Below are 121,896 nucleotides of genomic sequence, written 5' to 3' on the forward strand. Positions count from 1 at the left end.
TTCATTCTTGATATTTTTTTTATTGGTTTTACTTTTATTTTGGTGTTGCTTGAGTTTATTTTTTTTATTCCACTCCATTACTAGCATTTCATTGGTGGTGTGCAGCAACGCGTGTCTGGTGTCAATTTGCATTTATTTTCTGTTTGCTCTTTATACCCTACTTATTCGCCCTTTGCCGCCATTGTTCTTTTCTATAGTTAAACTTGAACCTTTATGGCTGTGGCTATTGAAAGCTTTCCGAACTCTTCTTACAATTTGTTTGTTTTTTGTTAGCAACCAGTCTATTTTATGCCATTCGAAATGCGAATGATTTGAAAAACTGAAGAACTGATGTCTGTATGTTGTGCGTCTAATTGTCCAATGAGAGAAAGATTCTGAAGAAGAAGAAGAATTGTCCAATAAATACAATTTATTCAAGGATAAAATCTTGAGCAGTAGAAATATGCGCGGAGGTTCTAAATTGTTGACAAAGAAGCGATGGCTAATAGAATGGATCTTTGTGATACTCGTAAGTAATGGCGAAAATAAGTTTTTCTACAAAAGAAAAAAAAAAGGTTTGTCGAAAGAAAGCAACAACCCGTAAAATTTTAAATTGAGTAATTTTTGAGCAAAAAAAGAGTTTTGTTTTATATATTTTTGCAGGCTGATTCTATACACTTGACAAATTAAAAAATAATTAAGTAGTTGTCCAAAAGGGTAAACTCTTAGAAGTGGCGTTATTTGGCTGACTAGGGAACTCCCTCGGTATGGACTTAATATACTTTCTGCAAGACGATTTGAAGAAATGGCGGTTCCACAAAATTTAAATGATTTAAATCTTAAGACTCCGAAAAAAGTGGGATTTCTTAAATTCACTTCTCTCAACTCAACACTCTACTTCGCGCCTTTGGCTTTACTTGGCAGGCTTTGTGTGTATGAGTTCCGGGAAATAAAGGCATAGAAGTAAATGAGATAGTGGACGGAATAGCTAACAAGCTAAATCTAACTCTTAACAATGTACTAAATGTAATGAACCGGGTACAAGAGAAACCCTGGATCAAGAAACTAGACTATGCTAACTGGACGATCTCAGTTTTGAAAGATTAGAATGTATCCCTGAACTGGAGCTTGAGCGAATCCTAAAATTTGTGAACAGTACGCGCATCATGGGTGCTGCATATTTTCCCTAAAAGAGGACTCTGATCTGGTCTCGTTATGGACCAAAACGGTATCTGCGTAGATTCGGCCAGCCAGTTTTGCCTAACCTAACATAGCACCTTGCACCGTTATGATGTTATCCGGGTTGTTCTATGAAAGTGACCCGGCAGCAAAGCAGGAGTATGAAGAGATTTTTTTTCTTGTCGCAGCAGTAGCATGTCCTCATAATAAACAAGTCTCCCTGGTTGATCGCCCACCCTGGAATCGCTATCCCATTACTTAAGAGTGGTGTTCCATCTTCCTCAGGTATTTCTGGAAATACCCGCGACCCGAAGGTACTTGGGTTGTATAAAAATTGACTTCACCGAAGTTCCTGTAGCGACGGACAATCTTAATTTCATTGCTTTGGAAAGGCACACTATCTTCCCCAAAAGATCGAATCCTTTCAAAGAGGAGCAGTAGTATGATTACGGTCTTTTCGAGGAACCTCAATGCAACTTTCCTCGTTTGGGCTAAACGCCTCGCTCTTAAATAGGTTTTAATTCATTGGGTATCCACTTTTCTAATATTAAAATGAGTTTGTTTTTTATATAGGGTAATAGGTTTTTGTTCAGTTGTTAGTTTATTAAACCAGCTTTCTTTCTCGTTTATTTCTTTATAATTCTGTCTACCCTAAGTACTTAGTACTCCAGCTTTTTCGTCGTCCGATTCTACTGACATTTGTTCAGTAACTCAAAAATGTCGAAAGATCGCTACGATCACCGCATTTTACACGGCGTCGGTGCGGGAAGGCCTCGAAACTTCCAAGTCCTTTCGCCTGGGGAAATGGAATAGTTTCTTTCAAGTAGATGAACCAACCCGATACCCGCGAAATAGCGAAGGAAACGTGTCCAGAATACAACAATTCCAGAACTGACGAGCTGTTAAGAAAGCCAAGAGCAGGCATCTTCAGAATTACTATTTTGGCCCGGGAAGTGTCGGGAGGAGAAGAATTACAGCATCCATAATGGGTATAAACTAGAAAATTAGCTTTTACTATTTTTAGGCCTAACTTTACATAAAAAATTAATACAAAATTATGAATTCCTCTACGGCAACTATGAATGATTTCTGTTTTTTCTCTGGTAGGTACTCCATTGGATCTATGAACTCCCTTCGATATTTCGTACATAGAATTTAATTTAGTATCACCTAAAGCTGAGCCAACAGTGGCTGAACCGTTCTAATATTATGCCAAGGGTTCGCTTCATTACGGATAACGTTTATTTCCGCTAACTTTCAGCTACCAATGCCCACCCTTCCTACCTAAATTTTCATGTGCCCCGTACGCTTGTTCTTCAGGTGTGGTCTTGAGTCATAAATACCAAAGTATTATAAATTTTACTGCACTAACTTCACTACCTATTCACATACACGCGTACATATTTCTTATACAGACCAAATGTTCCAAGACGTAGCACCATCTTATGATGCTTTTAAAACTTAGTGCAGCAATTTTTAATGCATTTTGCCGTTCCGTTGCATGCTACAGATATTTAAGTTTCGTTGACCTATCACCCCAAGGGCCATTGAGCTACACGCAACTGTAGCATTTTCACAAAAACAAATAAACAAACAAACGTCATCCTCGCCTTTCCCCAGAACTCTATATAAAACCCACTCAATGGCGCTGAGCGTCATGATGATTCATAGTCACGAAATCCAAGCCATTGAAATGTGGGCAAATAGTAAAGTTTGCATAAGAGAGAGAGAGAGAGGGATGGGATAAGATGGGATGTGGGATGAGGTAAGTAAAAAGCGGTAAGCTTTTCAAGCTGTCATATACATCTGTGTTTGTGCGAATGTGTGCGATCAAGTACAGCTATACTCACATACGTATGTAGGTGTGTGCTTCATTGGTGGTATGGAGATGGTGAAGCGTCAACAGCAATGCAATGCAACGTTTGCCTGCAATGTCCTTTATTGCCTTGGAAAAACATATTGACGTAGTTTACGAACAACTTTGTATTACAATGCAGTAATAGAAGAGGTAAAAACGATGGTGACAATGTTTGCTCTATGTGTGTATGTATGCGTGCGTGTGTGTGTGGTTGAAGAAAAATTGTTTCAAATTTCAATGACTTTTCGGTTGTTGTTGTTGACGTTGCTCTTCTTCTAGCCACTGTATTGTTTGCACTTATCGCCCACTTCGCAGCTCCCTTTTTATTCCCTCTTTCAGACTTCCCAGTTTAATAATAGAAAATAAAAAAGACAATGAGAAAATTTTATAGAGATTCATAGAATATGAGAAAAAGAAATTTGAACACCCCCACAATAATGGGGGCTATGACTGCGCGCCAGTCGACAAAAGCGGTAATGGAAAAGTTACATAAAATCAACTTGCACATGAGTGTGAACTTTTCTTTGGCGGATGGTAGTTGTTGGAAATTTAAAATATAAACTTCGAAATGGCATTACGTGCTTTAGCAACGTCATTGTTTCTTGACTTCCATCAAAAGACCCATCAAATAGGTTGCCAGGACCTAAAATAAGTGAATGAAGTACAAGCTAATATTTTTTAAGGAAGGAATTTTCATAGCTGATTGTATTTTGATGGGTTTCCTAAAGGTATGAACAAATTTTAATGCTCGTATGGTATATAAAGGGTTTTTTAATAAGAGGTGTTATTTTGATAAAAGATCAATGGTTTCGTTGCTTGTGTGGCACGTAGCGCAAACAGTCACACGTTGAGGATAGAGAGGCTTTTCAACAATAACTCTTGGATTTTCTGAGCCCCAGATCCGACAATTTTGCTTGTTGACGAAGCCACTGAAGTGGAAATGGACCTCATCACTCAAGATGATTTTTCGATGTAATTCCGGATCATTTTCATGCATTTCAAGTACCCAATCAGCAAAGACACGACGTTGTTGATGATCGGCCGGCTTGAGTTCTTTTGTCAACTGGACTTTATAAGCCTTAAGATCCAAATCTTTATGCGAAATACGGTGTAATGACGTGTGTGGAATGCGACGACGAGGAATGGGCAGCCCTGAGTTTTTTTTAACACTTTCGGCTACAACAGCAATATTTTCGATTTTCGGTTGTTCTTGAGCGACGTGCTTTATTCTTCACATCACTAACTTGTCCCAACAGCTCGAATTTTTTCACCAATTTCTGTATTGCGGTCCGACAAGGTGCTTTTATAGTGAATTTTAATTATTTCAATGCAGTGTTTAAGCGTGTATCGTTCCATTTTTATTAATGGCGTAGTTTCTACTTGTCAAATATCAAAAAATGACAGCTTCAAAGAGAGATGTACCGAAATAGCGGGCAATTCAAATATTTATTGAAGATTTTATTTTAGTCTAAAGTACTATTTTTGCCTAAAATTACTAAAGTTGAATAAATACTTTTCCGCCTAATGTATTTTTCATTCCGTCTTCATAATTTATCGTTGTTTCAATTCCTACATCTTCGATTAGGTGTATGGTCGAACGCGTGGAAGTTGTGTCACAAATCCACCAATCGTTTTTTGAAGACTCCGCACAGCAGATGGTTTTTATGCGAAGCCCTTCCATAACAGAAATGCACTCGCAGGTTTGCCAGTGCCTGTTGAGGCGGCGAATGCTATGTTATTAGAAAAACCGTTGCTATAATTTAGTGTTTCATCTCCACAGTTGGCATCGAAACAGAACTCACCGAATGGGGGTCACGCACTAGGACAGCGGTTGCAATATTTTATAAACCGCAAATTTTAGTTTTGATTATTCGTTATAAAGGGGTTTCCAATAAGAGGTGTTATTTTGATATTCAAAGAAAAATGCTATTTTTTAATATAAATGATGGGATGTTTAATTCATTATAAAGAGGATGGTATGCCGTTAATAGTGGAAAATAATATCAGGCAAACGACCATCACGACCACGCTTACAGGACAATATCTTTCATGAAATTTTCCATAACCGAATTGCAAAGTGGCTGCCCTATGTCCTCGATAGCCTCACGAATTCCATCTTTGAATCGACTCTGGGCGTAGACCTTCTCTTTCACGTGGCCCCAAAGAAAAAAGTCACAGGGTGTTAAATCACGTGATCTCGGTGGCCAATTGTGATCAGCTCTTCGAGAGATAACGCGGTCCGGACACTTCCCGTAAAAGATCAATGGTTTCGTTGCTTGTGTGGCACGTAGCGCCGTCTTGCTGAAAATATACGTTGTCCAGATCAATACCATCCGCTTCCGGCCATAAAAAATGCATCAATCTTCTCTCGATAGCGCAAGCCATTCACCAATAACACCTGTTATTGGAAAACCCTTTATTTAAAAGAAGTCCCACGATAGAAAAAAATTCAAAACTATGATTAAATTATTCTACTTGGTGCCACAAATACACATAAAAACTGGTCCAGTGTTACTGCCTATGCATTTTTGCTACTCATTTTCTTCGAATCACCCCCAACCGAACTGGCAATGCACTCGAAGCCAGAGTGTGCACTCAACCTCAACGCACACAACGACACAACCGTTGCATGTTTACTTGCAGTTCGTGTCAACGACGTCGCTTCCGTAGTAGTATCATTGCTGTTTTTGTCTGTTGCGCCGTGTTTCAACGGCTAGAGGGCGCCCTTGCACATTTCATGCTTCGTCTAGCCATTTTGGCAGTTGTTTGCTGGGTGCTTTTTTTATTTTGTCTGTGCTTTTCTGTTATATGTATGTGTGCATATTAAGTGTGTGCCGGTGTGTGTGTGTGTATGCGTGTTTTATCGTGCCAGCTCCTTACGTTGTACTTGTCGGTCGGTATGCTGTTGCATGCCACAAATGTCATTTCACATGAATGTTTCATAAGTTTTCATTTTATGTTGAAACTTTTTTTCGGTGCATTGTCCTTTTCAATGCGGATAGCTGTTTTTTTTTTTTATTTTTGTTGGTTTTTTTTTAAGTCGTTCCCTTCAGCAATATTCGATCGAAAGCTTATACAAAATTTTGCGTGCTACTTGGTCTTTAAGCAAGTGGAGCTAATAAATAAATGAATTAGAAATGAGGGTGAAATCTATTTGTTAAAAATACCTAGATGAATATGTATGTATGTATGTGTATGTTTGTAAGCATTTCCTATCCCTTGTGCACTTTTTTTCTGATTAATTATCCACTATTGGGTAATTTATGCTCGTTGCTTTAAAAATTGTCATAAACATTCAAAGAGTTTCACTTTTTTTCAACTCGAAATTCCAAAATGTATTATCTGCAAGAGAGTATCAATGTAGTGGTGAAGCACTTAACTGTGTTGCTCTGTGTTATATTTATTTTCGCCCACCTAATCTGCTAACAATGCAATGGCTGAGTGGCTGGGTGTGTTTGCGATTTTTCTTCTGTCCACACTTATCTGCCGACAGCCTAACCCAAATATCCCAAAAGTCGAGTAAATGGATGTGCTCGTATTCATTTTAGTCACATTTTTGCCTTAATTTTCCATTCATTTTCACTACAAAGGTTCTTCACCTTTTGATTATAATGAACCACTGTAGGGAAATGACATCATTTAAGGCAAACCATAATGACAGTTACTCGCCCAGTCAGCAGTACCAGCAGCAGCAGTCCTGTCAATCCTTCTCAGCGCAATTGTTGACGACGGTCGTTTTTAAGTTTGCGTGTCGTTGAAGAAAATTATGCAAATGTACGGCAAATGCACTAAACCATCCGCCTAGACTTCAGTTATCGCCTCACATGCACTGCTGCTATGCTTCTTGTGCTCACAATTTCCAGGAAGCGCCGCCAGTCGGTGATTATTACTACTAAAAAGGACTGGCAATATTTGCACAAGCTGAAGAATGGCTGTAAGTTAGCGAATTGAAGCTTGTGCAAACATTTGCTACTGAAACGAGGCAATTTGGGTGTGTTCGGCTCCAGCTAAGAGAATATGTTTTACTCCTGACAGAAGCAAGGCAAGGTGTAACTAATGGCAAGTGACAAATAAGGGCGGACCATTGGCAAGGGTGAGAAAAGTGTTGACGATCTATTAGAGAGAGAAAAGTGGAAACACGTTTTTTGTGTGGCACACTTTACGGCAGCACAATACCGTACTACTATCCATAAATGTGTATATGTATGTAAGTATGTATGTATGTGTGTACTTTGTATTTTGATATCGCAGCTGTTAGTGCACTAAGTGCAATTTAGTCTGTTGTGGCCTGTATTTATTATTGTTGCTGTTGAGAAGGGTGGTAATAATTTCTGTGCTATATCCTTAATTTCATTGAAGTAATGTTTAAATTGTTGTTAAAATCTTCATTTACAATTTAATGGATGTTGTTGTGGTGCGCTTGCTTTGTTGTGGGCCCCACGATTGTTTGGTCGCTGTAGAACTGCAATTTGTACAATGAATTACACACTCCGAAATTATGTTAAAGGTACCACGTATTGAGAAGTTTTAATTATTTACTTATTTTTTTTTTTCATTTAAATTATTTTTTTTATAAAAATTTTGTATATAAAGTTTTTTTATAGAATTTAAAGAAAAAAAATTTTTGTATAAAATTTTTAAAAACTATTTTTTTATAAAATTAATGTTTCTTATTAAATATTTTGTTTTTATGAACCTTTTTTATAAAAATACATTTCATTCTAATATATAAGAAATATCACTTTATACAATATAATATTGTATTATATAATTTTGTATTTATAACAATCCGACAAATTTATTAATTGAATTATTTAATTATTGTTTATTTTTTTATTAAAATAATATTTTTTAGAGAATTTTTTTTATAGAATTTATAGAAAAAAATGTTTCCTATAGAATTTAAAGAAAAAAAAATGTTTATAGAATTTATAGAAAATTAGTTTACAGAATTTTTTTATAGAAATAATTTTTTATAAAACAATTTCTTTTATAAAAATATTTTTTTAAGACAATTTTTTTTATAAAATAAATTTTTTTCATAAAATATGTTTTTTTGTTTTATGAAACGTTTTTTATAAAAATATATCTCATTCTATAACAAATATCACTTGATACTACATAATATAATTTTGTACAAGATTTATTAAAATCCGACAAATTTTCATCAAAATTTCAAAAGTTTTAATCAAACTTTGTTAAAAAACAATATGGGTACGCAATTTCATGGCCCTTTCATTGACTTTTGGTAATTTTTTCCACTGACGGTGTTGCGCAATTTCTCCACAGAAACAAAAAATGTCGTGCATGCGTTTTTTGGTATACTTTATTTATTGCTTTTGAAATTCTACTGTAATAGAAAGCAAGTTTGAAGTTGCTAAAAATCCCGTTCATGTTTTAGAAATTTTTCTTCCGCGCTAGTGCACATTTGCTCCATACAACATGCACTACATTTTTTTTCTTGGAACATTTGGTACAGGTTAGGTTAGGTTATGATGGTAGTCGGTCTGCACGACCAACTAATTTAGACCTTACAGGTCCATTGTAATACCACTCTGCTGCACGGGAACCCCATTTACGTTCCTTCGTGGAACCACGCCAGACAGCTCTGTCAGAGAATTAAAAAAGTATTTAGGTAATGAATTTTCAAAAACAGAAACAAAAAAACAATAGGAAGGAAACTGATCTAAATGTTTTTGTGCTATCTTTTTGTCGCGGGGTGTACATACATCGTATTTTAATAGCGAATGAGGGTACCGCACAAAAAAATCACATAGAAAATGTTTTTCAAAAACTTTTAAAATAGCTGCAAATTATAATTTTGCAGACAAATTTATTCACGGCTGACATCTTGGGGTCACTTTTAGAAAGTCGATTAATTTTTCACATAGAAAAGTAGGCTACAGAGTCGCCATAGCCCATTTCTCCAAGTAAAAGATCTTGCTGACCATTTCTGCTCCATAAAGTGAATTTGATGCTTGGTCTTTCTCCCCTGCTTATTAATTCGCCTTAAAAGTTTAAAAGCATCATCAAAAGGTGTTTAGTTAAAAATAGTGGAGTATTTAGTACTCCTCGTACTTGGCGTACGAGTTATGTTGATACTTTGTAGGCGCTCTACAATTCCCCATTATCTTCCTGTGCCCATGAAATTAAGCTTTATTTCATACTCTCACAAGTAAAATTGGCATTCTCCGGTCATTTAATTCTTAAAATTAAAAACAAAAAACAAACAGAAAAAAAGTCAGTGAGTAAGAAATATTATCTGGTCGTTTATACTCGTTCAAGAGGTAAAATTTCTGAAAAAAAAAAATTCGTGGTTTTTACACTACGATCATGCCCGTCTTTAAATTTCAGCGTTGTTTGTGATCATTTGACCAAAAATTCAAAATGATTTTATATGGCTCCTGCTGAGTTTTTCTTTTTCCAAAACCCAATTCACCACTTCGAAGCACTCGTTTTCACTTGACTGAGGACATAAAAGTGTGTTCGCAGCGCGAAAAATGCAGTTGATTTTGAAGAATGCGCTTGAAAAATGTTAGTGGTTTGGATTACACTGGTTTACAAATAATTCATGTTTTTTTTTATCTAAGAATTAAACCATCCAATTCTTATGTAAAATTAGTTGCTAGTCCGAAAAACCACTTGTTTTTTTGTCATGTAGCTTTTGAAACATATCCAAATAACGTTTTTGGATTAAAGGAAAAAGATAAAAAATAGATCAAAAAGTTTTCAAATTACTTATAAAGTTAAAAAAAAAAAAAATGTAAAAATAAAAAAAATCGTTTGTACTCGTAAGAGGATTTTGCATTTTGAGCCCAGTAATAGGTTAGGTTAGGTTAGCCTGGTAGACATTAAGCCACGCATAGACCTTTTGGTCCCTAGCGATACCAGATGGAGACCGACCTCTATGAATATTGAAAGTAGACATCATGTAGGATGTCAACGTTTATGGCGAATCTAAGCAAAGCTGGTAGATCCGCCTTTGAGACATCCACAGACCCTCAAACAGTGGGGCCCAGTAATAAAAACACTGTAAAATAATAATGAAAATGACTTTTTTTGTTTTTGAAAATATTCTCGTTGGAAGTCAATACACTTCTGCATTCGCTTGAAGCAATTTTCAAAGCACTTTTGCCACTCAAAAGTGGATACCTCAAAAATGAGCTGTTTAAAGGCTTCAACATGAACCTTAAAAATTTTGTTTGCGATGCAAAAAAAATAAATAACTAGGTACGAAATCGGGGGGGATGACCTTTTAATTCGATTGTTTGAGTGCTCAAAAGCTCTCTTGCCCGCATTGTCTTCGGCGGGATTTTTCCTTAATTCTCCAAAAAGTTTGGATAAATAAATGGTTGTAGGTATACCACTCACAATTGACTGTTGTAAGTTTCTTTAGTGATACAGTAGCGACAAGGCCAGATTTTCCGAAAGTACTGGAAGTCGGTTGCTTTACGTTATCAAACGACGCGCAGCATCGATTGTTTCTGGCACAAGAACCGTTTTTGGCCTTCATGAAATTCACCTCCCAAGGATCGACGGCCACGTTGAACAAGCGTTTCACAGTGACTAAATCAGGTCGAAATAAGTTGACCCATGCACTTCTGTCTCAAAAATTATCGTCGGAAACCGTTATAAATCATCGCTCGAAAATTTTCACGAGTTAATTCCATCTTTTTGGCGAGACGAAATATTCAATACACTGAAAAAAGAACGATTAAGGCTCGTAAGTAAAAATTTTATATAATATATATTATAAATTTATGCTAAAAATACCAAATTTTTAGACAAAAATATCGAATTACAAAAATTACTCGTATCGCTGCAAAAGAGATGCTGTTAAATGGAAATCCTCGTGCTTGTGTTTTATATCGGAAGGAACCTACTTTGAAGGCGATACACCTTGAGCTTGAATGAGTAGTAAATATGTGTGTTATTGACCCATTCCCGTTACTTTTTAACATGTAAATATGTAGTAGCATGTCGGCCCCCTAGCTAGGAGGTTTTTGCGTAACTACCATTCGGTTGGTTTGGTGGGCATGAAATTTAAAATTATAGAAATTGTTCCTGAATTTATTGAACAATTTCCAAACGCTCATCATGAATTGGAGGAGGAACTCGATCCAACCACAAACAAAGGACTCTCACGCCAATTATATAAATAAATATGTGAATGTATGTAATCTAATATATGAGTGTATATACGAATGTATGTGTGAAAATGTATATGTACATAGATATATGTATATGTTTGGTTAAAAAGTTGTAGAAAAAGCAAATTCTGCACTCGCTTAGCGCCAGCTGGGAAAGAAGGTGTGGCAGCTTGTCATAGTTGCACTGGCGCAATCGCTTTTAATTAATTCATTTAAATGAAGACTTCAACTACATTAACTAAACGCTAATGGCAACATTCAGACAACAACAGCAACAAGAGCATCATGAGTAAGATTTCCTGTGTGTTGTGAGTTGTTGTAATATAGAATTTTTGCATAATCATAAAAAGTTATGGCAGCTCCAGAATAACAATTTATTAATGCAAGAGTTTAAGTGTGTGTGTATACACGTTCCTGTTTTATGTTATAACTGCCTGTCATACTAGTCGGACTTACTCGTACACATCTCTTTTGATTTTTGAATTTATTTTACTTCTTGATTTTTATAGTTTGTTTTTTATTTTATTTCTTTTTGTTCTGCAACTTTTGTTGGTTATGAGTTGTCTGTGCAATTAATAAAATAAGTAGAATCTTTAGTCAGAGCTCATTTGTCTGATTGCCTTCATGATTACCGAGTAGTTTATTTATACTTAACTGCTGCTTACCTCTTTTGTTCTTTTTTCCTTTTCACTTCAATCTGTCTGACGGGTCATTAATTTAGTCAAATAAGGAAGATTTATTTAAAGCCTCACTTGAACTCGCATTAATTTTTTGATTGGCGGGTTGCGCCGACTGATGAGCAACTATCCCAGGGAATTAGGAAAAGTTGAAGTGATGTGATGAATGAGAAATAAAACCAAATAAATAACTAAGAAGGGATTTACAAAAAACTTAGTTTAGTCAGTTGTGTTTATTGACATTCGTGTCTTATTTTTGTTTTTTTTCTGTGTTTTTGATGATTGCTTACACTAAATTTTCTCCAAATTCACTGAAAGCCCTTACACGTATTTAATTTAGTGGCAGTGTGTTCCCAATTTACATGGCGCGTTTTCTATTTGTATAAATTATGTAAAGTTCTAAAAGTCAATTACAAAAGTAAATATATGTATGCATATGACCCTGCAGGAAAAATCTGTACTAGTAAAGCAAACTTTTGGTCTAGGTCCAATAATAACGACGTGGAAATTTGAGCAAGTTTATTGTTACGATACTCTTAGAGAGAGAAATGAGAACCAAGAAAGTGCCAAATTACAGGGTCCGGCCCTCGAAGTGTAACTCGGGGACAATGGCTTTTTTCAGCGCCTGAAGACTAAAGAATCTTTTAGTTCGGACCTTGCTCTCCAAAGAGAATAATCCATCGGATTCAAATCTGGTGAATTCGAGAGCTATTGTATGGACGTTATGAAGTTCGGAACGTTGTTTTTTAGCCATTCGTGGTTGAAACGGTACCGAGTCTTGTTGAAACGGTACCGAGTCTTGTTGAAACGTTCATGACCTGCCACCGAAATGTTTTTCTGCCCTCCCATAATAAATATATATATATATATATATATATATATATATAGGTATATAATTGGCGCGTACACCCTTTTTGTGTGTTTGGCCGAAGCTCCTCCTCCTATTTGTGGTGTGCGTCTTGATGTTGTTCCACAAATGGAGGGACCTACAGTTTCAAGCCGATTCCGAACGGCAGATATTTTTATGAGGAGCTTTTTCGTGGCAGAAATACACTCGGAGGTTTGCCATTGCCTGCCGAGGGGCGACCGCTATTAGAAAAATATTTTTCTTAATTTTGGTATTTCACCGAGATTCGAACCAACTCTCTCTCTCTGAAATCCGAATGGTAGTCCTATAATAGTTGCCTATAATATTTCGCATTTACCTTGACGCCAAACTCGATGAAAACGATTGAAGAGCGCCCATCTGCGGTTACAGCGTCCCAAACCATTGCCTGTGGCGGATGCTGCCTCCTGGTGGCCAATCGATGACTCAAATTCTCATAGGTATGAATGGTCGGTCAAATAAACCCTATCGTTTTGGGAGTTTAAGAATTGCTCAATTTGAAAAATTTTCTCGTCAAAAAACACAATGTTCGGAAATTGACCGCTTTCGGCCAAGCGAAGCAACTCCTTCGCTCCCTCAGGTATGACTTGTTGCTGCTTTGGTGTGAGGTCATGGTTCCGCGCGCTTGTAAACAATACCCTGGACTGTCATTTAACTATCAAACAGACAGCTGATGTTCGAGTATCAGCTGCGCGAGCGATTTTAGCCGAATTTAACAACATTCGCCAGTCATTTCGATATCGTGCTAATCGGCGCCAGTTAGACACACCAAGTGAAGGCAAGTCCTTCTCCACATTATCTTTTCAACGCCGAGGAGGCGTTCCTCTTTCTCTGCTACCACCAGCTGGCACCGCATCGAATACTTTCAGAGCCGGAGCGTTTGCATCCTTTCGGCTAACAGGACCCAGCCAACGGAGCCGCAGGATCTTTTTTCGCTGAACGATGTCTATGTCGTCCGTTGTAAAGCTCATACGGCTCATTGTTCCATACTCACCGTCGCCAACGTGCTGAGGCTCGAAATTGAGCCGCAGAACATTTTTCTCAAACACACCACAGGAGGCCTCATCAGAAATTATCATCGTCCAAGCTTCTGCTCCACACAATACTAATGGCATGATGGGAGGCTCATAAAGTATTACTTTCCAATTTTTTTTTTGGATGAGTGAATTTAAAATGCCTTATGCATCATCAGAGTTGCCATTGCAGCAATGGTATGTCCGGAGACTAAAAAACTCCACCTCGTTTGGAACCGTCTCCCAGTCTGGAACCGCTTTCCCCATTACATAAGACTGCGTTCCATCTTCCTCTTTGCAAGATCTATGAGATCTATGCTTGTGTGCCTGTGTCCAGGTCCCACTTTTTCATCTGCAGATTTCCCACGTTTCCTCGCTGCTGAGCGTCTTGTCGATTACATTTTCAAAGGTTATGTGACCGACTGCATTCTCCAGCGTTCGACGTTCTTGTTTTCAACGCATACATCGGAAACAGGTGTGTTCAGCATCATCTTCGGCTGCATCCCCATATATGCATATTGCGTGGTTGCATTTCCCTATTTTGAACAGGTATTTCTGGAAATACCCGTGCCCCGAAAGCAGTTGGGTTGTATAAAAATTGACTTCACCGAAGTTCCTCCTGTACCATGTAGCTAGCAACGTCTTTTATTAGCCTGGCCGTCCATCCGCCGCGTGTTTCGTCTCTCCAGTGGTCTTGCCATAGCCTTAGCGTTTCGTCCTTTATTTCGCGCTCTGCAAGTTTTCGAACTCTTTCGTCCATCTCTTCGTTCTTTAATGCCCACAACTTTTTACTCTCAAAGTCTAGTAAATCTATCGGTATTGAACCGCTTATCACTTGAACAGCTGGCCCTGGTACTGTGCGGTAGGCAGACACAACTCTCAGACCTGCCGTTCGCTGTACCGATGCAAGGAGCTTACACCGGTGATTTGCCTTTGGCGCATTTGCCCAAAGTTCAATTCCGCATAAGGGAATGGAGAGCGTGGTAGCCATCATTGTTTCTCATTTCATTTGGGTTGGTCCCCCTATATTTGCCATGAGTCTACTGAGTAGAGAGGCCATTTCGACGGCTTTCTCGAGAGGAGGTAGTAACAAAAGTTAAGTTATTTTAGTATAAACATTTAAAATTCGAAAAACTTTTTTTTAATAATGCAAACTGTTTGAACAGAATTTATAAACCATTAAATTTTATAAAATAAAATTTTGAAGAAACTCAAAATTCACGTAGATTCTTAACACTTTTCTACATTCAAAAAAATTTCGTGCATTCGTGTATTGAGTATTGCGGCAGTGACAATGGTGGGGGAAGTTAGAACGCAATTCTATTTTTCATGAATATAACTTTTCGAATTCTATATTTGTTCTCTCGAACTTAAGCTGGAACTCTTAGCCAAAATTTTAGCTAACGGAGCGTTTCTTACATCTCCAAAGATAAATTAGTGCGATCGCGTGAAAACTGCTCCACAAGCAAAGTTCGAAGAGTTTAGAAAACCTGAAAATAATCGAATGTGCGACTTTTCTCATTCATTACTAGTGGATTTTCCTGCAGGGTGTGCATTGCTATGTTCCTCTGCCGTTCTCTCCACATAACCTTTGTGCATTTAGATGTGTGCTTTCTCAGCCCTTTGCTGACCTTTTAGACCAGCCTTGCGCGTCCGCATTGTTTTCAATTATAGCATCGAATTTACAATATCTACGCACACACACATACAAAGTTAAATACATTTAATTGCACACTCAAATAACAATGTAATTCAAGGGGCACAGCAAATAACCCTTTACAACTACAAACACACTTTTGGCATTTGCATATATAAGAGTATATTTAAGAGTATACAGGTGGCGCAAAATTAAGCATCCCATTTTGTTTTTGGAAAAACTTTTTACTAAATAAATAAAAATCATTTTGAGTGACGGAAATCTTTATTTTGATCTTTTCGCGCTACATTGCTTGTCTGTTTGTATACTGCAGCTGTCTATTTCACAAGTGTCGAATATGATTGACGTACGACGCCATTTGCAAAAATTATAATTCTTCCGATGGGGTGATTAATTTTGCGCCCCCTGTATTTACACTTTTGTCGAATACACTGCTTCCAAACTGGTACCCTTTCAGGTGATTCAAAGTTATAACTATTTTTTTTTTGTAATCTTTTTGATTTCAAAATGCACCGGATGCCCAAAGTTTTGAAGTTGTATGAAGCAGAGCTATACATTATACGAGGGTTGCCATTTATATTTCTTGGAAACGATTACATCTTTCTTCCAAATAATCTCCTTGATGATCAATACACTTTTCCATTCGTTTGAATCAATTTTCAAAGCACTTTGTCCAGTCGCTTTTCCAGCGCGTTTTTAAATTGTATGGGATCCAACGCGAGCACACCTTTTTTACCACAAGGCGATCATGTAAAAACTTATTGAAGCTCGTCATGCTAACGAACCCAATCCTACGGTATGTGTTGTGGCGATCTTGCTCACTCATTTCGCGTACAACAGCGATTTTGGCACAACAACTGATTTTGGACGACTTTCCCTACCGGTTTTTTGCAGCAACAAGGGTTCTCATGATCTGGAAACGTCTAGCAGGAAAATCCTGGGTCTGTAGCCCAAGAATCCTGAGACGGATGTATATCAGGATAATAAGACCAATGATAATATATGGAGCGGTTGCTTGGGTATCGGGAGCCGGTCACTCGACAGTGCGGGTAGGGCCTGCTCTACAACTGCAATGGAGATGATACTTGAGGTGACACGGCTCAAGCGTACCCTGATGAATATTACTAGGGAAGGTTTCGGTAAAGGAAATGTGATGTCATCTAAAAACATGGAATTGCTGTGTCTGCAGCTTCCAATTGCCCAGCTCCCTAGGGTCATCAAATTTGAAAAGAAGCTTTAACAATAAGTTGAACTGGAGTACATCTGCATTAGAAAAGAAACTCCAAAGATGTACTCTACACTGGTAAACAGATGGCTCAAAGATACCGGAAGATATAGGCGCTGGTCCGAGAACCAAGCGTTCTGTGCCGATTGGTAGTTTTTCAAGCATCGTCCCAGCGGAGGTGTATACTATCTATCTATGTGCAGAGATCAACTTAGACAAGAATTTCAGAAATAAGTGACAGTTAGGTGGCACTCCAGGTTCTGTTATCCTGTGAGATTAAGTACTCATTGGTGGTTGGGTGTATCGGGATATTGAATATGTTAGGGACGCACATTTCTATCCGGCTAATTTGGGTGCCACGACACAGGGATATAACTGAGAACGAAGTAGCGGCCGCATTGGCATGCGGTCTCGTCATTACCAGAAGAATGGCCTATACGCTCATCCCACCCCAGCTCTATCTTAAGTTTAATAAGGGCTTGGATGAGATACTGTGATGAGTAGAGTGCACAAAAGACATTGACATCGAATGCAAACCTGAAATCACATCTATCTACCTACCCGTTTTTTTGCCTAGAACCCGATGAGATATCTAAATGTTAAAGGCAGACCTAAAGTAAAGTGCCTCCAGTTGGACACCTGCGACCCTTCTACTCCTCGGAGTATATCTATCAAAGGCCTTCAATTTTATCAAGGAATACTGATGATGTGTGAAAGATTTACTAGATCTCACTTTCTCTTTCGCTGAAATCACAAAAAGCTTCCTGATTTATTCGTGCATGCCTATAAGTATCGTCACCACATTTCCACTCTACCACACAGTTTAAGAGAGCCCTGATCCTTTTCACAATATTACCATAAACTTCAAACTGTTTTTCAACCATATAAATTTCAATAATTGCTCCAATATAAGTTTCTTATTAACTCTCTCTCATTACTCACTAATTTTTCTTTCTTCTTGCAGTTACCGATGGATCAAGAACGGCAAGAAATTCGATTGGCAAGCTTACGACAATCGTATGCTTCAGCAACCCGGTCGTGGTACGCTCGTAATCACATCACCCAAAGACGAGGATATGGGTCAGTATCAGTGTTTCGCAGAAAATGAATTCGGTACGGCCACCTCGAATTCCGTGTTTGTGCGCAAAGCTGAACTGAATGCATTCAAAGATGAAGTGGCGAAAACAATTGAAACAAATGAAGGTGAACCCTTCTCGTTGAGTTGCGAGGCACCTGACGGTTGGCCCAAGCCCATTGTGAACTGGTTGATACAGCATTCTTTGGATGGCACCATTAAATCGATTAACGATTCACGCATGACACTCGATCCCGAAGGCACACTCTGGTTCTCGAACGTAACACGTGGAGACGCTTCTGATGATTTCTTCTATGCCTGTTCGGCTACCTCGGTATTCCGTAATGAATACAAAATTGGTAATAAGGTATTGTTGGATGTGAAACAGACCGGCATTAGCGCCGCACAGAACAAACAACCACCAAAGAGGCAATATGTTACGCGCAAGAACGAAGTAGCGTTACGTGGCAAACGCGTAGAGCTATATTGTATTTTTGGTGGAACACCACTGCCGCAAACAGTGTGGTCGAAAAATGGCGCACCCATAAAATGGAGTGATCGAGTAACACAAGGTCATTATGGTAAATCGTTGGTCATCAGGCAGGCAAGTTTCGACGATGAAGGCTCCTATACGTGTGATGTTTCGAATGGTGTGGGCAATGCCCAATCGTATTCAATCAATCTTAAGATTTTGGCCACACCCTACTTCACAAAAGAACCAGAGATCCAGAATGCCGCCGAAGATGAAACAGTCGAGTTTGAGTGCGCAGCTGCTGGTAATCCAGAGCCCACAATTCAATGGATCCACAATGGCAAACCAATTGCACAATCACCACCGAATCCACGTCGTACTGTCCAAAGTAATCGCATTATCTTGCGCGATCTCGTTAAAGCCGATACTGGTAATTATGGTTGTAACGCTACCAATTCGCTTGGTTATGTCTACAAGGATGTGTATCTAAATGTGTTGGCACTACCGCCAGAGATCCAGGAAGCGCCACGCAAAGAAGCAACAGTCGACGGCAAAAATGTGACGTTACGTTGCCGCGTCTTTGGTGCGCCAAAGCCACAAGTGAAATGGATACATAATCACCAAGAATTGACCGGCGGACGCTACAACACCTTACCCTCAGGTGATCTGGAAATCCAAGAAGTTGCATTTAGTGATGAAGGCGACTACACTTGCTTTGCCTCCAACAAGTTCGGCAGTAAATCCGCAAATGGAACGTTGACAGTAATGAAGAGAACGAGTATAATACATGAACCGCAGAATTACGAGGTGGCTGCTGGCAAATCGGCGACATTCCGTTGCAATGAGGAGCATGATGACAAGCTCGATCTGGAGATTGAATGGTGGAAAGATGGGCAGCCCATTGATTTCGAATCGGAGGCACGTTTCATGAAGACCAATGACAATTCGCTGACCATACCCAAGACTGTTGAATTGGATTCGGGCGAGTATACATGCGTAGCACGCACGCAGTTGGACGAAGCTTCGGCCAAGGCTAACCTCATAGTGCAGGACGTACCGAATGCGCCGCGATTGGTTGGCATCGTTTGTATGACCAATAGGATAAGGGTGACCTGGGAACCGCAAGGTGACAATCGTTCACCCATTCTTTACTACACCATTGAATTCAATACTTCCTTTACACCTGACTCTTGGGATGTCTCATACGAGAAGGTACCCTCCACTGAAGTCGCATTCGTTGTTGACTTAACCCCCTGGGCTAATTACACCTTCCGCGTAAAAGCGTTTAATAAAATCGGGCCATCACCGCCATCAGAAAACAGTGAAGTATGCACAACACCGTCAGATGTGCCCTACAAGCACCCCGAAAATGTACAAGGCATGGGTACAGAGCCCAACAATCTAGTAATTTCGTGGACGCCAATGCCAGAAATTGATCACAATGCGCCAGACTTCCATTACCGCGTATCTTGGAAACGCGATATACCGGCTGCCTCTTGGGAGAGTAGAGATATCTATGATTGGCATCAAAACAATTTAGTAATCCCAGACCAACCAACCTATGTACCGTACCTCATTAAAGTGGTGGCTATAAACGAGCGAGGCGAGGCAAATGAGGCGCCTACAGAAGTCATCGGCTATTCTGGCGAAGATCGTAAGTAGTAGACATATTTGTTGGAAGCTTCATAATACCTATGTATAATTTTTTTAATTCGAAGGCCCATTGGAAGCTCCCACCAACTTCAGCATGGTTCAAGTTACCGCCGCCACCACGGCTATGTTACGCTGGAATCACGTTAGCCCGGAATCGGTACGTGGACGCTTCAAGGGTTATAAAATCCAAACATGGACTGAGAAGGAAGGTGAGGAAGGTTTGCGTGAGATACATGTCGATGCGATCTCCGACCAGGCGCTCGTAACACAATTCAAACCCGACTCGAAGAACTTTGCGCGTGTGCTCGCTTACAATGGACGTTTCAATGGGCCACCCAGTGTTGTCATTGATTTTGATACGCCCGAGGGCGTACCGTCACCGGTACAGTCGTTAGATGCATACCCGCTGGGTTCATCCGCCTTCTGGTTGACTTGGAAGAAACCATTGCAACCAAATGGTAAATTAACCGGCTACAAAATCTACTATGAAGAGGTGAAAGGTAGCTATGTAAGCGAGCGACGTGAACTCGAACCACATATTACCGATCCACGACAGATGAGCACGAAAATGGCTGGTTTGCATGCAAATACTAAATACAGAATTTCGATAACAGCGACCACGAAAATGGGCGAGGGATCTGAGTGAGTTTGATACAAAACAGTATTTAAAGTTTTTGCACTGGAATTACGTTTGCATTTTGCTTATTGACAGACACTTCATTGAGAAACGCACTTTGCCAGAGGACTCACAGAAGCCGGCGGTACCTGCATTCGCCTGGGAGCAATTGCCATCCGATAATGGGCTCGCAAAATACCGCATCAACTGGCATCCCAGCACAGAGGGACATGCGGGCACACATTTCTACACTCAATACAGGTGAGCGAGCGGAAATAATGAAAAAGAGCGGCCTTTTTCTTAGAAATTATATTTATTTAGTTAAAAATAAGCTAATAATCAATTATGAACATTTTTGAGTAATTTTTTTTTTTTTTTTTTTAAATTTCAATGCCAATTTTCCAAAAACTCATTACCTGAATGAATCTTTATTTTTCCAACTCAGAATTAAAGGTCAATCAGACTTCGAAAAAGTCGATCCTGAGTTCACCAAAGATTTCCAGGAGGTCGCCGGCCTTGATCCAGATAATGTTTATGAATTCCGCGTGGTTGCAGTCGATGGGCTGCACGAGACACCCAGTGAAATAAGAGAAATCGTTGTTGACGGACCCACTAAGGTGCCCAATCAGAATGTGGCGAATGCTGGCTGGTTCATCGGTATGATGCTGGCGTTGGCTTTCATCATTATACTCTTCATTATTATTTGTATAATACGACGCAATCGCGGTGGCAAATATGATGTGCACGATCGTGAATTGGCGAATGGCCGCCGTGACTATCCCGACGAAGGTGGATTCCATGAATACTCGCAGCCGTAAGTTGCCTAATAATAACACTAAAATCAAACATTACACAATTTTTTTAAAAATTATGTTCGTTCCAGTTTGGATAATAAGAGCGCTGGTCGCCAATCGGTTAGTTCGGCGAACAAGCCCGGTGTGGAAAGTGACACCGACTCGATGGCCGAATATGGTGATGGTGATACAGGTGAGTCAAAATCAAGTAGGTAATAAATAGTGCAACGTCGAATTGTCCGTGAAAATTTGCGAAGGCATAGCTGTATAAACTTGTGAAGCTTCGCAAAATATGCATATGTATGTATGCAAATCTGTGTATGTATGTATGTATGTGCATCGAGAATGGTGTTCACCATTGATGTTTCTCCACTTGTTCTCTGTAAATTTTATTTACTTATTTATGCCATATTATTTTATATATTTTCTTTCTTTTCTATGTATTTATTGTGTTTTTGTTTTTTTCAAATTTGTATAAAATGCGTGTGATTTTGAAAATGAGCGCCGCAGCTGTTGCAATAAAAGGCGTTGCAAATAATTTACCCACAGTGGCCGAACGACAAGACGAGGCTGCCGCCGCAGCAGCACGCATACTTAAACATTAGCCTTGAAACACTGTTACAAATTGCGAATATAGTAAACTCATTTTAAAATATGCAAAGGTAAAGAAGAATTTCGCAGCCGCGAGTTTTAAATTTACTAATGCATGGGATACCTTTTTTGATTTTCGTGTGTTCCTTAACTCATACATTTTTGAAATTTGCGGCGGAAGCCATTAATATTTGAAAAATTATTTTTAGTATTTGTTGCTAACAATTTTTAATATTTTCGAGTTTTCTGGCAAACTAATAAATTCGGCAATTCATGCTTAAAAATACAAGAAAAAATAAACAGTGAAATAAATTATTTTCATACTGGCTAAAACATGAAAAATATATGTAGCTGGGGGGAAATATTTGGTTGGTCTCTTTTTTTTGTACAAATTAAGTGCCTTGTTTTAATATTTAATTGCATAATTCCAAATTTAGTGGATGTAGCAATAACACAATTTTTATGGTAAAATATTTTTCTTTCATATATATTAAATATTTTGAATATTGAGGTAACTTGGAAGTTCAGCAAAAGTTTAAGTTTGAAGAAAGTCGTAAAACTTTATTTGATCTATAATTTTTTGAAAAGAAAAAAATTTAAGTTTTTTTCCTTAAACATTTAGAGGTGGAAAAATAAATTTTTTGTTTAAAAAATAACTAATAATAAATTTCTCGGAAATTGAAAATAATGTCTAAAATAATCAAGAAACAATAAATATTTCGAAAATTGAGTTCACTTAAAAATTCTGAAAAAAATTTAATTAAAAAAAGTTAAAAAATATTTTTTTAAGATATTAAAATTTTTTTTTTTTTTTAAAACTTAGCTAATAAATAATAAATATTTCGGTAATTGAGAAAAAACAAAATTAAAAGTCAAGAAATAGTTAGAAAAATAACCAATAAATAATGAATATTTCAAAGGATGCGTTAAGAAAAAAAAATAAAAATTAATTAAAAAAAGCTTAAACATTTTTTTAAGATAAAATAAGTTTGTTTGCTTAATAATTAACTAATAAACAATACATATTTGGAAAGATGAATTAACTTGAAAAACAAAAACAAAAATTTATTGAAAAAAAAGTTAGACTTTTTTTAAGCTTGGTTAAAAATAATTTTGTTTGTTAAAAAAAAAAACACTAATAAACAATAAATATTTCGAATAATGAATTAACTTAAAGATATTTTTTAACTTAAAAATTTTTTTTTTAAGATTTATTAAAAATAATTAATAAATAACAAATATTTCAAAAATTGATTTGATTCAAAAATTCAGAAAAAAATGTAATTTTAAGAAAAGTTTACATCTTTTTTTAGCAAGAAATGGTTATACAAATATTTCTTTAAAAATAACCAATAAATAATAAACATTCACAAAACAAAGTTAATATTTTTCGATATGTTTCGATACATTTTTTTTAAGATGTGGTAAAATTTTTTTTTTAATAATTAATAAATAGAAGATTGAGTTAATTTCAAAATTCAGAAAAAAAATTTTATTGAAAAAAGGTAAATTTTTTTTAGCTATTGCTGAAAAAATTCCGAAAAAATGTAATTTTAAGAAAAGTTTAAACTCTTTTTTTATTGCAAGAAATGGTTATACAAATGTTTGTTATAACCTATAATAACCTATAAGTAATAAATATCTCGAAAATTTAGTTAACTTAGTTAACAGAAAAAATTGGATTTTGATAAAGGCGTAATTTTTTTTAAGATATGGTTAAAAAAATTTTTTAAAATTACTAATAAATAATAGATATTTCGGTAATTGATTTAACTTAAAAATTTAAAAAAAGACTTAAAGTTTTTTTTTTTTTTAAATATAGTGAAAAATTTTGTTTGTTTAAAAAATTACAGTACCCGAAAAAATTCATGCTTACGAATTCCTGATTACCGACTTTAAAAGTTTCAGAAACGGATGTAGTATAATTTTTAGATCTCGAATTGTAGTACAGTATTTAATGTTTTGTTTTTTTTTGTCAAAATTATTATGTATTTTGTTTATGTCAAAAATGTGTTTTTTTTTTGTTGCATATTTTTTTTTTTTTTCAATGCATTTTAAATAAAGTACGTGGAAAACACAATTTATACAAAATAAAATTATCAAAAGTTTCAAATGTGAACGACCTAATCAATTATGTCAAGATTTTATTCCAACTTGAAATATTAAAATATCCTTTAAGCCGTTCAGTTCGATTGCTTTCATTACCTAACCTTTACTTTGTGCCAATTTGCTTTGGACAATTTTTAATTTGAATACTAAGCAAGATTAATTTAAAATTATTAAAATAAAGTTAAATGAAGGCCCTGAAGAAGAGGGTAACTACGTGAAACTCCGAAAAAGATTGAAGCGAAATCGGCCAATCAGTTATTGTGCGCGCAAAAAATTACAAATACGCAAAGGGTCATGTTTTTTATTCAAATGGAGGAAAACCTCTAGAAGAACGAATCGCCCAATCGCCCGGGAGACAAGATGGGGCATTAATAACATAATGCAAAAATCAAGCGGATAAGATTGTAAACTCTGGGAAAGTTTGAACTTCCATGAGCAACCCAAAAACACGCAAAAAAAACATTCCAAATGCTTTTACGTACCTTTCTCGAATTCCATTATTATTTTTAATGAATCCAACTTTGATCTGTTTACACCTGTTATCAAATGCTATCTACGATATTGTTCAAATAATTAGTTGGATCCAAGCCACGTTGAAGTGTAGCGGCAAAAGTATTTTTATGACTTGATATGGAGCAGTTTTGAGCCCACAAACTAAGTTGTCATGCCACTAGTCGAGTTTACCACCGATTTAGAAATTTAGAAATCATAAATTATGTTAATATTTCAAGTTTTAACAAGGTTTTAGCTTAAATGATAAGGTCGGTCAATTTATTGCAATTTTTCTATTGAAAAATAGTTCATTCGGAAAAATAATTTACTACGCCTCAAACTGAAAGGCATTCCTTTATATCACCACTAAATTTGGTTAAAACAGGGCAATTAATATCATATTAAGTACAAAAATTGTGTCATCTTTCATTGATTTCCATTCAAAAACTTGTATGACATGTTTTCAAGTTTCAAGTTATTATACAGATATCCTTGTATATAATGTGTATGTGCGAGGGGACTGACGAAAGTGCGCTTAGTTGATTACCGCCGTTAGAAGCTGAAATAAAACTTTAGATGCCTTATTTCTGGAACAACATCACGACACACACCATAAATTGTAGAAATTGTAGCTCGACCAAACACCTAACAAAGGATATACGCCCCTTATTAAACAGTCGCATTCTTAAGTAATCAAACCCTAGGTTAGCTTTGGATTCTCATCACTCCCCAATGCCGCAACTACGTCATTAATCCAAGATATTGCGCAAGTTTTATGAGACTTGCTTTCCACAGAAAAATGTTTGGTTTAGAATTTCCAAAACTACTTGGAGATAATGACAAGCGATAGTACATTTTCTCTATACGCTGCTTGACATATTTCCACTGGTTTGAGGGAGGTTACTTTGAAATCTATATAGAAACTATTTCTGTGATAGCCTGTAGAGATGATGAGTGATGGCTTTGATATGCCTCCCTGCTGACTGTTTTTTAGTGAAACTTCAAATGAAATATATTTGTTTTTTTTCTTTCGTTCGCCTTCAATGTCAGCAGACTATTGAATGTCGAAAAGCCAAGCCGTTCTATTTTACTACTACCATTGTACAAAAATACAAGTAAAAGTACTCTTCTTCTTCCTATTTTTTGGCAGACATCCTTGGTGTGAGTTTGGCAGGCAGTCAAGTGTGTGACGGTGTGAGTGCTTGGTATTTTTGCTTAAGCGTATTGGCGAGGTTGCTATGCCAAATTAGATTTTTCATGGTAGCGTTAAAAGCAATAGAATATAGACAAAAAAATACAAAATAATATCTTTGACTTGGAAAATTCACATATTCATATTCAATTCATATTTCTTAGCTATAATAATGCTTTTTATTGAGAAATATCTGAATTTTTACTCTTTTATTATTATTATTTTTTGTTTTTTTTTTTTTTACTTTTTAATACGATTTTCTATGAAATTTAATCATTTTTTATGCACCCATGTTATATAAAAGAGCGTTTTGGAATCAGGTGATCTATTTATTTATTTATTTAGCTCTTGGCATTTTTTGAGAACCAGCTGAGACTGTTTTTTCTTATGGATCAGTACAATGACAATTACTCTACTTTCTTTTGTAGTGGCATTCTGATATACAAAATGTTGTTTTCGGTCTAGAGTCACCACCTTGTATAGATGCGCATTGCTATGCCAAATCATCCAACATTTTTTTAGGTTTTTTTTTTTTTAATTTTACAAGAAAAATATTCAGTGTTGTCAACTAAGCAGACGTTTGCCAGTCCCTTCGTACTGTTTTGCATCACAAGTATCATTTGAGTAAAATGGCCAGTAGTCGCTTTGGAATCTACTTACATATACATATACAATTTATTTATTCTTGTTAGCAGCTCATTTTCATCATCATATGCAAATGTTCGAAATAAAATTAATTTTGAACGGCGCAGAGATAAATTTCAAATTGTAAATTATCTGACCACAAATAAGTTATTGACTACAAGCGAAAATATCAAAAATACAAAAATATAAAAAATACAAAAATATCAAAAATACAAAAATAATAATAAATACATACAATACTCAGAACTCATATTCCCATTAAATGGGCTCACGCTTCTCAGCTGCATATCATATTTCTGATCGAAATTCAATTGTACTCATGGCTATACATATCGCTCGATTACTTCGATAGTGACATAATCCAAAAAACAAAAAATTGATTTTAGATAAGTATGAAGAAAAGATCACAAGCTCTGCTTTTTTTATGCTGTGTAAAAAATGCATGGTGATATCTTTGAACGGCATCTAATTAAAAAATGGACACGAAAAATATTGGTCGGGCGAAAATCATTATATAATAAAATTTGTATAAGGGTTGGGTGTAGTCAGAGGCACGAAAAAATAATGATTTTCAATAATTTTTTTCTAGTAAATTGCTTTATTTTACAAAAATAAAAACATATTATTAGTAATAATTGTGAAAGTTATCGCTGTGTGTGTGGAGCTCGTTTCTCCAGAAGTCCCTTCCGGTGATCATCACAAGTCCTTGGAGATTCATCTAATATCAATCGGACAAGAAAAATTAGTTTTATTAAAAGATAATCTTGTACCCGATCGAAGCTGTTTTTTTTTCAAAATTAACAATATGGCGGACTCAGGAAATATTTTTCACATTTTCAAGAAAAACCGACATTTAATTGTTTAAAAAAAATCTTAATTTTGGAAAAAAAAATCCTTCGATCAGACACGAGTTTTTTATGTTTTTAAAAAGCAGTATCAATATTATTGAAATGTACCAAGCGACTTTTAAGTTACAGTGATCACCAGTTCAAAAAACATAGTTTTGAGAAAAACGCATTTCAAGATATCTAATTTCCCTTTGTTAATTGTTGAGTAACTCGAAAAGTATTTGTCGGATTCACTTCAAATTTTCACACAATATTTTTAAAATATTATACTTTAAGAAAATGCAAAAAAAATCCTTTTTTTTTTATTCTGACTACCTCTAACCCCTTAACAAAACAAACAAACAATTTTTTTTTTTTTCTTTATTAAGCTACTATGTTAAACAAACAACTCATATAAATTCTCTTTGTTATAAACAAAATGGCGCAATTTAGATTTGGCTCCTTTCCTCATTAGGTGATGGACATTAGTTTTGTTACGGTATCTGCCGCTCCTGCCAATTCATTTTAAACTGCTGCTCATTTTTAATTTCTTTTTTTTCTTGCTGTTAGTAATTTTCTTTTAACAATCGCCCAATATTTTTCAATGGATCGCAATTCTGCACAGTTTAGTGGGTTGTGGTGATTTTGAACAATATTTACGCCGTCGTTTTCATACCAGTTCATAGCAAGACGACTATAATGACACGATGCTAAATCGGGCCAGAACACCAGAACTGAGTCTGTATGTTGTTTTACGGATGCCAGCAAACGTTTTTGCCAACACTCCTTCATATAAATTTCCTGATTTTTAGTGCCTGTGGTAATGAACGTTTTGCTTTTCATACCACACTGGCAGATGGCTTGGCAAACTAAACATTTTTTTAGGGCACTTGTCCAACATTTTTAGCTTAGAGGCACCTGGAACTTGCCCTCTTTTCGTTGTAGTATAAAACTCAGAGCCCTGAATCTGTTTAAAGTCTGCTTTGACGTATGTTTGATCGTCCATAACCACACAGACGCATTTATGGATGCCTTGAATGAATAATTTTCACGCACGTATTTTCGCACTCTTATTTGGTTTATCATTTCGATTGGGTGCTACAATATGTTTATATGATCATAAACCTTCATTTTTCGCACTTTTTGGACCTATCGCCAAATGGACAGCAGGTTTTACAGCATCTCGAAGTGAAAGGCACGGTTTTTTTTCGAAATAATAACACCACTTCTTTGGCTTGTGACAGCGACACAAAGTCTTTCTTTCCACCACTTTCAGGCCTTCCACCGGCGCAAGGTTTTATTAAACTTTTTGAACACATAAGTTACCGTACTTTTCGGACTTTTTAAAGTTTTTGGTATGGCATTGTGAGACTAATGAGCATTTTCTTGTCTTTAGCGCACAATTTTCTCCGCAAGCTCACACTTAACCGAGCACATTTTGAAGAATACGTAGAAGTTGTGAAAAGTGAATACGGCAAATTAGGGGGTTATATACAGTTAGAAGGCCAAAATAAAAGCGAATTTTCCAGAACTTTTAAATTTATTGATCTAAAAATGTGTACACATAATATGTTATCTTTTAACTGCATTTTAAGACTTAGTATTAGTAAAAATATTTATTTGGAAAGGAACTACAGCTGATTTTCGAGAACTCCTCTCAAAAAAGACGTTTTGCGGTGACCCCTATATCTCTGAACTGGATCCTCTGAAATTAAAAAAACAAACAGATTTCGTTAAAGTAATGTTAAATCTAGTAATTAATCGAAGGAATAAGCAAAATAATTTTTTTTGACAAAATGGCGGTTTCTCAAAAAAAAATCGATTTTTGGCCAAAATTTCGGTCTTAAATTGTTTATAAAAAAAATGTATCGGAAAAAATCTTCGATCAATTACTAAAAAATATATTTAAGAAGCTCGTATTAAAATTTGAGACTAATGGTTTAGCCGTTTTCGAGTAATGTTGGTCACCGACTTTGAAAACACCATTTTGAGAAAAAACGCGCTGTCGCTCCGCTCCGGCCTTCTACTTTCAAGCTCTCTGAAACATCTTTTCAAATTTGCGTGTAACTTCGAAAATATTCACCGGAACGATATTAAATTTTCTGTGTGTATTCTGTGTGTATATGTACATTAAGAAAAACCAATAAAGAAAAATCGATTTTTTGAAAATTCTAACTGTATAATAACCCTTTAATAATGACAACAAACCCTATGAATATGTGTACTAGTTTTTTTATTTACAGATGCTTTCCATTTCAATTCAACCGGGCTATTCGGGTCATGTTCTTCGATTTCGATGTAACTTAAATATGTTGCTCTCTGGTCGAAATAATGAGACACGTATTTTTTTGTTCGCCCGAAAAAAATTTTTTTCAAGAGTTATCGGCAATTTTGTTTTTCGCCTCAAACTCGATTTTTTTTAATTATATAAGAAAAAAGTTTTTTTAAATGCCCATAACTTAGTCAAAAATGAACCGATTTTAATAATTTTGGGTTCAAAATGATCGTCATTACTTACACGAGTGATTTCATGTAGAAATAGTTGCAAAAAAGTAGTTGAAATTTTTTTATTTTGCAAAAAACAAAAAGTGCGAAACAGGGTGTTTACTCAAAAATTCATTACTCAAAAACAACTCATTTTAGCTACTAGGCATGCAGCTCAATTAAAGTTTGAGATGTTTTTTTGATTTGGAAAAAGTTATAAAAAAAAAAAATACACTTTTTGAAATATTGAATTTTGAAAAAATTTAAATTTTTTTTCTTTTTTGCTAAATAAAAAATTTTCAACTACTTTTTTGCAATTGTTTCTACATGAAGTCGCTTGTGTAAGTAATTACGATCATTTTGAACCCAGAATTATTAAAATCGGTTCATTTTTGACTAAGTTATGGGCATTTAAAAAAACTTTTTTCTTATATAATTAAAAAAAATCGAGTTTGAGGCGAAAAACAAAATTGCCGATAACTCTTGAAAAAAATTTTTTTCGGGCGAACAAAAAAATACGTGTCTCATTATTTTGACCAGAGAGCAACATATTTAAGTTACATCGAAATCGAAGAACATGACCCGAATAGCCCGGTTGAATTGAAATGGAAAGCATCTACAGTTATTTTTACGCAAGTTATGAGTAAACACTAGTTTGTTTTGTGTCCATTCTTTAGATGAAAATATGTCTTTACTTACTTAGATAGTCAGAGAAAATTGAAAACTTTAAAACTTTTTTTTTTGTTTTTTCTTTTAATTATGACACTATTGAACTACTAAATGAGCGCTATAATATTTTCTCTCATTTTTCGTTGCTTCGTTGGAGCATCGAAGGGCGCTCGCTCGCATTACACCATTTTGTGATTGTTTGTTTGTGTGCTTTTCTGTACTCGCACTTTTATAACAACAAAAGCGAAAAGCCTTTGCACTATTATTTTGTGTTTACCATTTTTATATTTACATCTACATAAATTTTTTGTGTGTTCGTTGTGTTTTTGTTACGTACTTTTTTATATTATATATATACAGTTATTATTTGTATACACACTTACATAAATATTTTATAGCATTTCAATTGCATTTTTTGCTAATTTCATTTTTCGTTTATTAAAAATTTTTTTTATGATTATACTTTTCTTTTATTTTGACCAACACCGATCAACGACGACGCTGACGCATAAAACGAACCACAACTACAAAATATATACTCGTGCATACATACATACAATAGGTTTAAATGAAGACGGCTCATTTATTGGCCAATATGGACGCAAGGGACTTTGATTGCAATCAGAGTTGTAAACTTTTTCTATATTCATATCCGTCGGCAATCCACTTGATGATGAGAGCAAGTGTCAGCAGCACTCACGGCTAAAACAACAACAACAAGAACAATTACAGCAAAATTTCTAACCGCACCCGTGTTTTGAATACTGCCAAAAAGCAACCAGTTAATAGCAAATTAAAATAGAAATCTGTGAAACCATTTAACGACGATGCAGCTCAGATGAAAAAATGAAAAAGAGCAAATTGAACTAAACAAAAACCATAAAAAGCAATATTCACTACCATCGCACAAAGCTGGCAATAGCAATTTTGTATTATACTAAATCATCCAAATTACAAAAACAAAAAAAACGATAAGTTGTTTACTTTTATAGCAACCTGTATGTATGTTTTAATCTCATACACCGCCCACACATACACACAGCCGCGCACCCCGTGCGCCAATATACAGCAAGCAAGCAAGCACCGAGAGACAAACCGTGCGCATGCGCGCATTCATACATAATTACAGCTCTCTCTTTGTATTTTTTTTTTTTTTAATTATATGTAGCTTAAAATGTGTTTTATAAAAGGAAATAATCTGTAAAATCATGTGTTTATGTTCGCTTTTATACTGTTTGTACTACTCTATAATTTATTTTTTATGTTTTTAATTTTTAAATTTTATTTTTATAATAATGCATTTTTGTAATGTCGTTTATGTTTTTTGAATCTTTTTATGATCTTTATTTTTTGTTTTGTTTAGTATTAGTTACCACCTTCATTTATGTTTTGCTCTCTCTTTTCATAGAAAGTTAGTGTTTTTAATGGATAATTTTTAGCAATAATGTTAAAGTATATTAAAAAAAAACAAAAACAATCGAATCGTTTTGTAATATTAATGTAAATTAAACGACAGCAACAATAAGAAGAGTAAAAACCATATACATATAAAAGTAAGCTATTTGTGTACCTACCATTTTCGTATAAAAAACAAACACTTAAATAAAATGAATGAATTTAAAAAGAATTAATTAAAAACGAAAATGTTTGATACAACAAAAATAAAAAAGCAAATGTTTTTATTATACGCTGCGATATGGTTCAAGTGGCGGTGGACAAAAATGGGAATGGTTGGTGGTGTTACAAATTCTAGTGAAGAGGCAATTACGGCTGAACAATTCGTTCAGAATTTGTTTAATCGCCTTTTTTTGGCTCTAAATTAAAAAAAAAAAACTTTTTTTCTAGAACAAAAAATTTATAGAAATTCAATTCTACAAAGAGGGGGTATTATTATTTAACCCTCCGTTGGACACCTTTTTCAAAACCTTCGGTTGGGCACCCGGGTTCGGTCGGACCCCCAAGTATATACTACATGCATTTGCATGGGAAATATTTATAATTCATTTTTAAGTATCGCAGGTATACAAGGTGAAGTCCAAAATAGATAAGACTGAGCTAAAATAGAAACGACAGGATCTTTGTTCTGATAACTTCGAGTTTATTTATTCAAAATAGTCCCCTCTGGCCTCGATACACCGTTTAGCGCTATATTTTCGAAAGAGCGTTCCAGGTCATTGATCGGAATGTCCTTAAGGATGTCGGTACAAGGCTTTTAGACGGTCTCTACGGGGGCAAACGTTTTCCTTTCATGGTTAAATGAAATTTTTCGAATAGGTGGAAGTCACAGGGAGCCATATCAAGCGAATACGGTGAGTGTAACATCAAACAAATGCGATTTCTAGTCAAAAAATCAGTCACAAGAGGGGATCGATGAGATGGTGCATTATCGTTAATTTAGTTCTTGTATTTTTCCCCCTTAAATGTAATTTTAAAACAATTTAGTTTTAGCTAATTATTTTCGTTTTGCTGATTATACTTAATTTTTTCTATGCATATATTTTTATTTTAAAGATTTTGACGAACATAAATAAGGTAAGCATTTTGAATTGTGTTATTTATTTTTTAGTTAATCTGTAGTTTAGAAAATATGCATGCCATGATTTTTTGCAAATTCTTTTAGCAAATACATATTTGTGGGCTTTTGACAAAATAACCTATTTGAACGAATTTATGTAGGCCTTACTTTTAGATCAACAAAATCACGGCCTAGAGCTTTGAAGAAGGATACAAAGTTGAAAAATTGCTTTAGAGAAAAAACGCATTCATTAAAGTTGGTGGCACTAGATCAACAAGAATGTCCTGTACGTTTGATTGTCAAAACAAATAATGAATTCGCCTTGTTTCTTTCTGAGCTGGCAGCCACATGGACAAGAAAATACTAAGGCGATTTAAAGTAGTTTTATCAAAAGTCTGCAGATATGGATGTATTAGTAGTGTATTTACTTAATAAATTCTGCTTTCATAATAAAAAAAAATCCTTTTGTTTTTTTTATATGTATAGTTTTTTTAATTTAAATTTTTTTTCAAATTTTCAATTTTATTTTACAATATATTAGTTTTTTTACTTACTTATTTTTGTTTTATTTTATTTTATCTTTTTTTTTATAATAAATTCTTTTTCCTAATAAAAAAATGTCTTTATGTTTTTTATTTCATATATATTTAACAATATTTTTTTTTAAATTTTTTTTACAATATTTTTCTCTTTTTAATTTTTTTAAATATTTATTTTTATTTTAATTTTTTACTTAATAAATTCTGTTTTCATAATAAACAAATTTCTTTGTTTTTTTATTTTACCTATACTAACATACATTTTTTTAAATTTAAATTTGATTAAATTTTTTAATTTTATTTTACAATATATGTTTTTTTTTACTTATTTTTATTTTATATTTTTTTATTTTTTACTTCATAAATTCTTCTTTCATATTAAAACAACTTCTGTATGTTTTTATTTTATATATATATATTTTTTTTAATTTAAATTTTTTTTTTAATTTTTTAATTTTATTTTACAATATTTTTTTGTTTTTAATTTTTTACATATTTATTTTTATTTCATGTACATATTTTTTTTTACTTAATAAATTCGGTTTTCATAATAGAAACATTTCTTTGTTTTTTATTTTTTATATACATATATACATACATTTTTTTTATTTAAATTTTTTTAAATTTTTTAATTTTATTTTAAAATATATTTTTTTACTAATTTTTTTATTTTATATTTTTTTCAATTTTTTACTTTTATTATACAATATATTTTTTTAATATTTTTACTTTTTTATTTATTTTTTTTTAATTGTTTTCCTTATTGTTTTTAATTTAATTTTTTGTTTTTAAAATTTTTTATGTATGTTTTCTTTTTCTTATGCTTTTTCTTCTTACTTACCATTTATATAACACGTTCGCGGAGTAACAGTTTCAGAGACTTGCAAAAATTGATAAAAAATTTGTTTTAATTAAATATTTTAAAAGCCGATTTCCACCAAACGCTTAAGGGGTCCCGGTAATATAGAGTGCGAAAATTGAATTAGGAATTTTTTTGCAATAAAAAAATAAAAACGACATTTAAAATTTTAGGCTTTTTATTTAACTTCTTTTACATAGAAAAATTAAAAAAAAAAATTTTTAATTTAAAAAATGGCGGTGAAGTTAGTTGACTCTTCCGAAAAATTAGACCTGGACGGTGTTGTCCATTTTGGCTCTTCTATTTATCTGAAACACAAAAACCAAAAATATTATTCATCAGTATGACTGTAGCTGTGTCCGTACTAGAATAAAAAAAAAAAACAAAACAAATTGACAAAATGGCGCGGTTTTGAATTTTACACTCTAAAAATCCGTTCTTTTTTCAGTTTTTTAATAAAAAAAAATACGAAATAACTGAAATAGTAATATGCTTCTAGTACGGGCGATAGTCATTAATGTTGTGAATATATGTTGTGAACATATTAAAATTTCAGGCTATTCGGTTGAATAGTTTTTTTTTTTTTTTTTTTTTTATAACAACACCAGGTCCAAAACAGTAGTTTTGATGATAATTGAGTTTAACGTTTTGAGAATGGATAATGCGACCACTGATGCCACCGCGCGACGAATCCGACTCTACCTACTAAAACGGCTGTAGAATCGAAAATACTGGGAATATCCTTCCTCAAATTTGGTAGTATATTCTTAAAAGCCTATACTTTCGAAATATAAAAAAATAACTCGATTTTTTGAAGATTGTAGACCATCGGGACCCCTTAGCTACAGTTGAGAGAGAGCTCTGTTAAGTTTCAGAAATGTGAAGCATTTCTACCGGGATACAGTTAACTCAAGCAGCTGAGTCTTGTTTACATTTGAAGCTCTGATAACAGACAACTATCAGAGTTGCGTTTATTTTCATATAAATAAGTTCACCTGTTAAAGTCGTACATTTGATTTGCTTTTTTAGCATTGTAATTCCAAGTAAAGGAGGTATTTACTCCATTTATATATCACATTTTTTATGCTAAAAATAGGGTAAAAAACATGTATTTACAAATATTCTGCCACGCTCAAAATGTTTGCATTTGAAATGCCACTAAAACTGTTAGCATAACATTTCCCCGTAGGTATATTCCGTTCTGAAAAAGTTTACGAGCTTGGATGCAACAACAATTGCACGGAATATAGGAATTCAAATGCGTTGTTTAACTGTATGTAGTCAAGCAAAAACTGCAGTTAAAGCTCAATGGAAATGTACTATAATTCGAATGGCTTTTTAACAACTTTTTCAACCACATGACGTGATTGCTGTAGAATCATACCTAGAATAAAAGAGATAGATATTTTTTTATTTGTTTAATGATTTTTTTAATTATTTCTTTGTTCAGGAAATTCAAAATATTGTGGATGTGCAGGTGGTCCAGCAGTTCATAGTTCAATTTTGTCACTTTAAAGCTTTCAATAAAATTCAATAAGAATGCACTAAAAAATCAAAAAAAAAAAAAAAAAGACTAATAAAAATGTTCAAATCGGCACTGCTGCAAATTAAATGTTTTAACAAAATTCACAACACCAATACATACAAATGTGTAATAATAATAAATAACCAAAATAATATCGTATGAATCACAATTTTTAATACATACCTACCCACAGGTCATAAATATGTATGACTACATATATTGACGCCCTTTACCAACCCAAAAAATCACAAAACACATTCCGGTTCTTGGTCAACTAAATCTCACCGGTGAATGCCTAATACCACAACTTCATCATATCCCAATTATAAATTAACACTCCCTTTCTCTCAATTTTCTACTCGCATACAAATATTTCCACAAACTAATCACCAATGCAATTATTCTCTCACTTTGCAGCTCAATTCACCGAGGATGGTTCCTTTATCGGTCAATATGTGCCAGGTAAACTACAGCCGCCTGTTAGTCCACAGCCCATCAACAATACGCCAGCAGCGCATCAGTCGCCAACAGCGCCGCCAGCGCCAACTCAAGCTGCCGCCACCACCTCGAATACAGCTGCAGTGGCCACATACGTTTAGGTAGCAGCAGAAACAAATCTACAATAACAACAGTAGCAGTAGTAGCAGCAGCAGCAGCAGCCTAATATACAAACAAACTGAGCCTGAAGCGTCAGTGTAGGGGAAAGCAGCGAATTGGTGAATATGGCATGGAAGAGGCTAGCCAAGGCGAGGCAAAGTGTAATTTGTAGCGATTTCAATTAGATTATATTGTAAAGAAAAGCGAGTATTGGAAGCGACAGCGGGAATAGAAAGGGAAATTATTTGATAAAAATGTGAAACTTATCAAATGAAGATTTCCCTAAAATTTGTTGTAAGAATGGCACTTACGAATATTTGACAGTGTTTAGCGATGCATAAATAAGTAAGAGGAAAGCAAAAATTCGTGGTGTAAAAGAAAAAACAAAAACTTATAAACGAAAAAGTAAACTTATAAAAAACTTATTTGAATTATAAAATGCAAAAACTGCTTATACAAAATCGCAACAAATTTTTATAGTACGAATAATTGAAAAAAAAAAAATAATTAACAGTTATGAATTTAATGAACTTGAATTTAATTTTGCTTTGCTTAAGTGGTTGATGAGAGAAAAGCTAGTAGTGCCGTAGGCGAGGTCTTGTTTTGGACATTTCTTCACAGTAATGAAAAATAAAAGACGAAATTTGTAACAGTTTTCAAATATTTGATTAAAAAAAGGAATTTATAGTATTGAGGGCCGTTTTATCAACTAACCTCTAAAATTAAACCTCATTTAATCATGCCGTTATAATATTTTTGCTCTCTCAAAAGGGTATTGAACGCTCGAACTTTTATGCAAGGTGGCGCAAAATTAATCACCTTATCAGAAAATTAACACTTTTTGCGTTCATATTTGACACTTGTGAACTAGACATCTGCAGTTAACCAAGGAATAATAGATTTATAGGGTTTGCTTTTTAACTATGGTGAAAACAAAAACATTTTTCTAATAGCGGTCGCCCCTCGGCAGGCAATGGCAAACCTCCGAGTGTATTTCTGCCATGAAAAAGCTCCTCATAAAAATATCTGCCGTTCGGAGTCGGCTTGAAACTGTAGGTCCCTCCATTTGTGGAACAACATCAAGACGCACACCACAAATAGGAGGAGGAGCTCGGCCAAACACCTAACAGAAGTGTACGCGCCAATTATTTTTTTATTTTTAAAACAGAAATTTGTGAGGGGAACTTCGGCTGTCACGTCACTTGGCACGATGAAGAGATTTCTATCACCCTTGGTCACTTGGGAGATTTGGCTGCCGAATTCTACACAATCATTTCACGCACTCCTCCCATCAGTCGCTGTCCAGGCTGCCACAAAGTGTCATTGGTTGATTTTTTTTTTTCGTATGCCACCAACACAATCTCAGTCACATCCAAATTCGCTCAGAGCCGAATAACGGTCTGTTAAAGAACAGACCTATAAAAATCTTTTCACCATCGCAGTAAACAAACAGACAAACAATAGAGCGCGTAAAGGTCAAAATAAAGATTTCTATCACTCAAAATATCTCTTTTATTTAGTAGAAAAGTTATTCAAAAAAAATGGATGATAAATTTTTCGCTATTTCGCATTTAGCAGTTAGTTGCCATGCCCTTTAAAATTTGGAGTTAAGGAGTCAGTTTAATTTTAAAATTAATCAGTTTAATTTTAAACAGCAGCAATCTTCCTTCTATCCCTTCTATCTTATCATTAATTTTTCTTAAAAGTTTATTTTTATTTTATTTATTTTTTTTCAAATCTTGGACCAAATATATTAGCCAGAAAAAGATGTTTGTCTTTTTATGGTAAGCAATTCTCGGAATCTTTGTCACTCAAAGAGTTTAAAGCAAATTTAAAGGTAGAATTAGTTCAATTGCTCCGTTAGTAAATTCCCTCTATTGCTTAGATGAAAAAGCTGCCCTATTTTCTTATTCACACTTTATTTATTTTTATAAAATGGGGGAAAAACATTGATATTTTCTTCAAATTCTTGAGTATTTTGAAGTAATTTAGATATTGAAATAAAAATTCAAGGACATATTAAAGGTACCCCAACACCCGAATATAGTTTAAAACCACAGATATACCCAGTAATGGAGGCGCAGACCATTCTGACCAATATGCCATATTTGGTAATTTTGCTTGGATTGTATACTTTCATTTTTAATCTTCCTCGCCATGGAATCATACCCTCATCAAGTGATAGACTTTGCTTTGGTTTATAAATCTCTTTAAACTTTTCTGTCAATAATTGTCTGCACCTTCGTATCATCGTATCAGAGGAAGCTCTGCCAAACACCTAACAGAAGTGAGGGGGCCAATTACTTATTATTTTATTATACCTCTTCTCAATTTCTGACATCCTCGGGACGCGACATAGGGCCTCAGATGTTTTAATTGTAGGGCCAATTGCATTTCCGTTTGAATATGAATTTTGCACCTCCAAATGCGATGTGCACACTGCTGAAGCTGGGTTTTTCCAACAAAACTGTGGGCACCACTTCCATTCGGGTTTACACTGATGTTTTTTTTTTCTAAAATTTCAATTAGCCGAAGAAATGCGGAGTACTTCGATAAGTCAGAAGCTTAAGGAAGATCTGATAAGCTCCAGCTACAAAATAACCAGATAATAATAAAGTGTGTGTGTTTTTTTTTTAATTTTCTTATGAAAAAGCTGTTAAAGTGTTCCATTTTAAAAAACTCCACTTAATTTTGTTTTTCAAGACCAGCACTACTTGCATATTATATTCGCTATAAAAGCAGCAAGCCCAAATGCAACATACGCCTTTTTTTCTAAAAAACAAAAAAACGCAATTAACCTATACCAAGCTAAATAAAATCTACTATTAATTATTAAATGTATTTGTAGCATGGATAAGCTGATAATTGTGTTATGTTGTTGTTATTAAAAAAGCAGCTACAGGGTAAAACAAAAATGAATCAAAAAAAGTTTCAGTTTACTGCTAGTGTAAAAATATTATAGAAAGAAAAATACACCTCCTGTGAATTGTATGAAAAATTGCAAAATTTAAAGCGCCATTTATTATGCAGTTCGAAGCCAAGTTACTAAATTTTGCATTATAAAGAAGAAGAAAAATTATATAAAAAATATAAATTAAGAAACCCACAATGAGCTGCAAAAATTTAAATTTCTTTGGCGAGCCTTATACGTTGAGCTTACAAAACAAAAACAAAAACACTAATGAATAATTGTTTGATTTTTTGTTTGCTTCTTGCGAGCCTTCTTAATGTAACGTGAACAAGTATGTAAGTGTGTGTGTGCATTGTTACATACAAAACAGACGAATCTCAATGTATGTATGGTAAAAAAGAAAAAATTAAGAGAATATCTAATACCTAAAAATATTTTTTAACCCCACTCCTCCACCAACTTTAACATTTTCCAACTCCAAGATAATAAAAACAAAAAAAAAGCAAAGAAATTAGTTAAATCAGAAGTTAATAAAATGAATTTCAAAAGCTTATTGTGAATATCATTTGCGCTGCCAGTGTGTGCGAAACTATTATGAAACACATTATCAAGAAAACAAAAAAACAACAATGAACGTAGCTGCATATACACATGTTTATACATACATACACATGTATTTAATTGTGTGTTAAAAGAAAAAAATAAATGTAAAAATTTTTTATATGTGTAAAATAAAACAATTTACTTTTTACACAGCGAAAGCTAAACAAAAATATATAATAATTATTAAAATATCGAATTGCTGTTCACAAGTAAATAAATTTAGTTTAGCAACATTTTAGCACTTTTAGTTGAGTAATTTGACATTCAATAAGATATTTGTAAACAATAGTAAACAACAAATGAGAAGGAAAACACGAAACTGCAACTTAATATTTATATGTACGTAGTTATTTAAAAGCTTGAAAGCACATGCATTAAAAATAAGCAACAACAATAAACGAATTGCAAAATATTTAAATTATTAAAAAAAAGAAAACAAGACCATTAAATTCACTTTCCACTCTTGAGCTCAGTTTAATGAAAGCCACAATATGCGCCTAAAACTATGCACGCCAATATGCTGTGGTAGGATTTTCAAATTGATTTGCGCTAAATCTCTATCGTTAATTTTCACACCCACCAACACTACGAGCCATCTTCTCACACCCAAGGATGATAGATTGGTGTTGTTGTTGTTGTAGCATATAAACATTCCCCATACTTACATACGGGGAATGTTGCTGAAGTGACAACCCTTGGCCGGATATAAATTCGGGTCGTTTCGGTAACATAGAACCGACTGTCGTGGGAACGATACCAGGTTTGCTCGTTAGGTATGGCGAAAAAAAAAGTGCTTAGTGGAACTTTAAATTTTACGTCATTCGTTTTTTGTTTCACTAAGCTAAAGCTAAATTTTGTGAAACACAAAACGAATGACGTCGGCATATCTGTCAAATTCGCTCAGAGCCGAATAACGGTCTGCTAGGTAGTACACCTCTAAAAATATTTGCACCATGTAATTTTCCCACCCACTAACACTCTGAGGCATCTTCTCGCACACTTACGTGCTAGATATTTAGGGGGGATACATTATTTTTATTTTTATTTTTGAAGTGAGACCTCGTAGGCGTCGATGGACGAGCGAGAATGGGGAGTAAAATTTCAAGGCCATGCAAAGTTCTGGGCATTTTCGTTCCGCGAGAGAGAAAAAAGATATAACGTAGAGGAAAAGGAGAGATAGATACAATTTAGACTATTTTTCCTAAGTTTTTCCTTGTGGTTGCTAATTTCTAGTGATAAATAACACTGTCTACTTTTTGGTGCTTGTTTGTTGGTGCAAAGTTGTAGGAAATATATTTTTGGTGCCTACTTATTGGCGTTATATTTCCTTGGTGCCTACTGTTTGGGACGTTTGTTTTTTGTGCCTACTTTGCGCTTATTTCCGCTATCCATTCCGGGGTCGGATTTATTGGTATTGTCTTACGGTAATTTGTGCCGTTGCTGCGGTCCTGGAATCGCTGCGTTTGTGCGGGTGATAAACGCTCGGAGTAGTGCGCGTTGGTGCCACGATTTGTGTCCGGCGTTTACCTACACCGGTCGACCTTTCTCCATTTTTTGTAAATTTTGTCTATTTATATTCTCTACAAATGTTGGGAATTTATTTAGATATATATTCTTTCTCTCTCTCTCTCATTCTCTCTCTCGCTCTCTCTCATTCTCTCTCGGGTCCCTCCCTCTGTCTTTGTCTGCCTTGAAAGTTTCACTTCTGTTATGTGTACTACGCTACACGCACTTTTTTTATTTAATTTTTTTGTTTATTAATTTCAGTCTACAGCAGTATCTTTCGCTCGAATGTCCCAAGAACGGCTGCAACAGTCTGCGACACTACCCCAGCGCCATAGAGTCGTATTATTAGAAAGGTTAAGTAAACGATTAACCCTTAATAACTCCTTGCAATCGATATTACCATTAATGATATTATAGACAAAGATTATTGAGAAATATTACTTTCTCACCATATCAAAATACTTTGAGATGAGATGAGAAAAATGACGACGTCCAATATGTATGATAGATTTACAAGGTTTACTCATTAACCATGGCGAAAAAAAAATATTGTGAGGGAACTTCGGCAGCCACTTCACAGGGGATTCGGCAACCGATTTCTGCACGATCATTTCACATGTATTCACACACTCGTCCAATCAGTCGTTGTTGAGACAGCAACGAAGTGACATTGTTTTGATTCTTTTTAGTATTATCACTAACACAATTTCAGATATTTTGTAAAGATAATTCTGATTCGCCCAGAGCCGATTAACGGTCTCTTATTGAGCACATCTTCTCAATTCTTCTCACCATGGTTTCTAACCATAACAAAACAGCTTGAGATGCGATGAGATAGACGACGGTGCCAAATGACTTCACTGCACTGGGCAGGGCTTTGTAAACTGCTACAACAACAATGCACTATTTTTTCAACATATGATTAAGCAATGAATTCCCCAATTGTACAGCGTTTGTTGAAATTAAAACAAAACTTAATCATTATTTCCCCTCGCTAAAAATAACAATAAGCAAATTAATTATATTATGATTTTCAGTGGACGGGGATTTAGCTGCAATTTGAATGAGTTTCAGTATCCTATCAGCAAGCGAAAAAATTATTAAAAAATAATTGCTTAAAATATTAAACAAATTAACACTGATTTCAAAAGCATTTTTACAAGAAATTTAAAACACACAAACATATATTTTTCCTCTCGCAAACTCGAAACTAATCTTGGAAAAAATATTTATTGGAATTGGAAAAAATTACATTTTATAAATACTATATTTCGTCGTTTCTATACATTGTGCAAATACTTTTATTTGCTTTTAATATCTTTTTTTTTTTTTGATTCACCTAAGTAATGCACCCCTGCATTTTGCCTTTCTTGCGCATATACATATGTAAGTATGTAAGTAAAAGAATAAGTATGCATTTATTTATATTAACAAATGATTTGAAGCTGTAAGACAAGAAAGTCGATGCAATTTAAATTTAAATAAATAATGGTATATTTAATTTTCTTTTTTTGTAAAACGTCCATAGTTTGTAAAAATGAATTAACAATTAAATACAGTAGATATTTATGTAAAATATTTACATCATCTTAATTTCCAAGTAATATTACTCTGTTTGTTTGACTGGTGCAAGGTGGCGCAAAATTAATCACCCTATCAAATAGCGTTCGCTCCTCGTCAGGCAATGGCAAACCTCCTTCTGCCATTAAAAAGCTCATCATCAAAACCATTTACCATTCGAAGGCCGAATAAAACTTGAGGTTCCTCCATTTGCAGGTCAATATCAAGCAGCACGCCACAAATAGGAAAAGAAACTCGGCCAAACTCCTAACAGAAGTGTACGCGCCAATTATTACAAAATAAAGATTTCCGTCATTCAAAATATTTTTTTTTCTTGGTAAAAAAGTTAGATGATTAATTTTGTGCCACCTTGCAAATGAACAAAGATTCAGTGATTCAGATTCAGTGATTTCCATATACGCAAACAGCAACAACATTACATACATAGTAGCAACTCAATTTCACAAAGCACAACTACATTAAATGCCGTAAAGTGGGTATGTGAGAATACGCGTACATTTGGTCAACAAACTATTAGCAGACAGTGTATCCATCTAGTATATACTAATATAAAATATCTACATACATAGCAGTTAGTTGTGCTATAAAAAAATTAATTTTAATAAAATATGTAGTTCGATTTTACATGTACAATAAAAGAAAATGACAATTTTATAACAATTTTTCTAACTAACAAATTTTAATTTTAATGTACGTATGTATTTATAAGTATAATATAACTAAGTAGAATTTTAATTCTTTTAGTTTTCATGACGTCAACCCATTCAACTGATTTTGTTAAATTCAGTTCTGTCCACTTAACCTAATTGATTGAATGTTAAATTTATACAATTATTATATACATATATATATAATTGATACTTACTAGGTACTGCAATGAGTAATGAAATATTTAATAATAAAACCAATACAAAAATAAACAAAGAAAAAAAATTGATTTTGTTTTTTATTTAAATTTTTCACGTTTTGTTTTAGCGGTCGATTGGTTCATTTTTTAGCTCATTTTTCATGCGGGCCACTAGTCACTTATATTAGTTGTTCTTGCATTTGCAAAACAGAGAGAACTACTAAGTAGTAACTGACGTTAAGTCATTTAAAATTTCCTAATTTATTTCTAAAGAAAATGCATAATCATTTAATTTTATTTAGATGTGTTGCTCTGATATCTTTATAACACAAAATCATGGCACACGTGAACGATTAAAGCATCTGAATAAGTAATAATCACTCAATTTTTGGCAAACGGGCGTATTGATGCGGTCGGTCGGGTGAAAAGAAGAGAAAGTGCATCGCGACAAGCTGTAGTGGCGAGCAACGATGGCTTTACTCGTATAAACACTCCGCGTAGTTTACTCTTGGCGTCGTTTACTCTTTGCGTATATGAGCAAAGCCATCATTGGTCGCCTTTATATGTAGCTCGACACGATGATTTGTACCTACATATATCCTGTTATTTTCTTTACAAAATGGAGGCGTACAACATATTTGAGTAGCCAGTTCTGGCACCCGACATACACAATAAGTGCTGCCCCAATGCAGGTGGGTTTTGCTTGCTTGGTTGCAATAAGTGTTAAAAAATGAATAGAATAATATTGAAATATATGAAATGAGACCAAATAGCAGCTTAGCTTGAAGCGCTTGAAATGTGGCGAATTTTCAAATAGCACAATGTTCTATTTGCAGCGTTTTTGACATTAAGAACTGAGCACCACTGTATTTCATTTAATTTGATTTGGTTTATCTTCATTTTTGAATGTTATGTTGCGCACCCAAAACTTTAGTCGTTTTATCTTGTACATTTTTACTATTAAAAGAAAAATTCGCAATATTTTTTCACAGCTTCCTGTTAACATCATCATTCACAATTGTATTATGTATTATTGCCAGGGCCGTAGAGAGCATATCCGGGCCCCGGGGGAAAAATGCAAAGGCGGGCCCTGTTTTCAGCTTTCATAAAACTTTTCGGAATTACTCTCGAGTCCGGGCCCCTCTGAGAACTCCGGGTCTGGCTCATACTTAAAATATACTCAAAGGTGTGTCATTGTTTATCGACAACTACCGTTTTCTTGTTTTATAAAGGGTGGTTACGTTTTAAGGCCCGGTGTTGATTTTGAATAAAATACAATTTTTTTAGGAAATTATTGTCATTTCTCTTTATTATGATAATACTGGTATGGCTCAATTACGCATAGAACAAAATATCGGCCAAATGGCCGCCGCGGCCTCGGTGGCACACCTCCGTCCGATGGTCCAAATTTTCGATGACCCTAAGGTTTAATTGAGGTTATATGCCGTTAATGTGCCGAATTATCTCAGCCTTTAGCTCTTGAATTGTTGCTGACATATCAACGTACAACTTTTCTTTCAAATAACCTCAAAGAAAAAAGTCCAACGGTGTCAAATCACATGATCTTGGCGGCCAATTGACATCGCCGCGACGTGGGTTTTCGGCAATCACTCTTGGATTATCATTCGCCCAAATGCGGCAATTCTGCTTATTGACGAATCCACTGAGGAGAAAAAGTGCCTCATCACTGATGATGATTTTCTTCGAAAATTGGTCATTCACTGTTGCCATTTCCTGCCACCATTCTAACCATTGACGACGCTTGAAATGGTCAAAAGGCTTTAGTTCTTGAGTCAATTGCACCTTGTAAGCGTGTAAATGCAAGTCTTTATGCATAATATTCATCAACGACGAGCGTGAGAGGTGCAATTGTTGGACACGACGACGAGTTGAGGTGGACGGCTCTTCAACCACACTATCACGAACAGCAGCAATATTTTCTGCAGTACGAGCTGTAAGAGCATGCACTGGTGTTTTACACCGATTGTACGAACATTTGGACGATTAAGTTGACCAATATGCATTTTGATTTCAACGCCCTCTTTCATAATAAGCCAGAATAGCTTTAACGCGTTGGTTGATTGTGTATCTTTCCATGGTTCAAATTGAGTTAGTCTGAAATTGAAAAATGTCAAATGAAATGCAGAAAAAACTTGACGTTTAGGTGTGGTTTATATTCAACATTGGCCCTTGCAGTTTAACCACCCTTTATATACTCTCTCTTAAGCGGGCACTTTTCTCTCAGAGAGTATAACCTGTATATAAAGGGTGGTTAAATTGCAAGGACCGATGTTGAATGTAAACCACACCTAAACTTCAAGTTTTTGCTGCATTTCATTTGTCATTTATCAACCCATACGAATACGGCGGCTGCCTGTTTTATATTTATTTTTCATTTACTTTTAGTGGCCCTAGAAGTGGTTTTCTGATCTATGTAGCTCCAGTATGCCTTCCAAGAGACCGAATTTTCTAATGCCTGTTTGACTTATTTTATCACAAATGAGTGATGTTCAAAAATTAATTCAAGAATTTGATCATTATTTTATACGTATAATTTTATTTTCTAAAGATACCTACTAAGTATCGTCAAAAAAGACGTTTTGCGATGACACTGGCTGGTTCCTCTGAAATCAAAAAACCCAAACAGATTTTCTTAAATCTAGTAATTAATCGAAGGAATAAACAAAATAAATTTTTTTGAAAAAATAGCGGTTTCTAAAAAAAAAAATTGATTTTTGACCAAATTTCGGCCTTAAATTGTTTCTCAAAAACAAAACATTTCTCGGTGAGAAAAAATCTTCGATCAATTACTAAAAAATATATTTAAGAAGCTCTTGTTAAAATTTGAGACTAATCGGTTTAGCCGTTTTCGAGTAAAAGTCGGTGACCAAGACTTTAAAAATACCATTTTGAGAAAAACGCGTTTAAAGTTTGAGTTATACTTTCAAGCACCCTGAAACGCCTTTTCAAATTTGCGTGTAACTTCGAAAATATTCAGCGGAACGATATTAAATATATGTACATTAAGAAAAAAATAAAATAAAATCGATTTTTTTTTTAATTCTTACTGTATATAACCACTTAAGTTACTATTCAATTTTGTCAAATTTATTTACAATAGCAAAAAATTATAGATACACGAAATTTTAATTGTTTAAGTTTTTCATGGAAAATTGCATTAATAGCATTAAATGCGCCACTGTCTTCGGCGGGAGCCACTGTAGCCTGTTCAAATTACAATTAAAGCCCACACCATTCCATAGTAAAAATTAAAGAAAATTAAAAAAACTATATTAAACAATAAATCAAATAAGCAAATAAAAAAAGTGAGAACACATCAAATGAATCAGTACACCTGCACCCTTGCACCTGCATATCCCATCGAGAAGAGAGTACGCAAACAATTTATAAAATATCTACTAAAACTAAGGGCATACATACATACATAATAGATACTGTAACTGCATGTGAATAAAATATATCCATATTTCCGCTAGCTATACATAAATTCACTTGTAAGCACAAATAGATTAAATACAAAATTATAAATAAAAAACTTTTTCCGCTTTGAGTGTGACAAGTCTTATTTACATACGTAAGTAATCATATATGAACAAACAAATTTTAACCGAAAATATTTAAGAAAGTCATGTCCCAAACTGTGAAAATAGTCATAGGATATATGAATGGGTCATACGAATCTACATTACAGCTACATACATAAATATATATCCATACATTATTCCATACAAATATTTAAATTCCGATTTGAAAAATGTTTGCAGTAAAAATCCACAACGATTAATATGAGTATCTGGAAAAAAAAAAATTTTGCAGTAGTTTTTGATAAACAACAACAAGATATTGAAATTATAGTATTTTTTATAATATTTTATAATCAACTTGGAAACGAAATTTAACTTGAATAATATTCGCATGTACAAAGTAGTTGGATTGAATTTGAAATTGCATGAAAAGAATTTCTAACACTGCCGATTTCCGCACCGCAAAGTTTTAGAATAGATAATAAAATAAAGTATGTCGCCATTAAAAACTAGTTAAGGGCAACGGGCCCGAGGACGATAGATTTTGGTGAGTTCAATGAAGCACGTCAATCCTTACTTCTTCCCCCCCTTAACTGACGCTAAAAATAAACGTAGAGGAGATTTTTGCTTCCTCGTGCGAAGAACTTTAGCTGAAATACATACATAATTATGTATATTGGAATGATTTAAAAGGCACCACCTTCAAAGGAGTTACGACTTAAAACCTTCTGTTCCGCTGCTGGGTTTCAATATGTCAGTCGGCTGCCCATTAGCGGCTACTAGTATTGCGGCTCAATGTGATCTATACTTCAAGCAAAGTTACCGTGGTTAGGGATCAAAAAAGTAGGAACTCACTTCCTTTCATAGTGTACCTAAAACTCTTCCTGATTTCCATTTAATAAACTATCAAGTTAAAAAATTTAATTTATCCATTCTAACACATTTGATCGGAAAATAACCTAGGTTAGGTTATTGGTCTAGTCGGCCAACTCATTTAGACCTTAAAGATCCCTTGAGATATCACTGTGCTACCAGGTAACCTCATTTACTTTTCTTCGTAGAACCATTTTGTGGCTCTTAAGAAGCACAGGACTGGTCCCATTCCCAAGCCAGACAGTTCTGTATGAGAATTAAAAAAGTATCTACATAGAAAACCTGCTCTGATTTGATTGCAAAGGAAGTGCTCAACTGCTCAACAATTTGTAGAGACAGTCAAACTGCACTGAAAGCCCTTGCTTGGAAGTTAGTCGGTGAATGTAAGACAAAGCTTAACAGTGTTGCAAAACACAACAAAGTTAGTCTTATTTGGGTACCTGAAAATTGTGGTATTACAGGGAACGAATTAGCTGCTAAACTGGCTATTGAAGGTTCCGCAAGTATGCCACTAGGTCCTGAACCCTTTCCAGGTGTCAATTCCGCATCGATTCAACTATGGTTTGACGACTTCATGAGGTCTACCCATAAAGGGCGTTGGTCTGGGTTGAACTCGTGCAGAGTAGTCAAGTGTTTTGTGAAAGAACCAAGCAGGAAAATAGCGACCTTTCTCCTAAAACTCAGCGGAAAAGACCTGAGAGTACTCGTTGGTGTAATCACAAGACACAACGCCTGTGGTCAGTATATGGCTGCCATGGGGGTCGTAGACAGCCTGATATGCCTATCCTGTCTTGAGACAGAGCATTTTCTCTGTCGCTGGCAGGCGTTTTCAAGAATCAGACTTAGAATATTGGGTTGCGATATACTGACTATGGATAAAGTTCATACTCTTCCTCTTCCGGATCTCTTAAGATTCATCAATGAATCCAAGAGATTTGTGGAAGAGTGACCTAAAAACTAATTTTTCCGTCTTACCACCCACATTTGATTTTTCCTATCTCTCTATTCTTTCTACTGAAATCTCTCCGGTTATAGTACAATGACTGAGTGCTTGGACTTGTCCAACCCCCCACAAATCTAATCTAAGGGCTCAACTGTTTCTTCCTCTTTCTCACTTTCCTTTCGTCACTGAGCTGTTGAAGAGCGGTACCTTTCCAAATATGACTGATCTTGAATACGACGCTAATATCATTTAGAGCTGCCCGGCATTCTCTAAATGCAACCTTTGCTCTTAGTATATTCCCATTCATTGATTTAATGGCCGGCTGGCTATCCGGAAAATAACCTAACTGAACCTAAACTTAAAATATTCCAATTGATAAAATTTACAAACTTAGTGCTGCAGCTTCTTCTTATATGACCGTTAGAAAAATTTCCCAAAGCTTGCCCAAAGAAAAAGTTCGGGCATTCTTGAGCATGTAAGAGCATGTCTGTTCGAAAAAAATTCGAGGAAGCCACCTCGAAGATCCAATGTCTAAATAACTCGTCCGCCTAGCAGTTTCCCACAATGTCTCTGTGATAAGAAACCCAAATTAAAATAATAACGAAGAATTCGGCAGCATTCGAGAGAAAACTGAGGCATTTCCCGACTGATTTCGATTGCAGCAACAACAACGAACCCAGGGCTTTAATTGTCGCTTTACTGACGAAGTAATATAAAGGGTTTTCCAATAAGAGGTGTTATTTTGGTATTCAAAGAAAGATGCTACATTAATATAAATGATCGGATGTTTATTTCATTATAAAGAGGAAGGTATGCTGTTAATAGCGGAAAAAACATCAGACAAATGACCACCACGACCACGCTTGCAGGACAATATCCTTTTCATTAAATTTTCCATAACCGAATTGCAAAGTGGCTTCCCTATGTCCTCGATAGCCTTAGGAATTCCATCTTTGAATCAACCCTGGGAAGTTGGCGTAGACCTTCTCTTTCACGTGGCCCCAAAGAAAAAAGTCACAAGATACTAAATCACAAGATCTCGGTGGCCAATTGTGATCACCTCTTCGAGAGATAACACGGTCCGGAAACTTTTCTCATAAAACATGGATGGTTTCGTTGCTTGTGTGGCACGTAGCGCCGTCTTGTTGAAAATAAACGTTGTTCAGATCAATACCATCCAATTCCGGTCATAAAAAATAGTTAATCATCTCTCGATAGCGCAATCCGATTCAAAATAACACCTGTTATTGGAAAACCCTTTATATTACCACCCTGAAGGCTAGCATTATTATCGATGTTAATCATGAATGATGTGCTCTCTACATCGTGGGTATTAATGTTAGTTAATAAATAAACGAAGCCCCTTACTGCTCCAAAATTATAACTGGCAACAGTCACGTGTATTCGTATGCCGCGAACCGAATGCACTGACGGTTTATTTGAAGGCAGAGGTATTTTCGATCTGTGCTCACTACCCATTAGACCCAGAAATAAAAGGTGCACACTTAAAAAGCTTTTTAGAAAGGGCGAGTTGCTTTCAAACTAAATTATTTAGAAAAGGCACTACTTCAGAAAAATGAGAAACGAATATGGATTTGAAAAAAAATTCTAAAAAGTTGCAAACTTTTTTTTTTCTAAATATATTTCAAAAATTTGCGAAAAGAGTATGTTTTTACAAAAAATAAATATGTAAATAGGATTTAACTATTTAAAAATCCTGTTTGGTTGTTCTAGAGATATAAAAACTATTCTGGGATACATTTTTAAGAAATAAAATAAAAATCTCTATTAATTAAAAATTAAAAAAATTATAGCTGAAAACAATAAATGATTGTAAGAAGAAAATTGAGAAAATTCAAATGTATTAAAATTAATTTTCTAGATACAACAAAACACTTAATGCAATTATAAACGATTAAATGGATTTTAACTCAGTGTGTAAAACTTAGTAAGGGTACACACATACAAATATACACAGATATAATAATAATACTAATACAAAAAAATATTTTGTGTGAAAAAACATTAATTTATATACATACTTGCATATTTCAAACTTATAATATTATATTATAAAGATTTATATAATAATATTTATAAGTGAAAATTCAATATTGTTGGGAATTATGTAAAATAATTTAAAAAAATAAGCCACTGGTAAAGGAGAAACGTATAAAATTTATATAATCAAAACTATAAATAAACTAAATTTTAGCAAATCAAATATTTATAAAATTAGAAAATATGTAATAACATTTATATAATATAATATATGCACATATGTATGTGTAGTGGTGTGGTATGTGTAACGAAATCGTTTGAGCTGAGATTTCATTAGTATTTGTGTGATGTTAAAAGGGCCGGATTAATAAATAAAGCATAAAGTATATATTATTTAACAAAATATCAAATGGTTTTATTTATAATGGAAATTATATACCCTATGATCAGAAAGTACCAAGAATGTTTAAATAAAACAACACAGAGTTAAATTTCAGGCAAATTTATTTTATCTCCTTGAAAATATGACCCGTCTGAAGCAACACACATGTGCCAATGTTTAACTCAGTCCTCCATGCACCCCTGGTAGGCCGACGAAGGGATGGCCTTCAGCTCCTTCGTCGCATTCTCTTTGATCTCCTCTATCGACTGAAATCTCCTTCCACGAAGTAGTAACTTCAACTTGGGAAACAAAAGGAAGTCGCACGGGGCCATATCAGGTGAATACGGCGCTTGCACGATGGTATTTACTTGGTGTTTGGTGAAATAATCCAGCCCAATTTGGACTCGGTGCGATGGCGCGTTATCATCATGCAAAATCCAAGAATTGTTTGCTTACATTCCCGCTGGCCAGGCAGACACTACTGAACCGTTGGCGCTAAAAAGTGGCAGATGTGTGTCTTACAGTCCTACCAACATAAGAAAAAAATATGGACCAGATCCCACGTGTGCGGTTCGTTTACATTAAACATTCCCGGTACTTTCTGTTCATAGGAACGAATTAAACGAATATAATTACGTGTGGTTTACCGTCGTATTAGCAGTAGCTCCTATACTCGATTACCAATCCGACATTAAATCATGCGAGTAAATATCTCTCATGAAAAAATTCCTATAAACCAATTTCACTTCCGAAGGCGGCATAAAGCTGTAGGGCACTCCATTTTGTGTGACAATACAAAACTATTTCAAGTAAAGTTAGGGCGGCCGCCATTCTTCTTCTTCTTATCATCCCAGTCCTTGGCGAACCATTGCTTAATTCCCAACCTTGCGCCATCTGTCTCTATCTAAGGCTACCTCCTTCCACCGCCGCACGTTTAGCTTTTCAAGATCAACTTCTACGTCTTCGAGCTATCTCTTTCTGGGTCGTCCTCTTCTTCGGCCTCCAACAGGGCGGCCTTTCGAGTTGTTCTCTCCTTAGGCATTCTAAGCATTCTTATCCTCAAGGATTTTATAAATCTTATCACAGTTTCGTGTTTCGTTTAGTTCCGGCTCATGATTATAAAGGGTTTTCCAATAAGAAGTGTTGTTCCCGTTAAAGATCAATGGTTTCATTGCGTTGTGTGGCACGTAGCGCAGTCTTATTGAAAATAAAACGTCAATACCATCAAATTCCGACCATAAAAAATCGTTAATCATCTCTCGATAGCGCAATCCATTCATCGTAACTGTTGCTCCAGCTTCATTTTCGAAAAAGTAAGGTACAATGACTCAGCCGGACCATAAATCGCACCAAACAGTCACACGGTGAGTATAGAGAGGCTTTTCAACAATAACTCTTTGATTTTCTGAGCCCCAGATCCGACAATTTCGTTTGTTGACGAACACACCGGGGTGGAAATGGGCCTCATCACTCAAGATGATTTTTCGATGGAATTTCGGATAATTTTCATGCATTTCAACGACTCAATCAGCAAAGTCACGACGTTGTTGATGATCGGCCGACTTGAGTTCTTGTGTTACCTGGACTTTATAAGCCTTTAGACCCAAATCTTTATGCAAAATACGGTGTAATGACATTTGTGGAATGCCTAACTCCAAAGAACGTCGAGGAATGGACAAATAGACAAACCTGGGTTTTCTTCAACACTTTCGGCTACAACAGCAATATTTTCGACTGTTCTTGAGCGACGTGCACGGGTTTTATTCTTCACATCACTATCTTGTCCCAACAGCTCGAATATTTTCACCAATTTTTGTATTGCGGCCCGACAAGGTGCTTCACAATGACCTAAAAAAAAAGTGATATTTACCGAAATAGCGGGCTATTCAAAATAACACCTGTTATTTGAAAACCTTTTATCTAATTCGATAGATACCGTCTTGCAGTCTTCAAGGTCCACATATTTTTGCAATATTTTTCTTTCAAATACCATTAGCTGATTAGTAGTTTTTGACCTCCATAGGTACGCACAGGGCGGATCAAGGTTTTATATGACCTTAACTTTTGGTCACGAGATAATAGTTTGGACTTAAGCAGCTTCAAAAGTAAAACTTATTTGCTGCTGAAACTCTATCATTTATTGTCAATGACGTATCCTTATTAGCCGACATTTTGATACCCAGATATGTAGGTATATTCGTGCACACTCTTGAATGCATAGTATCCGATCATCACGCCTTAAACCGAAGCTGGATCGGACCATAGCCAAGTGGATTGGTGCGTGACTACAATGCGTATAAGCCGAAATGTTAGAAAAGGTTTTTTTTTTATTATAGACACCTCTTGGCAGGTAATTACAAATCTCCGAGTGTACTTGGTTGTTCAATAAGTTTTGCAGTTTGATAAGTTTCTACAGACTAGCGAAATTTTTTTTTTCTTTTTTCGTTATGTTGATACACTCTTCATATGAACGTATGTAAGGTTTCATTTTAAAATGTCAATTCATACTTCGTTTGCAAACCATTTAGTATCGACGTGGCGCAGTATTTTCTACAATGGATTGAATGTTATTGAATTTTTATATTTGGAAAGTTTAAAAGCAAAAATAAAAATTATGAATGTTGACAGTGTATAAGGTATTTTCGCCATCCATTAGCACAGTAGAAAGATGGGTTGCTGAATTTAAAGGGGGTCGTACAAGCCTTGGAGACGATCTACGTCAAGAAGGTCCAAAAACATCAATAACACCAGAAATCGGACAAGAAAAACTGGATATCGTATTGGAAATCATCCAGTGACTTAAAGAGATTTAGTAGAAGCCCTGGGCATCTCATCGGGCAATGTAAGCTATATTGTGACTGAAGTATTTGGGCTGCACAAAGCTGTGTGCCGCATTCGCCACATTTGAATGCCACTTTCTCAGCAACATTTAAAGCGTTCGTTTGAAAGGATAAAGTGGAATTTGTGCGTCGTTTCGTCCCTATGAGGATGAGACTTGGATCTATCACCATGAACCTAAATGAAAACAAGAGGCTAAAGATTGGTATGAACCTGATTCTTTGGCTCCAAAACAAGTTCATGTCCAGGAATCGGCCAAGAAATTTTAGCATCAGTTTTTTAGAGATGCGAAAAAAACTGGCAAAACAATAAATTCTGAATATTATTGTAACCTCTTAGACCAGCTGAAGGGAAAAATTTGTGAAAAAATACCCTGTTTGCAATAGAAAAAAATAATTTTGCATCAGGACAAACATTTTGACAATGGCTAAAATCCATGAAATAATTAAATTGTTGAAATTTCTAGCATTTTCGCCAGATTTTGCACCCAGCGACATCCATCTGTTTCCGTAGCTAAAAAAATGAATGCGTGGAAAGTGTTTTTCATCAAATGATGAAGCCATAACAGCTATAGAACCGTATTTTGCAGGCCTTCCAGATTCTCACTTTAGGGACGGAATTCATAAATTAGAATCTTGTTGGAACAAGTGTATTGATGTTCAGGGAGAGTATAATGAATAATAGTGTGTTTCGGACCGGAAAACTTATTAAACAACCTAGTATTTCTACCAAAAAAAATGTCCTCATAAAAACCATCTGCTATTCAGTCCGTTTGTGGGGTTTCTAAAATCGTTCAATGATAAATGCGCCGTCTTAACATATTTTTCTTCTTAAAAAAAAAAATACATATTTACTTATGCAACTGATTTTATTATAAAAAAATATCGCAAGTAACAGCTTTTTTTCACTTCGTTTGTCATATTTTTAACATCGTACTTATTAATTTTTACTTTATTCTTCACTTTTCAGCACTCTTTTCACTTCACTGTACTGAAACACTGCAACCCCAAATTGAACGAAACGTAATTTTTATTCGTTAAGTGCCAATGACAGTCATGTGATGACTTATGACGTTTTGTCAAAGTGGTGGTGGTTGATAAGTCGAATACTGTAAAATATACAGAAAAATTGATTTGCTGTCGGAAATTCTCTTACATTTGGGAGCCTTTTTACGTGCCACACACAGCAACTACAGGCGTTAGAATATCCCAAATTCATACAACTTCATTGCAAATTGCTTTTTAGTATCAACATCAAATCTTCTTTGGAAACTTTTTCAAAACAAAGAAAAGAAAAATGAGTGAAGGTTGCATGTTCAATATCGATGGAGGCTACTTGGAGGGTCTCTGCCGTGGTTTCAAGTGTGGCATATTGAAACAATCGGACTACCTAAATCTGGTGCAATGTGAAACTTTGGAAGGTGAGTGACACGAAAAGTGCAGGGTGCTGGCTGTGTACGATGTAAAGCATTGAGGATTGCATTTAACAATTCGCATATAATCGCAGTTGTTAGGGGGTGGTAGTGATCATGTGACACACCATTAAACTTAGCATATGCATGTGTGAGTAAATTTGCAAAGTGAAAATAAAGTGTTGGAGAGAAAGGTGGGGCGTTTGCTGTGGCATAGCCAAATGTCAAACCCATGCGAGCTGTCTTGTGATTTGTTTTTATTTATTTGTGTTTTACTAATTTCATTTTTTTCGTTTTTTTTAGATTTAAAGTTGCACTTGCAGAGTACGGATTATGGCAGCTTCTTAGCCAATGAGCCATCTCCACTTTCCGTGTCGGTAATTGATGACAAATTGCGCGAAAAACTCGTCATCGAATTCCAGCATCTACGTAACCATGCTGTAGAACCATTGGCCAGCTTCCTGGACTTTATCACTTATGGCTACATGATTGATAACATAATTCTGCTTATCACTGGTACTCTCCATCAGCGTCCGATTTCCGAATTGATTCCTAAATGTCATCCATTGGGAAGTTTTGAGCAGATGGAAGCCATTCATGTTGCTGCCACACCAGCTGAATTGTACAATGCTGTGTTGGTCGATACACCATTGGCACCATTCTTTGTTGATTGTATTTCCGAACAAGATTTGGATGAAATGAATATTGAGATCATACGTAACACCTTGTACAAGGCCTACCTAGAGGCTTTCTATGAGTTCTGCAAGAACTTGGGTGGCACCACTGCCGATGTCATGTGCGAAATATTGGCTGTAAACATCCCTGATTAACTTACATTATAAATAAATAGAAATTAATTAATTTTTTTTTTTTTTTGCAGTTTGAGGCCGATCGCCGTGCCATAATCATTACTATCAACTCCTTCGGCACTGAATTGTCCAAGGATGATCGTGCTAAGTTGTACCCCCGTTGCGGTAAAATGCATCCAGACGGCTTGGCTGCTTTAGCACGTGCCGATGACTACGAACAAGTGAAGACCGTAGCCGAGTATTATGCAGAATATGCAGCACTTTTTGATGGCTCGGGCACCAATCCTGGCGATAAGACACTTGAGGATAAATTCTTTGAGCACGAAGTAAAACTGAATGTTTACGCTTTTATGCAACAATTCCACTTCGGTGTCTTCTATGCGTACTTGAAGTTGAAGGAGCAAGAGTGTCGCAACATTGTGTGGATTTCAGAATGTGTGGCACAAAAGCATCGCGCGAAGATCGACAATTACATACCCATATTCTAAATTATTGCAATATATTTTGTTGTTTTCGGATTGTTGCTGTCTCTCTCGTATATGTTTTGCATTTTGGTCGATCAAAATAAAAAAGTAGTGTTCTGTTTTGTTCGATCGAAATCACCTGGTTAAAACAACACGAGTATTTGAATTGTGAACAGTATCCTTTTGTGAATATAGTATTTGCTTGTACTGTGATACGAGTAGTATGCATTAAAAGCAAAATTTCCTAAATTTTCGTTTCATTATAAACTATTTACTGATTATTATTTCTAATGCATATTTACATAAAAGTATACATAAATAGGTAAATACACATGCATATATTAAAGAAATATTTAAATAATATGCGGAAAAATAACCATTAAATACCCTATTGTGCAAAAAAATATTGATATCGTTGATATATGAATGTAAATTACCTAACAGAAATGAATAAAATTTGTTTCCAAACATTCCTTAAATCAGAAATAACTCATTCACGGTTACATTTATTATGAATATACGCAAATTCTTTTTCAAAGTGAACGGGACTTTTTGAAATTGAAAATTATATGGTTGGCATAATATCAGATTATTAAAAAAGTTGGTAGAATACAATCGAAATTATTGTATGTAGTAACAGACCGTTTGCCCCTTGAGAAAAATGCAATTATAAAATTAAAGCCTCAACATCCACGAAATAATCTAAGAAACGTGAACTGACACTTGAAAGAGCATCCCGTGACATGCATAAAGCATTCCTCATACATTTTTAGTTAGTGAGATTCGTTGTAATGAGGGGACTATTTCGAATTAAATACATCGATGGTGCCCAAAACAAATACTCAATGTTATTGCTGTTGTTGTAGCAGCATAAACATTCCCCATGCACATGAGGGGAATGCTGCTGGAGTGAGACTCCTTGGCCGGATAGAAATCCGGATCGTTCGGGCTATGTAAAACCGACTGCCATGGATACGATAAATATTCAATATCGCGTTATGGTTCATTAATTAACTTTTAGCGCGCATTTTATCGTACTACAACAAATCGTAAAAATGAATCAAACGCACGAATCGGAATTTTATGGACTCTTCTCCCTATAACCAACATTATATGACAAAATTCGGTAAATAAATAGTATAAAATCGTACTCACCGTTTATTGAATTTGTTATACATTTTGTGTAAGTTCTAAGTGACTTCTTAATACTTCTTAAAATAAAATAAAGATGATTATTTGACCCCACCACGAGAGTTAAAATACCATAACTAATTCAGTTAAATTCCACTCTGATGTAAGACTTTTTTACTTTATTTTTATGCTACTTTAACATATCTTTAACAGTTAGTGCTTTGTCAGAAATTTATTTTATTATTTGTAAAATTAAAATATATTTTTGGTCATACATTTTTTTAATTTGTACGCTAAATTTAATTTTCAGTTGTTATTGTTCTTGCAGCATAAACATTCCCCCTACAAGTATGGGGAATGCTACTCGAATGTCAGTCCTTGGCCGGATATAAGATTGTTCCGGTAACGCAAAACCGACTGCCGTGGAAACAGTCTTGTTGCCCTGCTGGAATTATGTGTTGTCGTTACTTTGTTGATGCTGCTAGCGATACACAGTATATCACCGATGCCGAAAGATTCCGGCAACCCAATGCAGGAAAATATTACTGAAGTGCTGGTAAGTGGTTAATTTCCTACCCTTGATAATGTATCGTCTTATTCTTTTATTGCTTCGTCTGGCGTTCCTCAAGGTAGTGCCCTAGGTCCGCTACTAAATATTTATCCTCTTAATTAACGATATTTCTTCCTGTTTTCCATTGTGTAATTTTCTTCTATACGCGGATGACCTAAAAATCTATTATGAAATTAAATGTCCAGAAGATTCATCCATTCTCCAGTGTGAGTTGAATACCTTATATATGTAGTTGGTGTGTGCGTAATCGTTTGTTCCTAAACATTAACAAATGTCACTATACTTCGTATGTGAAAGTTTTTAATGTTGTTCCAACAGCTTACTAATTACATCTAGAACTCGCCGCTAAACTCCATTAGTGAATTAAAGGACCTGGGTGTTTATTTTGACTCAAAGCTCAACTTCACCATCCATATAAACTTTATTATTTCTTAATCGTTCGCAATGTTAGCCTTTATTCGTTGAAATAGTTCTTCGTTTTCTGATCCCTATACTCTCAAACTAGTGTACTCGTCCTTAGTTCAGTCCAGGTTAGAAAACACGGTATTCGTTTGGAGACCGTTACCTTCAGTCTATATTAATAGATTAGAATATGTTCAGGTAGCTTTTGTGCGTTATGCTTTGCGCTCGATGAAATTCGTTGATCCCGTCGCGTCTTATCGGATCTAATGTCCTTAGTGTTTAGGCGTGTCCTGTTGTCGATGTGTTTTGTCTTCGATGTATGTATCTGCCCAATAAAATTAATTTGAATGTTCCCTCACGCATTTTCCGTTGTAATGAACTGTTTTTTGTGGGTATTGCTAAAACTGCTTATGGAATAAATGCTCGTTTATGCTTTAGAAGGACGCTAGCTCAATTTAATGCTTATTCTTCGTCTTTAGTCTTTGATTTCTCTTACTCTAAGTTTACTTTTAAGAAGTTACTTATAAGAATCTTGTCATAAGATCTTAATTTGTATCTACCTATGTAATAGTCTGTAAGCCTCTTGTTTGTTGATTAAATAAAAATAAATAAAGTCAAAAACTAATTCAGAAATAAAATGCGTAGAGAATTTACTTTACTTTAAATAAAAAATTCTCGTATTTGGGTTTTAAATATTAAGATTGGCGAAGTGGCGTGTACCCACTTTATGCGTATGTACCCATGTATATGTAAAAATAGGTATTCTCGGAAAAAACTGAAAAAAAAATAAAATTATAAAAATTTTAATTCTTTAACTTTATTTGTTGTATATTACAATTAATAAATTGTTGTGCAGTTTAATTTGTGGCTTAATGAAAAACTACTGTTCTTTCTTTTTTCTTCCGCTTCCGCTTTTCAAACACACAGGTGAACTTAATAATTCAAATCCTTGGCATAAATTTAAATGATAAGGAGCGAAACACACTTTAGTATTTTTTTTTTATTGCATACTTATAAAAATATGCTAATTCTTAGTCCCACTCTATTTTAACGAAGTTTTTCACAAAGAAACTACGATTTTTTACTCTTAACTCATTATTTTCCCGTTTTTTTGTTTTGGTAGAACTATTACCGGGTTGATAATTTTTTTTTATTTAGTACCCATACTGCAATTTACTAATCGCAGCTTTTTTTTAATTTGAATATTCGCATTCGTAAAAGTTTTAATATAAGGCTAAGTGCAATTTTAATTTAATTTTCTATTATTTATACCTATTTTTTTGTTGAAAGGGAACGGAAAGTTGAAGGCAAAAATAAAGTACATATCAAAGCTTGCAATTCATAGGTTTTTGATAAGCTTTATGTGCGAGCAAATTGAAAATCAAAACTTTAACGTGTGCAGGCACAGTAAAAAGATACATAGCTTCGCAGAAATTCCTCTTTTTATAAAAATTTCCAACTATCGTTATTTATTGCCTACCACTTTCATGTCTACAGGTGGCAGCACTCATGGTGCACTGACGAATCGCAACGCAAATTCGTTTTTCGTTGGTTTTCTTCGTGGATGATCGAAGAGGTGGAAAAAGTTTTACTCATCGTGCGTAGAAAATCACAAAGAAAAGTTTTATACAATTTCACTAATGAATATTGGAATAAAGACAAATAAAGTGCTCGAATTGTAATTTGAGGCTAGAAAATCGTGCGCGTGCAAAACCATAGTAACGAAAAAATTGCTTATTACTACGGTGTGGTATAAGTAAAGTGAAGCAGCAGCAGCGTATAGAAAACGGCTAAAAAAATCCTATTGGACTTGAAACCAGATAGAAAAGCAAAGACAAGTCGTCGTCATATGCGAAGAGCGTCACAAAGAGTGAAGAAACAAGTAGAAAGCAAGAAGCAAAAAAGTGGAAGTTAAAGAGCAGTAGTAAGAGTGGGAGCGTTAAATAAAAAAAAAATTGACAATTCACAGCAAATGTTGGAAAAGTTTCCATCTCCAATTGTTCATCTGTCCATAGGGTCATCACTGTGGTAGACCACTTAAAAGGCCTAGCGAACGGTTGGAAAACAAAGATCAGCAGAGTGAAAAATCACCGGAAAGGAAGAAGCTTAGTCCAGCTTAACCCTTCTCCATATTGCTACTGTTGTTGCTGGTCTTTGTCGTAAACTTTTAGACTATGCGACTTTGCGCAAGTTTAACTAACGAGTCTTACGCTCTATAGTGTTATTGCCTGCGCCCTATACGTTCCGGGATACTCATACTGATCAATACATCCACCGCCAACAATAGCGCCGCTACCAACGTTAAAGTAAAGTTGGTGACCACTGCTACTCTAGTTCAAATCGTGACTTGTTCTTGTGGCTAAAGCCGAAGAAGCTAGAAGTGTTAATCGTAGTTGTGGTGGTTGTGCGTACATTGCTGGCAAACTACGCTACTGTCTTGCTGAATTAAGCTTTATACAACTTTTTCATTTTGTTAAACGCAATAAATAAGAGAAAAAAAAATCCGCACACTACAAGCCGTCGCTGTGAGGATTCTATTGCGAGCATCGATATGGCGCTTGATATGGGAATACCTGTAAACGGCACCAATGCGCTGACATCATCCTTCACGGCGAAGAAAAAGGATGCATCTACTTCAGCCGAAGAGAATTTATGGTAAGAAAAAATGTTTGAATGAAAATATAAATAGTTTGTGGGTGGAGTAAAATATGTGCCCCATACGTTTTCTGTGCAAGAAAATGGTGGCAGGACATAACATCCATGAGCGCAATGAATCACACAAGTTTTTGAATATGAGTTATATGTATGAATGTGTGAAAAATTACCGAAATGTTGCGGCTTAAGAAAATATGAAGGGGAAGGATATTTTTAGTTTACCAATGAAGGCCACATATGTTTGGTATGTGGGTGTGGATAAGAAAAAGTTGTTGCTATAAAAGTTTCAAGGTTTATAATATTGGTTTTTCATTATAGATTATTGCGCTAAACTGTGCAATATGGAAATGGTCTAAATTTGTGAAACAAACTGTCTTCATTTGCATTGGATATTCACCGTGATAATCGCTGTTTTCGCGAATATGTTTCTTATGTAGCTTTATAATTTCTGCTTTATTTCAAATGCTTTCAAATTACTTGTTACAATGTAAAAATTAAAAATTTAAAGCCGTAATTAGTGTAGTGCACTTGTTCAGAGTTCATATATTTTCGAAATGGATTTATAAATGACAACATTCGTTGCTATCTCTCCGCTACTCACCCAGTCTACGGTAATGTGTCAGCCCTACACACTCATAGGCTACTGTAGACGTCATTCTATTGAAAGCAAGTGCAGGTGTATATATTCGTATGTGCGACAAACCTGATCGCAAGCACTTAACGCCCTTGTATAAAGACAGATTTGCTATTTTTAATTATTCTCATAACAAAGCTATGAGTTGGATGTATGTGTCATCTAAGCTGAAACACATTCTCGGTCCTATAATTTTCACCTTTCACAGCACACGTTTATTTATGTGCCGCTCATTTCTGCAGTATCCCTTGGAAGCTCTCCAGTTCGTTAAATGGATGCCGACACAAGTATCATTATGTCATTTTAACACTCCTGTTTACGATGTCAGCGTGCAAATATTTCTGTGTACATCTGTGCTACATATCCGCCGCTTATATACCTATAAAATTTGAATCCCATCGCCATCGCATGCCTACCCAAGTTCACATACTTTGCAATTTAATGCGTCTGATTTCTCTCCTTGTGCTTGCATCTGTAGCGCATTAAAATAATTTAGCTTTTTATTTGTTTCTTTTCTTCTAGTTTACTCTCTCGCATTGCTGCACTTTGTATTCGTGTCATTTTTTCATGGATTTCTACTTCTCCCACTCTTTTCAATTTAGGCAAGCAGACTTCCAACGCTCTTGTTAGTTGCTCAGCTGACTGATTAGGAAAGCGAAAAATTTGCAAATGCAAATATCTGCTTCTCACATATTGATGTGTGTGTGTGTTTGTGTATTTAAGCACACATTTTCTAAATTTATTTGTTTCACATTTTTGCTTTTTTACGTTTAACAGCGCGTGAACATTTTGGCTGATTCGTTAACACCAACGCCATTATAGCCGCCGTTGCCGCTGCCAGCAACAACAACATCGTTATCATTCGCTTCCTTTTTTTTTTTTTTTATTACTCTAGTCGTAACTGAGAATTTTGCAAAGGCAAAGCGCAACAATTATTTTACCTTGAATCAATTTAACATCGTCGAACTATTAGCCAAATAGTCGTTCATCAGTTGCCCACTATCCAGAAATTTTATTATCAGTTCTTGTAATAATTCACATCTGAATAATGTATAAATAAATTCAATGGTTTCAGTTACATATACTTCCATATATCAAATGAGAAAAGAAGTTCGGAATTGAACTGAACGACAAGATTAACTGGAGTACACATGCATTTGAAAGGAAACGCCCTCAATATGTCGCTATATGACATGTTGCCAGTTTTTGTGATAACTATGACATCACCGTGGCCTCTTTGGTGTTGCTTCGACCATTTTCCTGGTCACCAAATTCTGGCTAGCTTTCTTCCTTAGCTCTGCGTTTTCCACTTTAGCACATGCATGCAGCTTCGTAAGAGTGCTAAGAAGGTCTCGAATGCTTTTATTTATCGAGCGCTGAGGATGTCGCATCAATTCAGAGAGTTTGTTAATGCTCTCTCCTAGTTTAGCAAGGTAGTCCCGTTCGGCTTGGACTGGTGTCTCTGCAGGTCTATTTTCGCTTAAGGCGGGTGGAGATGATCTTGATCTTATATCACGCACCATAGGTGATGTATTCTCTGGGGTTCGTGCCAGCTTTGATGCCCGTTGGAAGGGATTTATAGCTGGGCTATCTATTTTCCTTGTAGTATTATCTGATACGTCAGCCAAGTGAACCACCATCGTATCATTGCGGCCGTTGGATATCGACGGCCGGGGGCCTGCTTGCTCACTCCTCAAAACCGCCGGCACTGGGCTTTTTACACCCTGCACCGTAACTTTAGCATCTTTTCTACTTCCATCCATGTTTTATTATTCAGGGATCCTACCCATATCATTTTAGACCTACTGACAGGTTCTCATTCAGCCGCTCCTAACATAGAGGCAGACGCTGCCTAAGAAGCCGCTCAATTTGAGTCAGACGCTTTAGGATTTTATTTCTGGGCGACACTTATTTCTGGGCGATACCGCCCCGTCACAGAGATTTCACCGAGCAGAATAGCCTTTTCTCCTATGCCCTCCATTTCTGCCGCTTTTTGTACACAGATGGCTCGAAGACACCAGAAGGCATAGGCGCTGGAATATATGACCCCAGAACTAAGCGTTCTGTGCCTGCCGATGGGTAGTTTTCCAAGCAGCTCCCAAGAGGAGCGGTGTATACTATCTGTCTGTGGGCAGGGATCAATTTAGACAAGAATTTCCGGAATGAGCGAGTAGCCATTCTGAGCGACAGTCAAGCGGCGCTCATGGCTCTGTCATCCTTTGGATTACGTCCATAAGGGTCCTTGAGTGCATGAAAAACCGAATTTGTTAGGGACGCACGATCGCGTCCGGGTAATACAGGGAACGAAGTAGCGAACGCATTGGCAAGAGAGGCTGCGGACTCTTCATTAATAGGACCCGAGCCCTTCCTTGCTGGAGGGCAACATACCATCAATTAGAAGCTTAGGAGTGAAGGGCTAAGGCCAAGGGAGATTAGCTGGCTCCAAACTATGGGGCTACGTCAGGCGAAATCCTTACTGGGGAGGTATGTACAACCAAAAGAGGTTTGTAAAACTCATAACCCTCCTTAAGGATAAACTGAGAATGCTCACGGGAATTCATTGTAGGCTGCGCAATCATCTGCACATGATTGGGATATGGTCCACTGATTCTTGATTCCACTGAGTTCTGCGACCAATCCCAGAAGACTCCAATGCAGCGCTTCACCTTGAATGCAGCGCTGTAGCGCGGAGAAGGGTGACACATCTCGGTCAATTGCGGCCAGAAAAAAGGCACATACAACCCAGCTCTATCTTGAGTTTTGTTTTTTAGATAACTGATAATCTGTGATGAGTAGAGGGCACAAAAGACCACGAGGTCGAAGTGCAAACCTCAAATCAATGTAATCTAATCTATATTTCCCTCCTCTCGAAGTAATGCTCAGAAGTCCGCCCAGAAGAGGTGAAGGGATTGTTTTAGTTTTAGACGACGATCGCTGTAAGTGCGGAAGGCATTTTGAGGCCGACCACTTACCAAAAACAAACAATCTCTACTTCCAGGTGCATATTCATACATATGTACATACATATATGAATACTCCAATTTTGTATACTTTTGTTTTGTTTTTGACGTGCCGTTAGTTTTTTATAAAGCCGTGCATAGCTCCACGTAAAAAATATCGTTCATTCGTTACATGGAAAAAATTGACAGCACCGTCAGGAAAAAAAATGATCAAGAATCAAAAGAATTCTGAGCCACTTCAAACTTGTAATTTATTATATATTAGATACTAAAATTTAATGAGCTACAATATAAAATTGCGTACCTAAATTTTTGTTTTTAATTCTGAATGAAAAGATTTAAATTTTGAGTTTGAAGCTTTGATTTGTAAGATATTTTTAGTAGGATGAGCTATAAACAAGTTAATAAAAATTTGAATTATATTATTTTGTTCATAGACTCTCTCTCTTCTTCACTGCGAGGAACCTCCAAATTTCTCCCACTAAATCAACGGCTACCCTATTCACCACCTGAACGAAGGAGGTCAAACACACCAGTACTAAATGTTAGCAAATTTGTTGATAGTCGGTTTCACTTGGGCCAAAGACAAATAAATGTTGTTGACTTTAAATATCGCCGTTTCTGATCGCCTGGTAGTAGTGACACGGAGTGGAAGAAGCTGCAAGCCCGCCTAAATACTACCATCAGGGCAGCAACGGGGTGCCTACTGATGTGTTTCTTGCAACATCCTCACAGCGAGGCTACTATGCTATCAGCTAAGAAGCGTAGTAGGATGCTCTGCAACACCCACTGGACCTACCAGTTTACAGGCAGACTGTATACGACATTCATCGGAAGTCTCTTACTACCTTTTTAAACTCACGCTAACTGCTTAAGATTTTCGTGTTATCGAACACATATTTTACTGATACTCATTAAGTGTTTTCAAACAATTGTCACTTTTCCAATGCTGCCCGGATATGTTTATTTATGCCAGTTGTCATCTATTCGTCAACGCATGGCGAATCTAAGACGGCTATATTATTTTTTAGCGGACAAAATTACTTACTTTCTTTGTTGCTTCTTTGCCTGGCGAAATAAGTTTTATTTTTGGAATAGGCGTCTCAGTGAAGAATTTTTCTTAGTTATTGAATTTTCGAAGGTACCTCAATACCTGTGTGACCCTATAGATCAGTCGCAAACTATTACATATTAAAACCTCGAGATGCTTCGATGAGACTCGAATAATGTGGTACCTCCTTATTTAAAATATATGTATAGTCATTTTGGTATACATATATGTATATACAGTGTCGGACAAAACATATTGAACTCATTCATACTTCGATGCAATTATATTTTCCTAACGTGAAATGTAATTTCAAATATAATTTAAATACCCAGAAATTAAGACGAACTATTTATTTCTTGAATGCATAAAAAACATAGCAAATTGTTTACTTCATAAAATTATATGCGTAAAAAACAAAACACACGCGATATTCAGAGCGACAAAACATGTTGGAATAACAATAATTAACTAATATTTTATAGCATAACCATTATTTTTTATAACTTCACTACATTTTTTTGACATGGAGCCTATTAGATTGTTGATAACGTCGAGTGGAATATCCAACCAGGCTTGTTTGGTAGCTTCAAAAAGCTTCTTTTTGTCCCCATTTACTCCTTGCCTGTCTATCCTCCTATTGAGTATCTCCCAAAGGTTCTCAATTGGATTGAGGTCCGGAGATTGTGCTGGCCACTTGAGCACATTGATTTTTTCCAATTTGCTACCAACTTGGAGGTGTGCTTTGGGTCGTTATCTTGTTGGAACCATCACGAAAGTGACATATTCCACTCAGATGGGGAAGCATTACGCTCTCTAGTATATTTCGGTATACAAACCTATCCATAATTCCATCTATTAAATAGAGAGGTCCAACATCAACCCAGAAAAACAACCCCACACCATAATACCACCTCCGCCATGCTTAACCGTATTTTGCAGTATCGAGGATCTAAAAGTTTATTTTTTGGACGGCGAACTCTTCTCATTCCGTCTAAGTATTTCAAGTTAGATTTTGATTCATCAGAAAAAAGTATAGTTCTCCATCGTTTCACTGACCAGTTAATGTGCCCCCGAACGAATTTCTACCGCTTTAGCCGATTTTTTGTGGAAATAAATGGATATTTTGCTCCGCTATAACTGTTCAGTTCACATGCACATGCTCTGCGTTGTACAGTTGTATGTTGCTGCCGACTTCTCTGGATCTTTCTTCATTTCTATCAATATTTTCGTGCTGTGTAGTACCTTTGGGTCGTCCTCCACGGTGAAGAGTTTCAACACTTCCAGTTTCTCGGAATTTTTTTATAATGAAACTAACTGTTGAGTGCGAACTTTTGACAAATATCCTTTTGCGATAAACCGTGCTTGTAGTCGTGTATAATTAGTTTTTTCAACTGAATTGAATGTTTTTTCCCCGCGATTAGCACGCTTTTTTAATAAAAGTACAGAATTCTAGAATGTTCAATAGGAAACTACTATTGACCACAATAAAAAAAAATATCTTAGTACAGATGGCTTGAACATTAGCAAAAAAAATAACGGAATTTTGGTCGCCTACTTCGATAAACGAGTCCAATATGTTTTGTCGCACTGGATATGGTATATGTTTGCCTTTTTTAACACACTTTTATTAGGTCGGGTTGTATGTATGTATGTATGTAACGGAATCTTTGAGCTTAATTTTCACTGGCTTCTAAAAATCTGATCGACTTGGAATTTTGCACACCTATCAAGGACCGATGACAATGCAATAATTTGATAAAAGTTTTCCATTATCCTTATTAGGATTGCCAGGATTAATATTTTCTTTTTTTACCTGTGGGCGAAAAGTAAGGTGAATTTGGTTGCAAAATGAAAAATCTTTATTTATTCTTGTAAATCAATTTCATCCCCTTCAAAATAATCCCCTCTCGATGAAATACACTTATGCCAACGATTTTTCCAATCCCCGAAACATGCCAAATAGTCCATTTCCGGTATAGCCATCAGTACCTTCTTCGATTCAGCTTTTATCTCCGCAATCGACTCGAAACGCGTTCCTCGGAGTGGTCTCTTGAGTTTTGGGAATAGCCAGAAGTCACACGGAGCCAAATCAGGCGAATACGGTGGTTGCGGAACGATATGCGTGGAATTTTTGGCGAAATGGTCACGAAGAACGAGTGCAGTGTGAGACGGTGCATTATCGTGATACAAAAACCAAGAGTTGTTGGCCCGTAATTCTGGTCTTTTTAGATGAATTGCTTCACGTAAACGACGCATAACGCTCAAATAATATTCCTTATTAACAGTTTGGCCAGGTGGAAGGAATTCATAGTGCACCACATCACGAAAATCGAAAAAAACTGGCCAATGGAGTGGGGTAGCCGTTTCTCAGGCTCCCTCCACGAAATAAGCTCTTCATCCCGATTACTTCTTTATCACGGCCGATAGCTGCATTACTGAATTACTCTATTTGTATCTTAATTTTTGTTATAATTCTGTTCTGAGGTAGTTGACTATGACTGATCGTTCGATTTCCTATTACTTCATTATAGGTCTCTTTGTCATTAAAATTTATTTTATACTTTTTAGTTCGATTGGCAATAAAAGCGTGTTTTTTAGTTTTTTTAAACTATTTTTTATTCGCATATAATGTAATACAGTCTTATCCTTATCTTAGAAAATATTTTTTATGTTTTCATATAACAACTGGTTGCTTTTCATTTCTGTGATATTTTTTCTTATTTAAAATAATATTTGCAAGAGTAAAAAGAAATAGCTCCATTAATAGGTATCAGTCCAATATGTTTTGTCCGACACTGTAGTAGTATGTAGGCCACGCTCCTCTTTCGATTTTTGTTGTGCGTCTTGATGTTGTTCCACAATGAAGGGATTTACAGCCATTCGGCTACAGCGGTCGCCCTAAAAATAATTATTTCTATGATTTTTGTGATACCACTGTTAGAGGCACAGATCTATTCGAAATTTAAAAATTATAATTACCTCCAGCCGAAAAACAAAAGCCGAAAACGAAAAGTATTGTCTGCTTCCGGATGATTTACATATCAGGAGCTTCAAATAGTAATAAAACATCTTTATTTTTATTTTTAATTTGGTTGTGAGACTTATGTGTTTTGATCAAAACCATATTTGCATACATAAATGCTAATGTATGTATGTAAATAACCGTTAATGTGAAATGTTATATTCATATTTGTACGATGAAGTCATTGCTTTAACCCCATAACGCGCATGCTTTAACCACTACAAATAGAGATTCGAAAATTTAAAAATTTTTTTCTGAGCAATTTTGGTACGAGAAACACAAATCTAAAGTCGGGTTTGCGAAATACATACTAACATGCATGTATGTTGTAGCTTAGATGTCACGTGAAATTATCTGAAGTATATCTGTGCAGTTATAAACAGAACGCTTAAGGTGATGGGAACCCCCCGCCATTAAATTTCCAAACTCATTGCGGTGATCACTGGTCACTGGGTGATCGGCACACATGCGGAGAAGCTTGGAATTCCGTACAACCCCCATTGCAGAAGCTGTGGGGATCCTGCAGAGAAAGAGACTGTGGAACACTTTCTCTGCAAATGTCCGGCTCTGGTGGCTAGGCGCTTGAGATTCCTCAGCGTCCCCTTTGGGGATGACTTGATGAAATTCTCCAGCCTAGATCACTTTTCTCTCCTCCGCTACATCAACAGCACTGGATGGCTGTAGACGGTTTTATCTGCTCACTTAATCCTTTCACAGGTAGTGGTCCACATTATGGTATCAAAACGGCACGTAAGTGCTACTTGTAGTGTACCTGGGGTACTCTTGCCATCTTACCTACCTACCTACCTATATCTGTGCAGTTAGGCCTCATAATTAATTTTTTCATTATATTTGAATACAAAGTTATTTAATTTATTTTTTATTTTAATAAACATTTATTTCACTTATTTTTTATTTATTGAATTATAACAGTTTACAATTATATTGAAGCTATGGGCTCGATTCGACTGCTACAAATATATTTTTTAACTTCCGCGAAAAAAGAAACCATTCACTTAGTGATTTTTCTTTAGCTTCCGCTGACTAACACTCTGCTAACAACATCTTCGTAATTTGCCATCATAATTAATTTAAATTGATGTTGGTTTGTTGCATGAAATGTGCTTCAGAGCTGTCAACATCAAGCGCTATGAAAAAAAAAAAAAAGCACAGCTGAAATCGTTAGCTTTGAAAATGAGAGCTCTGTAACTCCACTGTGCATTAGAGGGTTAAAACGCTACAGCCAGCGAATGCTTAATCGGATTTAGGTAGTTAAGAAAACCTTTTTAAAATAGATAATTATCGCACTAGCTGCCTATCGCTTAAGCGTTTATTGCGCCAATTAAGAAGAAGAAAAAGTCTGTAACACTGCCCGACTTGTTGATTTTAGCCTTCATGCTTTCAAAAATTTCGCGGAATTGGAGACAATTTTTTATCTTTAAATCGGCTAATACCACCGAAGTCTCTATACAAATTATTCAGTTATCTAACTGTGGATGAACTATTATTTCCAAGTGGCAAATATTCGTAACGCCCAATACAACAGTTAGTATTATTTACCTCATAATCTTCTAATGTTTGATATTTGATTTCATTTGCAATCACACACACACACACTGAATTGATATCCAGCACTTTATTCAGCGCCAATGATTCACTGCTACCTTCGTAGCCCATAAAAAATTGAGTTTAGTTGCTATTGGCGGTGCAGTCATCAGCGAGGTTCGCTTACTCGTCGACGTCGATAACCAAAAATGAGATGCCACTGAAGTGGAGCCAGGGGCCTCATTGGTGATGGTGGTATTGATCGTGGCATGCTGAGGCACACTCATTTTTGGTTGGGTTGGCAAATTGAAATTCCGTTGGCGTTTTCAATACGCCGATGCGGCTGAAAAAAAAGAGAATATAAAACCAAAACGCAAATGGAATTGTATCTCCACACTCAAGTTCGCCTTGTCGGCGATGCGAATATTTTCGTTTACTTTTGAGACACGTTTTGTTGTTGTCATTGGCTATTGTTTGGCAGTGAATGTTTCACGCTTTTATTTGTGCTATTGCTGGGGATTTGTTTTTGTTTTTATTTTTTTATTTTGTTTTCATTCTTCTTTCATAAGCTTTTTTGTATTTTGTTTTTGCTATTTTTGACACACAGGGGATGGTTTACAGAAATATCGGAGTAACGAATAACGCACTTGTAAGTTTGGCCATTCAGGCATGACTCACACAAGAGCAGCAAACCAGTTGCTTGAATGTTATTTTCTGAAATTAGAAGAGAGTAGGAAATGATAAACTTAGCTAAATAGTCGTTATAAAGCGGTCGATGCCGTCACCACTTGCATGTGTTAAAATCTAACAAAAGGAGCAGAGCGAAGTGGCAGCCGAACTGATGAAGATAATTGAGTGTGTGAAATATGGAGCTGCCGGCGGTCGTTGGTTGGCTAATGTACATATGTGTGCATGTGTGTGTGTCAAGCATTTCCCTGTTACATTTCCCCAGCACTAGCCATGAGAGAACTGTCACAAAACAATGAGTACTTTTTTGTTTTTATCTTATTTTGTTATTTTAATTTCATTTTTATTTCTCAGTTTTCTCTGCTGTTTGCTACAAATTTATCGCTCTGGTTGTTTATTCTTATAACTTGACCGCATTTAAATCATTTCAATTTTACATTTCTTCAATGTAAACATCATCATCGTCCACCCCTTCGCCATGTTCATGGTCTTTATCATTTCTCGTACTAATTTGCTGCTGCTTCTGTTTTTGTTTTTCCGCCTCGGCCTCTGCCTCTGCCTCTTCCTGCTCTTGTTTATCATAGCTTGCCTGTATGCGTTCCAGCAAATCGGTGGCTACAACCGCGAATCCCTCCCACACCGCATCGGGTCGTGTGCTGTGCTCAAACAGACGCTCCTCATCCAAATAGTCGACCAACAAATCGCAAACATCATCTAACACTTGCTCCTGGCATACATCTGCTACATCACTCGCGTCTATTAGTAGATTCCATAGTGCTTGACAAATGATCGTAGACAAGAACCAATCTTCCTCCTGCAATGCCGCACCCAACAGTGTGTAGAGTAGTTCAGTGCCTTTGTGTTGCATGAATGGTGCACGATTCTCGGCATCACCCAGTAAATTAACCAGCACACCAATGGCACAAGCCTTGAAATCATACGCCTGATTGGCATTTGTCGCGGACAGCTGTTGTACCAGCAGTGTTAGCCCACCGTTGCGGCAGAAGTAGCGACGTGCCTTGTCGTTGCGTGTCAAATTGCCCAATACGCGCGCCGTCTCCACCTGAGATGCTTCGTCGCGACACGTTTTCAATGCATAGAACAGCGCTGTGGCCAAATCGCCAAGCACACATTGCAGTGAGCCTTTGGCGACCATCACTTGTGCCGGTGTGCTGTTCTGCTCCTGATAGAAACACAGATTATGCAGCGCGCCTAGTGTGGCATGCAACAGTTCCTGCAGGTCGCTCTTCTGCAACACAAACACAATTTTATTTATGAAATTTCCTATAGTTTTGATCTGCCAGCTAGCGACTTACCAATTGTATGGCCTTCATGTGCGTAATGGCATTCAATAGATTCAGCATAATGACGCCCAGATTGTGCATATTCCCCAAACCGATGCCCACTTCGCCGTTTACGGTCATATTCGCGACGACGCGTATCATTTTGACGAGCACGTCGATCACCGTATCGCCGAGTGAGTTGTGTAGTGTCAACGGTTCTTTGGAGTAGAGTTCCAGTACGCGCAGCAAATACTGCATAGCCACGTCATTGTGATAGAACTGTGCAACCAAATAAAGGGTTTCGAGATGGGTATTAGTGTCATATGATGTATTAAAATTAGTAAGCCAGCTAAATATAGGTATAAGTAAAGTGGTGGCAGCTTTATAATTACAAAATTCGAATATTGTGTTTGGGCAGTTTTGATTTCATACAATATTTCCTTGTAATGAATTACTTAGATAAGATGCCACTAATCCTGTATATTTTTTGTTGTTAAACAAAATTTCCTAAGTAAACCCGCTAACATTTTTTGTGATATTTCTAGCTCACTTCAAATAAATATATGTATATGAATTCTTTCTAAACAACCGTTTAAGGCCGAGCGATGAAAGAAACAAGCTGAAAGATTTAGCATAGATTTTTTTCTAAAAAAAAGTTAGGTATAAGAAACTTATTCAGCCATGTCTATCTGTATGTCTGTCCATCTGCGCTTACGATCACTTGGTTGAAAATTAACATATCTAAAGTAAACTTAGTATCTCATAAATTTGAAATTTAAGTTTAGAATATTTGAAGAGTGCCCTTATCCTTCAAGGGAAACTCGAGCCATCTGGTCGAAAGCAAGCGAAGGCATAGGCTGGAATGTATGGGCACAAAACAAAGCTGTCTGTGCAAATGGGTAGTTTTCCTAGCACCATCCAAGCGAATGTTTATGTCACCTGTCTATGGGCCGAAATCAATTTAGAAAGAAACCTTCGGAATGGAAAGTTTTCCACACTGAGTAATAGTCAGACTGCACTCAAGGAAGTTAGCTCCTCACTAGTTCTTGAGTGCATCGAAAAATGGAATTTGGCATCCGGCCGCATATGGGTCCCAGAACGTAGAAGTATACCTGAGAACGAAGTAGAAGATGTATTCGCTAGAGAGGCTGCAGCCTCGCTACTAAAAGAACGCGAGCCCTTCCTGGTCTTAGACTAACATACCATCAAGAAAGTGCTTGGAAGCTACAATAAAAAATGTTTTTTATAAAGTATATGAAGATTCTACCCCAACCAAAACTTAATTAAGTATTATCTTTCCTTGGTCGTTTAGTTACAACTTTGACTGCGCCCACAAGAATTCACATTTATGTTATAAGTATGGCTCTCCATGTTAATTTAACATTCCCTGTTAGACCGAAAAATTATTTAAAACGCTTTGATGCACATAAATGCGCTAAAGCTTGGTGCAAATACATTAATTGATTTCTCAAATTTTTTATAAAGGTCATTTAAATATTTCGCACATATTCCTAATAGGAACTAAAGTTACTCAGTGAAAATTTCACTCCGCCCAGCCGCAATTAAATTCTTACTAATTTGTCATAGCTCAGACCAAAGTTTTTTGGAATTGTACTAAGCAACATATCAAAGTTTTCATTTATACTTAATACTCGTACTTGTGGTATTATAATCCTTTTTTTTTTTTGTATGTTTTACATCTCTGATTACTTACCTGCACCCGTGCGTTGTCGTATTTCGCCATAATATTGCCGAGTATGTAACCAAGTCTACTGAATAGTGACAGCAATTTTTCAGAAGCATTATCAAAGATCTCACAACACGGACCCAGAAGCATGCCAATGCGTGCCGTAAAGTTGACCAACACATGACAACAATCGCTATCCTCAGATAGCACACTGCAATAAGACCGAGTTTCATGTTAAAATTTTCAAACCCCCGACTCGCTCGCCATCTCTTCGTACTCACCTTAGCGTGCGCACAATATTCGCCTGCACTTCCAGCTCGCCAGTAGCCACCTCTGCTGCACGCACCAAATGTGGGCAAGCCAGTTCCAATTGTATGCTCTGCTGTTGCATAGCGCCCGCATCTTGTATTGGCATGTCCACACGCTCTGATGCATTCAAATCCTTTTCCATAGAGTGCGTCGTTTGTCGCACATCCGACAACGCACGCAGAGCGGCAGACAGTTGATACAGTGAATGCAACGGTGGTCCACTTAACTTCTGTGTTGCACCTGCCTCATTTAGTATTTGTAAATGCAGCACCATTAGCTCCACAGCGCCGTGACGTGCCAAACGCTCTACAAGTGAATTTTGCTTGCTCAGCTTTTGGTAGCGATCGTGTTGTAATTGTTCCAGTGCCTGCTTGATGTCGGTGCCGGGTGCAGGCGCTGTGGCTGGTTTGCGTGGCAATTCCAAACATTCTGCCCAATTGCGATTTTTGTCTTTGGTAGGCATCACCTCTGCACCCCTGTCCTGGCCGGTGCTGCTGGTGAGAAAACGTATGGAACCGTAGCCGTAAATGCACGCCTCTGGATCGTCTAACGGACTGGCGCGTCCCAAACCGTCGATGAGCAAATCAAGTAAGTCATTGTCGTGGAAAAGTTGGTCGTTTAGTTCGTTACGCGCCACTTTGAAGATAAGTTTGCAGGCGCCAGTCAAATTACTGCCGGTGACGCGTAGCTATGAAGTTTAGATAGAAAATGGAAAGTGCTGTTAAAGGAGAGCAACCAAGCAACGCTTTAGACTACTTACCGCTAGTACTACGCGTGCAACGCCCAATAGTATTTTTGGTGAAGAACACTCCACTAAGCCGTAAAGGCCGCCTAGTATGAAGCCGCGTTTGTAATGTTTCTCATTCTTGCGCACGCGCATGTAGAGCTCAACAAGGATCTGGAAAAAAGAAAGATTAGATAAAACAGTAAATCTCTGCGCACACCGAATGTAAAAATTTTATTTCGAATAAGATTTTACTCTTAAAGATGATGGGTCTTCAAGGGGACTCACAAAGTGAGCCAACACACAGCTCTTTGGGAATAGCCGATTCTACGTACAGGAATGACTGGGGGTGAGAGGGTAATAGTTTCCCAACCAAAGGTTGTTATTATCAGCGATCTATCCCTTTGGCCACCGTAGCTGAAGGGGTTGGTGCGTGACTACCATTCCAGGTACCCAGATTCGAATGTCTGGGTATGAAACACCAACGTTTTTTCTAAAGCGATCACCGCCCGGCGGGCAATGGCAACCCGCTGAGTGTATTTTTGCCCTGAAAAAGCTCCTCATAGAAAGCCATCTGCGGCATAAAGGGACCTACAGCCGCCATTTATGAAACAACATCGAGACGCACATTGCAAATTGGAGGAGGAGCTCGGCAAATTAACCAACAACGGATGTAAGCATTTTATAGTTAAATTTTAAACAAGGAAGGAAATCGAAACGGCTATACAGACAGCTTTCCATGTTCACCAACGAACTGCATTTCGATTTTATCTCAAATTTTCTAATTACGTGGAACAGTAATTCACAAATTAATACATTCAAATGTTTGCCACTCATTTGCGCATTGGTCACGCAATGCATTGCGCTCTTTGTCTCTCTGATAGCAGATGTATATGAGTGGAAAAATGCTCAATGAGCCAAGTGGTGACAGTGACCGGCGAGACTATAGAAAAATAATAATTGGTGCATGCACTTCTATTAGGTGTTTGGGCAAGCTTGTCACCCTATTGACATGTAAAAGAACAAACCCGATTTGATCTCATATTCGAAGACAGATTATGGGGTATCTTAATATAGAATTCTCTTGTATTAAATGCTGTTGCTAAACCTGGTGGTGCCAGTGCTTTTATCTGTATGTTGAGCTGCATACTTTCTCAATTTATTTTTCGCTCAAAAATAAATAAAAGAAACATACAAACATACCGAATTAATGTGATTGGCTGTCTCCTCAGTGCATTCTTTGAGGCCGGCATGCTCCTTCAAAAGCCCGATCAACTTCTCAGTGGGTGACTGTGCCAGCAAATGGCTATTGCGTTGCTGAAATTTACGTGTACTTAGAATATTGATCGCTTTATTCGAGCCACTCAAATCCAAGGAACTGTTCTCTCTGCTAGTTTTAAAGCGTTCCCTATTTGTTGCGCCATCGGCGCGTTGCTTAGCTGTAGAAAATATGAAAATTGAAATTAAGACCTAATAATGGACATTGGGAACTCAAGCACCCTACGCATTTTCTTCATTCCACTTACCCTCTAACGATAAACTTTTTATCTCCAATGCAGGTAGCTTCCTTGGAATTTGCTTTGCTTGACCAACCCCTCCGCCAGTACCAATACCAACAGCTACACCACCAGCGCCGCCGCCTGAATTTATTTCATTGCAATCGGTATGCGCGTCCCACGAATTCGAACGTCTTCCGGTACGCCGTTTCATTTGTTGTTGTTCAAAGTCGTTTGCATTTGGTTCAATGACTTCTTGTGGTTGGTGAACCGTTATCGGTTCCAACGAAGGTGTCATAGGCGCATGTCGTTGATTTTCGTTTTGCAAGTAACGCAAACTACAATGAGAGTTTCCAATGGGAGAGGGAAGGGAAGGTGGACAAAGAAAATTGAAAAGTCATACCAAATTAGAAAGAAAACTAAATTCGTATAATAAGAGTTGATCAGCTGAAGGTAAGGTGGTTCCAACAAAATACTTACGAAAATGCGCTGGGTGGTCTGCCCGCCAAGGCGACCTTGCCATAGAGCGCGCGTCCAGGTTCACGTGGCGTGATGGGACGGCGCGTGCTGACCACTCGCACGCCACCAACTACGCGGAAGGCGCAAAAGAAGAAAAAAAAAAAGAAAACGGACAACGTTAAACTATGAAGGACATCAGCCAAATGAATTTATTTTTATTCAGCGGAAAAGCGCTTGTGAAGTTTAAGGACAATGCGTTCCACTGGCTTCCCTAACTTTTCACTTACTTGCGATGCGATTGCTGCCGTTACCACCACCATCACTGCTGCTATGCATTACGTTTGTTGAAATCTCCGCCAACATTGATTTGGCTTCGCTAATCATTTCCGCTGATGTTTTTCGTCGCTCCAAAGTATTTGTCGTATCGCCAAATGCAAAATTTTGTATGATATGTTTTTGTTGTTCTTGATTTTTTTGCTGCTGCTTCAATCTGCCTCTGTAATGTCCATCACTATCGGTGTGGTGATTATTGAACGGTTGCGCGTACTTTTGGTTTTGTTCCACTTTTCGACTTTCACTTTGTGATCGCCTTTTCTTCAGAAGTATCATTATAAAATGGATTTAAGCACTAAAATTCTCACTATAGAAGCTAAATTTGTTGTTAATTTTTAAGCGCGCATTTTCACAATTTTTCTCTTTTTTTTTGCGTTTTTATTTTTTGCACTACATTGGCCTTTTTGAGACTTTTGCGCATTCAACGTTTGAAATGGAGAAAAAGTGAATTCATATCCTGTCTGTGTTACGGCCAAATTGAAAATAACTGCTAGACGGTGGTAATAATGTACGGTGTAGTGAAAAATATTTTTCGTGCACCATGCCAACGCGGACGGGTGTTGCATGCGCCCATGGTAGTTGTTGTTTTCCTGATACATACTCCTTTGCCCGGCGTCAATTGTGTGCTATGCGTACAATAGACACGTTGGTGTAAACATGCTAGGCTATAGGTAAATATCTACATATGTAGTAGTGGATGGCACAGTAGCGAGTGATATAACAGAAGTCTGGTATTTCACAAGAATCTGCTCTTACCTGCCGTTCGGCGGCGTAACGTAACTGTAGGATCCTGTAGCAGAATTTCCAAGAGAATATAGGCTTAAATTTCTTGGTTTAAAACATGGCACCGTAAAAGTCTTTATCTTATTTTTTTTATAATAACACACCTCGCTTACGCTGATGATATCGACATTGTGGGCATTAGTCAGCGGGAAGTTGGTGCAACTTTCTCCAGTCTTGAAAAAGAATCCCATCGAGACAAGACAAGACAAAGTATTTTGTGTCAACAACTAAAAAATCTACGCGTTTTGGACAGCAGGTTGCGATTAACAATTACGAGTACGGCGTAATTAAGGGCTTTGTCTTCCTGGATCCAGCATCAACACCAACAACAACGTCAGCCAAGAGATTCAGCGAAGAATAACGCTTACCAACAGGTGCTACTTTGGGCTGGGTAGGCAATTGAAAAGCACAAAAAAAACTCTATCAATCAGTCATCCTCCCGGTATTACTCTATGACGCTGAGACCTGGACATTGCGAACACCGATGGACGATTATTAGGAGCTTTCGAGAGAAAAATTCTTCGCAAGATCTATGGTCCGATTTGCGTTAATGATGCATATCGAGTAAAATGGGGCTACGAATTATGCTAAAGCACAAAGTAGGCAATTAAAAAGCACACAAAAAAGCTCTATAAATCACTCATCCTCCCGGTATTACTCTATGACGCTGAGTCCTAGACATTGACGAATAACGATGGACGGTTATTAGGAGTTTTCGAGAGAAAAATTCTTCACTAGATCTATGATCCGATTCGCGTGAATGATGCATATCGAATAAGATGAAATCACGAGTTATACGTGCTGTATGCCGACATCGACGTCGTGAAGCAATAAAATTCAGCAGCTGCGCAGACTAGGTCACGTTGAGCGAATGGATAATAACGCTCCAGCAAAGAAGGTGCTCTTTTCGAAATGCATTGATGGAACTCTCAAAAAAAGATGTCTTCATCTGAGTTGGGAAGACCAATTCGACGACGACCTGACCGCCCTTGGTGTTTCTAACTGGCGTCAACGTGCGCAATGCAGAGGCGATTGGCGTAACATTTTGGTAGCGACTAAGACCGACCATCGGTTGTAGTTGCCTGCTACTTTTCTTGTAAGATGAAGAGGCTGTCCGGAAGTTCATGTATGACTGGCTCTTCCGGATGATCAAACCCTTGAAGTATTCTTTCAGGCAGTGTTGTGATTATTCATTTCAGAACTCCGTGTCGTTGGTGTGCTTGCTCATCCTCCTGTCTACGGATCAATGTACACCCTCGCTTAGTCCAACCGGAACTCTCTCCACTTACATTCCATCAAGGAAAGAATGGATGGGGGGCTGCTCTTGTAGACAAGCCCTGGAGAACTTGTTCACGGATGGATCGAAGTTGGAAGGAACGGTTGGTTGAGCGGTATTTTGCAAGGAGCTCCCCATCAGCCTCAAATTCAGGTTACCGGACCACTGCAGTGTGTTCCAAGCAGAGGTAGCCGCAATCAAAGAAGCAGCTACTCATATGCGTACTAACAGTCAAGAAAGTAAATATTTACTCCGACAGCCAAGCGGCAATTAGGGCCCTCGGGTCAATGATGGTACATTCGAAACTGGTCAAGGAATGCCTGTCTTCACTTTCGATTGTATCCGAATTCCTTGGCCATAAGGCTCATCTGGGTTCCTGGTCACAGCGACATTGCAGGAATCTGTGAAGCGGATGAGCTGGCCATACAAGGGACATGGGGGGGTTATTTCCCCGCGAAGGGAGAGAATCGGGATCCCTTTGACCACCTGCGGTCTGCTCCTAGAAAGATGGGGTTCGCGGCAACTCAGCGAGCTCTGGGCACGTACACAAACTTGTAAGGTCGCGAAATTCTTCTGCCCACATGTGGAGCGGGGGCGCTCCAGCGAGCTTCTGAGGTTGTTAAAATCTCAGCTCTCGAACTTCGTGGGTTTTCTCACAAGACACTATCCGCGAGGTGTGCATACTGTGAGACTTGAAATTACCTCGAGTCCTTTTTATGTCGGATGTATGGAGGATGTGGTGGAATCATCTCAGAACTTACTTCCTTACTACGCCTGCTGATATAGTAGACCTTGACATTAAAAATAATTGTCAGGGTTATTTCGGAGGTTGCTATTTATATTTCTCGCGCATTGGTCACATCTAGTATTGTAGTATTATAGCAGTTTACAGTAGCTTTAGAAAATCATCTTGGCAAAAAATAGAATTAAACCGTGAGTGTTTTCGGGCGATTCACAATTTTCGACGTGGACTAGCAGGACAAGAATGCAACGATGAACAAAAATTATTATACGGCGAGCAAGCACCGTAAAAACTGTTACAATAAATTTTCTCGAAGTAGCTGTTCGGTCACCGATTAATTCCGAGAAGGTCGTCCAAAATCAGTTGTGCCAGGAAATATCGATGTTCTGCGCAAAATGATTGAACAAGATCGTCATACCGTGAGATTGAGGCATCTTTGGGCATCAGTAAGACGAGGATCCATAAGACTAAGACAAGGATCCTACACGAATTAAAAAAAACGCTCTTTAAACGCGACTGGTCAAAGTGCTTCGAAAATTGTTTCGAACGAATACAACGGTGTGTTGATTATCACGGAGAATATTTTAAAAAACAATAAAACCGTTTTCAGTCACTAATGTTTATTTTTTCATTGTTAGGTCAGAAATAAAAATAGCAACCCTCGTCTAACAATTTAAAGCACTCCCCATAAGTTTTTGGAGTTACCATAAGTCGAAGTTGAATTTGGGCTATTCTCGTAGGTAGACCCCGTTGACGTGTTAACTTTCTCAATTACAAACCACCGACGGATGACTACGCATAGGTAGTTAGTTGCCTTCCGTTTATTTTCATGTCCCTTGTAGCTATTTTTTCAATCACGAATGTACTTTTAATTCAACTGAAAATATCCGTGCAAATTGACAAAAATTCCAAGTGGTGTTAAGAACACAAAACAGTGGCGCAACGAGCTTTATATTGAAAATAATTATTATTGGAGCCGCTTTGACAACTTGAACAATAGTAAATACTATGCAAAATAGACGCCACTGCCCGCACTGGCGAAAGGCTCTAACAACACGAGTGAGTGGGAGTGCAGGTACTAGAGAGTCATGCCCGCTCGTGTTGCTCTAAAGTTACATGGAAACACCTTTAAAAAATCAATAGACGGCGAATTGAATTGAAATGTAATGCAACGGGCAAATGAAACAATAGTTAGAATAAAATAAATATACTAAATATGTGCATGAGTAGAGTAGAATAAATCATAGAAAATTGTTGGCATTGTAAGTGGGTGGACATGAGCAGTTAGCTCGGCGTAAGCATTGACTCGCAAGTGCGCTGTAAGTGAATGAGTAATCACGAGTGCGGAAAGCTGTGAAGAGGTGCAACTCTTGTGGAGCTCGTGTTTGTGTACGTAAGGGAGAACCAACTGCGCGTTAAAATAGATGGACGGGCGGTATTTTCGTGTTGTGTCATTTGCATGTCAAAAGATTTATCGGCCGCTTGTGTGGTGCTAAATTTTGCTTAAGTGAATGTATTGAGTAGAGGATAAAAAGAGGAATTGCGAACAGAGACAAACAATTTGTGATGTTAATAAATTCTAAAAAATTAATAAAAATAATAAAAGTCTCAAACTATTCTAAATGATTATCTATTTTAACGTGCATTAATTGAATTGGGCCACAATACAGTAATTAAATTAAAGCCATTTGAAGAGTAATACAATATAAATAAAAGTTTTCTATCTAGACATGCGACTAAGACACTTTTCCTTATTCGAAGAAATTGGTGTTGCCGTCACAGGCACAGAGCAGCTGGTGACCACTGAGTAAGTTGAGTAGTAAGGCGGCGTAAAAAATGTATATTAATTTTTAATATTGCACTAGCAACAGGGGGATCCGATGAACTGTATAGGGTGTTTTTTTTAGCTGCATGAAAACTATCGATATCGACAACTATGGTTTGACAGTTGAGAATGGCAAACTGTGCCGGCATTTCTGTTCAGTAAGGTTTGGCAAGTCATAATGAATCGTTTAACGCCAGAACAACAGTTCCAAATTGTGGAAATTTATTTAGATTTAGATTTGTGGGTTTCGTGGGTTTTCTCACAGGTCACTATGCGCGAGGAATACATGCTGTGAGGTTTGGAATTACCTCAAGTCCCTTTTGCGATGGATGTATGGAGGTTGAGGTGGAATCATCTCAGCACCTTCTCCTTAGCTGCCCTGCTCTGGCGGGGCTAAGATCCAGACAACTTGGCTCTTACTTCTTGGCTGCGCCTGCTGATATAACTGGCGTTAACATTAAAAATCTGATGAATTTCTTCAGTAGCACAAAGCGGTTCACGCAAACGCAGCGCGGTCATCGTTCGTAATACACACACTTTAAACCCACCCTCCTAACCATCCCAGCACCACCCCTCCCCGCCCTCTTCCCTCATCCCATCGGTCTTCCTCTCTCACCTCACCTCCTTCATACCACAAAGGACGAAACCGTTTTTTCTTAGTCCAAGTGTGCTCATTCCTCTGGCAACCATATTAACCTAATCTAACCTAGATTTGTTGGTGTTTAATACTTCGACCTTAAGGTCTTTTGTGCCCTCTACTCATCACAGGGAAATTTACTTAAAAATAAATAAATCATAGAGTTCATAGAGCACTGGCGGCATCATAGCTCCTTATTTCTTTCGAAATGAGGAAGAAGCTGCCGTTATGTTGAATGGCGAGCGCAATCACGCCATCCTTATTGAATATTTATTTCCAAAAATTAATAAGCTAAACATCGCCAACATTTTTTGGCTCCAACAAGACGGCGCAACTTGCCATACAGCCCACTTAAATATTCAAGCTACTATTGACGCCATACGGCTAGATTGCTAGGTTTATTGGAAAAAGTAGTCAAATATGGGACTGATCGAATGAACCACGTAACTCATAGCCACGGCGGATGTATAAAAAAGTAAATGCCATGAAATTATCAACCAGATTATATTGGGTATGCGAATAAGTTTCCGCCCTCGTAAAAGAGGTGTCGCGCTGATACTATTTTTGTGTTCGCTCTAGTAATATACTGGTGATTTAAAGGTGTACTCGTATATGTGATGTCTCGATCGCAGTAGTTAACATTTGAAGCGTAAAGATACTTTTTTCTCTGACGTCAAAAATGTCTACGTTCGTCTCGAAAAAATAACATTTGCGGGAAGTCATGCTTCATTATTACCTTTTAAAGAAAAGTGCAGCTGAGACGTGTCGTATATTGATCAATATTTACGGTAATCACGCTCCATCAAATACAACTTGTAAAGAGTGGTTTTGGCGCTTTCAAAGTGAGTGATAAAGATCGCGAAGGGGCACCGAAAAAACTCGAAGATACTCAACTAAAAAATTATTGTATGACGACGCATGTCGTACACCTGATGATTTGTCTAACGAAATGGATGTTGACAGATCAACCCTCGGTAAACGTTTGCACGCGATGGGAATAGTCCAGAAAGCAGGTATCTGGGTGCCACATCAATTGAAAGAAAGGGATATCGAAAGACGTTTGGTGTCGTGTGAGATGCTTCTTGAACGGCAGAAAAGAAAATGTTTTCTGCATCGTAACGTCACTGGTGATGAAAAATGGATCTATTATGATTACCCTAAGCATCGAAAGTGTTAGAGCCTGCCAGGTGAACCAAGTCCATCGACAGCGAAAAAAAAATTTTAGTGCATCTTGTGGATGTCATCAGAAGAGTCTCATCTATTATGAACTCCTTAAACCATCTGAAACCATCACTGACGATCATTACCGACAGCAGCTAATGCGTTTGAATCGAGCTCTCAAAGAAAAGCGGCCGGAATGGGACGGTAGACATAACAAACTGATTTTGCTGCATGACAACGCCAGGCCACACGTTGCTAAATCGGTCCAGAAATATTTTGAAGGACTGAATAGGGAAATCTTGTCCCACTCGCCGTATAAAGGACGGAAACTTATTCCCATACCCAATAAAACAAAAAAATCAAAAAATGTAGAAAATATGGTATTGAATATCCCAATGTTGCTATTCCGCGAATTTCACTGTTTCCCGCGTCATCGAGTTTAAATTAAATTTAATGGATTAGCTGTCAAACCTTGAATTTGTTAGCTCATGGCATGCGATCAAAAGTACATGATATATCTTGCTTGGTATATGGTATACTTTTTGCCATCAACGGTCGACACAGGCGATATATCTCTTACGATATTAGATTCACTTCCGTGCAGTGCGATATTCTGTTTGTCAGCCAATACAGAGTCAAAGTTCGCTCGTACGACGGTAATCTTAGAAATTCGAATTTACTTGTTTTCCAATACTTTTTTCTTTGGACTCGAAAATATTTAGTCTTACAAGGTGTAGTCCAAAATAAACAAGACAGAGTTAAAATAGAAACGACACGAGCTTTGTTCTGAGTTTATTTATTCAAAATAGTCCGCTCCGGCCTCGATACACTGTTTTGCGTAATCTTTTCGAAAGAGTGTTTCAGTTCATTAACCGGAATGTCCTTCAGGATGTCGGTACAAGCCTTTTGGATGGCATCTACGGGGGCAAAACGTTTTCCTTTCATGGCCAAATGCAATTTTCCGAATAGGTGGAAGGCACAGGAAGCCATATCAGGCGAATACGTTGAGTGATTGATGGTCTAAATGCGAGTTTTAGTCAAAAAATTAGTCATACGTGTGGATCGATGAGATAGCGCCTCCTTCCCGGTATTCAGGACGAATTCGACGAATGCGTTGCAACAAACGCTTCAAAACGCCAAGATAGAAAATTGCATTGACGGTTTGGCCCGTTGGCACGAACTCCTTCTGGACAATTCCTTTGGAATCGTAAAAATAAATGAGCATCGACTTGATTTGTGACTTCTCCAAGCGCGATTTTTTGGGTGGTGGCTCGTTTGGGGGCCTTCCATTCGGCACTTTGGCGCTTAGTTTCAGTTACGTTTCGTTTCATCACCAGTTACAATGTTGTGCAGGAAGTCTTTTTCTCGCCTCATTAATGAGGTCTTTCGAATATGGAATTCTGAGCAATTTTTGGTCCTCAGTTAATTTGTGCGAAATGAAACCTTTCGTAAGCCCAAATGATCGGTTAAAATATGATAAATCGATGTTTTGGAGATATTAAACTCCGATTTTTGATAAATTTACGTAGAATTTCGATGGAGTTTTCGGTGATTACTAATTTTGGGCGGCCCGGCCTATATGTTTATTGACATCTATGTCCCAACCATCTTTGAAACGTGTAATCCACTCATGAACTCTGCCACGAGATAGACAATAATCGCCATAAACTTTTTTCATCAATTAAAATTTTTCGGTAAGCGTTTTACCGCGTTTAAAACAAAATTTGATATTAGCTCTTTGTTCGAAACTCATTTTTGTACCGTGGACCCAAACATACTGACACTTTAGACGCAATAACTTCGCTTCCACTGAACCGAATGTCACCAAGGTTTCACTGGAAGTCAGCTAGGGATGTAAGTTCCAACGGACTAACTCATTAAAAATATGGCGCCATCAAAAACATTTTTACGACGCCAGTCTTGTTTATTTTAGACTTCATCTTGTATATTTGATTTCATTTGTTTTCCAAGATTTCTGTTTGTAAATATTTTATTCCATTTGTTTTCCAATAATTTTTTTCAAAAATATTTTATTTGATTGTTTCCCAAAATTTTTTTTGTAAATATTTTATTTCATTTGTTTTCCAAAATTTTTTTTTTCAAAAATATTTTATTTCATTGTTTCCCAAAATTTTTATTTCATTTTTTTCCCCAACATTTGTTGGGCTTCAACTTGTATATTTGATTTCATTTGTTTTCCAACACTTTTTTTTTTTTTTTCAAAAATATTTTATTTCATTTGTTTTCCAACATTTTTTTTTTTTGTTAATATTTTATTGCATTTTTTTTCAAAAATATTTTATTTCATTGTTTCCCAACATTTTTTGTTGTAAATATTTTATTTCATTTGTTTTCCAAAAAATTTTTTTTTTTTTTTTTTTCAAAAATATTTTATTTCATTGTTTCCCAACATTTTTTTTTTTTTTTTTTTTTTTTTTTTTTTTTTTTTTTTAATAATAGGACTATCAATAAGTTCGTGCGGTTTTTTTTCGAAATTTGAAACTTTATTGACGTAAAATGGTTACAAATTTAATATTCAAAATATTGTCCATCGCTTACTACTACTTTTTCCCATCTTTCTGGCAATTCACGGATTCCCTTTGTGAAAAATTCGGTCGGTTTTGCCGCAATCCACGAATCGATCCATTTTTTGACTTCATCGTAATTACGGAAGTGCTGGTCAGCCAGGCCATGTTGCATCGATCGGAAGAGATAGTAATCGGATGGCGCAAGGTCTGGACTATACGGCGGGTGGGGTAGGACATCCCATTTGAGCGTTTCTAAGTATGTTTTGACCACTTGTGCAACATGTGGCCGAGCATTGTCATGTTGCAAAATAACTTTGTCGTGTCTATCGGCGTATTGCGGCCGTTTTTCTCGCAGTGCTCGGCTCAAACGCATCAATTGTCGTCGGTAGACATCCCCCGTAATCGTTTCATTCGGTTTCAGTAGCTCATAATACACAACACCCAGCTGGTCCCACCAGATACACAGCATAACCTTCAGGCCATGAATATTCTGCGCCGACGTCGATGTTGAAGCATGGCCAGGGTATCCATACGTTGCCCGACGTTTTGGATTGTCGTAATGGACCCACTTTTCATCGCCAGTCACAATTCGATGCAAAAAACCCTTTCTTTTGTGCCGTTGAAGCAGTTGTTCGCATGCCATAAAACGGCGTTCAACGTCTCTTGGCTTCAATTCATACGGCACCCAATGGCCTACCTTTCGGATCATTCCCATGGCTTTTAAACGTTTGGAAATGGTTGATTGATCAACTCCCAAAGTTTTTGCAACCTCTTCTTGCGTTTGAGCCGGATCTTGATCGAGCAATTCCTCCAATTCGGTATCCATGAACTTTGGCGGCGCACCCTCGCGTTCTTCGTCTTCCAAGCCAAAATCACCACTTTTAAAGCGTGCAAACCACTTCTGGCACGTTCGCTCAGATAGAGCATGCTCACCATAAACTTCCACCAAGATACGATGACTTTCGGCTGCTTTTTTCTTCATATTAAAATAATGAAGAAGAATTCCCCGCAAAAACACATTATTTGGCACGAAATTCGACATTTTCAAGTGTGATAAAAATATTGTTGTTTACGCTTCAAATAAAAAACTTATACTGACGTTTGTGCCTTACGACAGTAGCTCTCCAATGAATGTTTGGAAATGTGGATCGATGGAATAATAATCAAGTTACGCCATCTGTTGTAAAACCGCACGAACTTATTGATAGTCCTATTATTTTATTTCATTTGTTTTCCAACATTTGTTGAGCTTCAACTTGTATATTTGATTTCATTTGTTTTCCAACATTTTTTTTTTTTTAAATATTTTATTTCAAATAGAAAATATAGATTTCTTAACTGCATTTCAATGGAGCACCCTGTAAAGTTGAAAATTTTAGCTCTTAATAAATTGAGTTGGTCATCAGCCTAATTGGATTTGGGAATTTTATTTATTTGTCAATACAGCCCTTGCAATTTCGCCAGCAGGTAAATGTGCTTCAAAACAAAAAACAAAAAAAAAAACAATTACTGAATTATTTAGGCGGCAACTATGTTCGATCTGTGTCAGCTTTGTTAGCTATGCAATCACTTTTTAACTCCACTATTTATTTACTTTTTTTTTGTGCGGTCTCATGCTAGTTCCAAATTAGCCGCTTACTTAGACAGTTCGCTGCACAAAATTGCCTCATTGACCATATCCGCACTGACCCACACGTACACGTACTCGCTCGTACATACTTATGCATGTGTGTGTTAGTGCATTTTTAAGCACATATGCACTTGTTTTTCTATCCATACATAATAATAATAATGGGCGACTTAATGGATTCAACGTCGACGCATAGTGGTGACTGCTGCTATATCTGGTGGGTGGTGCGCTCATTTGTAGGTCAATTGCGAAAAACAGCTGTACAGTTATTCTTATCGGCTAATGGGCCACACGAACCCTCAGCCATTACCTGCCAATTATTTTCTATAATCATCATTTATAATTTGTCATTCGTCACTTTAAATATTTATTGGCGTATCTGACTTTTCGCTTATCTTTGTCATCTTTTGTTGCAGGTCTGCAATTTTGAGTGAAGTACAAAAACAAGGCAGCACAAAACTTCCATCAAACAAATCAGTACTAGTATTAGGCGATAATGCCACCGGCAAAACGACTCTCATTGCGAAACTGCAAGGAGTTGAAGATCCGAAAAAGGGCTCAGGTCTGGAGTACGCGTACATCGATGTGAAAGATGAGTACAGAGATGGTGAGTGTGCATGCACATTAGTTTTTTTTTTTCAATTACTTTTACTTACATGCCTTTCCTATTCTCTGTTGCATAGACACAACCCGATTAGGTGTTTGGATTCTTGATGGTGATCCAGGTCATACAAATCTGCTGCGTTATGCCTTGAACGAAACGAACTTCGAACATACCCTCGTCATACTCACAGTCTCAATGACGGAGCCATGGGCATGGCTAGAGCAGTTAAATCACTGGATTAAAGTGCTGTCCAATCACATTGAGAGCTTGAAGCTGGAGCCACAAGAGAAACAAGAAGCCCGACAACGGCTGATCAATACGTGGCAGAGTTATTGTGAAGTGGGTGACGATTTGGATCCCGGTTCGCCAGTGAAACGTACGATGAGAAATAATTCGATTGATGACGATGATCTGCTGCCACTCACCGAGGGGGCGTTAACCACAAATCTCGGCTTGGATATTGTTGTAGTGGTCACAAAGGTACGCACACGATAACTAGAAACTATAAATTGACAGGCTTTCTGCTTTACATTCAGACGGACTACATGACAACGCTCGAGAAGGAGTACGATTATCGAGATGAACACTTTGATTTCATACAACAGTGGATACGACGCTTTTGCTTGCAGCATGGCACATCACTTTTTTACACAAGCGTTAAAGAAGACAAAAACTGTGATCTCCTATATAAATATTTGACACATCGAATTTACGGCTTACCATTCCGAACGCCTGCGCTATTCGTCGAGAAGGATGCTGTTTTAATGTATATATAAATATATAAACACGTACACACGCACCTGTGGACTTTTGATAAAGCAACTCATCATTCTAAAATTTTTGAAAAGCACACACTAGTTTTAGGAGAGATAGGGACAAGCTTCCCACGCGGCATCACAATGGGCTATGAGCCTGAGTGAGTCCCACAGGACAACCGCTTCAACCTAACCTAACCTAATCTAACTCATCTGATTATAATGGGTTTTGCTGCTGATTTTAAATTGAAAAATTTTAAAACTCAAATAAACTTGTCAATAAGAATTCTTAAGTTGAGACTAACTAACAATACTTAATAGTTTAACCCCTTGCCGTGCTTTAAGGAGTCTGACACGTGATGAAAATTTTGGCCCAAACATGAATATGACGAGCAAGACTCGTGAATAGATCGTCGGGCCAAACGTAAATATCACGAGCCGAGGTTATGTACAGTTAGTCGGATCAAATATAAACATCACGAGCCTGGGTCGTGATTGAATGTTAGTTTCTATAGGGTAGGCCATGTAAAATTTGCTTTTTGAATAGGCTGTAAAAAAAACTGATCAATATTTTTTCAAACTTTTTTTTTTATTTTGAAGATTGAACATTGTCCTTTATGAATGAAAAATAATATTGTTCAAATGACTGCCACGACTGGCTTTACAGTAGGATATTCGATCAACCCCATTTTTAAACACATTTTTTATTGTTTGGGCTCCAATTTCATGAATGGCAACTTCGATTTCATGTTTTAAAACATCAACCGTCTCTGGATGGTTCGCATAGCATTTGTCCTTAACGGCTCCCCACAAAATATAGTCCAACGGGCTTAAATCACAGTTCCGAGGCGGCCAATTGATATCGGAATTTCGGCTGATTATTCGGAATTCAAAAACGGCACCCAAAAGTTCGAGTGTAGCTTTGGCAGTGTGACAAGTTGCACCGTCCTGTTGAAAACAAATGTCGTCCATGTCATCCTCTTCAATTTTTGGAAACAAAAACTCGTTGAGCATGTCACGGTAACGCTCGCCATTTACTGTAACCGCGGAAGAAGAAGGAGACTCACCACTTTGGAAATAGGTTTTCAATATTTCCCAATTTTGTTCAAGCGTATAGCGTCCCATTTCGTAAATGTCAAACCTTTAAGTAAATTATGAACACATTTGACATGCCATTTGTGTTACCATTCTCAAAAAAATAGGTGGTTCAAAAAGCAAACGCTATATGACCCACCCTGTATCTATACACTACCAGAATTAGTCACGAGTCTCATAATTGCTGTTACATTTTCTCGCGCATCAGTCTGATCTGTTTACCACGCGTTGACGCGTAACACTTGGGCCCGAGTTTCGCCGAGCTAAATGGCACGGCAACGGGTTAAATATTGCATTAGCAGTGATGTGCTTGAAGTTAACTGTCCATTGGGCAGCCGCGACTGGTCAGACTTTATCGACTTTGGACCCAATCTGTCGAAACAACAAGTTTCTTGGGCCTACCGTTAGATGAGCTAGACGAAGACGACCGGTGATTACACTACTGCTACAACAACAACAACAGACTTTTTTGACTTTGGACATGAATTTAACAGATTTCTATTATAGCTAACGGCTTGAGCTTCCAGTTAGCTCTCTAAATTTAAATTTTCTAGCGATATATGGATATAACCTTTTAAAAAGGATCCAAACAGCGCAAAAAAAGGTCAGACTCGTGTGCTTAACTGATGGTTTTTAAAAAATATGTCCAATGGAGGGTTAAATCGACTTAAGTTGTTTTGGCAAAAGTCCACACACACTTTTATTTAGAAACTTTTTGTATTCCATTAATTTACTTCTATTTACTTTACAAAACAGTCCTGCCGGTTGGGATAGCTTGAAGAAAATAAGTATTTTGTACGAGAATATGCAATCGTGTAAGGCCGAGGACTACTACACAGACATCATCTCGCCGCCACAATCTAGAAAAGTAAGTGTTTGCATTTGAATTTCAAATCTAATTATAATCGAAACGTCAATCCAATAATCATAGACGGTGGCAAATCGTGAAATCGAAGTGCAAACAGAGGACGAACAGACATTCTTATCGCGGCAGCAAGAGATACTCAAACAAGGCGGTCAAATGCGTGGCGATTCACCATTGCGTTCGCAAGGCAGCGCCAACAAGAGCATGCAACCACGCACACCCGGCACCGGCGGTCAGGGTTCACCTATCAAGGTAAATGTGAAGCCAACACCAGCTACACCGGGCAACGAAGGTGTGCTCGCCAACTTCTTCAATTCGCTATTGCACAAAAAATCCGGTTCACCCGCCACACCTGCCACCCCGACCAATACGCCCAACGCGAGCAGTACACCACGCACCAATGGCACCGATGGTACCATCGATAAGTTAGCGATGCGCTCTGATGCAGCAGCCGAACTGGATCGTCTAACGAGGAGTGCGAAAAAAGAAATGGATTATTCACAAAGCGAATGTTAAACAAAGCGAAGTTGGCGAATTTGTATTAAAGACTAGCGAAGAAGAGACACAAGAACAAGAACAACACCACAGTGCGCTTTTTAACAACAATCGAAGGCATGAAGAATGAGCAACAAAAACAAGATAAATATAAGTGAAATGAAATGAGTGAAACTTATGTGTATGTAAGCGGTAATAACCGAGTGTAATGAAAAGTAATCCCAAAGGGAGTATATTTATACATACTAGCCCTAGCGCCCCTTAACACTCCATATACGAACGAAAAATTAACGGATTCATTAAAGGATCACATCCCTCAGCTATTGAGAAACTCTCATCTGGATGGTTAAAAAATGATATATTTGCAAATTTCAAAGCAAACAAAAAAATGTATAATGCAAGCAAAAAGGCAAACGTATATAAACTTAACACAACAACAAAAGAAAACAAAATAAGAAAGAAAAAAACATATGTATTTCCATTGTCGTCTTGCTTTAAGTTCAAACATGTGTGACGCCTACTTTAGTTACTTTTATTGCTTCCTAACATGCTGCAGATTTATAGCAATTATTTTAAATACCTTTTAAATAATTCAATAAATGCAATTGTTTATAATAAGCGCTGAAGTTGCTGTAAATGAAAAATAAAATAAATTATTAATTATTGAAGGAAAGCAAAGAAGCAGCAAAGGGAAGATAAAATAGTAAAATTTGTTTTGTGTCAGCACAAGGTAGAGGAATATTGTGTTTTAATGCTGCACACAAAATACACATAAAATTTAGCCAGCTCGTTAAAGCGATTTAGTCGGCGTATGCATGTGTTTTTAAGCAATTTTAGAGACGTTCTTTGTGTTCCAAGTAAACGATTTTGCTTTAGCGAAACTACAAATAAGAGCTTGGCAAGGCAATATTGGCAAATTGCCATTCTTTATTTTTATATGCTAATTTTTATAATTTTTTGCTCAAAGCTTAAAGTATACTATAATTTTATACATTAAATTTAACTTAAAACACGATAATTTCAATTCTAAACTGTGCATAAATAAGCAAAAACAAAAAAAAAAAACAAAGTATAGCTATTTGTAAAATGTGGAAATTCTAAAAGAAGAAAATAAAGTAGCTATGAATGCGTAAAGTGATTGCAATCGATGAAAAGTATGTGGATGGCAGGAAAGTTAATAGGTCTATTTATAAGTTCGTGCGGTTTTACAACAGATGGCGTAACTTGATTATTATTCCATCGATCCACATTTCCAAACATTCATTGGAGAGCTACTGTCGTAAGGCACAAACGTCAGTATAAGTTTTTTATTTGAAGCGTAAACAACAATATTTTTACCACACTTGAAAATGTCGAATTTCGTGCCAAATAATGTGTTTTTGCGGGGAATTCTTCTTCATTATTTTAATATGAAGAAAAAAGCAGCCGAAAGTCATCGTATCTTGGTGGAAGTTTATGGTGAGCATGCTCTATCTGAGCGAACGTGCCAGAAGTGGTTTGCACGCTTTAAAAGTGGTGATTTTGGCTTGGAAGACGAAGAACGCGAGGGTGCGCCGCCAAAGTTCATGGATACCGAATTGGAGGAATTGCTCGATCAAGATCCGGCTCAAACGCAAGAAGAGGTTGCAAAAACTTTGGGAGTTGATCAATCAACCATTTCCAAACGTTTAAAAGCCATGGGAATGATCCGAAAGGTAGGCCATTGGGTGCCGTATGAATTGAAGCCAAGAGACGTTGAACGCCGTTTTATGGCATGCGAACAACTGCTTCAACGGCACAAAAGAAAGGGTTTTTTGCATCGAATTGTGACTGGCGATGAAAAGTGGGTCCATTACGACAATCCAAAACGTCGGGCAACGTATGGATACCCTGGCCATGCTTCAACATCGACGTCGGCGCAGAATATTCATGGCCTGAAGGTTATGCTGTGTATCTGGTGGGACCAGCTGGGTGTTGTGTATTATGAGCTACTGAAACCGAATGAAACGATTACGGGGGATGTCTACCGACGACAATTGATGCGTTTGAGCCGAGCACTGCGAGAAAAACGGCCGCAATACGCCGATAGACACGACAAAGTTATTTTGCAACATGACAATGCTCGGCCACATGTTGCACAAGTGGTCAAAACATACTTAGAAACGCTCAAATGGGATGTCCTACCCCACCCGCCGTATAGTCCAGACCTTGCGCCATCCGATTACTATCTCTTCCGATCGATGCAACATGGCCTGGCTGACCAGCACTTCCGTAATTACGATGAAGTCAAAAAATGGATCGATTCGTGGATTGCGGCAAAACCGACCGAATTTTTCACAAAGGGAATCCGTGAATTGCCAGAAAGATGGGAAAAAGTAGTAGTAAGCGATGGACAATATTTTGAATATTAAATTTGTAACCATTTTACGTCAATAAAGTTTCAAATTTCGAAAAAAACCGCACGAACTTATTCATAGTCCTATTAACTACAGACTGCAGTGCTAAATGAAGCTTAGGAAAGCCAAATTCCCCATTGAGTATGAAATTTGCAGCCAAAAAATTTATTATAGAACATGCTTGGATTGGATTTCATAATTCATAAAGGCGGCCGCCGTAGCCGAATGGGTTGGTGCGTGACTACCATTCGGAATTCACAGAAAGCACGTCGGTTCGAATCTCGGTGAAAACACCAAAATTAAGAAAAACATTTTTCTAATAGCGGTCGCCCCTCGGCAGGCAATGGCAAACATCCGAGTGTATTTCTGCCATGAAAAAGCTCCTCATAAAAATATCAGCCGTTCGGAGTCGGCTTGAAACTGTAGGTCCCTCCATTTGTGGAACAACATCAAGACGCACACCACAATTAGGAGGAGGACTCGGCCAAACACCCAAAAAGGGTAACGCGCCAATTATATATATATGTATACCTATATAAAGGTGGATCTTACAATTTTCGAAAAGATTTTATACCCTTGGATATCTTGCATGCGCATTGTGTCTACGAGTTGAAAGTTGTTATGATAACAAAATAAAAAAAAACAAGAAAACAGGAACTATAAAGATGCTTCTGAGCTACCAAATAATATACCAGCTCAATATGTGTGTATGTACATATATACCATTTTCTTACTTAAAACAATAGCGAACTGCTTAGCAGACGGGGTCTACATGCACTCATAATTGTGCATTTGAAGTTGTAAACAGAGAAACAGAGCGGGAAGAGTTTTTAAACACGAGCTGTTTTTTTATGCTCATGAAAAACGAGCGCAACTGAGGCGCCTATATTTCTGTAAAATCGAAGGTTAGGTGAGATAGTGCTGGCTGATCTGTAAAAAGATCTCACTTACACCCCTAGGGACCATTGTGTGTTGCCAGTGCTATGTATCTAGTGTCGAAGATATCATCTAAAAATAAACCGTAAAATCCAAAAATCTATTAAAAAAATTTAAATCTACTAAAAGTCGAAATGTCGAATGAAAACTTTATGCGCGCGCGAAAATAGCAAAAGTAGCATAGAAAATTTGGAGTGATATACGGAGATACGCGATTCGAACAGGTTATAGGAGACCTAAAGATTGGTTTAACCGGCTTTAAAAGGTAAAAATAAAAAAAGTTTGAAGAGCTTGAAAGGTTATCCTAAAGCGCTATTCAAAAACGCAATCCAATCGTTTACATTAAAATTAAAAAAGTAAATAATTGCCGCGTATACTTCTGTTCGCCGAGCTTCTCCCCCTCCACCTCCTCTTTGTGGCGTGCGTCTTGGTTGTTTCACAAATCGTTTACATTAAAATGTTGAAATTAGTGCATCAGCAGATTTGTGAATACATAAGAACTAACCCTCCGTTGAGCGCCTTTTTTAAAGCCTTTGGTTGGGCGCCCGGGTCTGGCCTGTTTTCGTACTGTTCCAGTGTCCTTTTTAAAAGGTTATATGCATAAATCGGTAGAAAATTAAATTTTAGGGAGCTAACTGGAAGCGTAAGTCGTTAGCTATATTAGAAATATGTTAAATTCACGTCCAAAGCGGAGAAAGTCTGGCCAGACCCGGGTGCTTCGTTAACTTGATGACGGAAAAATTTGCGATTTTTCGTTAATTTATTTCATTTTAACGTTAGCGATCTGAACTTATTTCGCGTCACAATTATTTTATAAAGTTGCTTTTACTCGTTAACGAAATCGATTCAATTAGTGTGATGAGCATCTCTCAAAAAATATCCAAGAAACTCCATCATTCAAACGTGAAAACCGAGAAATTTTGTACTTCTAAGATAATTTTTGAATCGGTAATTGTAACATTTTTGTTTTTTATTTTGAAATACAACGCGATATAGCAGACTTCAACAACAACAAATTTTATTTTAATTTCTATAAGAATTCAGAAAAATATATTTTATTTTTTTTTTATTTTTAATTTAACAGAGCTTTTTATTCCAAAAAAAGCATTAATTTTTGGTGTATTGAATTTTCTTTCTTTTTTGTTTTTTTTTTTTTTTTGTTTTTTTTTTTCTTTTTTTTTCTTTCCAAATCACCAAACCTGAAAAGGAATTCTATATTTGAAAATAATGCCCTTCTTTTTTTATAACGGGTTTGTTGTTGTTGTTGTATTGTAGCTACAAAAACATTCCCCATACATGTACGGGGAGTGCTGCTGGAGTTCCCCGTCAGTCGATTCTACGTTACCAGAACGACCCAGATTTACTATATATCCGGCCAAAGACTATCGGTTTTCGTTCTAACGTTTGGTTGTTTTTCAACTTCTTCTTGGTTTCTTCTTGATTCGCGCCTTAAAAGAAACTACTAGCGTTTTGTGCTCGTAAAAAGCACACGAGTGATTATAATAATTTGAATCCTGCCGAAAGTTTTAACTTTCAAAACTTTCACTTTTATAAATTAAATTGTCAACTAAACTAATTCACCTTGCAAATCAAATTAAATTTGATAAAACTTGCTGCAAATTCTGTATTCGCGTGGGATTTGTGCTATTGCATAGCTCAGTTAGCAAGCAGTCACTTAACTGCAAAACAAAAACAAATATTCGACTCAAATTACTTTGGTTTCATCGGCAAATGTGTTTAGCAGCGAAATCTCGTAATGAGTTCTACAAAATTCAATGCAAAAACGCTAAGATATTATTGATTAGAGCTAAATAAGCGCATAAATATTCTATATGTAAATGCAAAAACAATAAAATGATACACACACATACATACATATTTAGACTTAGCAAAAATGGAAGTGAATTTGGCATCTTTTGTGGCTTGCAGAATTTTACACACAGCTTCAATATGTTTCTCCGAGTGTTGTTGTATTTTTGTTGCTTATAAGTAAAAGTTATTGAATGAAAATCAATAAAATTCAAGTGAAATGTTAGTATTTTTCACTGATTTATTTTTAATAAACTACAAAAAAATATTCACATAAAACTAAAATAGCTTATATGTATGTAATTATGTAAAACTTTTTGAACTGAACATTTTTAAACGAAACAAAAAATACTTAAGGATACGAAAATAACAACAAACACTGCTGTCATCCTTTTTTATTACATATTTTTATTTTCTGTAATCAAAATAAGTCTAATTATCGCTAAATTTTAATTTATTTTCATTTGCAAAACTTTAAGATATTTAAGTAATTACGAGTATTTATATACAAACGACATGCGCACCATTTAAAAGTGTGGTGCGGTAGCTTGTTCCATTTTTCTTCGAGGAAAAATCGCAATCTCAAGCTTAGACCTCTGTATTGTATAAAGTAAAAGCAAAGCACGTAAAGATCAGTCTAACGTTCGTTCATAGGTAGCATAAAAGTGAAATCCGGGAGCAGTATATTAATGTATGTAGGAATATTGGAGGACAGTACTAAAATTTAGGGCATTTTACGACTGAACCTGTGTCGTCATTTGCATTTGCGAACTTTTATTGTGCATTTTGTTTTTGCTAATATACTAGCAAAAAGGAAAAACTGCTTAGCAAAAAGCAAAAACTGCTCTGCAAGAACCCAATGCTTAATAAAATTGAGCTATTTCGAATAGCGACGACTACGAGTTCGGTCTAAAATCTCCCTAATTGTGTATTTATATTCAATTTTATAACTAAGTGTGAACTAAAAAATTCAAGTCCCTAAGAAAACTCTTCAAACTCCTGCTAAACACAAAATTTTCTTTACAATGAAAAAAAGTAAAAAAATAATAGTAAAACACAATAGTGATTATTTGTTCTTAAAGAAATCATGCAAATAATGCAAAAATGCTACTACAAACAACAACAACATTAAATTAAAATAATAATAATTACTAATCATTTGAAAATAAAAGTATATGCAGACAATTAAAGAGAAAAAAAAAATACAAAAACAAAACGAAATAATATGTTGTTTACTTTATTTTGAATTTTGCCAATTGCAGCAGCGAAACTACGAGATAGTTTGTTGCACGTTGCAGAGAATATGCGCGAAGTAGGTGGCGCCTTCCGAAAACACGGTACTATATACACCCAACTCTGTATTTACACGGTAGATACGTTCCTTAGATGCATACAAAGAAATCGTATAAAAAAATGTATGCGACATATGGTAAATTTGTAAACTTAAAAAAAACGTGTGAGATGAGGAAACTTTAAATATTTTCCCGAAAAAATTGGCAAACGAAATAGTAAAGAAATCTATATTAAAACAAAAGCTATTAATTTTTATAACAAAAATAAAAAAAAGTGCGGGCAGACAAAGAAAGAGGGAAAGTCCCGGGAGAGAATGAGAGAGAGAGAGAGAGAGAGAAAGAATATATATTAATAAATTCACAACATTTGTAGAGAATACAAATAAACAAAATTTACAAAAAACGGAGAAGGGTCGACCGGTGCAGGTAAACGCCGGACACAAACCGTGGCAACAACGCGCACTACTCCGAGCGTTTATCACCCGCCAAACGCAGCGGTTCGAGGACCGCAGCAACGGCACAAATTACCGCAAGGCAATACCAATAAATCCGATAGCACTTTATAGTACGCACAAGCACTAGCCAGGAAACGGAAATAAGCGCCAAAAAGTAGGCACCAAAAAACCACATCAATAAATTAGGACCAAAAAACGCCCCAAACAGTAGGCACCAAGAAAATATAACGCCAAAAATATATTTCCTACAAGTTTACACCAACAAACAAGCGCCAAAAAGTAGGCAGTGTTATTTCTCACTAGAAATTAGCAACCACAAGGAAAAACTCAGGAAAAATAGCGCAAAGTTATCTAAGATATATATAAGGTATAACTCTCTCTCTCTTTTTCCTCTAAGTTATATATTTTTTCTCTCTCGCGGAACGAAAATGCCCAAAACGTTGCATGGCCTTGAACTTTTACACTCCATTCTCGCTCGTCCATCAACGCCTGAGAAGTTTCAAACATGTGAGATGAGAAAACTTATAAAGCAAAAGCTATTAATTTTTATTACAAAAAAAAAATAAAAATTAGTGTAGGGTTAAAATTCAATCCATATTTACAAATCATATAAAAACTCAGAACAAAAATCAATTTTGCAACTATTCAACTTCACAACAAGCGTGCCAATCTATTATGGACGGGACCAAAAATGCTATCATCAGTAGATATGACAAACGCTATGTCAAATATGCCCAGCACATCTCTCGGATTTGATTCAAGATTAATCATCCCATCGGAAAATTTATATTTTTTGCAAAGGAAAAATCAACACTTCCCGCAAATGAGGATTATTCAGCACAAAATCAGACATTTTCACAAAACCAAGAGTGTATGATACAAAAACAAAATCACTAATGTGTCGAAGCAGTTTGTTTGCCATATGTCTAAGCTTGGTTTATGCACATGACTAGTACACACTGCTGGCGGCCGATCTGGTCCGATCCAATAGGTATCTGTTTGTTTTGTCCTGGATCTCGTCGGCGTAGTGTAGTAGGTGTCTCCTGACGTGCCTGGGAGGCGGCTCCGGCTCAAGCAGGTGTCTGCGGTAGCACCCTAGAAGGAACTGCTTGCTGAGCGGTTTGTTGTGCTCCTTTATTGCATAGCATACTAGCCTCGTTGTGAAGGTGCTGTATTGGGGACATCAGGAGGCAACCCGTTGCTGTCCGAATGGCAGTGTTTTGGCATGTCTGAAGCTTTATTCACTGTGTGTCACTAGTTCCAGGCGACCAGACAGGCGCAGCATAGTTTAGAACCGGCCGACCTATTGCCTTTAAAGTCGACAGCAACATTTCCTTGCCTTTGCCCCAAGTGCTGCCGGAAAGCGACTTGAGGACCTTGTTGCGATTCTGTACTTTAGTTGCAATAGCGGTTGCGTGCGCAGAGAAGGAGATCAAACTGTCAAATGTTACACCTAAAATTTTGGGACTGTTTACCGTCGGAATTGGTGTGTCATCGACTTTTACCTTGAGTTGCAGCTTAATGGGGGAAAGTTAGAGATTCCTCGCAGGGAAAAAGCGAGAAAGGTCGGTGAGGTAGTAGTTCACTTTAGAGCACAGGTCATCATTGTCATTGCCCGACGCCATTATCGTGCAGTCGTCAGCGTATGTGACCGGAGAGACTCCCTCTGGTGGCTGGGGGAGTTTCGAGATGTAGAAATTGAACAGCGAGGGTGAAAGGACACCACCCTGCGGTACACCTTGCTTAATCTTCCTCTGTTTAGATGTATGGTCACGAAAAATCACTGACGAATGACGACCGAATTTCCAATGCGTATAGCTGCCATAATTTTTTGAAACCTCAGTAAACGTCGTTTACGGAGTTCGTCCAACTGTTTATTATTAGCAACCAATTGAGCAATTAAATTAGCCATTCCTTCTCCTTGTATTTGATTCATATCGTTGATAATAATTAAACAAACCGAAATAATTTCTATGAAGAAAAACCTCTCAAAGTAGTATTGACAGGTGATTGTCAATTTTGCAGATAATCTGCCATATGTGAACGGGTAGATTAATTTGGTGGATTTATTGGTATGAACGTACTTTTAAATGTTCTTTATTTTCGATGAATTTAACAACTGAATGTCGTTAGTAAGGAAATAAACTATCCTTTGTGTGCAAATGGATGCACGTGCAGATGTACATATGTGAGACCCAGGGTGAAAAGAAATCTATCACCCTTGTGTGCGCCCGATTTATTGTATATTCTTAGCTCTGCACTCACTTTCACTTACCCTTCCTCTTCTTTTTGTTTGTTTATTCCCCTTTTCGATTTCACGGCACTTGGGACGCCGCCATCTTGTATTCTATCATTTTTGTCCAAGGATGGGCCAATAAACTTTATTACCCTTTATCTACAACAAACAAACAAAGTTTTCCTCTTTATAATATTAGTATAGATGTATGATGTTTACTCTACCATAGTTTTAGTTTTATTATTATTTATAGGGGATATATACAATATAACCCTAACTAAATTAGCATACTGGCTGCCAAGGTTTCTTTTTAATTTTATTTTAATATAATCACACACATACATATGCATTTGTGTAGCTCTTTACAGCTACGACCATCATCTATTACTATAAACTTAAATTTACTCTAATATGAAAAAAAAACAAGTGCAATATTTAAGAACTATCCGTCGTTTCAGGTTCCATTTTTAATTTCATTACCAATTCGGTTACTTTTAGCATTGCAATTGCCTGCTTTCGTTCACTCATACCGCAAATAGTTTCGACAATCATTTTTCCAAAACCAAGAACTGCAGGATTATGTGGGTCTGTTTTTGCACGTTTTCTGCTGTTTCTTTCTTCACATATAGAGCTCGAAGCAGACAAATGGTCTATTTCATTTGAGTGCCGCCTCTTACGATAAGATGCGGGTGATGATGTATCAGTAGCTTCTTGCTCCGATTCCTGCTCCGTCACATGAGATTCGGCAAATTTAAATTGGAATGGATCCGTAACACACTCATATTCCATATCATCTTCATGATCTGCAGTTAACGGTTCGTTATTGACTTGTATTTGCTGTTGTTCACTCTTAAGCGAGGGACTATCGAAGTCATATTTTCTAAAAAAAAAAAAGATATATATATTGTCAAATGAATTAGGAGCTAAACTGAATATTCTTCACTACTTGCGCGCGATTATGTGCGGTCTTAAAAACTCCAGTTCCTTATATAGTGACCACGGATTCGATGGTGTTATTCCGTTCACAGCAAGTGCAATAATACGCCGTCCTTCCTTTGGATATCGTTCACGTAGTCTTGTCCAACGTCGAATGCATTCCGCTTCTAAAATAGAGAAGTGTAAAATCACTAAGCAACCATAGCATTCGTATCATCTTCGCTGGCATTACCATTAGTTCCAAGCTCACGAGCTATCCGTTGCCAAGTGGCGTTTTTCTTTGCAACATTTTTATAATCCTTATCATATTTGTTGTAGAGATGTTCGTTTGGCTTCACCAGTCTTATAAGTGCTGCATCACCCATGGCGTTCTCTGGTCCATGTTTATAAATATTTATACTTATTTAAAATGAAGTACATAGTGAAATTTCAAATGTTTACAATATTATAGTTTGAGTTTAGACTTAGTTATGGTGCAGTTAGTAACCATATAGACTTACAGAACTCCTTAAGAAAATGTTGCTTAAATAAAACAAACGCTGACGCGGTCCGTAAACTCACCTTGCCGTAAACGTAGAAATCTGTGACTCGAGGCGAATCAATTTAATGCAAGGCGAATTGAGTACCATAGGTGGCGTCTTGCCAAAACAGTTACTATATTTTTCGGGATTATGTCTAGTCTGACGTTAGTTCGCTTTCCAACGCAAAACAAAGAAAAGCAGGAGATATTAAATGTTTGTGAAAATTCAGTGAATGCCTTGGTAGTATTGTTATTAGTGAGATTTAAACTAAACAAACTAATGAAAACGTAGGGTGTGTTAAATTATGAAAGCGCAAAATAATATAAAGCCCCCAAATGCAGTTCGTTAGCGTTTTTATGCGGACGACGCCGTGGGTAGAAAGCATGTGAATGTGCGTATAATTTCTTGCGTTTGGTTGTTTTCATTGCTTTCGCCTACTCTTCACAAACGAGTAGTACCCCTTCCTTTTGTATGTTGACACATGGAGCTTGACAAACACGGCGAATTCGGAAGGCGCAACCTTGTGGAATACAAGGGTTCACTAATTACTCCCATCCAAAGCGATTTCATATAAGGTGACTTCGGTGAAGCAACAAAAGCATTTATATGTACATATTTTGTTTTTGCAATTTGGTATTTTAAATGTGAACATTTCAATCTGAAAGGCAACAAACAAAAAGGCAACAACAAAGATGCAGGGCACTTTAACACAGAAAATGCCAAAACGCAAAAACTTAAACAAATCAACTGCCCTCCCGAAGTCACCTGCTATCTTCTAGGCAATCTTCAATCTAAAAGGAAACAAACAAACAAGGCAACAACAAAGATGCAGGGCACTTTAACAAAGAAAATACTAAAACGCAAAAAAATAAACAAATCAACTGCCCTCACGAAATCACCTTGCTATCTTCTAGGCAAGGTTGCCAGTTTGAACTTATTGAAATAAACAAAATATATTTGTGACAAATTTCCATTTAAAAAATATTTATTTTTTGAATTTCGCTGATTTGCCCCATAAAAAGATAACTTAAAGGTATATATGTATATGCAAAAGCGGGTATACCTGCAAACATATAAAAGGCAGCGTTATTATGAAAGTAAGCGAACAGAAAAAAACCATTACAACAAAAATGACACCAAAGAGTGACTAATTATCGTTCCCACGACAGTCAGTTCTACGTAATTGGAACGACCCGGATCTATATTTGGTCAAGGACTGTCACTTCAGCAATATTCCCAGTATATATGTATGGGGAATGCGTATGCTGTTACAATAACAACATTGACTACTTATGCTGATATAAGTCAAATATGATAGAATACAAGATTGAACTTCCCAAATCTGCTGTGACGTTAGTGCTACAAGTAAACAGACAAGAAAAAGAAGAAAAGTAAACGAGCGTAATGCAAACAGCCATACACAAGTAATTATACACGCACTCATACTGTCTTACCACGAATAAACAGCGTCATCGGCATAAAAACGCATAATTCGTATTTACACAATTTAAAACGCGCAACTTCAGTTTTATGAGTTCGTTTAATTTAAAAATCACATATGTACATGAATATTCATAAGTATGTAACTTCTCTTCCTTTCGCTTGTTTGCCAGCGGTGCTGACGTCAGCCGGTTTGTCAAAACCGTGAAAAATAAAGCAGCGGATTTCAAAAGGCGCCTTCTCCTATATTATGTACAAGCAATAAAAACATCATTTGAAGAGAGTAGTGAAATATAAATTTTACAAGCTGATAAGTTTTTTTTTTCTTTCGCCGTGCCCATGTGGCTGTCAGCTCAGAATGAAACAAGGCGAATCCATTCTTTGTTTTCTACTTTGCCAATACTTTGCTTTGACAATTAAACGTACAAAATATTGTTGTTGGTCTAGTGCCACCACCTTTAATGAATGCGCCTTGACTGTTACAAAATTACAAACGCATTTTGGAGGTTCTTTTAAAATATTTTTTAATTGCTCTGCTATTATTTTCAAAAACTTCAAAGATCCTGTTTGGCCTAGAATCCTACAACTTTTGCGCTAGTTGCGTGCTAAAGGAATCCCACGAATAAAGATTGGCATCTTTTAACTCTTCCTTTGTAGAGTACTGCTTATTTCCTTTATTATATTGAGATCTGGAGAAATTGATTGCCACTCAAAAAAGCAGATAAATTTTTCAGCCAACCAACTGAAAGTGTGATGAGATGGATAACAGGCTGAAAAGCACGATTTTCGCCCGAATGCACATTAAGAAATGGCAACAATTTATACGAAAGTAAGCTTATGCACTTTTCGGAATTCGTACGTATTGATGTGAAGTAGATATTGACACCAACAGATATCCACCGCCAAAATGACTTTTTGAAAAATATCTTTGCTCTAAACGCAAATCCCTCCAATACTTAATAAATCCATCTGGCCCATCCAAGTTAAATTTCTTTTCATCAGAAAATATAACTAAAAAAAATTGGTAACATTTGGAAAACTTATACATTTTTTAAAAACTGTTTTATATATTTTAAGCTATCAGATTCCAAAACAATCCATATTACAACGAGCTAAGGTTTTCCGTCTCATTTTTTGGTCAGCCGTAAGTTATGGAGGTGGCTTCATTTTAAATAACTTAAAACTTCGCGAACGCCTTAAGGAGTTATATACAGTTAGAAGGCCAAAATAAAAGCGAATTTTCCGGAATTTTTTCTGAGAAAACTTTTAAATTTATTGATCTAAAAATGTGTACACATAATATGTTATCTTTTAACTGACTTTAAAGACTTACTGCTACAACAACAACAACTAAGTATTAGTAAAAATATTTATTTGGAAAGGAGCTACAGCTGATCTCCGGGTGCTCCTCTGAAAAAAGACGTTTTGCGGTGACCACTATATCTCTGAACTGGATCTTCTGAAATTAAAATACCAAACAGATTTCGTTAAAATAATGTTAAATCTAGTAATTAATCGAAGGATTAAGCAAAATAAATTTTTTTGACAAAATGGCGGTTTCTCAAAAAAGAAATAGATTTTTGACTAAAACTTGGGCCTTAAATTGTTAAAAAAATAATATTTATCGATGAGAAAAAATCTTTGATTAATAACTAAAAAATATATTCAAGAAGCTCGTATTAAAATTTGAGACTAATGGGTTTAGCCGTTTTCGAATAAAGTTGGTCACCGACTTTGAAAACACCATTTTGAGAAAAACGCGTTTTAAGTTTGAAAAGCACCGGCCTTGTACTTTCAAGCACTCTGAAACGCCTTTTCAAATTTTCGTGTAACCTCGAAAATACTCACCGGAACGATATTAAATTTTTTGCGTGTATTCTTAAATACATATGTATATTTACATTAAGAAAAAAAAAAAATTGAAAAAAAACGATTTTTTGAAAATTCTAACTGTATATAACCCCTTAAAATTAAGCTTAACGTAGATGTCACATTCAACCTTCATATAACTTAGGCTTTTTGTAGTGTTTCGCGCCATGTGAATAACTTCTCGCACTTCACGGGTGTTTAAAATTTGTATGCTCAGTAATTTTATACTTTTTGTTTGTAATTTAACACGAATCAATACTTCGATCTATTATACGGCTTATTTTCCAAAATGACCTTTTTTCGAAAGCTAAAATTTTGCCATATTCCATTCAGGTAAGTTGGCGGCATTTTAAATTTCAATTGAGCCAGTAACCTAAACATTACGTAAGTTATAAGAGCCTTGTCGTTGTTGTTGTTGTAGCAGCAAAAACATTCCCCATACAAGTACGGGAGTTCTGCTGGGGTGACAGTACTTGGCCGGATATATAGTAAATCCGGGACGTTCCGGTAACGCAGAACCAACTGTCGGGGAGAACGATAGGAGCCTTGTGCCCAATACTGCATGCGTATTCATTGCTGTTCCTCGTATGTTATTCTAGCAGCGCATATTTTTCTGCAACATTCGCACGAAAACAAACTTAAAATGTCGTTATCGTCAAACGAAAATTTAGCAAAGAACTGTAAGTAGCTGTTCTAAGATATTCTGCAAAACGATACAATTTAATCAAAGTCATTTAGTGATAACTTTTTCGAAAAACGAAGCACTTGAAAACAGATTCGGATTGTAAAAAGGCGCATTAGAATATGACCTTAACACACTTTTGACTTAAGCTTTTTCAGAATATTGCCACAGATATGTACATACAATGTATTATATTTTTACTAGACTCCATCATTTAATATTATAAACTTATATATACATAATTAAATTAAATAAAAAAATAAAACAATCTCCAATAACTTTTTCTCTACATGCTTTCCGGCTCCATTTTTAAGTTCATCACCAATTCGGTTACCTTTTGCATGGCTATTGTCTGCTTTCGTTCGCTCATCCCACAAATTGTTTCGACAATCATTTCACCGAAACCATGCACTGCAGGATTTCGGTGGCGTGCTTTTGTTCCATTACATACTTCCTCAAACATTTTTAAAGCAGTATTTAGTTTCTTTTCAACTGCACATTCATGGTGTTGCGGTTGGTCATGGTTTCTATTACTTGTATGTTGATTTATCGACTTTGTCGCAGATATATGGAAAACCTTTGGCTCGTCTATTTGAGCCGAGTTCGGTCTTTTAGGATGCGGTGTAGATGATGATAATGTGTCTGTTGGCAGGAATGCATCCATTTCTTCGCGCTCAGTCTCTTGCTCAGACGCATGTGATGCTGAATCTTTGAACTGAAATGGCTCCGTAATTTGTTCATATTCCGTAACATCCTCTTGATCTGTAATAAACGAATCAGGCTGTTCTTTAACTTTCACTGAAAAGGACGAGTTTCCCATAAAAGACCGACTAAAAAAGAAAGCAAACAATTACTAAAATAATTGAGTGATAATAAAGAAAATATACAGCATTACTTTCGCGGGATTACAAATGGTTTTAAAAACTCCATTTCCTCGAATAGTGGCCATATGTGTGATGTTGTCATTCCATTATTGACAAGAGCAGTCAAACGGCGGCTTTCCTTCGAGTATCGTTCACGCATACATGTCCAACGGCGTATACAAATCGTTTCTAAAATTGAAAAGTGTAAAATCACTAAGAATCCATTGGAGTTATATTTTCATCGCAGGCATTACCATTAATCCCAAGCTCACGAGCTATCCGTTGCCAAGTGGCCTTTTTCTTTTCAACAGATTTATAATATTTATTATATTTATTGTACAGGTGTTCATTACTTTTCACCATTCGTATAAGCGCCGTATCATCCATGTTCATAAATATTTATGTATATTTACTTAAAAACAAAATCAGTCAAATGAAGTAACGCGAAGCAAACGTGAAACAAAGTGTAGCAATAAATCGTTGAAATTGAAAACACTTAAAAAAATAATCCTTTGAATTAAGTCTTAGTTATGGTGCAGTTAGTGACTACATAAACTTGTTGACACAAAAATCTTATGAAAATGCCACTTTAACGAAAACTCACCAAAGTAACGCCACCGTAAACATAGAAATCTGCGGCCAGCTGAATTTTTTTACCTGATAACTTTCTACTAGACAAGGTTGCCAGTCTGCACTTATTGAGAATGGAAAAAAAACGAAGTTCAAATAAATCCACCAGAAATAATAAGATCTTATAAATTTTTCAATTAAATTTGATTTTTCAAGTAATTTAATTTTTCATGTAAATTTGAAAAATTTATAAGATCTTATTATTTATAAGAAAACAAAAAATTTATGGTTGGTTTGCTTGCATTTCGTTGAATGTTTCTATGAATACCCCCATTATTCCTCTTAAAAATCGCGTTCAGTTATCCACCCGTTTACATTGCCAGATCAATGTCAAGCTGCAATTAGTGGTGCCGTAGCCATAACACTGTAGCTATAACCATAACCATAGCCACAATATTACTACCTGTGTCGATTAGTTATGCCGTAACCATAAACAGCTGATATTGAAATAGAATTTATGACGACATTTGCATTTTGTCGTAAAAATACAGTACAATCGTGATAGTCCGACATTTCTTAATCCGACACGTTCGGTAATCCGACAACCTCATAACGTCTATGGATGCAATTGACATTATTTTATTTTGATCAGTCGTAGCAGAGCAGCAGAGGGGGATTGTGTTTTGTTTCCCGGTCACAACGTATTTGTCATTAAATTTGAACGACGCCAGTTCTCTCGCGATTTCTGACGGTGTTGATGTGATTTTTTTCTGTCTTTTCGTGTCACTAAATAGAACCTTCGGTAGTCCGGAATATTTGATAATCCGACAACGTGTCGGTCCCGTATGTGTCGGACTATCACGATTGGACTGTACTAATAATTTTCCATTAGGTTAAGTTTGGCAGCCGCATCGCACATAGAGACAGCGATGCCACTTAGACCACGAAATAGGTCCGTTGTGAGTTATTTTTTCCCCCCACTAAGTCAGTTAATTTTTCGTCGTTTATTGCGTATATTCAAATTTGTATCCAAATATTAATTATTATTTTTATCCTAATGGAAAACCAAAATTCAATAGATTCATATGGCTACGACGCTATGGTGCGGCACCTATAATCGTCTAGAGTAATGCCCATATATATATCTGATTGATATTTTAGAAATAATTTTGGTATTAATTTTTTCTTATTAAGCTTAACTAAATAACATCGATAGTATGCCATCACAGTTGTATTTTCCCCAATTAAAGGCAGTGGACCACTTTTTCAGTAAAGAGGTGGGCAGATCGCCAAACAGTCGGTTCTACGTAACCGGACGACCCGGATTTATATTCGGCCAAGGACGATAGTCTGGTATTTTTGATGCTTTTACGCGTAAATTATTATTTTGCTGATAAAGGAATGGGAGCGAAACAAAAAAGGGCTAGTAATAAACAGTTGAAAAATAAGCAATATAAATAAATTTCGATTCAATTTTTTGTTGGACGAAGAGAAGTAATCGAAATAATCTGATATTATCTCAAAATTACTAACTAACGGGAGAGAAATCGCATATGAGTGATCTTCTGCTTCAATTACAGATTTGAGAGTTAAGCTGGAAAATGGGGATCATCTACTCCTATGTAAACTTATTAATATTCAATTAAGCCAAAATTGAAAAATTAATACAACAGAATCGACGTAAAAGAGTGGCTGATTGTGCGAGCACAAAATGGGCGCACTTCAAGGACACTGCGTACTTCTTATACCATTAATCTAAATTTAATTTAGCGTTGGAAATTTCACTAATTACTAAATAACAAAGCGCTCATATGTGCTAGTCTGTTGTTGGGATTTGGTATAAATGAGTTAACACACCACAGGCTCACAACGTCAGATTCCCAGACTATACGGCTAGCACTCCAGCAGCACTTTCCCTACATGTATGGGGAATGATTTTGTTGCTACAAAAACTCTCTTGAAACGTTCACTTATTGATGAAGCAAAAGAGTATAGCTACACACCGTTAAAAGTATGAAGCAAGAATTAGAGGTTATGAAAGGGTTTTTGCATCCGAGGCCTAATTGTGAGGTAACTGTGGCTGCTACGTCTAGGGAACTTAAAAGCGCAATAGTGCCAGCTCATTTCACACAGTTTTTGCACTATTCCAAGCTATATTTGTTCAGACGGTAACGAAGTAGCTTTGGTGTTGGTTGTGTTGATTTTTTCGTACATAACCAAAACAATCTCAATTTTTGCCGACCGCTTTTCTAAATAAACCGCTGCCATATTCCTTATTATGTCCCCAAATCAGTTCATTCCTTCGTTCCCCTGACAGTCGGTTCTACGTTAGCGGAACGACCCGGATTTACTATATATCCGACCAAGGCCTGTCACTCCAGCGGCACCGTAGAATCACCAAAATGACATCGGCCAAGTAAAATCAGCATCAGACGAATTGAAATCGTAGTATTCATGCCATAATTGGTTCTGGACAATCCAATTTTAAAAATTTCTTACTGTCGAAGATTCTTATTTGAATTTTACTCAGAAGGGTTGTCCATAGTTCCCATAGATCGTCTGCTATCAAGTGGTTTTAAGTCGATCAATAAACATCGAGGGCGGTGCTATGGCACAGGTTCTGAAAAGTTTGTGGATCGGAGCGCAAAACGTAGAAAGACGATCAGACAGACCTATTTGGTACGTTGTTCTCCAGATAACAGTGGTATACTCTAACCCCGATCTAGTTAAAGCACAATACACTGTTTGGAGAGTGGTTGATGTTATTAGCAATTTGGTAGTAGAATTCAACTATGAATTAAAAATAATGCACAGTTCTTTAATTTCTTCAACGGATTTGCAAGTGTGAGCCAGCAATACTATACGAAGTAGGCATTCCCATGGCAGCCGGTTCTACGTTACCGGAATGACTCGGGTTTTTATTCCCGACCAAGGGCTGCCGCCCCAGTACACTAGCCCTGTCTAGTGTATCGTATATCACCCCACCCCTTACGTCACAGGAGCAAACTCCCGCAGCTAACCTGCTCCAAATACTTCTCCTCAGGGCTGGTGTCGAATCCAACCCTGGGCCAGAGGTATTCTACTGCTGCGTCTGCCACCAACGGCTCCACCCGAACTCCACCTCGGTTAGGTGCAATAAGTGCAACGGGTGGAGCCACCTTAAGACCTGCTCAGGCCTTAAGTCGCACAGGGAGTGGTCCACACGGTATGTGGCCACGTGTTGCTCCCGCCAACAGGCGTCTGATGCCTCCACGGCTACTACACCCCCTGATAGGCCGGCACTACCAACCGCCACCACAACCCACACCTCCACGGTGAGGAGCCTATCGGAGCAACACAACTTCCCTTTAACCCCTCCTATCCCTTCCTGCTCCAACCCCAGTGCGGGGACAAACCAGCAGCTCCTGGTCCCCCGTACAGTCTGTTCCGTGTGTCAGACCGTAATACCTCGGAATCTGGTATCAGTCCAGTGCAATTCCTGCAATGGCTGGTGCCATTTTCGGAGATGTTCCGGCCTGCGCACCACCCGTGAGTGGACAACTGCCTACGTTGCCCCCTGCTGCAGAGCTCTGCACCCACTACCTCCCCCGGAGGAGCGGCCGCCCACCACCATCAGGCCGCAACAACCACAGTGGATTGCACAGCAGGTCCAACGTAGACAACCCCACGCGTCCCTCACCCCCCGGATTACACTGACCTCACCGAGAAGCTTCAAGCTTCTCCAGTTTAACTGCAACGGACTTACGAGTAAGGTCGACGAGATAGTCGACTTTATGAACCGGCACAGTATCAAGATAGCTGCGGTCCAAGAAACAAAGTTGCACGCTAGGTCATCTCTGATCACCAGGGATGGCTATAACGTGCACAGACACGATCGCGAGCGAGACAACGGTGGTGGCCTAGCGTTTATAGTCCACCACACTGTGCAGTATCGTCTTATCGATGAAGGAATCGACCCCAGGGACAGCACCTTAGAATGTCAAGGCATAGCTGTCCGGTCAGGCGATTCCGAGCTCGAAATTTTTAATATATACATACCCCCTGTCACCTGCTGCCCGGCAGGATATCACCCTGATATAGGTGCGCTCATCAGAGGTGAAAACCGATTGGTTGTAGGTGACTTCAATGCGCATCACGATCTTTGGCATTCAAGCCTGCCAAATGATCGTAGGGGACAGCAATTGGCAGAGCAGATAGACGACTCGACATTCAGCACAGTGAACGACGACGCCCCCACCAGGGTAGTGGGCAATTGTAGCAGCTCGCCTGACCTAACAATAGCTAGCGCGGGTCTGATAAATAGCATAACGTGGCGACCTATGCTATCGCTTGCATCAGACCACTTGCCCATTATCGTCTCGATCGAGAGACCTGCCGATTTCGTTTCCGCGAATCACCGGTCCTATTTTAACTTTATAAAAGCTAATTGGGCCGGCTTCACGGAATTCACCGAGGACACCTTCGCCGCTCTTCCCATCCCCACTGATGTGCGCGTCGGCGAACGCGCATTCCGCAAGGTGCTCACAGCTGCTGCGGCTCGCTTCATCCCAGCTGGATGTTATAAGGACATCCGTCCCCACTTCCCAGCAGAAGCAGCCAGTTTAGCAAACGAGCGTGACCACCTACGCCAGGCCGATCCCGGGGATCCCCGCATAAGGGATCTCAATTTGGAGATCCGGCAACTGGTAAATCAACACAAGCGGACTAAATGGGTTGAGCACCTGAAGACTTGTAACCTCACCTCCGGAGTGAGTAAGCTCTGGTCCACCGTTAGGTCCTTGTCGAACCCGACGAAATACAACGACAAGGTGGCTATCACCTTCAACGGTTGTACTTCGTCGGACCCGAAGAGATGCGCGAGCTATTTTAGCCGGCTGTTTACACTGCATCCTCCGGGCGACAGAACCAAACGTCGTGTTACCAGAAGGCTGCACAAACTGACGAACGACAGTGCGCCACTTACTTTCTCCGGTGATGAGGTTCAGGGGGCCATCAACAAGTCGAAATCTTCGAAAGCCATTGGCCCTGACGGACTTAACGCGCTGATGCTGAAGCATCTGGGACCCCTGGGAGTAGGATACCTCACAAGGGTCTTCAATTTGTCTCTGGCCACTCTCATCATCCCTGACAAGTGGAAAGCAGGGAGAGTGGTCCCACTATTGAAACCTGGGAAACCCGCCAACCAATGGGAGTCTTATCGGCCGATAACTCTCCTTTCCCCAGTAGTGAAGACACTTGAAGCCCTCCTACTCCCACTCTTCACGACCCACCTGGCCCCAGCCCCACATCAGCACGGATTCCGACGAGTGCACAGCACCACCACGGCACTCACCGCCATAAACGCCCAGATAAATCGCGGGCTTAACCAAAACCGCCCCTGCGAGAGGACTGTCCTAGTAGCGTTGGACCTAAAGAAGGCTTTCGATACAGTCAGCCATTCCACGCTACTAGATGATATTTATCAGTCGACACTCCCGCCAGGGCTGAAGAGGTGGTCCGCGAACTACCTGAGCGGTCGGCACTCGTCAGTGATTTTTCGAGATCAAATGTCAAAGCAGAGGAAGATTAAGCAAGGCGTACCGCAGGGTGGTGTCCTTTCACCCTTGCTTTTTAACTTCTACATCTCGAAGCTCCCCCAACCACCAGCGGGAGTTTCCCTGATCTCATACGCTGACGACTGCACGATAATGGCGTCGGGCAATGACATCGATGGCCTGTGTTCCAAAGTGAACAACTACCTCACCGACCTTTCTCGCTTTTTCACTGCGAGGAATCTCCAACTTTCCCCCACTAAGTCCACGGCGACCCTTTTCACCACCTGGACAAAGGAGGTCAAGCTGTCCCTTAAGGTAAAAGTCGACGACACACCAATTCCGACTGTGAATAACCCCAAAATCTTGGGTGTAACCTTTGACAGCTTGCTCTCCTTCTCTGCGCACACAACCGCAATTGCCACTAAAGTCCAAAATCGCAACAAGGTCCTCAAATCGCTGGCCGGCAGCACTTGGGGCAAGGACAAAGAACTGTTGCTTTCGACATTTAAGGCAATTGGCCGGCCGGTTCTAAACTATGCTGCGCCTGTCTGGTCGCCTGGCACTAGTGATTCGCAGTGGATAAAGCTTCAGACATGTCAGAATACCGCCATTCGGACAGCGACCGGGTGCCTCCTGATGTCACCCATACAACACCTGCACAACGAGGCACAAATGCTCCCAGTCGCGGAGCACAACAAACTGCTCAGCAAGCAGTTCCTGCTGGGGTGTTACCGCAGGTTTCACCCCTGCAGACACCTGCTTGAGCCTGAGCCGCCTCCCAGGCACGTCAGGAGACACCTCCTCGACTACGCTGACGAACTCCAGGACAAAACTGACCGAGACCTACTGGACCGGACAGTATTCAGACAGTCAATAAACGACATTCACCGGGAGTCCGTTACCACCTTCATGAACTCCCGTCCCGTGAATGCCGTAATCGAAGTCCAACCACCACCCATTGCAGAAGAAGAGCTCCAGCTTCCCCGTGAGACTCGTGTAACATTGGCACAATTACGTTCTGGATATTGTAGCAGGTTAAACTCCTACTTATCCAGAATTGACCCTGACATACCAAACACATGTCCGGCATGTGAAGGTACCCCGCACGACACTAACCACCTCTTCACATGCCCCCTTAATCAGACTCATCTAACCCCCCTCTCCCTCTGGACCCAACCCGTCGAAACAGCATGTTTCCTGGGCCTACCCCTAGATGAGCTAGACGAAGACGACAGATGATATACCCACACTGACAGGGCTAACTATGCTGTTAAAACAACAACAAAGTAGGCAAAGTAATAAATTTTACGTCGAAGTTTTTCCTTATGTTTAGCGAAAACGATTTAGATAAGCCAATTGTTCATATTGTGTGAGAAGAATTGCAACTTTTAAGGGGTTAGGGGTAGTCAGAATTTTCAAAAAAAATGTTGCATTTCCGTAAAGTATAGGGTTATCTAATAAGAGGTCTTATTTTGATAGTCAAAGAAAAATGCGATTTTTAATACATATAAATGATCGGATGTTTATTTCATTATTAAGAGGAAGGTATGTTGTTAATAGAGGAAATTAACGTCAGACAAATGACCACCACGACCACGCTTGCAGGACAATATCCTTTTCATTAAATTTTCCATAACCGAATTGCAAAGTGGCTGCCCTATGTCCTCAATAGCCTCACGAATTCTATCTTTGAGGTCTTGAATCGATCCAGGACTGTTGGCGTAGACCTTCTCTTTCACGTGGCTCCAAAGAAAAGTCACAAGGTGTTATATTAAAAGATTTCGGTGGCCAATTGTGATCACCCGTTCGAGAGATAACAAGGTCCGGAAACTTTTCCCGTAAAAGACCAATGGTTTCGTTGCTTGTGTGGCACGTAGCGCCGTTTTGTTGAACCTTGTCCAGATCAATACCATCCAATTCCGGCCATAAAAACTCGTTAATCATCTCTAATCTAATCTAAATAACACCTGTTATTGGAAAACCCTATGTAATATCTTAAAAATATTGTGTGAAAAATTGAAGTGAGTCCGACAAATAATTTTCGAGTTATTCAACAATTAGCAAAGTGTCCTCGGGCCCGATAGTAAAACTTAAACTGTTCTTCTCAAAACTATGTTTTTTGATCATGGTGATCACTGTAGCTTAAAAATCGCTTCGTAGATTTCAATAAAATTTATATTGCTTTTGAAAAACATTTTTTTTTATTATTTTAAATTCCATTTTTTTTAAACAATTATTTGTCGGTTTTTCTGAAAAACAAAAAAAAAAACTAATTTCTCTTGTCCGATTGATTTTAAATGAATCTCCAAGGACTTGTGATGATTACCGTAAGGGACTTCTGGAGAAACGGGCTTCACACAAACAGCGATAACTTTTGCAGTTATTAATTTTTTTTTTTGAAATTTTGCTGAAGTCAAGTCGAAACATGATGAATTAATGCTATATTTTTATTTTTGTTAAAAAAAGCAATTGACTAGCAAAAAAAAAATTATTGAAAATCATAATTTTTTCGTGCCTCTGACTACTCCTAACACCTTAAGAGTCGAAAAATTTAATTAAGATCATCAGCACACAGGGAGTGATCCGCAAACGAAAAGCATGCACCAATTTCATATGCTTGTACTTACAAATATGTATGTATTATATTTTTACTGAACTCCTACATTTAATATTATATACTATTATTTATACATTAAAATTAAATAAAAATAAACCAATCTTCTAAAACTTTTTCTCTACATGGCTTACGGCTCTATTTTTAATTTCATTACCACTTCAGTCACCTTTTGCATGGCTATTGTCTGCTTTCGTTCACTCATCCCACAAATTGTTTCGACAATCATTTGACCAAAACCATGAATTGCAGGATTTTCGTGGCGTGCTTTTGCCGCACCACACACTTGTTTAAACATTTTTAAAGCGGAACTTAGCTCCTGTTCAATGTCGGACTCATAGTGTCGCTTTCTGTTACTTTTACGCTGATTCTTAGATTTCGTCACAGGTAAGTGTAAAGCCTTTGTTGGTTCGTCTCTCGGACTTTTGGGATAAAGTGCAGAAGGTGATAATGTGTCTGTAGGCAGCAATGCATCAATCTCCTCCTCATCTTCTTTCTCTTGTATAGACGCATTTGATGCTGAATTCATAAACTGGAATGGCTCTGTAACTTCCTCATATTCTTTAGTATCTTCCAGATCTGTGGTAAACGACTCAGGATTGAACGGTGATGGCAGTGTTGTAAATGGCCGTGACAAGGACGGATCCCCAATCCTAATACTAAATAAAAGAGGAACGAATTATTGAAATAATTTATACTAAGCATATTTTATTACCATCGCGGCACTATATGTGGTTTTAAAAACTCCATTTCTTTGAATAGAGGTGGCACCTCCGTTTCTATTCCATCTTTAGCAAGAGCAGCCAAACGGCGGATTCCTCTCGCGTACCGATCACGTAAATTCGACCAACGGCGTAAACAAATCGTTTCTAAAATTGAAAAGTGTAAAATCACTAAGAAACCATTGGAGTTATATTTTCTTCACAGGCATTACCATTAATCCCAAGCTCACAAGCTATCTTTTCCCAAGTGGCCTTTCTCAAATCATAAAGTTTATAATGCTTATGATATCTGTCGTAGAGGTGTTCATTACTCTTTATCAATCTTATAAGTGCTGAATCGTCCTCGGTTACAAATCCTTGCATTTTTTTTAAAATAAACACGGTAAACCAAAGTAATGCGGAGTAAAGTTGAAGTAAAGTGTAATAGCGAATACTTTGACGTTAGTATTATCGAAAACGTATACGCTTCAGTTATGGTACCCGCAGTCACCGACGTTATCGTAGTCCCTGTCTGTTAGCCTTTATGATGCCCGCACTCAGCGACGTTATCGTGGTCACTGTCTGTTGCCCGTGATATACCCAAAATCGGGCAAAACTTGAGCCCGTAGAATACAACCGCTTTCGTTTGGTTACATATTTACACAATATATCGATTGGTGTGGGTTTGTGTTTGGTTGTATCGACACAATGTTGCCGTTCATATTTTTGCATACATACATACACACTTTTTCACACATCCGCATTATCAATTACAATTTTTCATTGTATAATAAACCAAAGCCAAAACACCAACAAATGCAAATAGTTCATTTATCTATAATTAACTTTATTCAACATTGCTTTTAAGTTATTTTAATACAAATTAAATTTTTCTAAGTTTATTTTGTAAATGGTCGATGACTTTACTGTTTGGCAACACTGTATGGTGAGAGAGCCATCTGCTGACATGTTTTTACGGAACAATCCAGAATTTCTCATTTACCCACGTACAAAATCCACGATATCTACATAACGGAACGGTGGTGATTCTTCATTTACATGGGGCTGTCATGAGTTTATTCGTGTTAGCTGACGAAACGTACGTTTACGTTAGTGAGTGTGAGCACCATGAGCACCTCCGATGCACAAATCCATGATTCAATTATTATTGAATCATGGCACAAATCTACATGGTTGCATCAAGGCTGCCACTAAATAATTTTCTAATTTTTTCTCCAAAATAAATCGGGACCCATCAAAATTTAAATGAGTTGTCGGTATAAAATTTTGAGCTAGAAATATGTTTATATTTACATATGCATGAGTTAAGCTCTGCGCAGTCTTTACATAAATAACTTCAGTTCATTAATGCAATCAAAAAGCTACATCAAAATGAAAAGAGCAGATTTAAGAATTTTCGTTCGTAAAAAGAAATACATATGCCAAAACGGGATCAAAGAAGCAAAACTAGCAAATTGGAGAAAGTAAAAATGCAAAATGGAGATCAATGCTTTTTTCTGTGTATACTGTGAGCGTCAAAATAAAGTGTACAAAGCATTTTGCTATAATGGGATTTTATTTCAGTCTTTTATAACAAAACAAAATATTTTAATTTCATGATTTTTAAATTAGTTTTTGATTCTCTACTAATTACTAGAAAACAACAAAAAAAGAAATTACAACAAAAGTTGTAAGACAAAAACAAAATTTAGTGCATATTTTACGTGTCAAAATAAGTGTACAGCGTACATCAGTAGCATTTTAGCGATGTTGCACGGTAAAAAATACCGTTATATTTGGTTGTTTACTTCCTTTTTCGATGTATTGAAACTTTTTGTATTTTAATTGGTTGCGATCGGCAGAGTGAAAAGTTTTTGTCTATAGTAAATTAAATTCTATTATTTATTTTTTTTACCCATTATTAAACAAACAAACTTCGACTGATGTTAGAGAACTGGTACTAAAGCTTCGCAATGAAGGTAAAACCTTTCGTGAAATTGGCTCTATTGTCAACAGAAGCCATAATAATAATGTGAAAAAAATAGTTGGCAAATACAAATAGTTCGGCAAAGTAGAAAATCGCACAGGCCGTCCAAAAATTTTAAATGAGACTGAAGTAAGGTCTATAGTGCGTGATGTGAAGAAAAATCCCTTTAAAAGTGCGGCCAAAATATCACAAGAAGTTTCAACTGCATCAGATACTAGCGCAAGTGCCAGTACAATACGTCGAGCGTTGCACGCAAATGGGACGACGACCATGTACTCCTACGAAAAATAAAAAAAACGACAGTTAATAAAAAAAATCGTCTTGATTATGCAAAAAAATACGAAAATCGGGATGTTTCTTTCTTGAATAATGCCCTGTTTAGCGATGAAAGCTAGTTCGAGGTATTTGGGCAGAAAAAACCGGTTAAAGTCTGGAGAACCAAAAATAAAGAGTATGCCGACCAAAATTTGATAACCACAGTTCAGCACGGTGGGCGTTCGGTTATGGTGTGGGGATGTGTGGCGGCAAGCGGAGTTGACAATTTGGTTTTTATTGAAAGTACCATGAACAAAACAGATTTTCTGAATATTTTACAAAATAATTTACTAACCAGTGTGCAGAAATTAGACTTGTAGAAATCTTGGATCTTCCAACAAGACAATGATCCCAAGCACACAGCAAAAATAGTAAAAGAATGGCTGCTTTATCGGACTCCTAAGACATTGGATCATCCTCCATAGTCACCGGACTTAAGCCCTATTGAACATTTGTAGGAGCATTTAGACCACCAAATCCGGAAAAGGACAATCACCAATATGGATATGCTGAAACTCGCTATAAAGGAAAAGTGGGATAAAATTTCATCTGACGTGACAAAAAAACTAGTTGAGTCGATGCCCCGAAGACTGTCTTCCATTATCAAAGCAAAAGGGAAATCAACAAAATACTAAATCGATATAATTTTTGTTAAATATATCTCTGTACACTTTATTTTGGCGCGTAAAATATGCACTCAATTTTTTTTGTCTTACCATTTTTGTTGTTGTAATTTATTTTTTTGTTGTTTTCTAGTAATTAGTAGAGAATCAAATACTAATTTAAAAAACATGAAATTAAAATATATTGTTTTGTGATAAAAGACTGAAATAAAATCCATATTATAACAAAATGCTTTGTACACTTTATTTTGACGCTCACAGTAGTAATTAATTCTCTCTGTAATTCGAACTTTTGTTTATCATTACATTTTCAAAGCGTAAGGGAAATTACTTGTTTGTGAAGAAGAAGAGTAGCGAAAGCAATAGAAGCCAAATGCATTGTACAGATTCAGAAGTAAAAACACTCGCAGCTGGTCGTCAAAAAAAGCCCACAGCTGAGATCACCTGGTTTCAAAACACTCTTTTATGTGCCTTGGTTGCATAAAAAATGATTAAATTTCGTAGAAAATCGTATCAAAGAGTTTAAAAAATTTCGTGCAAACTTAGATATTTCTCAATAAAAAATCATTATTATAGCTAAGAAATATATTTAAAATATTTGTTATTGTAAATGCATCGTTATTTACAAAAAATATATCAAGCTCGATGGCTATACACAAGTCAAACTAAATGGCGCTGAGATTAAATATGTGGACAATGTTAAAAATCTAGGGGTTACATTTAATAGAACTTTGACATGGAGCAACCACATTTTTACTGTCATAGGCAAAGTTTATGGTATGCTCCGAAATTTATGGACAACTCAATATTTTACACCAGTAAACACTCGACTGCTACTAGCTAAAACGTATTTGTTACCAACGTTACTGTATGGTTGCGAGTTATATACTCCTTGTGATAGTGTGTGTCGTAGTAAGCTTAATGTTTTGTATAACAACATTGCTAGGTACGTGTACTGTAAAAAACGTTATGACCATATTTCAGTATTTGCGAAAAAAATTGCTTCCGTATCCTTTAACGACTTGCTTAGGTTTAAATGTTTAGTTTTACTCCACAAGATCATAAACACTCAAAAACCAAGATACCTCAAAGATCGACTTATGCCTTCAAAGTCCTGCCGCTCGTTAAACATAGTCCCGATGAAATACAGTTGTTTGGTGACTGAACGTCAATACTTTGTGTTCTCTGTCCGTCTTTGGAATACCTTACCTTACAAAATTAAACCTATAAAAGGAAGCTCGTGTTTCAAAAATAAATTGCTTCGCTATCTTGCCGAAAATTGCTGAATGTACTTTAAATCTCTTCCCATTAATCCCTACTCCTGCTACCACTATTTTTTACCTTACTTTCCTTTTAATACTTTCTCCAACTTATACTTCTTTACTACTATCTGTAATTTTAATTTTAATTTTGATTTTACTGTTAATCCTTTTATGTCAACTATTCTTAAGGTCAATCATTGTAAAAATAACCTATGGTTGTATGTTTTGACTTTAATAATAAATAAATAAATAAATAAATAAATTTTCCAAGTCAAAAATATTATTTCGTTTTTTTTTTTGTTGATACCTATTCTCGTTCAAGCAATACTGTCAAGCTCAGGGTGCCTGTCAAAAACAAAAAAACCAAAAAAAAAAAAACAATAGGAAGAAGAACAAGGCGCATTCATTAAAGGTGTTGGCATTAGACCAACAGCAATATTTTCTACGTTTGATTGTCAAAGAAAAATATTGGCAATGTAGAAGAATAAATTCGCCTTGCTTCATTCTGGGCTGACAGCTACATGGACACGGCGAAAGTA

General features: G+C 36.9%; 8 protein-coding genes across 10 annotated transcripts; 3 read left to right on the forward strand and 5 right to left on the reverse strand.

Annotated features, from left to right (window-relative positions):
• Positions 1 to 11,414: 11,414 nt before the first annotated feature.
• LOC128856513 (neuroglian) lies at positions 11,415 to 37,413 on the forward strand. Its single transcript, XM_054091813.1, has 7 exons — positions 11,415 to 11,455; positions 17,589 to 19,825; positions 19,890 to 20,466; positions 20,537 to 20,701; positions 20,886 to 21,254; positions 21,324 to 21,427; positions 36,099 to 37,413. Exons 1-7 carry the CDS (start codon positions 11,415 to 11,417, stop codon positions 36,278 to 36,280), a joined length of 3,675 nt encoding a protein of 1,224 aa, XP_053947788.1. The 3' UTR covers positions 36,281 to 37,413.
• A 17,957-nt stretch (positions 37,414 to 55,370) lies between these two features.
• LOC128857013 (V-type proton ATPase subunit d 1) lies at positions 55,371 to 57,481 on the forward strand. Its single transcript, XM_054092522.1, has 3 exons — positions 55,371 to 55,728; positions 56,023 to 56,531; positions 56,600 to 57,481. The coding sequence occupies exons 1-3, from the start codon at positions 55,605 to 55,607 to the stop codon at positions 57,014 to 57,016; spliced, it is 1,050 nt and encodes a 349-aa protein (XP_053948497.1). The 5' UTR covers positions 55,371 to 55,604; the 3' UTR covers positions 57,017 to 57,481.
• A 3,179-nt stretch (positions 57,482 to 60,660) lies between these two features.
• On the forward strand, positions 60,661 to 93,471 carry LOC128857012 (cytoplasmic dynein 1 light intermediate chain 1). Its single transcript, XM_054092521.1, has 6 exons — positions 60,661 to 61,751; positions 88,940 to 89,130; positions 89,207 to 89,607; positions 89,664 to 89,893; positions 91,734 to 91,845; positions 91,909 to 93,471. The coding sequence occupies exons 1-6, from the start codon at positions 61,648 to 61,650 to the stop codon at positions 92,356 to 92,358; spliced, it is 1,488 nt and encodes a 495-aa protein (XP_053948496.1). The 5' UTR covers positions 60,661 to 61,647; the 3' UTR covers positions 92,359 to 93,471.
• Positions 69,023 to 71,615, reverse strand: LOC128857014 (uncharacterized). Of its 2 annotated transcripts, none has more exons than XR_008453891.1 (4): positions 71,401 to 71,615; positions 70,979 to 71,306; positions 69,376 to 69,444; positions 69,023 to 69,310 (listed from the first exon to the last, which is right to left on the reverse strand). XR_008453891.1 is itself a non-coding variant. In XM_054092524.1 (4 exons), exons 2-4 carry the CDS (start codon positions 71,093 to 71,095, stop codon positions 69,157 to 69,159), a joined length of 324 nt encoding a protein of 107 aa, XP_053948499.1. In that variant the 5' UTR covers positions 71,096 to 71,306; positions 71,401 to 71,615; the 3' UTR covers positions 69,023 to 69,156. The 2 variants fall into 2 exon arrangements, 1 of the variants encoding a protein (XP_053948499.1); XM_054092524.1 differs by having other exon boundaries at positions 69,023 to 69,294.
• On the reverse strand, positions 71,983 to 78,407 carry LOC128857011 (armadillo repeat-containing protein 2). Its single transcript, XM_054092520.1, has 9 exons — positions 77,896 to 78,407; positions 77,630 to 77,738; positions 77,180 to 77,487; positions 76,857 to 77,092; positions 75,690 to 75,827; positions 74,902 to 75,617; positions 74,648 to 74,831; positions 72,967 to 73,212; positions 71,983 to 72,899 (listed from the first exon to the last, which is right to left on the reverse strand). Exons 1-9 carry the CDS (start codon positions 78,215 to 78,217, stop codon positions 72,084 to 72,086), a joined length of 3,075 nt encoding a protein of 1,024 aa, XP_053948495.1. The 5' UTR covers positions 78,218 to 78,407; the 3' UTR covers positions 71,983 to 72,083.
• Positions 93,472 to 101,735: 8,264 nt separating the features above from the next.
• On the reverse strand, positions 101,736 to 102,975 carry LOC128856258 (transcription factor Adf-1-like). Of its 2 annotated transcripts, none has more exons than XM_054091553.1 (4): positions 102,938 to 102,975; positions 102,609 to 102,749; positions 102,387 to 102,543; positions 101,736 to 102,320 (listed from the first exon to the last, which is right to left on the reverse strand). In XM_054091553.1, exons 2-4 carry the CDS (start codon positions 102,739 to 102,741, stop codon positions 101,876 to 101,878), a joined length of 735 nt encoding a protein of 244 aa, XP_053947528.1. In that variant the 5' UTR covers positions 102,742 to 102,749; positions 102,938 to 102,975; the 3' UTR covers positions 101,736 to 101,875. The 2 variants fall into 2 exon arrangements, with proteins under 2 accessions (XP_053947528.1, XP_053947527.1); XM_054091552.1 differs by having other exon boundaries at positions 102,877 to 102,960.
• A 4,089-nt stretch (positions 102,976 to 107,064) lies between these two features.
• Positions 107,065 to 108,389, reverse strand: LOC128856259 (transcription factor Adf-1-like). Its single transcript, XM_054091554.1, has 3 exons — positions 108,006 to 108,389; positions 107,784 to 107,940; positions 107,065 to 107,718 (listed from the first exon to the last, which is right to left on the reverse strand). Exons 1-3 carry the CDS (start codon positions 108,142 to 108,144, stop codon positions 107,175 to 107,177), a joined length of 840 nt encoding a protein of 279 aa, XP_053947529.1. The 5' UTR covers positions 108,145 to 108,389; the 3' UTR covers positions 107,065 to 107,174.
• A 7,667-nt stretch (positions 108,390 to 116,056) lies between these two features.
• On the reverse strand, positions 116,057 to 117,881 carry LOC128857015 (uncharacterized). Its single transcript, XM_054092525.1, has 3 exons — positions 117,404 to 117,881; positions 117,185 to 117,338; positions 116,057 to 117,128 (listed from the first exon to the last, which is right to left on the reverse strand). The coding sequence occupies exons 1-3, from the start codon at positions 117,552 to 117,554 to the stop codon at positions 116,600 to 116,602; spliced, it is 834 nt and encodes a 277-aa protein (XP_053948500.1). The 5' UTR covers positions 117,555 to 117,881; the 3' UTR covers positions 116,057 to 116,599.
• Positions 117,882 to 121,896: the final 4,015 nt, after the last annotated feature.

This window comes from Anastrepha ludens, chromosome 3 (assembly GCF_028408465.1).
Source record: "Anastrepha ludens isolate Willacy chromosome 3, idAnaLude1.1, whole genome shotgun sequence".
Taxonomy (NCBI): Eukaryota; Metazoa; Arthropoda; class Insecta; order Diptera; family Tephritidae; genus Anastrepha; species Anastrepha ludens.

Excerpts from the sequence above, each read along its gene's own strand:
- LOC128856259 (XM_054091554.1), bottom strand. The coding sequence starts at position 108,144 with ATGAACATGGATGATACGGCGCTTATACGAATGGTGAAAAGTAATGAA. Across the intron at positions 107,941-108,005 it reads TCGTGAGCTTGGGATTAATG|AAACGATTTGTATACGCCGT; the intron begins GTAATGCCTGCG and ends TTTCAATTTTAG. Across the intron at positions 107,719-107,783 it reads CCATTTGTAATCCCGCGAAA|TCGGTCTTTTATGGGAAACT; the intron begins GTAATGCTGTAT and ends TTTCTTTTTTAG.
- LOC128857013 (XM_054092522.1), top strand. The coding sequence starts at position 55,605 with ATGAGTGAAGGTTGCATGTTCAATATCGATGGAGGCTACTTGGAGGGT. Across the intron at positions 55,729-56,022 it reads GCAATGTGAAACTTTGGAAG|ATTTAAAGTTGCACTTGCAG; the intron begins GTGAGTGACACG and ends CGTTTTTTTTAG. Across the intron at positions 56,532-56,599 it reads TCATGTGCGAAATATTGGCT|TTTGAGGCCGATCGCCGTGC; the intron begins GTAAACATCCCT and ends TTTTTTTTGCAG.
- LOC128857012 (XM_054092521.1), top strand. The coding sequence starts at position 61,648 with ATGGCGCTTGATATGGGAATACCTGTAAACGGCACCAATGCGCTGACA. Across the intron at positions 89,131-89,206 it reads GAAAGATGAGTACAGAGATG|ACACAACCCGATTAGGTGTT; the intron begins GTGAGTGTGCAT and ends TCTGTTGCATAG. Across the intron at positions 89,608-89,663 it reads TTGTTGTAGTGGTCACAAAG|ACGGACTACATGACAACGCT; the intron begins GTACGCACACGA and ends CTTTACATTCAG.
- LOC128857011 (XM_054092520.1), bottom strand. The coding sequence starts at position 78,217 with ATGATACTTCTGAAGAAAAGGCGATCACAAAGTGAAAGTCGAAAAGTG. Across the intron at positions 77,739-77,895 it reads CGGCAGCAATCGCATCGCAA|TTGGTGGCGTGCGAGTGGTC; the intron begins GTAAGTGAAAAG and ends CCTTCCGCGTAG. Across the intron at positions 73,213-74,647 it reads ACGACAACGCACGGGTGCAG|TTCTATCACAATGACGTGGC; the intron begins GTAAGTAATCAG and ends TTGGTTGCACAG.
- LOC128857014 (XM_054092524.1), bottom strand. The coding sequence starts at position 71,095 with ATGGGCTACGAAGGTAGCAGTGAATCATTGGCGCTGAATAAAGTGCTG. Across the intron at positions 69,445-70,978 it reads AAACATTAGAAGATTATGAG|CTCCTGATATGTAAATCATC; the intron begins GTAAATAATACT and ends TACTATTTGAAG. Across the intron at positions 69,295-69,375 it reads CTTTTGTTTTTCGGCTGGAG|GGCGACCGCTGTAGCCGAAT; the intron begins GTAATTATAATT and ends AATTATTTTTAG.
- LOC128856513 (XM_054091813.1), top strand. The coding sequence starts at position 11,415 with ATGGCAACATTCAGACAACAACAGCAACAAGAGCATCATGA. Across the intron at positions 20,467-20,536 it reads AAAATGGGCGAGGGATCTGA|ACACTTCATTGAGAAACGCA; the intron begins GTGAGTTTGATA and ends GCTTATTGACAG. Across the intron at positions 20,702-20,885 it reads CATTTCTACACTCAATACAG|AATTAAAGGTCAATCAGACT; the intron begins GTGAGCGAGCGG and ends TTTCCAACTCAG.
- LOC128857015 (XM_054092525.1), bottom strand. The coding sequence starts at position 117,554 with ATGCAAGGATTTGTAACCGAGGACGATTCAGCACTTATAAGATTGATA. Across the intron at positions 117,339-117,403 it reads TTGTGAGCTTGGGATTAATG|AAACGATTTGTTTACGCCGT; the intron begins GTAATGCCTGTG and ends TTTCAATTTTAG. Across the intron at positions 117,129-117,184 it reads CCACATATAGTGCCGCGATG|TATTAGGATTGGGGATCCGT; the intron begins GTAATAAAATAT and ends TCTTTTATTTAG.
- LOC128856258 (XM_054091553.1), bottom strand. The coding sequence starts at position 102,741 with ATGGGTGATGCAGCACTTATAAGACTGGTGAAGCCAAACGAACATCTC. Across the intron at positions 102,544-102,608 it reads TCGTGAGCTTGGAACTAATG|AAGCGGAATGCATTCGACGT; the intron begins GTAATGCCAGCG and ends TCTCTATTTTAG. Across the intron at positions 102,321-102,386 it reads CCGCACATAATCGCGCGCAA|AAAATATGACTTCGATAGTC; the intron begins GTAGTGAAGAAT and ends TTTTTTTTTTAG.